General features: G+C 46.4%; 2 protein-coding genes across 10 annotated transcripts; both read right to left on the reverse strand.

Annotated features, from left to right (window-relative positions):
• Nucleotides 1-8,807: 8,807 nt before the first annotated feature.
• Nucleotides 8,808-11,258, reverse strand: REP15 (RAB15 effector protein). The gene has a single exon (XM_058023716.1). The coding sequence runs from the start codon at nt 10,558-10,560 to the stop codon at nt 9,820-9,822; it is 741 nt and encodes a 246-aa protein (XP_057879699.1). The 5' UTR covers nt 10,561-11,258; the 3' UTR covers nt 8,808-9,819.
• An 82-nt stretch (nt 11,259-11,340) lies between these two features.
• On the reverse strand, nt 11,341-113,686 carry PPFIBP1 (PPFIA binding protein 1). 9 transcript variants are annotated; one of them, XM_058023707.1, is made up of 30 exons: nt 113,636-113,686; nt 84,856-84,931; nt 59,258-59,418; nt 57,192-57,397; nt 46,312-46,398; nt 45,020-45,133; nt 44,347-44,478; nt 39,839-39,931; nt 39,262-39,354; nt 37,397-37,511; nt 36,136-36,168; nt 34,796-34,857; nt 33,948-34,032; nt 32,626-32,780; nt 31,570-31,700; nt 30,207-30,260; nt 29,537-29,597; nt 28,487-28,516; nt 26,586-26,760; nt 22,797-22,938; nt 22,388-22,516; nt 21,668-21,818; nt 20,344-20,455; nt 20,114-20,202; nt 17,546-17,668; nt 16,630-16,755; nt 15,594-15,782; nt 14,897-15,076; nt 14,210-14,275; nt 11,341-13,671 (listed from the first exon to the last, which is right to left on the reverse strand). In XM_058023707.1, the coding sequence occupies exons 3-30, from the start codon at nt 59,319-59,321 to the stop codon at nt 13,585-13,587; spliced, it is 3,084 nt and encodes a 1,027-aa protein (XP_057879690.1). In that variant the 5' UTR covers nt 59,322-59,418; nt 84,856-84,931; nt 113,636-113,686; the 3' UTR covers nt 11,341-13,584. The 9 variants fall into 9 exon arrangements, with proteins under 9 accessions (XP_057879690.1, XP_057879689.1, XP_057879691.1 ...); XM_058023706.1 differs by lacking the exons at nt 84,856-84,931; nt 113,636-113,686 and adding exons at nt 63,236-63,364; nt 63,510-63,551; XM_058023708.1 differs by lacking the exons at nt 84,856-84,931; nt 113,636-113,686 and adding an exon at nt 63,510-63,594.
• Between the last annotated feature and the right edge of the window lie 19,393 nt (nt 113,687-133,079).

Raw genomic sequence — 133,079 nt, forward strand, 5'->3', positions numbered from 1 at the left:
CACACGTGCATTTACCCAATCAGCACTGGGCTCTGTTCTGGGGACAAGGGAGGGGCAGTTCCTTTCCTTGGTCCTTTGGGAGGCAGAGGATTTGGGAACAGGAGCTTTGCCCACTGCCTTGGGGATGTCTCTGGTGTCCCAAAGCCCCACAGAGCAAATGTTTGTGGTTTAACATCCCAAGGATGTTCAAAGGAGATGCCAAGCCAGGAATGGGACCATGGAGCAGGGTTGGGATTCTGCCCAGCAGAGGGGTGACATCCAGAGGGTCCCACCAGTGTGTCCCTGCTGCCCAGGTTTGGGATGAGCAGGCTGCTGACTGTCCCTGTGTTTGCTCCAGAGGATGAGGAAGCCAACCCTCCTGAGGGGGAAGATGAAGAGATGAGGAAGGATGGAGACAGCAGCCACCAAAGGCTGGGGAAGGCACAGGTAGGAGACATTGCCTTCCAAGAAGGGGGACTTGTCTGTCCTGTGGGAATTCAGGGCATGAGCCTAATGGAACAAAGGAGTTGAGTTCATTTTCTTACTCAGGTTCTTGTGTGCCTGAAAGATATTTGTGACAAGGTCATTATCCCTAATGGAATCTCTGAAGAACATTCAACAGGGGTTGAAGCTTTCTGAAGTGGCCCAACCCTGCCTGCACGTATCGAAATGCAGCCCCTGTGTTTGTGTACAGCTGGGATGAGACCTCAGCTGCTGTTACTCACCAGCTCCCAAGTGTAGCTCAGAGTCTGCAGCCAGGCCGTGGCTAAACAGCCTGAGGTGCCAGAGAGCTGGAGTCATTCCCCAGCAGGTAACTTGACTTGGAAGCTGCATTCCAAACTTTTGTCCACATTTATTTTATCTCCACATGGAGTTGCCTAAAGAAGCAGAGGTGGGCTGTTCCTAACAAAGGGACATCCAAATTCATTAGTAGTAGAGGGCTTAAAATTCAAGTGTGAGTGGAGCTGTCTTTAGGACACTTCCTATTCTGTAGCATATGAGTGGAATTTAAATGGAGTGTCCAAATCCTGACAAGCTTGTATGAACTCCAAAGCCTCTGCAAGTGTTTTTCAGCCAGGAAGGGAGACAGGAGTTTGGAGTCTCTCCCTTAAAACTGGCTGCTGGTTTGTTTGACCAGGCATAGGAAGAATTGTGGATTCCTTGGGGCTGTCCTTATGGAGAAAGGTTTATGTGCCCTGGGTTCATCTCCAAAATGTGTATCTCCAAAACGATGGAAACTGATTTCATTGAAATGCCAGGACTGCCAAATCCTTTCCCCAGCCAGAGCTCAGAGCCAGCCTTGTGGGAAGGGGTTTAATCCCCATTTTCCCAATCCCTTGAGGCAGCAGCACTGGAGCACTTGCACCCAAACATGTCCAAGGTGCTGAGTGCTGGCAGGAGGCAAATCCAGGGATTGGACTGCGGCACTGCTCCTGTGATCCCAGACCTGGAGTTGTGCTTCAGAGCTCCCAGGAGATGCTGCCTCACTCAAACCCCATTTAAAGCTCAGCATCCCTCCTGGGTGGCTCAGATGCTTGGAGCAGGATGTTGACAAGGCCAGTGCTCCGGAAATAAAGACCAAACAGTTTTCTCTGGCTTTTTAAACCCTGGCTTTTTTTTTTCATTGGGGAGTGCGAGCCACAGGGAAAGTGGGGTAGAGGAGGGAGAGCATCGAGTCTCACCCGGCAGGTATCGGATGAGCGGCTGGAGCCGGACCGAGCCCCGGGGTCCCGGTCCCACACCGGGCACAGTCCGGACCCGGCTGGAGCGGCTCCTCCCGCCCGGGGCGATCCAGCGCCGCTCGTTCCGCGGGAGCCCCGGGGTTCGGGCTCGGGTTCGGAGGGCGCTGCTCTGCCCGGGGGTGCGCTGCCCTCGGGGCTCCGGGCCGGTGCGGCTCCGGAGCCGCCGCTGCCGCTCCGCGTCCGCCAGGCGGCGCCCCAGGGGCCGGGGCCGCGCCGAGGGAGCGGCGGCGGGAGGGTCCCGGAGCACCAGCCGCGATCCAGCAATGCCCGCTCCGGGAACCGCCGCCCTCCGCCCGGGCCCGGCAGCGGCACGGCCCCGGCTCCCCGCGGCCGCACCGGGACCGTGCCCGGAGCCTCGGCGGGACCCCAGCCCCGCGCCGGCCGAGCGGGAGCAAAGCGGCAGCGCCGGGCCCGGCCCCAGCCCCCGCCCGGAGCGGCTCCTCCCGCCCGCGGCGATCCCGGTGCTCAGCCCAGCCCAAATCCCGCTCCCCGCCCGCCGAGGAGAAGCGGCTCCGCCCGGGACCCCCAGCAGACACCGGCAGGAGCCGGACCCAGATCTCGGGGCCCGGATCCCGGTGCCGGCCCCGTCTCAGCGCTCCGAGCGCCGGTCCCGCCGCAGCCCGGGACGAGCATGCCCGCCGCGAGCGGAGCGGGCGCGGATCCGCCGCGATTCATGGGCGGGGCGGGACGGCTCAGGTGAGCGGTGCCCCAGAGCGCCTGCGCAGGGCGGGGCCGAGCGGATTTAAACCGCGGGGATGCCCCCAGAGCGCCATTTCCCCCTCGGCGCTGCCCGCGGGTGGCTGTAGCCGGCCCTGGCCCCGCCCCGCCCCCGTCCTGGCCCCGCCTCCGCCCCACGGAGCCCCGCCCCGCCCGTGCCCTGGACGGGGCCAGCCCCATGGCCCGCGGCGCCCCCCTCACACCCGGGCCGAAGAGGGGCTGGGACCGGCTCTGCGACCGGCGCTTCGGGTCCGGGTCCTGCCCGTGTCCGCTGTGGGGCCCGGGGCGGGATCGGCGCTGGGATGGGCACCGGGCTCGCCGCGGGCGGGAGGAGCCGCTCCGGGACGGGCGCTGGGGCCGAGCCCGGCGCTGCCGCTCCTGCTCCGGCTGCGGCCCCGTCGGGGCTCCGGGACACCCCAGACCCCGCCGGGCCCCGCAGGGCCGGGGGAATTTGTTTAGAATTTTTTATCCAGCCTAGGCAGATAACTCTCATGGAGAAAGCCCAGAAATAAAGGGTATGGGGTCGGGGCACGGGCAGTGTTCTGCTTTAAAGTAAAAACCCATTGGGAAAAATAAATCTGTGGAACAGCTCATTTCCAATCCTGGACCGACTTCTGTGTGATCGGCTGGGATTCCAGCTGCTCCCATGGGATTTTTGGCCTGTGGGACTCTAATGAAGTGCCAGGTACTGAGCATGACAGAAAAGAGAAAACTCTCTGGATCAGGCAGTGTCCCAAAGAGCTGGCAGTGCCCAGCATTCCTCCTGGAATTTGGGGATCCCAGCACAGCCCTTCCATAGTGTTCTGTGTCTCTGGCACTGCTCACCGTCCCTGTCAAGGGTTTGGGGGTCCCAGCACAGCCCCTCCAGCACATCCCGCTGCTTCCTCAAGTTCCCTTTAACCGGGATCATTTTTGGGGCTGGGGGCACCCAAACCCAGCAGAATTGGCTTTAACCAGTTTTGGGGGATCTCCTCTCTCCCCTCCTCGCTGAATTCTCACTGCCAAATCCCAGCCTGAGGCTCAGCTCCCCATCCCCTCAATCCCTCTGAGGAACCAGACTTGGATTTCCCAATCCAACAGGGCAGCAGTGCTGTTTCTCCTCACTGTGTATCTTGATTGCAGTAACTGCTTAAGAAATAATTCAGAGAAATTCAGAGAATGAAGAAACAAATGAGGAAGAGCTGCCAGCTCCAACCAAGGGCTGCTCAAACCCCTTCTCAATGATTTGCTTTAATTACCAATGCAAATGAACCAGTCCAAGCCACATCGATATGGCTTTACTGTTTTTAATTGAGTTCCAGAGAAGTACTGTAAAATACAAAAAACCCCATTTTGAACCACAAAACTCTTCTAGGAGTTGGCATGCACTGCACCCCCAAACCAAGGAGAACTGGGGAAAAGACAAATCCAGACTGAGATTCCCGGGAGATTGGTGCAGCTTCTGCCAGCCAGAGCAATCCTTGGTCTGAGCACACACCTGTGGGATGTCATCAATATCCTCCTGGGCCTTTTCATTAAAAGCAGATTTCCAGAGAGAATTAATGAAATACAGAAAATTAAATGGGAACGGAAAGGAGCAGCTCCCTCAGGACAGCAGGCTGCAGCATCCAAAAGAAAATGAACTGAAGGATTATGGATTGGGAGCATCCCAAATCCCTTGTGTGGAATACCACTCTGCTTAGCTCTATTAATCACCACTTCTCTCGGTGGACAAACCCTTCAGCTTTGCTTCCAGCTCCCCGAGATTCTTTGCACCGTGTCCAGGGCGGGATCCAGGGAGACTGGCGGGGAATTGCCACGGGAACGCTGCCCAGGAAGCTCCCGGGGTGCCCCGTGCCTGCAGCCCCGAGGGAGATCCCTTCCCACAGCTCCCTCCGCCCCTGCCCCGGGAGTGTCCCGAGGTGCCAGCGGGAAAGGAGCCTCCCAGGGACACAGGGACACGGGCTGGGCATTCGGGGCAGAAATGGAGTTCTCAGTCTCCAGCCTGATTCAGCAGCTGCACCTGGAGATCGCTGGTAAAGCCACCTTGTCCGGGGTGTCCCTGCCAGAGGCCATTCCTGCAAAATCAGGGAGGGAAAAGGGATGAACCTTGGAGCTCCTGGAGTTAGCCAGGAGCTTTGCCAAAAGACTGGAAGAAAAGCAGAGGGAAAAAATGCAACCTGATGAAAAGAGAAAGGAATGATTGGAACCATTTGAAATGGATAAGAGGAAATGGCCTGACGTGATCCCAGGGGAGGTTTAGGCTGGATATTGGGAAGTCTCACAGTGGAAAGGCTCTCCAGCCCTGGCACAGCTGCTCAGGACAGTGGTGGAGGCCCATTCCTGGAGGGATTTAAAGCCATGTGGATGTGGCACCTGGGGACATGGGACAGTGGTGGCCTCAGCAGCATGGGTGAACGGTTGGGCACCATGGTCTCAGAGGGCTCCTCCATCCTGAAGGATTCCATGATTCCAAGGACACCCTGAACATGGCCAGCACAGACACACCTGTGCCTGCTGCAATCATTTCCCTTCCTCTCCTTCACTCGGCTGCCAAACATTCCCTGGTGACAGGGAACACAGGAGCAGTCCTTGCTGTGGGAGAAGCCAGCAGGATTAGATCCAATTCCCTTCAGAAAGAGCTGACAGGATCCAGCCAGTCCTTCCCCAGCTGCTTGGGAAGGTCCCAGTCCCTTCCAGCAGCAAGAGAGGGAAATCACCTCGTGCTGAGGGACAATGACACGAGAGCTGTGGAGAGAGAGCAGCAGAGATGGGAGAGGAGCAGCACCAGAGCTTTCCAAAGGGAACACCTGCCAGATCAACCCCCAGGACCTGTGGAAAACATTTTCCAGCTGAGCTGTGAGTCCATCTTCTCCTGTCTTCCACTCACTGACCTTTCAGCCACGACCAGGGGCTGCTCTGGATGGAGTTCCCCTCTGTGTCCATGGATGCGGCTTTTCCCCCACCCAGGGTCCCCTCATGGTGCCCAATTCCAGCCCTTTGTTCCGTGCCCCTCATGGCCCAGGACTTGTCACGGTCCTTTTCCAAAGCTGCCTCCTCATCTCTCCCCCTCAGCAGATCCCTGGGGCTGTGCCCGCCCTTTCTGAGCCCCTGCCCTGGGCTGACACCCTTTGCATTGCACCAAACAATTGCTCCTGCTGGAATATCCCCCCACGCTGCGTGTGTGGCTGCTGGAAGCCGGGAGGTGCCTCGGGGTTGGGTTTTTGGAAGGATGTTTGGGGATTTAGCACCTACTGCAAATGCTTGGGGGACTGCACACGTCTGTACAAAAATGCTGATTTGTGCCCAGGGCTGCCTAAACACCCATCCTGCAGAATTCCAGGGCTTCTTCCTTCCTTCTCCACTACCATTTGGTTAAACTGGAGCCTCTGGGAGATGGAAGGCTCCCACGGAGAGCTGGAGGTTTGCAGGGAGAGCAGAGTTCATCTAATCCTACTTGACCTCTGGTTCTTCAGCTCCTCCATGCAGATCCATCAAAGGCCCAGGAGTTGGGGACTCGGAGCAGCGGAGCTGGGGCTGGCAGGACTCTGCTGGCTGCTCCTCTGGTTCAGCCCTGTCTGCAGCAGGCAGGGGATGGACACGGGGATGGCAGGCAGGTGCTGTGCCCCTGCAGGATTTAATCAGCAACTCCAGTCACCTCCTGTTCTTTGGAGTGTCCCAAGGTGCCCTCACAACCCAGAGCAAACACCCAAGCTGGGAGCTACCATCCCATGGCTCCCTCTCTTTGGGGGAGCCCATTTCCCACCTCTGACAGCAAATGTACTTTTCTGCCCCTCGTTTGCAGACCCTGAACGACGAAGCTCCAGCTCCGGCAAGTGCAAGGAGTCTGGAGCCCCATTAGCACAGGAGATGGCAAAGGAAACACTGGGGAACAAGGTCACAGCACAGTCCACAGGCAGGAGCAGAGGGAGAGAGAGGCAGGGAGCAAGGGGCTCCTCTCTGAGCAGGCATTTAATGCATCCTCTGGTCTTTTTTCCAAGTGATACCCACTGTGCACAAAGATAAGGTGGCCAAATCTCCATCACTGGGTCAGTGCCAATGTCCTCTGAGCTGAGGCAGCTCTGCTGATTCCAGCTCTGCTCCTCCCCATCCCACCTGGGTTATTTCCAGCCATACCTGAGCAGGGGTCACTTGTCCCCTTGGTAAGGACAGCCCACAGCCAGGCCCAGCAGCTCTGTGCTTGCAGAGGGATGCATCCAGCTCTGATTTCATGCCTGGATTGCCCAGTCCTGTGCATCCTCCTGGGAAATGCAGCAGGCCCTGGGATTCAGGCTCCCAGCCATGCCCAGCCTGGGCTCGCTTTCACCTCGGTCCCTTGGGTTTCTGTCCTCACGGCATATCCTGAGCTGCACCCCAGATGACATCCCAGTGCTCCTCACCTGGCTCCAGAAGGCAGCAGAGGCGTTCCCACAGCTCAGCCAAAGGAGGAAAGGGAGGCAGAGCAAGAAGGAAGGGCCAGCAGGGGCAGTGCAGCAGCCAGAAAAAACGGGGAGCACAGAGGGGCATGGATGAAGGTGGGGGGGATACCTCAACTCCCAGCCCAGCAGGGCTGGATCAATGCTGCGGCACAGCCACGGATCCAGGCCCAGCAGGGGCAGATCAATGCCATGGCACAGCCACGGATCCAGGCCCAGCAGGGGCAGATCAATGCCATGGCACAGCCACGGATCCAGGCCCAGCAGGGGCAGATCAATGCCATGGCACAGCCACGGATCCAGGCCCAGCAGGGGCAGATCAATGCCATGGCACAGCCACGGATCCAGGCCCAGCAGGGGCAGATCAATGCCATGGCACAGCCACGGATCCAGGCCCAGCAGGGGCAGATCAATGCCATGGCACAGCCACGGATCCAGGCCCAGCAGCTCGGCAGGTGCTGCTCTCCGGGGGCTCCTCTGGCAGAGCACAGGCCCTCTGGTACACAGAGGCAGTTTGCCTTTCCCTGCGCCCCTCATTTTCAGTAGTTCTGGTCTCAACACCCATTTTTGCTGTGCCTTCTGCACGGCAGGGAAGTGGAACCTTCCCAAAGGGATGCTCTCACCAGCGTGTCCTTCTCTGCCCCTCCTCCTGGCAGAGGGAACACTGACCCTCCGAGCAAGACCCCAAGTGAGGCCGAGTTCATCGACTGCTTCCAGAAAACCAAACGGGCTTTGAAGCTCTTGGTGAGACACGGAGGAGTTTCCATCCCATGCAGGGACAGGGCTTTTCCCAGTGTATCCCAGCAGTGAGTGTTCAGAGGGAAGTAAGAACAGAAAACACTGCCAAGGGACAAAGGTGTGGATTCCAGGTTCTTCAGAACCCAGGACCAGCCCTGTGTCATGTTACTGCACAAACTGCCTGGGATCTCAGGGGCTGCACCGTACCTGGTCCATCAGCACGTGCAGTCACACGGGCCTGGGGATGGCTCCAGCTTGGCTGAGTGGATGAACATAGTCAGAGTTACATGGTTAAACACTTCACTGTTAGCCAGAATCCAGAGCCTTGGCCAAGTCCCACCATGGCTGAGGGCCCAGGGGCCTGAGCTAAAGCCCACAAGGGAAAGGGCCAGAGTGTGGTGCAGCCTGGGCGACACAATCCATTATCCCAAAATAACATACCAAGCCTCTGTGACATCTCTGGGGTACCAGAGCCCTCTGAGGGACACAAATCAAATCAACAACTGCCCCAGTGTGTAACTCTCATGGTTCAAACTCTATACAAGTCAAGACATTTTGATTTTCCCCTTCTCTTTCTATTATTGAGAAAGCATGCAAAGGAAAAAAAACCCAGTTTTCAAGTGAGCCAGCTTTTCTAAAGAATTGGATAGGTGAAGTCACACTGGTTATAATATATGAACTTAATGTAAACTTAAAGCTTTCTGCAGGGCTTTTATACACCAGTATCAATCCTGCTGCAGTGTTGATTCTTCTGTTAAAACAGACAAAAAACCCCTATCCCCCACAGCTATGCAGGTTCTCTATGCAACACACCAGAACTGTCTCCTCTGTCCCACCAAACCCAGCCACACACAGAGAACACAGTGACAGCAGCTCTTTAAAATCAATTCTATCTCAATGAACTGTTTCAGGACTGAAAGGTCACTCTCCTCCAAACACAGCTACGTTTGTGATTCAGCAAAATGTTGTAGTTCTCTGTGTTTGTTTTTATTTCTGTTCCCCTTCCAGACTCCCTGCCTCTGCCATGGAATGCTCCAAACACTCATGGCACTGATGCCTCAGCCTCTTCAGGCTCTTTTTCAATGGCTGTTTTAGTAACAGCTCTCACTGCTTCCCCCATCCTACAACTTGAATAGTAAATAGTGAAAGATTAATGTGTTTTCAATATTATTTTTATTCAGTTAAATGACTGAATTTATATGAAAATTAGAGGCAGATGAGTTTTGCACTAACAAGATTAATCACTCAGCTATAACCAAAGTGAGTTTACCAGTTTAAATATGGATCAGGTCATGCTTCACTGGTTAAAGCAAGTAATTATAACTGTATAACCCAAAAGCCTTAGTTCAGTAAAAGCTGAGGGAAATAGAATAAATCAAGCCCATAAATACCATCAGCTGCTAAGCTACTGAAAAAAAATTCCAAGTGACATAATCTTGCCTCCTCCAGATTTGCTCTCTGCTGTGAATGGTCAGGGGCTGACTCTGTTGCTATGGAAAGGTCCCACCTACATCAGGCCTGTTTTTTGTTGCCATTGCTCGATTTTTCCCAAGTGTTCTTGAACACCTGGCCCCTTGGTTTTGCCACACCTTGCCCTGACACAGCCACTGAGTGAGAAAAGCTTTGGAATCGGCTCCAGCCCTGCCATTTGTTCACAGCTCCAAGGCCCTGTGGAACCTGGCACCAATTAGGGAGCAGGTAATTAATAAGTCTCTCTCAGAGCCCATTTCTGGCACTGGGAAGGGCTTTTCCTCTTAACTGCTCACTCCTTCAAATCAGTCATTTTAAGGCCTGGTATTGTCCTTCACACTCATTGCAACTCTTCTGACCAGCACCAGCACATTTCCATTATTACAGACTCACCCTCCTAGGACAGAAAAAAAATCTGCCACACTGCAAACAAAGGCTCTGAGTCAAATCCACCAGGACCTCCCCAGAGCTCTGGCTGATAAAGCTCTCAGCAGATCCAGCCAAGACTTAATGTCTGGCGAACAAAATGTTCTGGAAAAACGTCGTGCCTTCTATAAACACTTTTTTCTGGCAGATCCATCCTGTTGTTTTAAAATCTGGAGAGGCTGACTCAGCCTGGCTCCTGCAGGAGCTAAGGGAACACGATGGGTCCAGGGGAAGGTGGGGGCAATGGAGTGTGGGGAGGAGAGAGAGCGGGGCAGAGCTGAGCCCCGCGCGGCCCCCGGTGCTGCACGGAGCCGCTGCTCCTGCCCAGCTGCTCACACAAAGTTTATGTACACATTGCCCACATCCTTCAGCCTGCTTTTGGTGCCCAGGCAAATTTCCAGCATGTCTTTTGCGGGCAGGGAGCTGTCAGTGCTGGTGACGAATTGCCGCAGCGCATTCCTGCCCGACAGGCGGCATTTCTGCTCCTCCTTGGCAACGCTGTCCAGCAGGACTCCTCGGATGTCCTTGGGCTTCCCTGGCACGCCGAACACCACGAACAAGCCCAGGCAGTCCCGTCCCACCAGGCGGCAGAACTGGGCCAGCTTCTCAAACCTGCTCATGTTCTGGAAGCACTCGTCGGCCAGCGCGGCCTCCCGGCAGCAATCCTCGGCAGCGCCCTCGTCCTGCAAGAGCTCGGCCGGCTGCAGGGCCTGCACGGCGATCTGCAGCTTGATCTGCTTGTCAGACCCACACAGAGTCCAGATCCAGTCCACTCCGAACAGGGAGGACTGCTGCTTGGTCATTTTGCTGGTCATGATCCGCTCCTCCATGCCCTTGCCCACGCAGAAGCCGATGAAGTTGACCAGGAAGATCTCGCTCAGCGTGTTCGTGGCCGGCTGGAATTTGCTTTGAGGATCCACAAAACCCAGGTAGTCCTTCAGCCTTTGAGATGCATGGAGCACACCCTGGCTGAAGACTTCACAGATGACCAGCATTTCAGCCTTGTTCTCCTGGTTGTCCTCCTGGGAGACCTTCTGGCCCATCTTCTCTGCTGGAGGAGGTCGTTCCCACATGCAGGCTGCCTCAGGGACAAACCTTGATTTTCCAGCGAAGGCTGTGCAGGTGCTGGGCTCAGCCAGACCTATTCAGCTGCACATGGACACCTGCAGCCTCCCCGGTGAAGGTGATGGCAGGACTGAGCTCTGCGTGCCGGCAGGGCAGCTGGGCTTTCTCCTGGGTGTGTTTCTCCACAGCTGACTGAGCAGGACCAGCCCAGCAGGCCCTGTAGCTTTCACACTCACTGAATTCATCTGTGCTTGTTTTCCTTCTTGTTAATTCCAGCACCATTTCTTTGGCTGATGTTATCTCATTCCAGTCCGATCTTATCTCCTTGGATCTACTTTCTAGGACTATTGCACAGAAACCATTTTTGTGGCACAGGGTGTTGCCTGGAGATGAAACCACCTTTTTCTTTTAATCTCCCAGAGAAAGGAGATTAACACTTGGGAGCAGAGAGAGGGACAGAGCACCCTTGGAGGGCTCCCTCTGGAGAGCACACACTGAGCAATGATCATGTCACTTCTCACCACACCAAACAACCCAAGATGGTTCAAATCTGGATCCCAGAAATAACTAAAAAGTCTTGATATAGTTGATTTCTTAGCTGTTAGTTGAGCCCTGCTGCAGGCACTACTGACAAACTAATTAATGAGTCAACAAAAAAATGTTTGATTTTGCCCCTTTTCCCTCCTTTGTTTTCTGAATAGAATGGAACAAGCTTCCATGGAAAATTTAAAGGAAAAAAAAAAAAAAAAAAAGAGGATGTGAGAAAGGGAACCAGGTTCCAGAAACACTTGGCATTTTCCACAGACTTTATTGGATTTCACATGGCAATACACAGCAGTTACGTTGCCCTCTCCAAAGAGGCACCAATTAAACACCCTGACAGTAAGGACAGTGTGCACACACACACCTAAAGCCTCCTGACTCCACCACCTCTCTGTGCCCCTGCCCTGTGAGAGAAGCGGGGCAGCTCCAGGGGATGGCCTGGCTGCCAGGAAAGGGCTGTTGGGAGCAGAATGCTGCTCACACTGCATTCAATAAACCATCACTGCCCTCACTGATAACACTCCAGAGTCACAGGAAAGTGTTTGTGGCTATCTCAGCACACAGTATTGTGTCACTACTCCCTCTTCCCCCTGTGAATACCCAGTCCTGTCCAGTAGCCAGTGACTAGTGAGAGCCATCCAGAGGAACACTTTTGTTTGGAAGCCTGCACCACATTTCCCAATGCTTCCACAGGGTTTTATGTTCAACTTCCATGAAAACAACAATATTCCAGAGTATTCACAGAAAGGGAAGCCTGAATCCACATCCCAAGCATCTGCACCCTAAACCTGCCCACGTTAAATTTTGCATCTTGGTACATCAATAATCACCTACACTGCACATCCTTCAAAGGTGCAGGTTATCAGCTGACATAATTCTAATGCTGGAATATGCCTCTGATCTGAGGGGAGCTCCCTGAAAATCCTGGGAAGAACCCTTCTTCCTTTCCTAGCTTTTTAAACAGTGTTTCAGAAACTCCCCCAAAGTCAGCACAAACCCCAAATCCCCTGCACAACACCAGGAATGATCTCACTTCCAGCAAGGAGAGCGACAAAACGAGTGACAAACGCTTGGCAAAGCAACACCACCACAAGGAACAATTCCAGCTGGACTTTTGTTTGCCTTTTACAGAGCAAAGCAGCTTCATGCCATTGTGCTAAAATACATGCAACGTTCAACACCATACAAATGACCACTGGAATAAAAAGTTACTTTTCTTTGTTTGTTTGCTTGCTTTTGGCTAGGACACCTCGCAATACTGGAAGTCTGACACAAGATTCCCACTGGCTAGTTGGGAATTTTAAAACCTGATGATCCTCAAGAGCAGAGGAGCTGTGCTTTAAGAAGCTAAAATGATGAGCAACACATTTGATATCTGAATTTTGGAGGAAAAGTCCCACCTTAGGCTTAATAATATGAAATAATATATTTCCTATACATTTCTCTATATAACTTTATTTTTTTTTGCAACTACACCATCTTCACGTTAGTCACAGCACAGAAATATCCCTTCCATATGCAGGGAGTACTCTCAACTTTAAAGAAATTTTTTCAATCATGGAAGTGTTAATAACCTTGTTGACTGCACTAACTACTGCTGCTGGGGACAATAAAGAAGACATTTTAAAATGTGCAGTTTCTGGATGAGTCACTGCTAAAAGAAACATGCTTTAGAATAGTTTCATCTCAAATGGAAGATCATTAAACTGTGCACTCAGTAAAAAGCAACGAAAGCAAACAGTTCCAAAGGTCAGCCTGCCTTTCCCAGTAACCAGCTGGTCTGCAAACTGGCATAATTTTTTTACAACCTTCTCCCCTTCCCTCACACACCTTCAACTTTCCATCACTCTATCTCACAAAATTTAAATTTTTGCTTTTATATGTACTTCATATACTTATTTTTTCTTATTTTTTCCTTTTTTTTTTTTTTTTATAAAACAGTATAAAAATAGGAACAACAGTCAAGAGCTACTGGGGAGCTTACACAGGGCACAGATGACTAAAATCCTACATTGGATAGGGCTGAACTGGTGTTTGTGCCAAAGAAAAGCACTCAGAGAAGAGCAGTAACTCCTATTTTTCAGCTGGGAGCTCAGAGAGAGCTGAGGCACGCTATCTACAGACACAACACTTTCACCTAACACCTTCTGTTCTTTTCAAACAGCAGAGAGGATTATCTGAGGCCAGGAATAAGCAAAAGGAGCACTAGCATACCACATCAATTTCAACGCAACACTCTGAAACGTATCACCAGTTTGTACATTAAATAGAGTTAAAACCATTACCATTCACCAGTGTCTGGGTGGCTTTTATGGCAACTTAAGTAGGCACCTTGTTTTTTCTCCTTTTCTCTTTAAAATTCTCCACCCCTCAGTGTTACTTCTAACAAACAGAAGCAAGAGCAATGTAAAGTACACGATCTGTCACGTGGAACAGGGATGTCCTTGCACGCAGGAGAACGAGCCTTTGTCAGTGCCTGGTGGTGACTGTCACACGTTGGAGTCCTCATCTGTTATACTGGTGCTAGGAGAGCGAGTGGCAAAGTCTTTGAACATTTCATCTTCCTTCAGCATGTGCTGCAAAGGAAAGGAGGGAAGAGCCAAGGTTTCTCACAGCTGGAGTCAGTCACCTGTCCTGTGCTGGGCAGCAAACACTGCCTGCCAGCCACTGCTTTGTGCTGCTGGGGGAGGTTTGCACCCACCCTGCCCCAAAACCAGCTCACTGCTGCCTGCCAGCCACTGCTTTGTGCTGCTGGGGGAGGTTTGCACCCACCCTGCCCCAAAACCAGCTCACTGCCGCCTGCTGGCCCAGTGGCTCGGGGCTTCCACCCAGAAAATGCAGCCTGACTCCCAGCTGGAGACCCACCAGCCATGGGCATTCGGGGCTGTGTCCCCTGCCCTCCCTGCTGTGTGGGGAGCCAGCACAGGCCACCAAAGCTCCCCACCAGGATGGGCAGGTACCTTCCTCAACCACTGGGGTTTTTTGTGCCCTCTGTCCCTGCAGGAGACCCAAAGGACCTCACTGACACTGTTTAACTCGAGTGACTGCCAAGGGGCTCACACCCACCCCACAGAAACAGAGACCTTACTGCACAGACCCCATTCACAGACTCACTGTCAGGTTGTTGATGCCTTCAGAAAATGCTCCTATTTGCCTCACTGTTCCTTCTGAATCTTCCATCTATAAAAAACAGAATGAATCATGGATTAGTAACAACTTATTTGTATCATAGAGTGGAATCACAGAATGCATTGGGTTGGAAGAGACCTTAAAAATCATCTCAGTGCAATCCCCTGCCATGGGCAGGGACAGCTTCCACTATCCCAGGCTGCTCCGAGCTCTGTCCAACCTGGCCTTGGGCACTGCCAGGGATGGGGCAGCCACAGCTTCTCTGGGAAATCTGTGCCAGGGCCTCACCACCCTCACAGGGAAGAACATTCTTCTAAACCTCCTGAGATCTAAACCCACTCTCTGTCAGTGTGAAGCCATTCTCCCTTGTCCTGTTAGGACAGAGTGACATTGAAGTGCAGCAAACAATTTACTGATTACACCCGAGATGTTCAGACCATGAGGGAAGCACGGCCTGCCAGGAGGGAGAGTTACTCCAGAGCACACCCTAAAGGTGCTGCATTCACAGCTTCAGCCTCCTTGGGAGCAGAGCCTTTTGTCACTAATGCTGTGTGACACCAAGAGGTCAGGGCTTTCATGGGCCAAAGCAAAAGGAAGACTTCCCTGGGAAATGGAAGGTTTTCCCACCAAACCTGACAGCTCAAAGACTCAGAACTGTTGGAACTGGCTTACCTGCTCCAGCCTGTCCAAATCATCATCATCATACACTCGCATATCCAGGCCAGGCTTAAAGCCCTTCTTCAACGCGCTCCCAGATGCCCGCCCCAGCTCCATAGGACACACATACTCCTCCACATCATCCTGCTTCTTCTTCCTCAGGTTCCCAAAATTGCTGAAGGTAAGTTTCTTTGGCTTAAAAGTGAAGAGAAATTTGCCAAGGAGTTAGAGAATCAGCAAAGAACAGGGCTACTCGTGCCCTCTTGTGTTTCCATGACAAAGGGTCAAAACCCCAGTGCTCTCCTACACAGATCTTCTGAATTTCATGACAGTGGCATCTGAAAGGACAATGCGTCCCCTCATTCTACCACTGTTAAGACACCACCATTTAACAGATCCCAAAGGAGGTGAAAATTCCACATTAAACCATGAGTCTGTACATGGTAAGGGACAGTCTCCCTCCCAAACATCTCCCAGTACAGACAGAAGGACAACACCAGTGCTACCTCTTGTCTCTGCATGTCAGAGAGGCTGAGAAGTGGCCTGTTCATGGCACACACAAGATCTGCCAGCTCCTGCTCTCATGCTTCTTCCTTAGGAACCAACCCCTTTTCTCAGACCTTACTGATGCTGCACCCTCCCAGCATAGATAAAACCAGAGATCCAAATGCTTCCCTGGATCCTCCCACCCCTCCCAGAACGAGAGGCCTACCTTGACTTTGGCAGTTGCTGTCAGGAGGACGTAGTCTGGGGACTCCATGGCCTCACGCTTCTGCTGCTGGGCCTCCTGCCCCACCAGGAGGTTGAAATGCGTGGCCAGGTGGCGCCGCAGCAGCGTCTTGTTGGGGGGGATGTTCAGCAGCTGGGCCATGGTCTCTACATTGAAACGGGGCTCCAAAACCTGGCAATCCAATCACAGAGAAGCCAGCTGAGGCCAGTACTGTCTGATGAGATCTCAAGCACATCCAGGCCTATCCTGTCACTCCCTAAGGCTGCTTTGGGATTTTTGTTTGTATTTTAGAGGAAGTATATAACAAAGAAGGAGGAAAGAGAGTTAGCTAATTAAAGGATTCCTAGAATACCACCTCCAGGCTTTCCTTCTGGAGTTGTAAATAGAAACAAATTGCAGGTAAGAAGAAATGAACACATAAATCCACCCTTAACTGAAGGGTGGCAGCTTTTGTGAAGCTGCCACAAAATGTTTACCCAGTATCATCTTCCAATTCTGGAAAAGGTTGCCAGAGGAATCATAGAAAATAAACAGACACAAAACAGGGTTATAACTCCTAATCACCACAACAACAGCAGGGATATAACTCCTAATCACCACAACAAACCTTGGCAGATATAAGTCTCTTGTCTGGATATGTGATGCTGGAGCAATTAAAAACAATCCTGGTTTGACAGTGTAATCCCAAATTTTATAAAGGTAACACGTTTCCCCCACAAAAGAAAACCATATCCAGGTCAGGAAGGCAGAAAGTAGCTGTTCAACAGCATGGCAGCACTGTAGGACAGGAGGTGGAGAATGCCATACCAAAACAGAACTGTGAGGGGAATACAGAGTATTAAACCACACAACTTCCCCTCGAGATATTCATATCCTTTAAACCATAAGGTGAGCAACTGCTTATTAAGCAGAATAAGCAGAAAAGGTGTGTGCAGCAAAGACAATGTCAGAACATTGACCTGGTAGTTCCCAGACATACTTTTTTCCCTATAATGGAAGACGGCACCCCAGCACTCACCATGAGCCCCCCGTGCACTCCGCTGCCGCGCAGGTTGGGCGCGTACTCTGCCAGATCCACGGAGCGCAGCCACTCCATCACGCGGTGGTTGGTCCACTGGGTGACCTCAGAAGGTGTCACATTATTCTGCCAACAACAGGAGGGCCAGGCAGGTCAGGAGACGTCCCAAATCAGCTGAATCTCAGCCCCAGTCTTTACTGAAATATACTTCTCCTGCCCTTAAGGAATACAATCCTACCCTGCACTTGAGGGAAGAATCTCTTTCTGGGTTACTACCTTGCAGCAAGAGCAGCGTGGGGATGGGTCTGGGCAGGGGGCAGGGCTGTGTCAGGTCATTTGATTATTGTGCTGTGCTCTAGGGTTATCTGCCATTTCTACCAGTAGAGCTGAAAATTCAGCTGGTTCCATGAGCTGCTGTGCTGTTCTTGCAGATACACATTGTGGATCTAAATCCAAGAGTCTGGGTTGTTCTGTCATCCATTGCCCTATGCAGCACTTGCTGCTTCCAAAACACAATGATGGCAGTCTCCTGCCTGGTAATGGAGCCAAGCTCCTTTTACACAGAAAATTTTGACACAGCCACCAGTTTTCCAGAGAGTTGCACAAGACTTGTGGCAACAGTGCACTGAACTCAAGATGATTTGTTTTCCAGACAGCACATTTGGGCCAAAACAGCCAGCTGTTGGCTTGGAGGAGAAGCGGGAGACTTGGAAAGGGGGACGTGAGTCTGGGGTCATGGCAGGTAGGGGAAAGTAAGTGATGTCAGAGCTTGAGGTTAAAAGAACAACATGAGAAACAGGAAACTAAAAATGTAAGCAGAATGAGGAGACAGGAGGAGAGAGCAGAGCAGGAATAATCAAACACTAGGGATAAAGCCCTAGAGGATTCCCTTCACAGCTTCCTCGTAAAGCAGTACCTCATCAGATGGCCTCCTGCGCAGGCAGTTGGGCTCAAAGTTGTTGATTCTCAAAACCTGAATGGCTCTTTTGATGCTGAGGTGGTGAAGGACACTGATGACCTTCAAGGAGAGCAGATCATCCTGTCAAAGAGCAAGAGGGAGTTAATAAACACAGACATGCTTATTCATGGGAGCACCATCCTCCTGGAGGGGACTGCTTTAGCCCCTGGCTTAAAATGGCACATCTGATACATCTGGGGGAAGATTTTAATATGTCAGACAGGTGGTTCATAAAAAACTATTGTCCCAAAATAAAAACTTTCTGTGTTGCACTGTACTAGCTCTTGGGGGATGTTTTTCACACAGGGTACAGAGCTTAGTACAAGAAACATGGGGTAACAAGGAGGGAAAAAGAGTGAGATGACATATCCTCAGTGACAGGATAAGAGCCAAGGCAGCACCAACACACTACACTAGACTCACCTGGCATTTAATCCTGCCACAAGTTACCTCAAATGTCCAGCTACAAGTTTAACTGAAAAAATAAATTACCCTGAAAATTGGGACATTCTCTATGGTTAGAATAAAAGAGGGAAGAAGAAAGTGTCTCAATTTCCAAGTGCAATTTGGTTAACCTGAATAAATTTATGCACCCTTGTTCCAGGGTTAGTCTGGCTTAATCTTTCAGTTGTACTTATATGTTATGAGCACTGGAATCTATTTTGTCAGATATTTAAGACAAGATTCTTTGCTTACCCAAACATCCCACTGCATTCAGCTCAGTTTGTCATGAATCTGACAGTAGGTTACTATGTCATGGTTTGCTGTTTCATTTATTATAAAATAATAAATGTTCCTTATTATTTATTTTGAGTTGGAGTAACTTCAAAAGATCATAACAAGTATTAGTTTAATACTTTGCATATTTTGTTGGTTATTTACCAACAATCTGTTGTCATAATTTGATGGTTAAACTTGCTTTGAAATATCCCCAGTGATCTACAGTTAAAGGGCAGGGACAATGGTAGTAAAGTCTCCCAACACAACATCAAACTTAATGGAGGCTGCTGGCATCGCACCTCCCAGGGTGAAGGAGGAGAAAAAACAATCCTATAATAAAATTGCAAACCATGACATAAAACCTATGCAAAACACATGTCAGTGTGGCATGAAAAGGTAACTCATGGTTCATCAGAGAGCAGGGCTGTGATTGATTCCTCTCTTTGTTGTGCAGAAAGAATTTAATATTAGGGGTGTTCAATTTGCATTTGTGTCCCCAGAGATGGAAGGTCTTATCTCATCTTGCCTGAGCCCTTACACAAAGGAAACCTGACTGGCAATGAAGTGGGGAGTGGGGAGGTGATGCCTGTGCTAAGCACTTTGAAATGCAAAAGCCGTTAAGTGTAGCCTGCTTTCAAACAAGCTGGCTCTCAGAACTGCAATTTTCTTCAAAGGAAATCGCTCGGGTTTTCTTCACCTAAGCATCCAAGTAAGTAAGCAAGCCGATGGAACGCTTGCTCACTTGCAGCGTGGACCGCGGCCTGAGACCTTTTGACCCGGCTAGCGATGAGGGCGGCCAAGAGCCCCCCTGCAGCGGGGGTGTCAGTGCCGTGGCAGCGCCCCAGGGCCAGCAGCTTCAGGCACCCCTCGGCGGCGGAGGCCTCGGGCTGTGCCCGCGGGATGAGGTCTCGGGGGAGAGCTGCGAATCAGGACGAAGTGAGTGAGAGTCGGAAACTTCCTGGGGTCCAAACACCTTTAATGCCTGGGAGCGACCAGCAGGCAGTAACAAGGAAAAGTGGAAGAGCATGAGGCTATAAAGGGAGGTGGGAACAGAAGGGAGGGGTTTACAGAAAACCAATCACGAGAGGTTGGGGGATGAACTGAACATGACAGACTTGAAAGGAGAACCAATGGATACATTGTATAGGAGGGGCCCCGGCACCACAGCCAATCACTGCTCCCACTAAGGGGAACATTCTGGAAAACTGGGAGGGCTGGGAGAGTGATTGACTGGGCCCAGGGAGGAGGGAAAACTATACATATTTGGAAATTGAGGGAGGGGAAATTATATAACATAGGGAAAACCATAGCAACCACATAATAGACAGAAACTGAGGCGGGGAAAACTGGGAGGGCAGAACCATCCTAACAAAGTAGGCGAAAAACAGAACATACCAACAAACACACTACAACACTCACTGAAGAAAAAGATTCCACCTGCTTCTATTAATTAATAACAATATGAACAGCAAAAGCATGAATGGCAAGCACAGCATTTGCACACCTCTGTGTACAAAAGCCCTGCCTCAGCACAGTGGTGTCACTGTTAAACTCAGGATTGCCCATTTCTCATGCATGAGTCCAAATTCTTGCTTACTGTGTTTGCTCTTCCACCTGAGTCTAGTAGCTCTAGAGATGGAAATAACTTAGGAAATGCTTGCAGGTGAGCAGTAGTATCTGATTTCTGTAGGTTACAGTGACTGGCATGAACACAGGACACTTACTAGAGTTTAAAGGGGTCCTTTGAACACTGAGAAGCCAAGAACATGGAAAGGACGTCAGGAAAGGCAGAAACCATTTACTCACCACAGTCATGTAATGGAGCATGCGGCCATCCACCTTCCCCTCATCAAACTGGGTCTTGTACTGGGGCAGGCCAATGTCATCCAGCCACCCTAGGGCAGGACAGACACTCCTGTCAGAGTGGCAGCCACGTTACCCAGCTCCACTCACTGCTCCCATCCTCAGCACCCCCAGTCAGCCACGTTAAGGAGCCCCTTCCAAAGCCACTGCTCCAGCATGCAGTCAAATCTTACTAGTAACCCAGTGGTAATCCAGTTTTCCATGGTTGTTCTCCTCTTCAGATCCCAGTGCCTGTAGAGCAAGCTGGAGCTTCTTCCTATGCAAAGGGTGCTTTATCCCAAGCTCCTGTGAAAGGCAGAAAAGCAGTAAATCCAGAGACAATACTGTTTTATGCCTCCCTCTGCTGAGTGACAAAGGGCTTCTGAGAGTCACCCTTTCACAGCATTGCTGGTCACCTGCCAGGTGCATTTTCTTTTTCCTGAATTTCAGTGTTGTTTTAGCAGACATTCAGCACTACGGAAAGGCCCACTTAAAGTGTGGCAGATTAATTTCAAGGAGTGGTGGATTCTAAACAGCATTAAAATGTTGGCCACAATATTCTCATGCCAGCTTAAAAAAAAAAATCCCACAATATAATAAAAATGTTAGCATTCAAAAAATACTTGCTGGGATTAATTCATCCTCTCCCCTTAGGTAGGTAAAGTTAAAATAATTATTTAGTTAAGAGCATAGCAATGTTCCAGGAATTACTGAAATTCATTAATGCTTTCAAATGTGTAACATTATTCCCCAGTTTAGTTGTAAGTGCAGCCATTCCATGATCTCTTTAATCCCATTTCACTTTCAGGAGTGCCTGCTGGTTAATGTTACCTCTGACAACACTATTACAAGCCATTATGCTCATAATACACTTCTCTTATTCCAGTTGTAGTGTAACTACCCAATTGAGAAAACAGGCTTACTATTTGGTGAAGAGAGTGATTTTTTAAAAGCTAAAAATTCAAACTTTATCAAATACTATGGATTAAACATATATATAGAATCAATTTCTCCTGTGTTTCTCATTTTTAAAAATAGACAAGCAATTAGACAGAGACTGATCAATCTGTGTGTAACAAATCCTCATTCCTCTTTGTATAAAATGGACAGAAAACACAATCAGAACAAAACAGCACCTTTTAACACCCTTCTCACATAGGCATAAAATAGTTGTAGCACATATGGGTGCTAATGAAGCAGGGCTACAAACCCATATGATAATGAGGCAGTCTCACATGCATATTTTTAGAGGGTGCTACAGTCAATTATGTGTCCCTGCTTAATGAAGTTAAATCATGTATTTATAATTATTAGCTTCATTACAGAGCATTAAATTTCTACAAAACTTCAGCTAAAAAGAAATGGATTTGGCATCACTGCAGGTGACAGTATGTTGAAAACTCATCTAGTTTACATTTTTTTTACCAGGTGCACTTTACAGACCTGATTTACATGCACAGAAATGGGGATATTTTTTTTGTACCTTTATTTGAAAGGAGTGTTTCTGGTACTCCTCACCTTTTCCAGATCCTGCTGAGAAGCCTGCAGAAGTGTTTGCCCAGACAATATCCAGTGCCTGCCATTATTGATGTAGGAGCCAAGCCCTTGGTCCTGGAGCCAGTTGCAAACCTGCTCCTTGGTCCACTTTGCGAATGGCATGTCCAGCTCACTACAGGAGATGTGACCCAAAAAAGACTGATGAATCCTGTGCTTCCAATCTCTTGTTCTCATAAATAATGAGAAAGCCAAAAGCTAAGCCTAATTCACATCTTGTGGGATCTGAGACAAGCTCTGAGGGGGAACCATCAGCATGATGAAGTGCTGGGTGCTGCTGATCTGTTGCCACTGTCACAATAAACACAGCCTCCTATAATGCTACTGAAAAGAGCCACCTCTGCAGCCTAGCATGGCCACAGCTCTGGAATGGGACTGGGATGTTTCAGTTTCTCCTTTCATCCCTGGAAGTGCAGCAGGAAAGGCACAGAAGGAGTATCTGCCACTGCCCATGAGGGCTCACATGCTGCCCCACGGCCCCATCCTGCGAAGGCGAGAGCTCGGCAGCAGGACCCCAGCACCCAGCCCAGCTCAGCCCTGCAGGGACCCTCTCTCAGAGGAGGAGGCAGCCTGGATCTGCCTGGTTTGGGCCAGTCAGGAGATGTTTCATTTTGGCACTGCCCTCCTGCTCTGGCCCTGTGCTTGCCCGGATCCAGGCACTGACAGTGGCCGCGCTGGTGTCACCTGTGGGACTGGCCCAGGTCCCGAGACCAGCCCAGCCGGGGCCCCGCGGTGGCTCTCGTCCCTCCTCTCTTGAACTCTGTCTCGGACATGTCATCCGGGTTGAAGGTGGTGGACTGACTCCTTTTAAGTCTAAAGAAAGAAAGCAAGCACATTCACATCTGGCTAAGGAAAAGGCATGTCACTGCTGCCACTGCAACCAACACAGGCAAGATCTCCCCAGGGCAGGCAGCCTCTCTTCTGCCTGCCCCCAGCCCACTGTTATCTCTCCCAAATACCACACAGGCTCCTGCTCTTGGGATATTAAACCATGGAGCCACGTGCTGGCAGGGGAGAAAGGAAGGTGTGTCCCCAGCAAACCCCTGCCCAAGCCCCAGCTCTGGAGAATGGTCATCTCTCATCTTTTACTTACCTTCCAAACAACTTCTTGATTCCCCTGGCCTTTTTCCTGGAATCTGGAGAAGGTGGTGTCATCTGCAAACTATCTGCTTCCTTTGGGCGAGGGGGCAAGCCAGCCAGATCCAAGTGGTCTGCAGATCCCTTCTCTGTTTCAGCTGTTAAAAAACAAAAGTTTTGTCAAGACCCTCTTGTGCAGGACTGTACAGACATGCTCATGACCTTGGGAATGACTCCTGCTAAATTACTGACAGCCACCATGTCAAGAAAATGGGGCAAAGAGGGATGGGAAGGTCCATGAGAAATACCACATGTTCCTCCTTCACAGCCTGGCTGGGAATGCTCAAGGCAATGCTCTGCTTCAGTTAAGTGCCTTTTGCACCCAAGGTGGGAAACTCCACCTTGTGAATCAAGCAGGGAATTAAATCCCAAATTTACTCTCCCTCAGGGAGTGCTCCCATAGTGCTTTCAGAGAGAGCCAAGGCACGTGGGTGCCCAGGAACAATTCAGTGCAGTGGCAGGGAACTAAACCAGGAGTCCCCAAAGCACAGAAAGCCAGGTAACCTCCCTGCAGATATCCTTCCCATTAAACTGTCGTATTTCATTCCCTGGCCAGGAAATTCCAGCAACAAAACTCCTGCCCCAGAAGGAGGGCCCTCTTCCCCTCACTTCTTCAAACTGTGGAATATTTTGTTTATCCTCAGAGGAACACCATGGAGTTTAGGCTCTGTCTGAACTGTATCTTCTGGGTGAACAAAACATCTCTGATCAGAGACCCTCAATATTACCACCCACTCTATAAGCATTCAATCCTTGATCTGTAGATGTTTTCCATGACAACAAACCTGAGGGCTTTTGTTCCCAAAGGGGAAGTTGCCACAAAAGCTAAACTATTAAAGGAAAAGACAATTTAAACATCATTTAAAAAGAAAACTAATAGAATTGCAGTATCTACTAGACTACATAAGCAGAGATGTGCTAGCAAGTGCCAGATAGCTGAACAAAACTACCATGTGGAGTTGATGCCAGTTGCTTGCTGGGGAAGAGTGAGAGCACAAGCTTGTTCAGCTGAAGCAGCTGTGACAAGGCAGTCAGGCCTGGAATGATTTGCAGCATCTTTTAATATTAAATTCCCATCATTTGTGTTTGAAATGGACTTTCAAACTTCCAGGAGAAAAGTAAACAATGCATCAAGGCAGAGCTCATATTGCTGGGACACGTGGTCTCAGGCCACAGAGTTAATGCTGAGATGGCCACAAAAGGGCCATGACCAGCAGCAAACTGCAGGCTTTGCCAGTGTATCCTTCTGCTGGCCAAACTTGAGATGGCACAGCCAGAACACTTATGAACATGTCCCATTTTCCACCTTGTCAAACCTTGTTGTGTGACAACAAGGTCACACAAAAGATCATTTCCAGGCACTTTGGTATGGCCACTATCCCACACAGGGATGCTGCCACTGACAGAGACAGCACTAACATCCAACCAGGCTGTGGCATTCCTGGGTTTTGCTTTACTTGTAGAAGGTAAAGCAAAAAAATCCAAAATCATGGAAACCAGGGCAAGGTTGGGTGCATTAGTAGCAGAGATTTGCGGGAATTGTGCTGTTTGCTCCTCACACCTGGCTCCCTTTCATGCACTGACACAACCCTGTAGAACAGGTAACGTTTAGGAGGCCATGTGAGAAAAAGAGAGGGTCCAGAGCACTTGGTCTCTTTGCCACCCCATGTGGCTGTACCACCACCCCACTGACACAGCTCTGCTTCCTAAGGCAGGTCTCACCTGTCCTTGCCAGAACCACCCCGGGAATGCTCACATCACAAGACTGGCTCTTATTTACTGTGTGAATGGCTCCTTCCCCATCTATCCCAGTTATTTCTCATTTGTTTTACTGTACCATCAACACAACTACTTTTAGAAGATGAATTACACATGCTTTCCCTCAGAACTCCCTTACATGAATGCCTGGGAAATACAGCCCATTCCCTACTTCACCACCCTTTAAACTCTTCCAGTGGATCCAGGACAGATGGCAGCACAAAGGTAACTACTAAGCATCACCAGTTCTCACCTGGTACCTCGGTCTGTGGTAACTTTGTGCTCAAAGTTACAGCAAAAGTCTCTGCAAATTGACCCGCAACCTCTCATTAGTAGCAGCTACTGAGGAACAGCACAGCTGACTTTTAGCAGAGGGCAGATGTTACGTGAAAACTCCTTTTAGTGGTGGGCAGAGGCTCCGATGCAGAGCTCTGGTGCCTGGTTTGGGAAGTGTGTGGCCACAGGCAGCTGTTAGCAGCAGTCAGGGCACAGGGCTGGCACGGCAGACATGCAGGATTACTGTACCTAAGGTAGGTGCACTGGCACTTCGACTGCGATCTTCAGATATCCACACAAGGCACAAACCCACACGCAGCACAACGGGAGAGAACACGCAGAGGCACAAGGTCAAACACAATTCAAAACTCACAGTGACACAGTAGGGACAAAAGGAGGGGGGTATGGGACACAAGCACCACACAAATGCTGAATTCACATGGGATTAGGAGCACCAATCACTGGGAAATTCCCTTTCCCAGCAAAGGAGTGGAGAAGAGCTCTGTGGTGGGAGGGAAAAATGGCACCACAGTCACTTTGGTGCAAGGAGGTCATCTGGTCCAGGACCCACTGCTCCTGTGAAGTGGCAAATTCCTGAGCAGCAGCTTTACAGATGGGGGCACGGAAATCTGGATAACATAAATAACTTACTCAAAGTCACAGCACCCTGATTTACATGGCCCATCTTCCACTCCTCTGTGACAGCCACAAGTACTGCACTTTGTTAGACAAATCAATTTCAGGACAACACGGGATTACACAAAAGCAAAGATGAAATAAACCAAAGCGAAGAATCTGACCCTCAGAATAGACTGTACATCTATTCCAAGTAAGCTAGCAGCTTCCCAGGCTGTATGCAACAGGCAAATATGGGCAGCACATCATCAATGTGTAGGTATGTTACTTGTTTTGAACAAAAATTTAAAATTCTCTTGGAGTAAGTAACAAAGCAGAAGCTATCCTATCCCCCTTCAGGCTTCTGAAATAGAGAGCTAAATTCCTGAATCTCGTGCAAGAGAAAAACAAAAACCTCAGATGTCTGGCAGTAGATCTGATGCAGGGATTCACTGGATGCTTCAACTGGATCACTGGAAAGACTGCTAGAGCAGTAAATGAAAGCAGAATTCCAACAACTGGCAACAGCGACTTCTGCATTAAGCAGAACATTTTGTTTATTTCTTTGTCATATGCAAATGTCACCAAATGACAATACCAAAATAACCCCCCCACCAACACTACAGGTAAAAAATCAACGTGAGCTTGAATGACTTGCCAATCCTGTTCCTGTTGTCACCACCTCTTTTGCAAGGCTGCTTAAGTACAAAAAAACAAAAAAGAGAAAGACTGAGTGCTGCTGTCCTATTTCTGTATATCTGAAAACCTTGTGAAAGATAAACCAAGGATGGACTCAGGGGAAAAAAAGCCCACAAATCCCATGTGTGAGCTACTTCCAGACAGCTTTCATACAGCAGCAAACCCCTACAAGGTCCCAGGGGACATACCACAAGCAGAGTCTGGACCACATCAAATATTTCTAGACATCAGTGATTTTCTTTTCTTGCTGTTTGATATTTTCAAACATTCTACTATCAGAAGTGCCACTAAGTCACAGTGAGACTAAGGCTGGCTTTCCTGCTTCTTAAGGCAGTTACAGCTGTTGTTCAGATGTTTCAAAATGCACAGAATCTGAATGCAGAGGCAGGGTACCTACCCAGATTGGGGGCACTTGCAGTCCTCTTGTTATTTTTTATCTTGAAGAAGCCCCGGCCAAAGGAAGATCTGGCTTTGCGGGTGCCAAAACTGTCCTCGTCACCGGTGCCACCGTGAGAAGGAGACTTGGGAGGGAGGGTTGCAAAGTTATTGCCTTCCACAGGAGGTTTAACCTGCTTGAATTAGGGAAATAAAGAGTCAATATAAGGGAATTGCAGAAGGCCTTTTGAGAGCCTGCAAAGTGACTGCTGGCAGGTAATCTGGGAGGTCCTTCTCACTGTCACTCCAAGAATACAGAATGTAAAATCCATAATGAAAAACATAAGCAAGATCTTCCTTTGAATGTGTTGTCCTGGTTTGGGCTGGGATGGAGTTAACTTTTTCTTAGTTCAATGCTGTGTATGGGTTCAGTGCTGTGTTTTGGATTCAGCAGAGAGTAATGTGAATAACACTGGGGTGTTTGGGTTGTGGCTGAGCCCTGAGTCAAGCACTTTCCATTTTCCCATGCTCTGTCAGCAAGGAAGTGCACAAGAAGCTGGGATGCAGCATGTCCAGAATAGCTGACCTGAACTACCAAAGGAATGGTCCACACCACAGAATTCCATGCCCAGTATATTAATTGGGGGGGGGAGGGGGGGGAGTTAATGGGAAGGGGAGCCAATCAAATTTTGGAGATGGGCTGGATATTGGCCAGTGGGGGATGAGCAACAGTATTGTGGTGCATCATTTGTCTCCTTTGGATTTTCTCTCTCTCTTCCTCTCCCTTATTTTTTTTTTTTTACCTTGCTTCAATTATTAAACTGTTTGTATCTCAACCCCTAAGCTCTATCTTTTTTTTGTTGATTCTCCTCCCCATCCCTCTGGGGCAGGGAGGGGGACCAGCTGTGGGGTCCTTTGCTGTCAGCTGGGATTAAACCCTGACATATGTTCAGGATTACTATCACTACCTGCTAAGAATAAATTGTGTTCTTTAAGATGCTCCTCAGTTTCTGTAAGCTGACTTAAAAGTATAGAAAAGATTAAAATAGAGTCCTGCAAGGCCTTGAACTTCTCCAGCTTTCCAGGGTCTCTGTCTCCCCCACTGGCAGCTGTAGGGCAGTAAGAGGGAAGCAGAGAGACAACAGCCCACAGTACTTTGGTTCTCTGCCAAGTGTCAGAGAGCTCTTTCTGTCTGTCACTGCTCTGCAATTTCTTAATTAATGGATTAATTGACCATGTCCACTGCCAAAGCAAAGAGGAAATTTCAGATCAAGCAAGGAGTATAAATGCCAAGAGAGATCTCAGACACTCCAGCTAGCCAATTTAAAGCAGTGCCTTAACCTTGCCAGCTGTTTCATTGTCTCTTTGAAAGAAGGAAGCAAAACCATCCACAGCCCAAATACAATCCTTAGGCTTTTGCTGAATCAACACGGCATTCATCCTGCGAGTGGTGTCTGAAGTCTGTCACCTCTGCTCAGGCGTTCCTAGAGGTAAGAACTGCAAGATATGGCCTTAAGGTACCACAGGGTGACTGTTCTGCAATGACAGGCTTTTCAGAAACACACTTGCTACTCGCAGAAAACAACTGAGAATCCCAAAGGTTTTTAAAGATGCACTAATCAAAGATAATTACATAGTCAGTAAAATGCTTAATGGTTAGCTTTGCTGATTATTTAGTGGGGGAAAAATTAGCTTAGCTGGTAACTTTATGCTCAACCAGACTGGAGGACAATCCCTGTGTGAGGAGGCAAGGAGGTGCTGAGCTCTGAGCAGTGCCACTGATGGTGACAGCCACCAGCGACTCCTCCCTGTCCTGTCTGCAGGGCTTCCATTCCCCTCTGGAACTGTGTGTGGCAATTCCACACCTCCCAGCCTGCCAGCACCTCCTCCAAGGACACACATCACCACACACACACACATTACCTCTGCTGGCTTCTGGGCACAGTCTCTGTCCTGTTTGGGAAAGATTAAGGCATTAAAAAAGTCATGGTTTATAGCTAGTAGTCAATTCATTATGATTACCCCCAGTTAAGTTCTGACAGAAATACCCTTCCCTGACTGCTCCTTTTCCCCAAAATAAATCTCTTCAGAGCTGTATTTCACACAGATTAAGCCTTGCTTGCTTTGAGGTCAGTGAGCTGACATGGAAATAGAGTGGCTTTGGTTCACTTTGTGAAGGATTAGCTGTGCACATGATTAGTGACACACAGAATATTAAGGCACTCACGGGCAGAGCTGCCTGAGGGGACCCAGAGCAGGAACCAGACAGGGTAGAAGCCAAGTAGATAAAACATCCACAGCCTCTACTCCTGTCTGTCCAAACAAACAAAAACCAAAGAGCCCCAACCCATGAACTCCAGCTCTTATCAGATTCTGGTGACATTTTCAGTCCTGTCAGCCTCCCCCCCTACACTGCAAGGCACAGGAGGTATCAGGGAATTCAGGAGCTTCCTGGAGTTCAGGCTGTCACAAAAGAGTACCTGAATTGCACTGATCTGATGGAATTGCTAGAGATTAGCTGCTTTTGGTCCCTTCCACAGAAACCTAAACTGAAGTTATCCCCAGAGATCCAACAGCTCAATATTTTGTTTCTGCCTACCTAAAACATACAGTCAACCCAGACTGTATTTTACAGTGCATTAATTACATGACCTGACAAAATTATTCACCTTAAATACAGGTAGGAAGCGGTGGTGGGAGCTATTTTTTTCTTGTCTTAAATCAGAAAGGCATATCCAGGTAAAAGCCTCTTACAAAGAGGGGAAAAAAAGCACCTGTGTTTTCAAGGACAGCTTTTCTTCTTTAATAGAATATGGAAGATATCACATGTGTGTGACCACTGCCAACACAAGCCACTAGGAGCCCTGCTCTGACTCAAAATTTCTCAGAAGGCAACACAACACCCAGAGGGTCACAAGAGAGATGTCACACCTTTGTGCAAGGAGATGGGAGGAAGTAAGAGACCAAACCTACCACATCAGATGCCTCCTTCCTCAAACTGCTCAGACTGCTGGACTTCTGCAGTGTGGAAATTCTGAAACAATAACATAAAAACAAAGCTCAGTTATTAGAATTAAACTTGCTAAGATAAATCAGCTTTAAAGACAGCATTATAATATATGATGAGATATACTAAACCAAATGATATTTTGAATTAAGATGCAGTAATCAGTGCAGTAAATTCAGTAATCAGAGCCCATGCAATTTAATGAGATATTGTAAGAACTTCCACACTGGAATAACTGCTGCTTTAGGGAATATGGATATGTGGCAGAAATGAAAATTATTTTCTCATTGTAGTCAGCTGATCACCTTCCTCCCACTACCAAAAGAAAAAAATCAAATAATGTGTGCATGTACTGTGGAGAACTATAAATTTCAAAGTATATTGATAGTCTACCACTGAATTAGAGATGCTCCACAGTATAACAGAAGGTACCATGTGCCCAGATAAAGCACTGGAAAATAATGATCATGAAGACATGGGACATAAGCAGAAATCTACCACCACCAAATATCATCTCAGCTAAAATTAACTGACCCATTTACATATGTGTGTAAAATAAGGGGGTGCTTTGTGGGGGTTCAAGTTGACCATCACATTTAAATATGTCCCCTGGACAGATTTGATTATGGCACTTACACTGGACTATCACACAGATGAGTTTCAGGGGAGGAACCTGTTGATCTTCCTTCACTGTAAAGCAAAAAAGATATGAAAAAACTCTGAGACAGAAACCCTATGATCTCAGCGTGCCCTAATTCTGTTTTCACTTCAACTCTCATGGTACTAACACATGGCAGATTTTCCCCGCTATGGTTGGAAGTCTTGTAAAAGACAAAGGACAAAGGTGAGCTCAAGAGCCTGAGGAAAGACAACTCTCACTGTAAGATGATGACAATACTGAACTATTCACAGCCTCAGTAAATGCAGAGGGTCCAGCAGGGTCTGCAGCAGCACAAGGAGTGGAGGTCACCATCCCCTGCTCACCACCCACAGCAGGGGGCACTTTGCTGCAGTTCAGTGCTTGTTTTGGATTTTGCCAAGAGGAGACACAGGTGAAATCCCTGCTGGTGACGGCTTGAGCTGCATGAGGAACATGCACAGCACAAACTGAGCAAAGCTGGGCTTCTGGAGAGGATCCTTTCCTCAACTGGAACTGGAAAAATCACACATCAAATTGAGCTTGCACTGATGCTTCACATTGAGATTGATGATTGTTTCAAGTCAACAACATCTCCTTGCCTCTGGATTCTTAATGTTTGATACTTCTTAAGATAAAGCCAGGGATTTGGACCCAGAAGAAAAAAACCCAAGCACAGTCTTTGTTGAGCTGCGAGTTCTTTTCTGTACTCCCTGCAGTGCCAGTGCAGATCTGCAGGGATTGGGTTTCCTCCCAGGACAAGGAGGGTGCAGGATCAGAAATGCTGATGGAAGGTGACAGCCACTCTTCACCCAGCAGCTGCCACTGGTTCCAAGCACGGGGACCCCTGGGTGCCACAGCTCAGCCACAGCCCCAGGCTGCAGCCACACACCCCTGGGGTCTCCTCCCCTCCTCAGGTTAGAGCTGGAAGCCCTTTTGTTCTGGCAGTGCCTTACAACATCTTTAGCAGCTGTGGAAAATGTCTGAGCGCAAATCACAGATCACAAATCTGGGTTGTCAGAGCCAGCCAGACTTCCATGATGCAAACATAGACAAAAATAATGATTCTGTGGCCTTCATACATTAGATCAGCTTCCCTCTCCTTCTGTTCATTCCTTGTGAAGCAGCTGGTACAGACCATGAGTGCTGCTACAACAGCAACCAAACCAGCCCTTGCTTACTCAGGATTTAATCAATGCACTTCAGGAACATTAGCTTGGTTTGCTGCAGCTAGCCAAGGGACTCCTAGCCTTGTTTACCTGGCTAATGACTTGATAATTCAGTGACTGACAGATTATTGCTCTCCTTAAATGTCACAGAATATTGGATTTACAATTGAAAAATACACGGATCCCATAATACCTCATTTCACTTGCAGGATCTGGCCTAGGGTGGGTTTTCAGTCTCTCTGCAACAGTTTCTGAGCCCTTGGATGCTGATGAAAAGGAAGGGATTGAAATCTGTAAAATGCTGGTGTGGATCTGTAAGGAATTCTGAAAAAAAGGAAGAACATGTGTTACAATCTTCTGAGCTGAAATTAAGCAATCATAAATGAAAAAGAGTAACAGATAAACCATGAAGAAAAGGATCTGAAATAAGGTTTCAAAAGTGATTTTTTTTCCTTATTCTAATATAATTATTTACTCCTTGAAAGATGGCACTGCAGATAAAACATGAATCATTGCACGGCTAAGCTACAGCACAGACAAAAATCTCACAAGTCTCCCAAGGCTGTCTGCTAAATCTGTCTCTACCAACGATACCATGAAGGGTAGTCCACTTTTCAGATTTAATCCTGTCCTTAGACACTCAGAGAATACAAAAAAGCTGCTAAACATTTAATTTAATTTCATTTTCTTCATAGTGTGTTCTTGCTGCTTAAATAAGTCAAGACCCTGCTCTGACTCAGAGTTTAGAGAAGAGAGCTATAGTTTTTGTACTGGAAAATCTGATTGTAAAAAATCAGAGATTGAACCACAACCTACATATCATTTAATGGATGCAATTATGATTGGATCCTCTTAAATATGACAAGATATATTTAGTAAGTCCCAACATATTTACTTCAGGTTTGTGCCAAAGTAAATGTAGCTCCTAAAACAGCTACATTTGATAAGAAAAATAATTTCTATGACTAATAGAAAAAGTCATTCAGATCTGTTCTCATGATAAATACAGCTATTTCTGTCTCCTGATTCCATTTGAGGATTAAGAAAAATAACTTTAATTGAAATTCCTCAGCAGCTTTCACAAGAAAACTACTTTCCCCAAAAGCATGAGACATTAAAAAAACTGTGAAACCCAGAAAAATCTTTTTGGAAATTTGAGTTTTTTCATCTGCAAGAGGAATCCAGCACAAGCAGTGTTTTCAAGGAACGATGGTATTAAATAAAGCAAAAACACCCAAAACCAACCTACCTCTTCATGAATGTTCACATTGAACTCATCATGGATTGGAGATGCTGTTACTGGGGTTGGGGATGGGCTTTTCTCTGGGTCAGTCAGACTTGGTGTGTCCAATAAACCCACAGATACAGATCCTGAATTCAAGTCTTCACTTTCAGTTTCCTTGCCTGAAGGGAGAGAACATGGAAACTTGTTGGTTTTATCACCCTTGCTCCCACACAAGCTGCAGCCAGCGTGCTCAGTTATGGGCCAAAACTGGAAGGATTTCATTGCTGGGGTTTTTTAGGTTTTAGAAAGGGAGCCACAGCCAAGTGTCACTTCTCAATTCAACCAACACAGAAGGGTTGGAACAGAGGGAGGTCAAAAAGCCCAGCAAACACCCTCAGGGCATTTAGTGGCATCAGTTTCAATAAGCTGAATAAACTGGAGTACTTCATTCCTGAATGCTCTGGAATTTTGTTCCAAATATTTTGTTTCCCTTATTTACTAAGGAAAAGTAAGAAGGTCCAGTCTCCCTGAAACTTCAGATGTCTCTGTGGTATCTTCAAGGTGCCCTGAGGAAAAAGGCAGCCCACTGCTCAGAGTCTATCACCAGCCTGGAAGTGACCACATCAGGTCTGCAGCCTGCCACAAACTGAGTACGTCTCATTTAGGCAGTGCTGAAGCCCACACCAGTGTTGGCATCCTCTGCTCCTTCCACCCTGGATGCTCCTGAACTGCCTCAGTGCTACCAAAAGGCTTGGACTGGTTGTGAAAGACAACCAATATTTTCTAAAAGGTGAGCAGAAATCCAGTGTTTGTTGCCAAAGACCCGAGGGAAGCACAAACCAAAGTCTGTTCACAGCAAAAACCTCTCTTGCCCATTTGCCACTGCCTGAAATCTCTGTCCATGCTCCATGAAGTGACCATGGAGCAGAGCTCCAAGAGAATCAAGGTCTATTCTAACACCCTCCTGTACCTGAAGGCACAGCACTGCAAGAAAGGGCAATACTTATTTAAAAATTGCTCCCCTCCAACACTCAGCATGGTGTGAACCCAACACAACAAAAACACATATTTTGCTTCCTCACTCTTGTTGGGCTGCTGACAATTTTCACCCTCTGAAGGGGTTTGGAAACTCCCACCAGGCTTAGAATGTATGGACATTCTACATGTTGTAATACAGATATAGCTTCTGCTTCAGTCACACAGTTAGGCTCACCATCACAACACACCTGGAGTTTAAATGACAGCAGAGTTGTGTGGTTTGTTTTTTTTGTTGTTGTTTTTTTGTTTGTTTGTTTTTGTTTGGGTTTTTTGGTTTTTTTGTTGTTGTTGTTTTGGTTGTACAATACCTTTTTTACCTTGAGCCAGTATCACCATATCTTGGACTTTCTTGTACCTATTCAGAGATTGCCGAAGCTCTTCTATCTTCCGATCCTAAAACAAAAGGAAGTTGTGACTGTGCTTCCTCCCCCAGAAATAAGAAGTACAAATACTAGATCCTTTAGTTAAACTGGCTGTGAGACTAAAAGAAATGGGAAGTGTGGATGGGACAGGACTCAGAATGCTGAGAGGCTTTGAAATATCAAAAGCTGTATTTAGCAAAAGCTATCATCTGGTTAATCACCAGAACTGTCCCAGCCTTGAAAGTGGATTTCAGCTCTCTTATTAAGTCAAAGGTAGAGCATAATAAATTTGCCATGTACAAAGGATTTAGAGCTTTGGTGATCAAAAGAAAACATCCTACAAAATGCACATGCATATGAAAGCATAAAAACCATGTATGAAAATAATTCATACTTCACAGAAAAGCCCTTTTGGAAATGCAACCTGTGATCTGGCACTTGTATGGAGATCTTTATATTTGCAGAACACAGTGCAAATTAACCACACTGAACTCAACAGTGTAAGGACTCTGAACAGATCCTGTGCACAGGCACAGAGCTCATAAATGCTCATAGCCCCTGAAAGGCTCTGCAGTGCTTCTGACTGCAGAAAATCATCGACTTGTACAAATCTGATTTTTCTGACTGCAGTAAATCATTGATTCTTACAAATCTGATTTTTCTGACTGCAGAAAACCATTGATTCTTACAAATCTGGTTTTTAGTTGAATTGTGAAAAGCTCACACGTGAAGGTTTTCTTAGAGATTTAAATCAACCTGATGAATGATTACTGAAAAAATAATGACTTTGCTACCTTCTCTTCATTTGCTGCCATTAGAGATTCTACCGCCTTCTTCATTTTCTGTACCTCTATATCTAAAAACACAATACAGTTCTCCAAGTCAATTTAAATAAGACAGTGTAAGGAAGTAAGAAAAACAAAAAATCTAGAAGCAACTCAGTAATATCTGAAAGTAGACTGACATAGTTACAGACAAAACATAAGCCACTTAAATTCTTCTTTAGATGCACACACAAAGAAGGAAGCTATTTTTCTTCAAAACCTCTGCTGTGACATTCTTATCAAGGAAATGATGAAGTCCAGGAAATTTCCTTCCTCCCCCACCCCTCTCCAAGCCTTACAAGAATGGAAAACTCAAGTGTAAAACTACTGCTTGACTTTCACTATGTCCATCTTTAAAATAACCAAATACCTGCAAAACAAGAAGTTCAAAATACACAAGGTACAGCATTTGGAATGCAATAAAACACATCCTCAGTACAACAGTCAATGACCACCCCAACCAGCATGTCTCAAATCCACTCAGCAAAGGCAGGGGATGAATGGATGTGATGAAGGAAGCACCGTGCAGTGATGCTCAGCCCTAATCCAGCATGGATGGAGCAATGAGGAGGGCACAGTGGAATGACAAAGTGTTTGCTGTGATGAGCAGTCATGCTGGAATATTACATGGCAGTTCAGGCCTGGGAAAGGTTCCTAACACAGACAACAGTGCTTCATCTATAATCCTTATTTACTAAGAAGTGTAAATACATGGGAACATGTTCTGGAGGTGTTATCTCCATTTTTTCCTAAAGATTTACCTTGCATGAATGAGGTATAAGTCAAATTTCACTTCAAATCTAGGCAGGTAGCCAAACTCACAGGCAAAAAAGCCCTGTTTCAACTTCCTAAAAATTCATGGAAAGCAAACAGAGCAGGAAAAACCATTCTCCTCCTTAATGAAATACAAGAAGAAAACAGGCAGCCTGGCTGGCTTTCTAGATGAAAGACATTTAGATACATTGGGCTAAACCAGCACCTGATCCAGTTTCAGTGATTTTCCCTCAGTTATGCTGGCTGAAAATCTGCTCTGCTGGATTGCAACTGCATTTCACTGAGAGGCAATTGCTTTGTGAGCCCTCCTGAGACCCAATCTTCCTTTATCTGTAAGCTTTTCTTCAGAAAACTTTGTGTTTCAAGTGTGATGCACTCGCCCTTGTTCTCCAGTTTTACTGTAAGTGTAACTAAGGGTTATAGATGATGCAACCTAACAATGTTTGTTAAAGCAGTTTTGCAAACACATGCAGAAAGCTATTCTGAAAAGCACTTCTGGAATGCAAATGCTCATGGAAAGACACCAGGAACCTTACTTTTATCTTTGAGCTTCTTTTTACAATTTTCATCTGTGTGGGTAAAACCCATTGGATTGGAAATTAGCATGAAGGTTATGACATGAAGTAACATTCAAGACATTATTGATACTTTATGAGTCAACTCTTCCTCCCTTCATTCAGCTAATGATGCAGATAATTTGTTATCTGGAAACAGCATTTCTTAATATCAGTCCAAGGCAGATAAAACATGTTTCATCACAGCAAAAGATCTTCTGCTGAGCTACACTGAAAACCATAAAGCTGAGGACCAGAGGGTAATGAGAGTTCAAGTAGTTCCCCAGGGAAAAAAAGCCCTATATAAGTAGTCATGAATGCAATGAAGTCAGACCCTGTTCACATATAAATGTTCTTTTAAAAAAAAAAATGGAATCACAGTTCATTGTGATCACTTTTAGTGATCTTAGGCAGTGGTTTTGAAAACACCATTTCATGAAATAAAATGTGACAATCTACACACAGCATATTCCTCCTCAGGTCAGGGGAAGAGACTAAGCTCTTGTGCATTTCTTTTTCTAAAAAACATACTTTAAAGGCACAATTTTATTTTAAAATCAGCAACAACTACCAGTGAGATATATTTAGAATTGAAATTGCATCAGGTCAAACAAGTCTGTGGAAAATTTTTGTGATGTGTTAATTAAAAATTTCTGGTTTTAAATAAGATAAATCCTCAATCTAAGATTCACACATATAAATACTAATAGTTTATTCTTTACAAGCCAATAAAAAAATTATCCAGCACATAAAATTTTTGTGCTTGTTCAAGCCTAATTACAGTTTAGACTTAATGAGCACACAAATCCAGAATCAATCCTTGATTTCACCTACTTACAGCTAGGTCCACATCATACTTTGGTCTGCAGTATGGCTTTTCCCCTTCCTTACCAAGGAGTTTCCTTTTCAACACAATGGTTTTGGAGCATTTGTAGGAATTAGTTTAAAAATTTCTCACCCAGTAGAAACTGTATATTTTGAGGCTCCATGCAAGCCATGTAAGGAGCTAATTAGGGAATTTTTTGGTCTTGTTTAAATTTGTTTAAATTTGACCAAGACCTTGCTGTGACAGAAAGTTTAGCACTTGCATCATCAACACCCTCTAAATATGTTTCAAGAGGTAAACATCAAGTCAAAGTTCAGGAAAATTCAGGTTTTTATCACTTATTTCCTGTACAAGGAAACATGACCTCAGATGAAATCACTGAGGAGGACAATGCGACAGAGTCTCCCTTTTTCTTACCTCTGTCCAGTACTTCAATCCCTTCTCCTTTCAGCTTGGAAACCAATTTTTCATGCAACCTTTTCACCTCAGCTTCCTTCTGCTCCAGTTTGTCTTTCAGAGCTGACAGCTCATCCTGCAAGGACACAGAGCCACTCAGTGAGAGCTTCCACAGGCAGCTGAGATCTTTGCACAATCCCCTCCTAGGAAGCACACTGGACAGGTCTCAGCTGGTGGAAGTGACTGAGGGCCCCTGACATTTAACACTGCCTGAGGGTGCACCAAAGTGACTCTGAACATCCCAACACACTTGTGAGCCCACAACAGAGCAAATCAGGGGGTCTGTGCTCTGAAATTGTTGGTCTCGTGTATAATTGGAAAGAAACAAAAACCAAACACTTTTCTTATTTGTTTAACCTTGCAGAGATAGAAAAAATGCAGGTGAAAAGGCTGAATGCTAACATTTCCATACATTTTTTTGGTATTTATAGGGCATGTTGCATGTTCAAAGCTGAACAATTCCAAAATTGTGCTTATATCAGGCTGAGGACAGTTTCAGAAATCACCACTGATTTTATGGAAGAAAAATCAATCACAACACCAGCAAGCACATGGACACATACTGGAAAGCAGTTCAGACAAAAACATGGTACCTCTGCCACAGTTTGGGTTTGCTGATCAAGCATGAGGAAAGAAATCCTGGAGCTGAGATTCTTGGGAATGAGACAGATGGTGTTTGGGGGAGTTGGGGTGTATTAGAAAAATGCTGTCAGGTTTTAACTTAGATCTAACCATCTGCACTAGCAAGTGACTGGCACAGATCCATGCATTTAACTTTTTAAAATTTGAGTCAAATCCTACCCAGTTTAGTAACATGTTTCTTTGATGTCCGAGGATATCTTGTGCAACAGCATCATCAAGACAGGACCCTCACTGCAACTGTACCCAACACTGAAAATTTAATTTGTTCAGTTTGTAAACAAAGCAAAACAAGGCAAGACTCATCATTTTGGCACTTACAGCTTCTAAATGACATTTCAAATCCTTAATGGAATAAACCAAACTAGAATACTGTGGCTTAGGTATTTTCCTGAGCTACTCTCAGATGATCTGTTGGAAATACATAGTGATGTTTGCAACCCAAACTATGGTCCAGCTACAGAATTTCCTGAAACTGGTTCCTGTTTGCTCTAAAGCATCATTAAAAAAAAAAATAGATCAATCTTAACACTGTTGAGAAATCAAAGCTTTTTCCACAACAGTGGCTGGGGAATAACTTCAATTTTCCAGTGCTCCAAGTTGGCACTGATTATGATGGGATTTCTGCCAGTGTAGGATCCATGCTATTCCAAAACAAGATCATTTCTTGGTCACTTGAGAAGCTGCTGTTATATTCACAGGCAACTAGAGCTGCATGTGGTTGTCAATGTGCATTTCTTTTCCTGAATTAGAAGTATGATATGCAAATTTACATGTGGGAGAGGGGACAGTATAAAAGAATCACTATTTCCTAGATAGTTTTCATGAATACATTTTCTCTAAAAGGGTGATAAAAAGTTCTGTTTGAATAATGGATATATATAAACTACCGAGACGAGGCAATCTTCCCTTGGAAGGGGGTGTGATTTTAACCCAAGACTAATGCCATTATGTGTAACCTAGGCAAGGTTCAGAGCAGGAAAATCCTCTCCCCTGCAATTTAAAGCTGTTTACAAGGAATACCTACATAAAGAGCTTTCCACATCTAAGGAGGAAGGGCACACTGCATATCAACACGCAGGAATTAATGAAGAACAGGGCATGATAGCACAATGCAGGACAGACCAGTAAAGGGTGGAACATGAAGGATTCAAAACAGGCCCAGCATTCCCCAGAAACTACCACACCTTTAGCATCTGGCTTTTTTGCTCCATCCGCTGCTTTTCATACTGCATCTGACCCACTTTGATTTTCATGCTAGAAAGTTTGGCCATTAAAGACTGGTAACAGAGACAGAGGAGTGAGAGGAAACTAAAGGTAGAAAAGAGACAAGGCTAAATGGCAAAGAGAAGTTAGACACTTAAGAGAAACAGGCTGCTAGAAGTACTTAGGTGAATGTTTTGCTTCAGAAGTGGTTTGTTTTTAGTACATTTAGGAGAAAATAAATGCTGTTTTTAACCTGTGGCATACACCTTACATACTGCAACTGGTATTTCTTGACACACATGCAAAACAAAGGTCTAAACAGGTAATAAATTTATTGTTAACAGCATGGTATGTTACCCTTCATAAAAAACAATGCTCAAACTGAAAACCACAGCATGACATTTAGGAATAGCCACTGCTGCTAAGCGAGAACCATGAAACACCAGGACCTGAGAGTGCTCAGGATTTTGTAGGGTGCAGGCAAGGATTAGGGAAAAGAGTGAATTCCTAAAGCCTGATTTACACCTCTCTCTCCCTCTTCCTCTCAGCCTCACTTACTTTGGTTGTTTTCAGCTTTTTCTCATACTGGAGTCGTTCATTGTCCATTTCTCCCACCCTCAACCGCAATTCGTTTATTTCCTGGATCAAATCCTGAGTGGAGGGAAAAAGACAACCAGAAACAACAAAGAACTTCAGTAAACAAAACAGAAGAATAGCTGACTGTAACAAGAAAAGCAGGCATAAAAGGAACTCAGTACACAAAAGCACACCACCCAAGTCAAGCAACTCAGAGCTCCCAAACTATCCAGGGACTGAGTTTCTCAGTTTCTGTGTTACTGCACTGAATGTAAGAGGGCAGAGGACAAAGGGAGACACAAATTGAAGTTGTGTTCCCTGTGCTGAGGGCCAGGAAAGGCCTCCTGCTTCTCTGTTCAGCTGCCTGGAGCCCAGTACTAAGGATGGGCAATGGAAAACAGCGGCAGACATCCTTCAACATGCAGCAGGCACATCTTCCCCTCTGCGGTCCCTCCTGCCCCCGGCTCACCAGCCATCACCTGCTTTTTCAAAATATGAAGTGATTACACTGTAAAAATCCGTGTTTCCAACATTTCAAAGAACCCTCTCACTGAGGGCTGAACAGAGGAGCCATCACAGGTTTCTACAAGCAAAAGCACCTGTGTTTAAGCATCAACGGCACCACTACATCTGGGCTTTCCAAATTCAGCCTGGCTTGGAAGAAACTCGGAGCCATCACAAACTCACATCTGAGCTCTTTAGGAGACCAGCTCGACCTCCTGGCCATCCTGATGGATCCTGCCAGGTTTGGGGGTCAGACCTGAGTGCCCCCAGCCCCCTTGGTCAAACAAACCCTGAGTGTGACTGCTCCACCAAGCCTCCTCATCCTCTAGGTCAGAGAATGGTTTGGGCTGGGAGGGGCATTAAAAATCATCTCAGTCCAATCCCCTGCCATGGGCAGGGACAGCTTCCACTATCCCAGACTGCTCAGAGCCCTGTCCAACGTGGCCTTAAACACTGCCAGGGATGAGGCAGCCACAGCTTCTGTGAAGAACTTGTGCCAGGACCTCAGCACCCTCAAATAAGGAATTTTTCTGGTCCTTATGTTTGCTTTCCTTCCTACATCTGAGGCAAACCCTATCCATGAGAAGCAATGCTGTACATTGAGCTAACAGCTCTAAGCACAATTTCTCAGAGCTAATACTATAATTAACAGAGATTTATATTTATAAATTAACAAGCCAGCAGCTGACATTTAGAGGGTATTCATGGGTCCCAGATAACACCTGCCTTTCAGCCCCACATGACACTTCCTAAGCTTACAAGCCTCTGGTTATTATTTTGTGTTTAATGAACCTGATGCTAAGACAGCAGCATCTGTATTTCTTCAGAAAGATCCAAGTTCAGTTCTCAGAACTACAAGGAAAGTGAAAATAGTGAGCATTAAAATGCTTTTAGTAATTACTACTTTTAATCTGTAACTTTCTAATTCAGGTACACCTGAAATTCCTCAACAATTGATTTGTTTGGGGCTTTTCTCTCCTGCAGCATGATCCAATGTTTAAATATGCTGTGTGGAACTCACTGCTGAGGCTGTTCTCCACATATTTGTCAATTGAACTACAAGACTTAAAAATACTCAGTGTGACACAGAAAACAGAACAATCTGGCAACCAGATTGGAGGTGATGGTGGATAAATCACAAAGAATTCCCTGTGAGTGAGCCAGTTTCAGCCTCTGGCTGCTGCTTCAAAGGCCCAGTCTGGCTATGGACTCCTTCCCAAATAAACTCCCCTGCAGGGTATTTTCTTACATAAACTCAGCCCAACTCAGACCACCCGTGTTCCTCAAGGAAAATAATGCTGGTGTCTGCTGAGAAAGTGGAAATACTGGAATAATTCAAAGAACAGAACAATTATGAATCTCTATTAAGTACACAATTAGCTTTGAAAAAGCTGGGTGTTTGTGAACATCTAGACAGCAAATCCTAGAGCACAAAGACCTAGTGAGGCATCTGTTTAGACAAAGAATGGAGAATATGAGTAACCAACCAAGCTGGAATGGGAAGTTGCAATGACAGACATAAGTAACAAATGGATAATATGAAGGATTTAATCAGAATGGTAATTTTGTAGGAGACAGTAGCTGCACAAGTTGTCAGACATCAAATTTTCTCTTTTCCCTAAATAAAACCAGAAGCAATATTCACAGTTTTGCTTTCCTAGTCTGGATATGAATCTTTTTCCATTTCAATCACTCCACATAAATGCCATAATGTATTTTAGGGTCAAATATTTTAAATATTCATTTAAATACTCATCTCTTCTAAAATTATTTATAAACAGCAATATAATTAGATCAACACTGAATAAAATACTGCATACTTCTGAATAAGTACTGCCTCCAAAATATCTCTTAAGAGATTTTGTAAGGGCTGAGATACTCCAACTAATTAGACATTCATATTTTCACTGAACCAAATGGAAATTAAGACATAATATCCCTTCCAGCATTTAAGTCTAAGTGTTTTTACAGCTATAAAGTGTTGAAATAAAGAAGAAACAATATAATAATATATATCACACTAAATGACATCATTCTGGATTTCAAATGGAGGGAGAAATGTTTTACTAATAGTTCATTTTTTCTGGCATAAATATGCTTGATATAAATCCATATAGTCCCTAATTACAGTAACTACTATTTAAATAAAATTTAGGTTATTTTTATCAAAGGCATTTAGTGTATTTCAAAGAGGAAGGTCGTCATAGAAGATAAGCCTCTTGCACAGAGATTACAGACTTGCAGTTTTTGGTGTACTCCCTGCACTGGAACCATTTTTCTGGGAACCTGTAGCTCCATGTCCTCCTTCTTGGTATGCTGAGCTGTGCTATGAAGTTATGGAGAGACTGCACTTCAGGAGGGAAACAAAGAAAGAGGGAGTCCAGGACAACTCTACACTATTCAGTGAAAATAAGGGTAGAAATAGAGGAAGCAAATCACTCCATGTTTGTTAACAGTTCTGGAAAGCAGAAGAAACCACAGGGTGCTTGCAAATGAAGATACAACAGAACCCAGGTCAGAAAGCAGGTGCTCCCTGCGGTCATCTGGACCAAACCTTGCCTCCCCACAGCCATTTACTGCTGGTGCCAGCTTGTTTATCCTTCATTTGGGCTGCTTAGAGTAAGTGTCAGCCCACAGAGAGTTATTTGCTGTGTGCTGTAATTCATGATAGAGCTGAGCTCTGTGTGGGCAGAGTCCCAGGAGAGCTGTGAGAGCAGCCAGCTCTTACACACACCTCCCACGGGTGCAGGAGACCTTCAGTGATTCCCTCCACCCTTCCCCCTGCCAATTTCTCATGCACAGAGCTTGTCTGCTCTACAAAATCAGCTGCTTTGAAGGCAGTGCTGTGAACCTGTCACATAACACCTGTTACCAGCTAGAGGCAAAGGTAACAGGAAGCAACAGGAATCCATCCCAGAGCTTGGCAGTGCCCAAGGAGATGTGCTGCACTGCAGGAATGAACACTGCTGTAACTACCTAAAGAATCACTTCCAAACCTGAAAGTGATACAAGTCATTAGTTTTCAACCTGTAGCTTTTTTTGGGTCTGCAGATTACTTCAGACAGGCACAAAGAGCAATCCAAAAGCAAGACTGACTTTTGTTTTTGTGCTTGCAATACAATGAGGAATGGTGCTTCACTGGAAACCGAGCAGTGGGGAAACCACTGGCAGACGAAAAAGGCAATTTTGTGTCCTGTCGTGACAATATGGCTCTTTCCTTCTAGAAACAAATGACACCTGGAACATCCACAATCATAACAAACACCTGACATTTCAGCTCATTTATGAATCCAGAACTGGAAATTTTGTTCTGTTTAATAGATAGGCTCTGAGGTATTTCTGATATGGGCTCTATCATCCTGGCAGGCCAGCTTAGCTGATACTTGCTGGGTTTGCCCATCTGCTTTGAGCCTTTCTGGCTTGCAACATGAGCAAGGTTCAGCCACACAGACCTGCAGCACAGAGTGAAATGCCTCAGGAGAGCACTGCCAGGGATGGCAGCTCCACCTGGCTCTGTTCCCCCAGCCTCTGGTCCTGGGCTCCCATAAGGCTGGGGTCTGAAGCCAGGCTTCCCAAGAGCCCCACAGCGAGTCAGCTCACTCTCTGTTAGCAACCCCAAAAAGTTCTACTCCTGTGCAGTGTCCCTGCTTGCCTCAGACATACCTTACTCAGAAGGTGACAGTTTTATGTGGGTCAGGAGAGTGTAGTATGTTCATGACTTTATTAAAATCTAACCCAAATCCACCCCTCCTGAGACCTGAAAGCCAGAATCAAAAACTGCCTTTGGAAATCTTTCTTTGTAAAACCAGAATTTAACAAAGAGAACACTTTTTACTTTAAAAGGAACATGTTGTAACCTTAAAGATGAGTTCCCCTTCTTGCCTGACAAAAAAAAAAAAAAAAAAAAAAAAAAGATCCTAGAAAATGTTCAGGTAAGGTGAAGGCACACACAGCCTTCACAGTTTATCCTGTTGGGGTTTACTCACCTCTGTGTCTCTGAATCTGTCCTCATAGTCCAATCTATCCTTCTCTACAGATGTAAGCTTTAATTTCAGAGTGGAAATCTCTGCCATAAGATCCAGCTTCTGAGTTTCAAGGGTTGTTCTGCTTAAAAGCTCCTGATTCAAGATAAAGAGGAAGAGAATGGAATTATTTACCCAAGGGGAAGAAATCAGTAATTTATTTTGACAGCTAAAGGTCTCCATGGGGAATAGCATCACCCTCATCCTTGCACTATGTGAAGCCCTGAGACACAGCTATTATCCATCTGACAGATTCCAGGCACCTAGGATGCATCTGGGATCACAGGGGCACTATCATGGGCTGGCTGCAGGACAAGAAAAAAGCCTGTCTGTCATCACAGTCAGTCTGGGCAGCAAGGAGCTGTGAGGGGAATCCACTCATCCTGCCAGAGGCTTTAATCTAAGGCTCTTGGAAGTTTAGTGGGGAAGGACTCAAAGGAGAGCACAACTGGATTCCTGCAGCATAAAGCAGCACTGACATTACTAAGTGCAAAGACTTTAAAGCCAGTATGGCAGAAAATGATCCCTTAGTGGAGACATCAAGGGTTCCAACACCTTGAAGGGCACTGCTCTCACCAAAGCTTGTTAAGACAGAAGGAAGACAAGGCAGCAGGACAGACATGGAGCTGTGAAATACCTGCTGCAGCATCTCCTCTGTGGCATTCAGCTTCTCCCTGTGCTCCTCCAGGCAGAACTCCAGATCCCGGATCTTCTCTCCTTGGGCCTCCACCTGGTCTGTAAGCACACTTACCTGGAGAGCACGACAAAAGGGATGCATGTTTCACCTGGCACCTGGGCCATATGTGTCAGCTGAAGAACTGCAGGTGAGCAACACTGCTGGTTGGGCCAAAGATTAACTGGGGTCATGCAGGGAGGAGGAGGAGCAGAGCTCTGCAGTGGACACACCACTTGGCAAAGAAAACAGGAGAGGAGGGAAGGCTCTCCCCTCACGCTTACTAGAATTTCAGCCAAAGTTCTGGCAGATGCATTGCAATTCTGCAACTCCCCTCCTTATTGGAGGTTTTCACAAGGGGTGGCTGCTGCATTTTACTGCCAATAATTATGCCTTTGCTGTGACAATACAATAACTCAACCCATTAGCTCCTACCTTAACCACCACATAAACCTCACTACTTATAATTTATTCTCCTTCCCAAGTGATTGCACACAGTGTACCATAACAAGCACTTTCCTCTTTTCAGAACAATAAAAGCAGAGAAGGTTAAAACACACAGCCAGAGGCTGGAGAAGACCAAGACAACATTTTTAAGACAGCAGACAGATTCTCATTTTGCCTTTTCTGAATGAATTTTTTCATTTTCAACAGGCTCCTCCTGCAGTACTGCTGGGAAGGAGGGTGAGCTCAGTGCTGTCACTGCCCCTGGGTCCCCATCAGGGGATGCCACCTGTGCAGTCCAAGGGGTGCCAGGCTCTCCTGGCTCCAACAGCCAGAGGAAGCCAGCAGTCAGAGCAGCCAGGGCTGACCCCATCCAGCCCAGCAGCAGGTGAGCAGGAGCACCAAGGAACTGCTTGTCTCCTTCTGCTGGCTGGCAGCAGAAGTCCTGCAGCTTTTGTTACCTTTCCTAAGGACAAGACAACTGTCTCCTGATGCAGACACCATGTGAATGGCCCTGGGAAATGGTGATCTTAAGGATACACATGGATATAAGTAGGTGGCTGCTCTGCAGACCTGCTCTGCTAACCAAATTCAAAGAGAACAGATACACAGACAGAAGGACCTTCAGGTTTTTCCTGCAATCTAAATTCACACCTTTCTCTAATCTGGGTTAATTCTCACATACCAGCAAGTCTTCTGAACACTGTCTAAGACATCACAACTCCAAATAAATTCTCAGAGGTTTTATCACATACTTTCAGACAGTCTCATGAATGAAAGAGCAGAAAAAAATTATTTGGGTGAGAACTCACTTGCAGAACAAGAGATTCCTTATCATTTTCCAGACGAGCCAGCCTTTCTTGATAAACATCTCCATTCCCAGATATGTGTCCATTAGTCTGGAAAAGACAACAAATACTGTATAGTCAGCTATTGTGCCACAGTAGCATCCAACGATATCAAAACACTTATTGAGAGCATTTTGAGTCTGCACAGTTTAAGAACATGTTTGAAATATTCTCCCGCCCCCTAAGAGTTACAAATCAAATAAACTGTCAACAAAGGACACATGACCACCATTCAGGAGAGAATTTTTCAGGGACTTAAAGATGAGAAAGGAAGAACCTTCTAGTGACCCAGTTCTGCAAAATTCACTTACTGTGCATTCAGCATTTTGCTAACAAAACTTGGACTCATTGCTACACAACGCTAAGCCATACTTGCAAAGAGACAAATACCCCGAGACATTCAGCAAGTGAAAAAAGCCAAACATACAATCTACAAAATGTGTATTATGCTTCTTGCAAGTCATACACACAGTCAGAGACATCCTTTTACATCAGGCACATTCTACTGGGTATGGGTGAACGTCTGCACTCTAAACACATCTCTTTGTAAAGCTGCCTGAGGCTAGAGAGAAACAAGAATACATGTTAATGCTATCAGAGAGTTCAGAGGAATCAGCAACTTTCTCCATAATAACTTCAATACTCTTGAGCAGTGGGAAGGATTTTGTTCTATCCATATTCAAAGCTGTCTCAAAGCACTTCACGATCCAGGCCACAATCAGATCTCAGCTCAGAAAAGGCAGCCTTGTTCCCATCACGGAATAAAGTGCTTAGAGGAGTCTGAGAAGCTGCTCTGAAATCCAAGGTGCTCAGCAGAGACACCCAACAATGTTGAGGGGCCCTGGTTTCCTCCTGAACGTGTGATGAAAAGCCATTGTGTGATCGATCCCTGTGCTCCCGTGAGCCTGCAGCACAACCCTGCCTTGAGAGGCCACCGCCACTCAGGAGCTCCAAGCCTCCAGCTCCTGCTTTGAATCTCCCCTGATTACAGATGATACCTCAGGAAACCTCCTGGCTAAAACTCCTTTTCTAAATTACATGTCTGGCCTTGGGCGGTGGTAGAAAGTGCCTTGCTTGAGCCTGAAACAATAGAACTCCCTCCAGCATCACTTAAAGATCTGACATAAAGCAAACAGGAGAAGGTAAAAGTGTCTGACCTCACCTCAGTGCTCTCGAGAAATCAGGCTGTGTCCTGGCAAGTCTTAAATCACTGAGCAGTACTAAAAGTGTCTCACAAGCATGAAATTTCACTTGGTAACCATAAAATCTCCCCTGAAATTTTCTCTAGCAGACTAAGAAAGGATGCTCTCTAGTAATTTGTACCAGTACCTCATCACAATGATCTAACTTATGACCCTGAATCTGAATTATTTAGCAGCACAATACCCACCTGACTACCCAGACACTAAACCCCAGGGCAAAATTCCTCTAAATTTCTGAGTTTGCCATATCTTACCCCGATCTCTACCAGAATTTAGCTCATGCCATTCAAGATCAGTGAGATCTTCCATTTTGTAACACTAATTTAGGTGAAAGAATTCAAAATGAAATAAACCTTTTAGCTGTTCCACCAGTAGATTATGCTTTGGATTTTGTGACCTGAGTTGTTTGTGAAAACAGAACTGAGGGTTTTGTCTACTTTTGCTGCTCTGCAGCTCCCCTGTCCTTTAAGAGCTCCGGTACATCTCAAGCACTTACTCAGCCTGTATAAGAACAGCATCTGTATTTTGTAATACACAACACATTTATCAGTCCAGTGCACGTGTCTGATGTGGGAGAGTGGTATCCATCCCTCTCTACAGGCAGCAGAGCTGCAAAGACACTTCTCCATGCTGCTGGGGCTAACATGGAATTCCTTGCCAAAGCACAGATTTGACTCCCTGCCTCCCAACCACCACATCAACACCTGACCCTCCTGATAGCTCCAGTCAGCATAACCAGGCACAAATGAACTAAAACCAGAGACTGCAGGAAGAAAATGGGGGGAGGGAGGTCTTGGTTTCACAGCACGATTAAAACGTCTGTGAAAACCAACGAGGTGTGAAAGCAGAACGTTAGTCATTGTGCACAGCATCTTGCCAAGACACCTTTGTTGTTAAACTCCACTCACATTTCTCAGGAAAAATCCGTTTGGCTCAGCACACCAGCCTTGGCTTTAAAGCAGGAGTGTTGGGAGAGGGAGAGCTCAGGCTGCAGCTGCACCCTGCCATTAGAGAGAGGTGATGGGAACCACAAACAGGACAAGTGAAAAGGCTCTTCTCCCACAAAATACAAATTAGTGCTAATAGAATCACAGACTCCTTAGGGCTGGAAAATACCTCTAAAATCATCAAGCCCAGCCATCAACCCAGCACCACCACCATGCTCACCACTAAACCATGTTCTCAAATGCCATATCCACACATTTTTTAAACCCCTCCAGGGAGGGTGATTCCGCCACATCCCTGGACAGTCTGTTCCAATTTTTAATAACTCCTTCAGGAAAGAAACTTTTCATAATATCTGACCTAATCCCACCCTGGCACAACTCGAGGCCATTTCCTCTCATCCCATCACTTAGGGCAGTTCATCTATTCTTTGGGAGAAACCTTGCAGAGATGTCTTGGTTTTGCAAGCTGAGTGTAAAGATCTCTTTTCTGGGTATTGCCAGTATTATTTTCTAAAATCTATATAAAACCAGACCTCCTGTAGCACACCAAACCCATAAAATTCTGTGTACAACACAAGAATTGTTTGCTTTTTGCCTGAAGGGTTGTAACTTCTACATAATACCTGTGACTGATTCTTCATTTGAAGTGTGAAAAGGCAAGAAAGCCCCTAGCTTTGGTTTCAGTGGAGAAAACAATGATAGCTGGAGAATGGATGATAGAGAAAGACCATGGTAGCTATTTCCAAGAGCAGCAGCCTGGGCACTGCTTACAGTGGTGCACAGGCCCAGGACCTGCACGCACTGGACACACAACTCCTTCACTTTCACACCTTCAAGAGGCTCTTTTCATCAGTAACTCCTTGTTCTGGATTGTCTTCACAGGTAAAAAGCAGATTCCTGTCATGATACTCTTCCCAGAGAAATAAGGAAGGAAGAGGGGAGATGAAACATCTGAGAAGAACAGAGCAATAATGGTAGTGAGCAGGACTGAAGAGAAATTGAGCAGGAATATGCTCAAACACTGGATTTAGGAAAGTAGCGCACCAGGAGATGGGGTGGAGGGAGCCCCAGTGGGAAAGAATGGGCTGCAGAGAGGTCTGAAAAATGCCAGGAGACCTGGTGTGTGCAACACCTGGGTGAGCAACACTCAGTGTGTCCCTCAGGAGCATTTTTCCACCAGGGAATCTGCATCCTCCCCTACAACTGAGCCCAGCACTCACCCTGCAGAGCAACAGCTCCTCTTTGGAGGGGGAAGAAAAGAAATAAAACAGTAAGAGAAGCAAAAAAGAAAAGCAAATATTTGACTGAACAGCAACTGCAAGCATATTTAGGGCACTTGGTAGTTCTGGATCAAATTGGTATCATAAAGGATTAACATACTTTACTGCTGTGTAAGAAAGGCTTTCCATTTCCCAAAGAAGGCTCTTTTCATCAGTAACTTAAAATCTATCTTCGGTTAAGATTTTGTTTGTGTTTTCAATGTTAGTGATTAACTGCAAAACACTATATGGGAAGAGAATGCAGATTTACCAATGCTGATTTTAATCCTAAAAACAAAAGAACAGTTGTCACAATGCCACTGAGGCTTCACAGAAGTCTGAGGTCAAGCATTTACTTAAAATGCCTTTTAAGATCAGACTCAGTGCACTTATAAACTCTACTAGATCAATCCACTGCTAATCTGTTAAACACGTGTGTAAAGCTTTGTCTGTAATCATCTAAGTGTAAAAAATCCATGCTGCTCTGGAGGGAATTATTCCTGTAGCAAGTAGAAGCATCACCAAACTTTCACAGCTTGCCTGGCTTCAGTCTTTAATCCCTTTTCCCTGGAACTGAGTTAGAATTCCAAACCACAGGAACGTTTCTAGTGGCTGCTGGTTTAAAGCTAATAATAAAAAAATAAATTAAAAAAATCCATTTCCTCTCAGTTGCTGAATTCTCCTTTCAAAAATAAACCTCATTTTTAGCTTACCGCAGCTGATACCCTCATTTTCCTTCATTTTCTCTTCTGCTTTGGAGATGAAATAAGCAGCACAAATCACACTGCTCTTGCTGTATGTGCAGTTTGGCTTGCATAGAAGGAGCTGCAACTCCACAGCATCATTTCCCTGCACAGCAGATTGCACTGACTGTTTTGACCACCACAGTCAAGTCAACAGTTGGGCAAGTGAGCCCTTCCCAGCACCTCTTTCCTGACCATCTGGAGTTAAATTAGAGCTCATCAACATGCTTACGTGGTTCAGATCATTACAATACACATTACCTATGCTCAGTTAAACAAAGCTGCTGCTGTTCTGCTTGTTCCCTCAGCTCTAGAGCCCCTTGCAAGAGGATTCCTCCAGCCTCAGCTACCTCAGCATCAATTGGTGTGCCTTGGGCAGATCCTCCTGGTTTCCCAAGCCAAGTACCCACTACCTGTGGTACAGACCTGTGACAGCTTTACTCTCTGTCGGCATCAATCCCATCCCAAATTCATACTGGTCACACTGTCTGAGCTGGTGTGTAACCAGTTCATGTGGGAGCCCAGCTCTGCCCTCCCAAACCAGCCTCTCCTGCATTTCCCGCTTCCCTGCTCTGACTATTTGCAGCCTTTTCCACATACCTCAGCAGCAGAGTACTGCAAACCTTGTCCTAAACTTTGCAGGTTACTTCCTCCCCAGAGAGTAAGAAGGGGAAAAATAAAAACAACCACACACCCACTCAAAGCCCCCCACATGATATTTTTAAAAAATAAAAGTAGAATTCTGAAAGAAAAGCAGCTGCTCACAGCCCTTCACTCTGAGGCATTTACCTGAAACATTTTGTAAGCATAAATAACACGCTGCTGAGCAGGGAAGCTGCAACCTTTCCACAATATTCCGTCTCCTCAGGAGCAGCCCAGCTGGTGCCTGGAGCAGGAGAAGTATGAGAGGCTCATTCCCAGCGCTGCCCAGCTATGGCTTGTCACTGGGAGAATCACAGGAGCCAGCAGCACACGCAGAGATCTCCTTACCTTATTTAGCCAGACGCAGTGCCCGTGAATGTCCCAGCTATACTCCATGCTGGTCATGACTGCTTCCATGCATTCACGGACGCCAGAAGCCGAGGCCGAGGGCTCGGGGCTCCTCGGAGCCGGGGTTAAGTCACAGCGGGTCCCCTTGCCCAGCCGAGGATGGAGGCGAGCGGAGGGGAGACGTGGGAAGCAGCAGCAGCAGCAGCGCTCCTCAGGCGGAGCGGAGCGAGCAGCTCTGGGGAATTAACACATCAAAGCCCGGCACGAAACTCCTCCAGCCCGGCACACACGGGAGGGGGATGCAGGCAGGGAGGTGCGGAGCAGCACAAACCCGAGCCAAGGACAGCCCCGCGCAGGTGGCACCGGCCACCTCCAGCCTGGCTCTTGTCACCAGCGCAGCTCCCTCCTCCGGACCCTCCCGGCAAGCATCCGACCCAAGAGCACAGGGGAAAAGAGCAATTCCCACCCCTTCACCTGAGCACAAAGTAAACAGGAGGGGCTTTCCTAGTAACTGTAAAAGCTGCAGGAACACATGCCATTCATTCACGTGTAGACGCCAAGAAAAAATGGAAGAAGTTGACTCAGCCGTGCCAGGTCTCACAAGTGGCTTGCCCCAAGTTTATGTCATACTTCAGAGTGATGTAAAAAGCAGCAATAACAACCAAGCTCTGTCCTCGGGTTCAGGTTTCAACTGACCCACTACCAGCAGCAGCATGACAAATTCTTAGTATTTTTGACCACAGAGTCCAGCTCTGAGAGTCCTGTGACTATCTCAGAAACCAGTTTTATAATGAAACGTCTGCAACAACTATTGATAGAGAAAAATCTCAAAACTATGCATGCTGAATAACTTAGGAGATATCAGGAGATCAAAGGACAAGCAGAAGCTGTGCTTTTTAAGCCAAACTGATTCATTTTGAATGGGAAATGGTGATTTTTGATGGGTTGTTCTAACTGCCAAAGAACTCATCCTCGATGCATGAAGATGTGACAGCAAGGCATATCATTAATGAGCCCATATTACCTCCCAGTGTTAAAAACACACCAATCTGGATGATCACCTTTAGCAAGAAGCAGGGTCCTGTGTTTCCAGAACCTTGGAGGTGAATCTCTCAGGGACAAAATGCATTGCCAGCAGGGAGTGGGGGTCCTGTGTTTCCAGAACCTTGGAGGTGAATCTCTCAGGGACAAAATGCATTGCCAACAGGGAGTGGATGATGACAGGCTGACATGCTATCACAAGACTCCTTTCATACTGCAGCTCGAGGAGAGATCCCAAACTGTTTGGTGGTAACACCCTGGTGCCACACATTAGCATAGGACCCTTTGATACACAAACTCAACACAAACAGAAGCTGAATCAAATGACTGCACTGCACACCCACACCAGGATAATCAAACAACAAACTTGGGTTTGAAGACAGGATTTATTTTTTCCCCATGAATAAGAGATGATTTCTGGCTAACCAAACTGCTTCTTCCACTTGGGAATCACTCTTGTCCAAATAGGTCAGCATATCTCTGCAAGATTACAAAGCTACATCTATCCAGCAAGGAAAATTCCTCTCTGAAAGCTAAAATCCCCTCATATTAACTCTCATTACTCCGAGCTACTCTCTGGAAGAACCAACTTAAAGGAAAAATGTCAAAATCTGAAGCTGGTCTGTGAGGCAGCAGCAAGACATTGGATTGCATGAGCCATGATGGATACCTCAGCTCAACCATCATCCTCAGATGAGCTGAAAGTGTTCTGTGGCTGGACTTTATGATGATCTTAAAGGTCATTTCCAACCTTAATGATTCTATATGATTCAAGAAACCTTTGGAGCCATAAAGTTTTGCTTGACCATAAAGTCAATTTCAGAAATTCACCTATGGACTGAAAATAATTATTAAAATATGCTGTATAATATTTAAATTCACAAAGTCACTTCCAAAGCTGCACTTGCTGTGGGTTTTAAAGAAAAAATATTATGTTAACCTGGCTCTTTCACTTCAGGGGCACATCCTTTAAAGAAGAGAAGGCACACACCAGGACCCACATACAAAAGTTCAGATCAGAAGCATGGGGAAAATGGCTCTGTGCTGTGGGAAGGCACTGTCCACCCACTCCTACCCTTCACTCTTCTTTCTAACAAGACACAGTTGGTTTCCTCTTTCTGGAAAAGTAGTTGCATAAGATGTATTTTTAAAAAAATGCAAAAAATCCCCCAACCACTTTCCAGAAAAGTAATAACCAGAAGGAAAACTGTCTCTTTGTTTGTTTCAACAGAAAAAAACCTGGAGCAATGATCGTGGTTGGGAGCAAGGTTTGCAAGAATTAGTCTTCAAGAGATGGATCTATCAGCTTCCAGCTGGACACAACAAGGCTGCCTTGGTCTTGGAAAATGTGGAGTTATGTTTAAAATGGTTTTGCTACTGGTGCTGATGTTAGAGATTACTCACACACTGCCTGTACTGAAGCCAGAAGCTCCATTTTCACAAGAGTACAGCACAGGCCTTATTAAGGTGCACATTGAAATACACCAAATATTTCTGCTGACCACGAGTATCCTGAAAAAACTCCAGAACTTTGGAATTGTTATGATCTGGCCATGGATTTCAGGCCTGGTTCCTAGTGAAAGCAAGGAGTCCAAACATGTTTGAGCTCAGAAAGGTCTCAGTCCCTTTCCAGACTTGGAACAAACGGCCTGGTTTGTACTTTCACCCATGACATTCACCATTTGCACATGGAGACTGAGCAGGGTTTCAGCAGCAGAGATCAGTGTGAGCTGCAATGACATGTTACAGTGAAACTGACTTCTTTGTGCAGCAGAGAGCCGCATGTACAACTTTTCCCAGCTCCCCTTGGGGGCCACATGATGGATTCTGTTGGAAGAGCTGTGCCAGATGTCCGGGCCCTGTACGTGTGCTCTGGTGTCACGTGGCCATCTGGCACGCACCCGTTAAAAAACAAAAAGCAGCACGAGGTGTTTCAACCCACCGGCCCTTTTTTGAGTCTTTGCACACACACACACTGAGAGGATCAAGGACACATGGCAACCCATTCAGGCATGGCAGGACTGAATGCTCTGCCCTATTTTACAGAAACTTTGGGGAACTGCTGTCATGCCCTTTTGCTAATGTGAGCATCAGTGGTTTGGCTGCAGGAGCCAGGGGAGGATTTTTCTCCTGTGACACACTGTCTGGCAGCAGCAAACACTATTTTTGTTTTCCTCTGAGACACAAGAGGCTTGCTTACAGCCCCACACGTTCCACCATCCACCATGGAACACCAGTTCCAGCATCCAAGGGGATGCAACTTCATGCATGGAGGATTAAACTAGTTTCAAACAAAGAAGGTGTCTGCCCTTCCTTTCTAAGGAGGAGCACAGCTGCAAAAAGCCCTCCTGCAAATCATCCAGGCACTTCATGTGACACCTCCCTGCTCAGACAGGGACTGGTGACACCTGCAAATTCTGTGGCTGTAGCATGCTGTAAGTGCAATGTTAAGTTTTTCCTACAAGGGGCTTTAAGGATGACAGAGAATACAGGCTAATAATTTGAGGCAGAATAAGGAATAATTGAGGCATAGATGGAATAGCAATTTTCTGCAATCTTTGGTACTCAGAACTCCTGCACATCTTTTCCAGTGGTTGGGAGGCACTAAACTGAATGGTACAACAGAGCCCTTTGTCTCCCACTGGGCCCATGGGTGCAATAAAAACCCACTGCTGTCTCACTGCCATGAGGTGATCCTCATCGTGCAGGTCTGAAGGGCCCCATTCCAGACCCCACCAGCCAGGCACCCCTAAATCACACATCTGCCATCACAAGGGACAATGATTGGTCTCCACTTCATTAATCTCAGTAGGCACTGCAGCCTCAGCCATGCTGCCGGGCCCCTTTACTCCAGAATAACCTGCAGGGAATCAGCACCACTAAACATGGCCTGGAGATGACTGTGAACACCATGGGAGAGTGCAGTTTCCAAGACTGTTTATTTGGCATATTTTTTGTTTATCAAGGCCACAGTTGCATGAAACCTGTGATGCCCACTGAGAGCAGGGAGCAGTTACAGCGATGTTCAGGGCTGTACGTCACACAGGCAGGGAATGCTGATGTTAGCAGGAACTCTGCCTGTTCTAAAGATCTGACTTCAATGTCACTCCTGTCTCCTCCTCCTGATCTCAGCGTTGGCTGCCACACTTTGACAGTGGAGGCGAGATCCAAATCCCACTGGAGGCAGTGGGAGAGCTCCCACGTGCTTCATTAAGTTTCAAGCATTTCCAAATGAGTAGTTCAAAGCAAAGATTTAAAAAAAGGAAAAAGAAGGCTCTTCCTTCAGATCTTTCTGCAAGGGCTACAGAAGCAAGTCCAAGGTGCCCATCTGTCCCTGCATTGCTGTGCTCAGGCCCCATGACAGCAGATGGTACAAAGGGTTGCCCAGTGCCAGCTGCAGCAAACACGGCCCTGCACCCGGCAGTCCTCTGGGCTGTGACTGAGCACTGAGATCAGTCCATTTGTCAAGATAAAAATGCTTTCTGCAAGATCAGCCATGACTTCAGGGAGATTGAGTCCTCCCCAGGGGGTGCAGTGCCCATCCTGGCAAGGGAGCAGGTGATGGTGGCTGTCTGTCCCCACAGCGTGGCACACGGAACACAAGGAACACAGAGCCACCACAGTCCTGCAGCAGCCCCAGCCTCCACCAGGGCTGGCACCCCAATTTCAGCAGCACGGTGTCACCTTGGCCAACACCCAGTGTGTGACACAGCAGGACCTGGCCACGGCTGTGGGATGGATTTGACAGGATATGTGGCAGTGCCCACCCACTGCTGTCACTGTGACAGTTGCAGTGAAGCTGGCTGAAAAACCAAAGTGTGGCCTCTGGGAGCAGCTCCTGACTTCTACTGCTGGAGCTTCCCCAAAACCTGCACACACCTGAACCTCTGCAACACAAACCCAGCCACACACCACGAGCATAAGGATTCTTCCTTGGCCCTGCTTGGAAGTCACCAGTCACAGGGCATCTGGAGGCAAACAGAGCAACTTCTACAAAAATGATAATGGTTTAACTCACCTTTTGGTAAGCACAACATTTGATTTCCCAGGGCAGTCCTTGGGTAAACTACATTAGAATAATTGTTCATTTTTTTTGGAAAACTAAGTCTTGGGGAAAGATCTCCCTTCCCAGTTATATTTCTGTGTATTTTTAAAGTAAGGTGACAAAAACTGGCTGATTCACAAACACAGAAAATTGAAGTTTGGTTTGGTATCCAGATTGAAGGGATGCAGAGCTTACACCATTCCCTTATGTTATAAAGCAGGTGAGGAAGCTCAGTAATAACACTGATCCCCATGAAAAAAAAACACTGCCAAAAATGCTTTTAACTGAAAAGTATTCACAGCAGCTTCTTTTCCCCCACCTAAGCACCTGATTCTTAAAAAAAAGTCTTTCCCCAGTCCTCTGAGATGAAGCTGCAGTTGCCAAGTATCGTTTGTTCCCTAGATTGAGGTAGAGTGGTACATCAAAGACAGCGAACGCCAACCCACTGCACAAGGCATTTGAGTAACAGCTTTTCCAAGACTCCACAGGAGTATCTCCAAAACAAAATCTCTTCCCTCATGCCCACTCTAAGCTTTATAAACAGCTGTGTGAAACAGAGGCAGTCTACCCAGCACCCAAAAAGAGCCTGGCAGAGGTAGAACAAGGTGAGGCTGTACCATTTGACTTTGGAGCCATTCGATGAGAGCCTCGGCCGTGGAGTCCGGGACCTGGCAGCGCAGCCCCTCCCTCTCGTCCGCCTCCATCATCTCCAGCAAGCCCCGCAAGTCCTCCACGAGGTGCAGCGCCCGCAGGCCCCCCATGAACGGGGAGGTGGGGGACTGGCAGTCAAAGATGCCATTGGAGTATTCCAGAGCCTTGGAACCTGCAGGGAGCAAAACCGCACGGGGTCAGGCACGGCGCGAGGGTTGGGCGCACCCCGAGGCCGGGGAAGGGTGGGGGTTGTTCCTGGCAGGGGTTATCCCAACCAAACTCAGCACTGGTGCTTGGGGAGGGAAGCTCCAGCAGGAACAAGGTGGGCTGGTCCTCAGGGAATGGGAATGCCACAACCTGCCCGTGGGGCTGAGGCATGGGCTGGGCTCCTGCTCCCCAGGATGAATTCCCAAGGCAGAAGGTGCTGCCAGGGATGGAACATCCTCTGCCAATGCCTTGAGTCACTCTGCAGGCACTGAATGATCCAAGTCACATTCCACTGATGGTGTCCAGAGGAAACCATGCCCTGCATTTTCCATGCAGGAATACATTATGCTGCTCCAAGGCACTGGAAATTTTTTAAAATAATAAAAAAGATGAAGATAAATTAAAAGACCAAATCACTTCTGCACGGGTGATAAATTTTAAAACCAGCAATTTGACACAGTAGCACTGACATTTGCATGTTAATAAAGAGAAAAAACTCTCATTTGCATAAACTCACAGAATGCATATTTGACCTACATTAGAAATTGCTATATATTAAGTTAGAAAGGAAACTATGAATTTAGGATTAAGGTTGATGTAAATCAACCTAGCTAATTCCAACTGTAATTCCAGTACACTGATTTGTGACCTTAATCCTGTAATACCTCGGCACAATGAGACGTGTTCATGACAGACCTTCATTTGTGCTGTCAACTTTCAGAAACTACAAGGATATGCCATATATGCACTTCCATGAACTTTCATTCACCCCATCTGACAAGCCACAAAAATCCAAGTATTCTGCTAAATTCCCACTGAAAACAATAAAGAGAAAAATAACCTCAACAGCACATGAGCTGATATCCCTTTGTTATAATCATTCCTTTATAGATCTATTCACAGACAGGGGTAAATGAAGTCTGTGGTGACTTAAATCTTCCAACATCACATTTTGTTTTTATATTAAACCTCATCCTGCCATAACCAACTTGGGCTCCTGGAAACACAAATACATGATTGGATCCAAATACCAGTGTCTACTTATGGAAATTACTGAAGTCACAGCTTACATGTATTTTTAGAGATCATCATGATCAAACTGAATCCCCTTTGCATTTGTTCCTGCTATGTGTCCTTAATATCTTTAGGCAGAGAAGAGTCATTGTTCAAACAAAGCACACACTGCATGATTATTTTTTCCCTACGGAAAATTGCTTAAGTGGAACTACTAAAAATTTTATAACTGTGTTGCTACACTTGCAAGGGCATTTTTGAATGTTGACTTCTTGATCTTTCCCTCCTATGTGTTGGGTATTTATATTATTTTCTAACTCACTAGACTCAGCTTAAAAGCAGAGGTTGTATTCTTTGTAATGCCTCTCCCTGGGCAACTTACAATTTACAGGTACTTATAAAAATTTCTAATGTTCAAGGCAGTTCCAAAGTTTGGACCAAAAACATTTCAATTTTGAGAAGAAAAAAAAAGAAAAAGAAAATTCAAATAATGATTAAACTTTTCTGAGTTGAGGGAAGTTCAGAGTAGCCACTATTGTCTTTGACTCTCCTGGTGCTCTATGCAGGAGCTGCACTGCATCACTCAGCCATTTCCAGCAGCCCTTTAGAGAGGGTAGGAAAAAACCCAACCCATGGAGCCTGTGAGAGCCTGTGCAATTCCTCCACTCTGGTTATTTGTTAACTCTAAGCTAGAATGGAAGGCACCAAAAGCAATTCCCAACTTACTCCCTTCTCTGTCTGCAACTCTGTCCTCCAGTGGGAGAAAGAAGGACCCAAAAAAGCAAAATAAACACCTGCCACAGGTGTTTACCTGCTATAATGCCATCCATCTGCTCCAGGGCTGCAGCGAGCATGTCACTTGCATCACTCATCATCTTCTCTCTTCTCAGGAACAATCACCAGCTACACCATAAGGAGCAGTAAAACGTCGATGCTGTGAGCTGTTCCAAAGCCTCAAGTCTGTAATTTAATCTGCAAAAGAGAATTTAATTTCACTGCGTGTTCTCTGAATTCAGGCATCACTGTTGTCAGATCAGAAAGAAGATTGGGATCGTTTGCTGGCCACAATGAAACCCCGAGGTATTCACCACGAGGCATGGACTGAGTTAGAGGGATCAAAGCACCAACCTGGTGACCCAGTTTCTAGTGACCCACGGCCTGCTCTGCCCACAGGTCCATGCCACTCACAGGGCATCCCACAGAGCACCTCAGAAATCCCACATGGCACTTCCAGGAAGCTCACAGAGAAGACACCAGCCTTCTATCACTAAAAGGAAGCTGCAACTCAGCAACAAACCATATGTGTGTCTGTATTTTCTCCCCAAGAAATAGAAAAAGAGAAGTCTGACCACTTGTGTGAGTTTTCTGCATGTCTGACAATCCAGAAGTTCCTGGCATGGAACTGTGTGCCTACAGGCAGGATCTCTCAGGTGCCCACAGATCACTCACTGGATGTAGCATGCATGCATGGACTATCCCTGCTCTGAGTTTAGAGATTCACACTGTAACAATGCAACCTGATCTCACTCTCAAACTTCTACAAGCCAGAAGTGGTCCCCAAGGGAGTATTTTTCCAGCAGGCTAGAAAAACAAGCCTGCCCAACATGCTGCCCGTAGGTGAGCTAGCAAACCAGAAATCCTAATGGGCTACAAGTTAATTTAAGCAGGTGCTTAGGAACTTGGCTGAAGTGGAGCTGCAGGGGTCAGGGGCATTCCCAAACTCTCCAGCCCACCACAACAGACACAGAAACCACCAACGCAGCCCAGATTGCCTTGGCTTTAATCTGATACACATGAGACTGCTTCTGCTATAAATACAGCTAGGGAACAAAGCTAAACAAACACCAGGAAGGAAAACTCGCTTTAACCTTTGCATGCCCTGCCATTTGGTTTTTGTATTAGGCCACGCCACTGCTGACATTTGCCCCAACATGAGCAATTAAGAAAGTCGTTCACGGTATCTCTGGCATAAGTCCTGGAAAAGAGTCAACTAAAAAACAAATCTAAACAAAAATCCTCATTATAAACTGATTTTTTCCTCCTAGGAGTCGCCTCATTGGTCTGACCCAGCTGGGAGATGGCTCTTATTGGAGGTTCCCAGCCAGCTTTGCTGAAACGTTATCCTTAAAATGCCAACAACCATTTCATCTTCCACAACAACATTTTTGTTACATGAAGTAGGTCCAAACCCTAAGGTAACCTTTGAGCAACAGCACAAAGACTGCTGCGCTTTTGGCAAATGCCTGGTTTTATTACGTGGTTGTCAGAGTCAGAAAAACCAAGAGAACTATAAACAGTCAAATACCTGTAAGTGAAGATGTTGCAAATCTTAAAAACTGCAGTAGCATTGTAACTGAAGACTTTCAGCCTTCAAGGAGGAAGCCCCCAGTTTTAAACACAACGCAAACATTCAGCTTCAATCAGTATAAAACCTGCCAGAATATGCAGATCCTACAAGACAACTGGTTCGGTGCCTCCACATCTGATAAAAATGAGCAGAAAATGCAGCTTTTGCACACACATTCACTGGGCCAACACTGAAGACAGTCTCTTTTTTTATCTGCTTAAGATTTCCTGGCTCTGATACCAGGTCCTGCTCAAATATGGGAGTCTATGAAGGCAGAGTGTGAACAATCTGCTGTGGATTTCCCTCCAAGGGCAAAGAACACAGAGAAAGCCCGGGGCTTGTACAGCCCCAGGCAAAATTGTGATTCCTCACAGCTCTAAGTGGGAAAAGACCAACAGCACAAAGCAACCACAGACCCACAGAAGCCAATCAATGTTTGGCAATCAGAAGTGCACATGAGCTTTTCAAAGTGCATAAACACCTCATGGGGCGGGTGAAGAATACAGAGCCAGGCTCCTCTCAGAGGTGCCCAGTGATGTGGCAAGAGGCAATGAGCACATGTCAAAACACAGAGAAGTTCACCCTAGAATTAAAAAGGGGAGAGGGAAAAAAATAGCCTAAATAAAAAAAAAAACATTTTTAAAAGCATTTTTACTATGAGGATAGCAAGTAATAGAAAGGGTTGCCCTCTTGGGGTCTCACAGCCCAACTGGACCCTACATGGCACAGCCTTGTCCTGGGCATCCCTGCTTTGGGCAGGGGCTGGGCTGGAGATCTCCAGTGGTGCCTTCCCACCTCAGCATCAGTGAGGTCAGTGCAGCTCATGATCAAGCATTAAACACAGTCCTGGAGGCTGGTAGGAAAAGCCTACGTAGGCTAAAAACACACAAAGGAACAGAGTCTAACCATATTTGTTCACAGCACACCCCTTGATTCTCACCTTCTGGCTAGGAAATGCATGAACTGGGGACAAGTTCTGCTAATTTGTACAACTACAATTGCTAATTTTTTACTTGCACAATATAGCCATAGCTCATAGGCACAGAAAAATCACTAACCTTGCACTTCATCCAGGTACAACCACCCCTGATGTTTGCCAAAAGCACTCCTTGCTTTCCTAAACAAGGGGTTTGTCCATGGTTGTCAGAAATCCCTAAGGCAGCCCTACTAATGGGAGCAGACAGTGGTACCAACAGCATCCAAGAGACTTCCAGGTTACCTGCCTCTGCCTCCAAGGAAAGACACATTGGTTTGCACAGAGCTTCCTCCACTGCTGCTCCTGAAGGAGGTGCACTGCTGAGAGCAGCAGGGAGAAATTCTAAGATAAAACTTACTGAAGCAAGACCCTGCAAACACACAGACCTCCAAAAACTCTTCCACCACTCGCAGAGCATCTGTTAGCAGCCTGACCAAGCCCACAGCTGAGAAACTTGGAGAGGTGAAATCAAAAAGAACAAAAAGCCCCCAAGCTGAACAGCTGGGGATGACGAAACAAAATCCCATTTCCCTGGTTATTTGGTCCTAAAAGTGGCCATTGAAAACTAGCCTGGAACAGCACATCCTGCTCTGGCCATCTTCCCAGCACATTGCAGCACATCCAGCAGTCAGGAAGTAAAATTACTGTGATAGAAAAATAATATTGGAAGTATCCTTCCCTAGCAAAGGCATAGAATTATTTTTGGTCTTTGCACAGCTATCACCAGCATGCAGGGAGGGGGTAGGCAGAGGGCAAAGAGGACCTCATACACCAGAGGAGCAAAGGACCAAACTGCATGGAACCAGAAAAGACAACAAACCCCAGGAGGAAGGGGTGGAAAGGGGAGATGCAGAGGGAGCCAAAGATACACAAATCAGCAATCAACAGCCCTCTGTGGGCTACAGGAAAGGGGACAACAATAAAACACCACATTAATCCCTGTGCCCCCTGAAGGGCACCCTCTGATTTCACAAACTTTGAGAAAAGCCTCAGCTGGCCACTGATGCAGCAGAGCTTTTCCAATATGTATGCTCCACTCTTTCTTCCTTATGGCTTTGGTCTAATACAAATAAAACTTAACAGAAAACTCAAGGCTTTGGGGTTTTTTTCTTGGCAGGGATTAAGGACTACACAGGTAACATGAAAAAAAAATCTATCCCGGAGGAGTGCACTGGAGCTCCTTAGGAAAATAATGCATAGGTAATGATGACAAGCAGTTTAACTTCCCTTCATCCACAAAAGTAGGAAGGGGAAAAAGCATAATTTTAACACAGATTGATCTATGGCATGGCAGATAAATGAGGTATCAAGGTGCACAGAGGAGACAGAGAGGCAGACGCATGAAATCCACCCCTGGTATAACGTCACTGACAACACACCTGAGAGGAAAGTACTGACAGTGCCCTGCCTGACAGACAATTTAAAATAAGTTTTCTCTTGCTTTCCCAGAAAATGACAACACTTACCTTCCTGTGTGCACAACCAGTGCCAGGTGGGGTGTGGGGGGCTGTTTGTACAGAGGCACATCCCCCTTTTAGAGCTCCCAGCTGAATACCCTGCTCATGCCGACAAGAACAAGAATCGCTTCGTCAAGCCTGTATTTACAAGCCACCATTAAAAAAAAACAAAAATAAAACACAAATGCAGCTCTCTCCACTATCATTTATGATTAATCTTATTTCTAGCTGGCATTTCTACCTCATCCCTGGCTGTAACAGAGAAGACATAATGTGGTCTTACTTGTTTAATGTCCCTTCCTCTGGTTCAAACGCACCAGCCGGTTGCTAGGGCTGTGCTGTTCACTTTTCAGTAGGTGGAGATTTTTTATTTTTATTTTTGAATGACATACAAACCCTCTGGCTACAGTGCTGGTGAAGACGTATTCCAAACGGCTTACAGAGAAAACAAAACGCTGCCCTGCAAATAAACACAAGGAAAGCTGGAGAAAAAAACCCAACAAGAGGCTTTGTGAATGGAACTGCAGTTCTGCTGGATGCAAACTGGAAAGCTGCCTGGATATGGATTTCAAAATCTGATATTTAATTAAGATGGCAGACTTCAAAAAGAAGGAAAAAAAAAGTGCTTAAGCATTTTACATATGTAGGAAATGGTAGTTTTCCCACCCAGAGGCTGCCTCTTTCCTAGATCAAACGGCACACACAGAGGCATCGAGGGCCAGCATCTTGGAGCCCATTTTTTTGTTATTTTGGGGGTGCTCTCATTCTGCATCTCCACCTGCAAAACACACCACACTTTAAAGCCCAGAGGTTCTCGGAGTCAAAGGGAATCAGCTGCCTGCTGGCAGGTCGGGAGGCCCAGAGGACACACGGTGCCCTGGATGTCACCCAGAGGACACACAGTGCCCTGGATGTCACTGCTCTGAGGAAGGGAGGGCTGGCCTTTTGTCCCACTCGCCTTCCTCTTTGTGCACATGGGCTGCACATGCTCAGCGTTGGGAAATAAAGCATCAGCTACAGATTATTTTTATGACATGATGCAGTAAGATGGATGACTTAAGTTCACACGCTCTCCCATTCACACATAGCACTCCTTAAGTCAGGAAATTCTGAAACACAGAAATTAAAACCTTTGATTAGGGCTTGTTTCTGAGGGCTGTTGAGAGTAAAAGAGGACCCCCAAGAGCTGGCTGTCACCCCACAGCAGCCTACCACGAAAAGAAATAAAAAAGCTAAGAAGCTGCAATCATTTTTTCTGGGGAGAGCAGAGGGAAAGAACCCCTTCCACAGCAAAAGTAAGACCCTAAATGCTGTCAAAATCCACATCCTGCCTTCTCAGTGCTACATGGACCAGATGACTGCATGAGAGGTCTAAAGCAACCTCTGAATTCATCTCTCTTGCATCACGACACTAAAACAACACATCCTTAGCAATTAACTTTTACAAAATAAAGCTCTATTTCATGAAGACAAATGCCATTTAGACACATCTATTTCTGCTTTTTCTGGCAGGCCAGAAGAGAAACACAAACACATGGAGACTTATTTACAAAATACATTTCAATCATAATTGCAAACAGTTTCAAATGAATTCAATCCAAATCCCTGGCACAGTTTCTCATGGGATGTTTTGAAGATGCTAAACTACAGAGCCACCAGTCAGTAGCAGTTTACTAATGAATATATTTGGGTAATTTACACTACGTGTCATTAACATTTCTTCTAATGTAAATGATGACTCCATTTCATTCCTTCCAAGCCTGGTAGAAGAAACTAAAAAAGAAAATGGATGCTAGCTGAAAACATTGCTCTGGTGTTTTGAAAGAAAAGAAAAAATTGAACTTTAAAAGTCAAGTTAGGAAATGCTGGAAATACCTCAATGGGAATAATATAGAGAAATATCTTTGTTTGAGGCAGGGATAGGAATCTAGTAAGGTCCCAGATATGCTTTTAGCCAAGTAATTCAGACATTGTCCCCCTTACCCAAGGTCATCATGTGGAGTCAGGTGTATCCATAACATTATTATGGATAAAAACAACCCAAATGTTGGAAAGGCTTACTTTAAACTGATTATGTCTATTTATTTTTATAACTAAAATTATTTTTGAATTTGCCGAGCTGTAGTCAATGACATCAAAGCAATACTGCTCTCCTATTACGCAGGACTACAAACAAAGCAACAAATGTCCCTTTGTTCCCTAAGTCTAGATCCTTTCTTTGTTCCCTGAATTTCATTATTTCTTTATTATACAACAAAGGCTATTTATTTCCTTTAACTGATAAAAATGAATGGAAGCACACTGGTGACAAAAGCCCATCCCATAAGTACGCAAGAAACATGTTGAGATAAAAGGTTTCAAGCTGTAGAAATTACTTTAAAGTACTTTAACAGCACAAAACACAGAAGTCTTTCCAAAATATAAATACCTGGGAAAAACTTACCTCAAATCACACAATTTTACTACAAACCAGCTGAGTCGCATTCTGCACTTTGCCTTAACACTTGTTAAACACTCTGGTCATAAATCAGAAGCTCAGCCTCGACAAGATAAGGCATCCTTGAGATCCTTTGACAGAGATGCATACACAGCAAACAGCTTATGTAAACACCCAAAGTCTCTGAGTCAAGGTTTATGGCTTAGATTCATATCCACTTACAAAACAAACCCTTTATTTGGGTCTCCAGCACTGAAATCATTCCCGTTGCTTATCTCTGCTACCCTACTCCAGCAGCTCTTTTGTTGCTGTTGTTGCAATTGAAAGGAAATTTAGAAGCCTGGGTTTTACACTGGCAGGTGATGTTGTTTTGTGGGCTCTGAGTGCTATGACAGGGAGGCAGCTCCTTACCTGCACAGCAGCTGGGTGATGCTAATACCTGTCTGCACACTCCCTTCAGACTCACTTTCACTCCTTTCACACAAGCAATCCAAGGTCAAACGATACCTTGTTAAAAAATAAACCAAAACAAAACAAAAACCACCCCCCACAGACCACTTCAAGCTGTTCCTGTTTTACTGGTTAACTGTTTAATAGTCTTCAACTTCTCACCTCAGAAAGCCTGAGAACCAGTACATTATTTTCTCTCTTGTTTTGCTTGGGCCCACTGATTAGAAAAACAAATGAGATTTTCATCCCTGACTCCAAGACTGCTAATTCAAGCAAGGAAATGCCTCACATTCCCCAGCAATATGTTACTGACACACTGTGGCCACACAGGCTACTAAACAAAAGGGCACTGTTGGGTGACAGGCCAAAAGGTAGTTCTCAAAAATACCTTAAAACCCACCTAGTCCTGAGCACTGACCCACATTTAGATCCCCTTTCATTGCTTGTGCCACTTTCTTTCAATGAGCTGCATCCAAAGGTCAAATTCACAAGCCTCCAGATTTGAAAGGATTTGGCTCTAGATTTTGGACCTTCATGTCCAAGAGTTTCCAGATGCACACTTTCAGAATTGACACTCCACAAAGCTGAGGTAGAGGGCACCACTCATAAAAAGTCTATAAATAAATAAAATACATTTAGCCTGAACAGTGTTTTAATAAGTGTCTGCAGAAAACAACAAAAAATCCAATGCCTTTTAATTTTGCAGCATCAACTGTTACAAATGGAAAATCTGTGTATGTATTGCATTTTTCCCCTTCTATCTGCCTCTGAATTTGCTGTGTTAAGATTTACCTTTCAGGAGTGATATGCAAAACAAGAGTGAGATATCTGAAGCACATGTTTGTGTGTGAAGATACTTTTGTTTTTCAAAGATTCACGATCTCCGAGAACTTGAGGCTGCCAGTACCACCACTGCACCACTGTCACCACACAATTTACCATCTCAACTCTCCTGGCATTTTAAGAATGATGCAGGGTAAAATTCAACTTGGTTAAGGAATAATTTTTTAAAATAGCATTGTAAATTGTAATTGAATCAATTTTTAAAATAGAATTGTAATATAATGGGAACTGAATTTTAATGAGGAAAAAATAGGGGAAAAGTGAAAAAAAATAAATTGTAGACTAACTTTCCCTTGGATTTTCTCTTTTTCTCCTCAAAAACTTGGGGATCTCTTCATCTTCTCCTAAACTGGAGCCCTTTGCCAATAACTCAAACTGGAGCTTTGCCAACAGCCTTTGTTTAGGTAGCACAATTGGAATCTGAGAGAGTCCACATCCAGACAAGCTGCTTTAGGCAGCACATGGACTTCAATCACTATTAAAAATGGACATTCTACCTTTGACACTCCTGAAATACTCAAAGTGGGTTCAAGACACAGATTTCAAATTTCACATTAGTTCGCAGAGTGCCATCCCACCACCAGCCAGAGCTGCCACAGACCTGCAGAGCAAGGCACTCGTGGCTGCACAAAGATGGGATACCTCCTGCCCAGGCAGTGTGGCTCTGTGGGGATGCACATCCTCATCCCCTCAGGACCATCCTCTCCTTGCTCTGGGACACAGCCTGTGCTGACTGCCCAGCCCCAGAGTCACTTGTTGATGATGTTAGGGTGAAGAAGAGGCACACACAGACAGGGCATTTTCCCAGCGCTGCCCTTTCCACACTTTCTCTCAGCTTCTTCTCTTCCCCACATCGCTTCTCCAATCCCTAGGGAAAGCACAGCTCCAGGGATTTCAGTAATGCTGGAGTAAGCAAAGTTTCTTATTCCTTTTTATTTTCAGCCAGGGAGCAGAGCACTGTTGATTTTGTCTTGCTTTTTCAACACCAAAGTCCCAGTGCCAAGAGATGAAGGACAAAAGCTGTGTGCTCTCAGCTCCAAGAGAGGGCCTTTCTCTTCTGAATGCTGCACTGGGGAGTAGCAAGCAAACAAATCCCCAAACTACCACTACAGGGCAGCTTTAAGGAACCTTATGCTGCCCACACCATTGCTTGGCTGGGGAGCCCTGTGCCCTGCCTACCCTTGTGCCAGCTTTGCTCCTCAGCACAGAAGCAATTTAGCAGCCAGGACAGAGGAAACAGCTCTTCTGCTGCTCATTCCTTTCTGCTGAAAGCCTACAGATGGCTCTTAGGGGTAGAGATGTTGTCCTCTCCATCCTCCTCTTGCACAACTGACACCTCCTCACCATCTTCTGCAGAAAGATGGTTTCAGTCTTGGTGCTCTGCAGCTTCCAGCATCACCCAAGGCAAAAAATCTCAGTGAAGCAGGGGCTGAGCTGTGCTTGGGGCTCAGAGTTCACAGGACAAAGACATCAGTGCTAGGGCAATAGAAACAATGCTGAGGTGGGCTGGAGGGCTATGTGGGTGAGGATAATACATTCATGGTTGATACTGAAGGACAGGGGGCCTTCACCAGCAAGGGAGGCAGCAGATCAGCAGCAAGCTGTGGCCTCTGCAGGAACAGAGCTTTAAACACTACTGGGCCCAGCCCTACACTCTCCTCTTTCTCCGGCAGCAGAAGAGGAGAGAAACTGTGGGGGAAAAGGCTGGAAGAGAAGAAAGGGAATTCTTTCTGCTCCTTCCCCTGTAAGAGAGAAAGGTCTGGAGATGGAAGGGAGCAGCCACTGTCCATCCCATGGCCAGGCCTCTGGGCACATGTAGGAGGAGGGAATATCCCACCCCTCACCCCATCAGCAAGATGAGCACAAAGTGCTGGCTTTGCACCTGAGGAAGATGCAGTCCATGGGATGAAGACAAATCTTAGCACTCAGAAAAATAAGACATGCTTGCATCAAGAGATGTGTGATACCCAGCTGGGGCAGAACTGCAGCTGCTGCAAACCTACATGGACTTCTCTGGGATAACAAGGTACTGAGACTGGAGTTATTTACTACAAGCATTCTAAGTGTCAAACATTTTTTTTTTTTATTATATAGAACCATGAAAAATGCATGTTTCTTTAGATACAGCAATAAATTGTGGCTTATTACTGACCTTACCAATAGTGGGCTGCCTTTAGCAGACAGGGCTGTAACACATTAAAATGGAGAAGAAGATAACTTGTAAGAGCAGTTTACAAGAAAATTTACAGCCCAATTGCAGCAGTTCAGTGTGAATACACCTATAAATCACCTGGTTTGGGTATCCAGAGCAGTCAAATTGAAGCAAGGGGCTACAAAACTTTCTTTGTAGGCACAGGATCAGCAGTGGATAGGTTAGCACACAGCACAAGTGGGGCCACGATCCAAGTCAACAAGTCTGAAGCAAACTTAGGTGTGGCTAAATCCCACGACAACAATAATGTAGAAATACCATCACATGCAAGAGCTGAACTGCCCCTCTCCATTATTAAATACCTGCCACATGTTTAAGCCAGTCAGGTTTACAGACTCTTCTGGAAAGCCAGTTTGAGGGGTAAACCCTCAAACTCTCTCAAAACTCGAGGTCTTCCAGAGGAGTCATTCCAGCAGGATATTAGTTTTCATGAAGAAAGAACAGCATTATTGAGGCACGTGGTTGCTGAAGGAAGTTTTGTGATCTATGAATATCCTGAAAGTTTGAACACAGAAAGGCCCTTATTTGACATGAAATATAGTAAGGCATAGAAGGGAAGGAAGGCATGGGGAAGCAAGATCACCTGACTTATTTAAAGTTTGTAATAGAAAAAAAAATCCTGACTGTTTAACTGTTTCCATTCCCTTGACCTACAGATTTAATTAAAATAAACTTTCAAAAACATTAAAAAATTAGTAATATTTTAATATGTTTTTATTAAAACACTGAATAAATTCAAAAATGTTTTTATGACATAGAAAGACCAAAAGCAACTTCACTGTTGTTTCAAAGTTGTATTGTGAGAAAGTGACTCTTGTGTAACTTCATATTTTTCTAACTTTCAACAGTTTTACTGTAAGAAACGATAGCAAGGATGGAACAATACATCTAGCTTTAAAGGCTCCCAAGCCCATTATTTATACACATCTAATTAACTCCTCCTGCACACATACACAGACACCCCCCCCTTGAGCACTGGGAACTGCTAATATAATTCTTGCAATTAAAAGCTTCAATGCCAGAATCCTTGTCTGCCAAAAGGAAAAACAACAACCACACTCCTCCAACACAGCTGGGCATGTTTGTACAGGAGTGGATGCCCAACCCTAAAACAAAGCTCAGCTCCAAGATCTGAACTCTCCCAAAGTTCAAGGTATTTATTAGAAGCCTGTAATCCAGCACCACAGACCACCTTGGACTCCAGCAGAGCAACCAATGCAAATCAGAAGTTTGGGGAGTTTACACACTGTGGTTTTGTTCAGCCATACCAGAGACCTCTGCTGATCATGGGATAACAGTGCTGAACAAGTCTCACTCAGTAACAGTTTTGCTTTGGTTTCCCCCTCAGAGATCATGTTAACTTTTGTTGTGTCAGGGACCCTGGCAGTGCAGACAGATGGGTGAAGGAGAACCTGCCTGTCACCATGTGAAAGCAAAACTAGCACAGAATAGTTCAAGGCCAACATTCATAAAGGCTTGGGTGCATTAATGACCCTCAGTATTTCCATACAAATCTTCCTCTGAATACATAATCTCAAGATAAAGCTTCAAAAACCTTGAGGGATCAGATACACTTATAACATTACATTTCTTTGAAGTACTTTTCCCTTTGTATTTTGACCACACTTCAAAGTTTTCCTACTTACATACAAATTAAATTAAGACATCTGATGCTAAAAGAAGCAGACACTGGAAGTGTTTCACACTTTCCCAACCTTTGGGGGTGCTGGGACAAGACTCAGTCTCATAGAAAGAAAGGTCTATATTAACCATAGGCTGATTTTTACTACACCAGCTGGCCAAGGAGGAGTTCTTCACGTATCAAAGGTCTAACAGAACCAGGGTACACCTCCAGCCCCAACCTGTGGCTGAAGATCCTAGTTCCAAGGAACAGCACAAGTCTAACCTGTAGGACTCAAACTGATTCGCTGCCATCAAGTGGGAATTTGTGATTAATAGGAGTGCCAAGTGCAGGAAGGCAACAGGATGGAGGAAGCTGGAACAAAACCAAGGTACACCAGCACTGGCAAAGCCCAATGGTTTTCTTAAGAGGCAAAGGGAAAATCTCAACCCAACTCCCAAACACTATGAAAGTTGCCATGGAAACTGATAGGGAGTGGCTGGCAAGATGCACCAAGATTTGTGCTTCCATCGAAGACCTTTTTGGAACCATTGGAATAACAGAACTGTCCTCAACTACCATGCCAAAAAACTCCACAGCAAACAAACCAACCAGAGGAATGCAAAACCCCACCCCAAAGAACAGAAGTACACAAATCATTACATTTTCTCATCATGCATAGCAGTTTCCTCAGCAACCACGCCAACATCTGGGGCCAAATCCTTTGTGGTATTCAAGGAGACACTGGAATTACCTGGGCATAATCTTGCATGTTCTTAAGCACTAAATGAGTTTTAAAATGTTAGTTCTTGCTTCATATATAACAGATCTATACAAATAACTATTTAAAACTTTTGCCTCCTGAGCATCCTGTTTTGGGGCTGAGTATTTTTCCATGTGTTTACTGAGCCATCACTGGAGGGACAGTTTCAGGGAGGTTATATTTAGCTCTGAAGGACTAAAGACCTTTTTTCCCTGGCTAAAGTTAGGAAGGGATCCTCCCTTAGAGGAGGATCTTACACTAACTCTGCTGACCACAAAAAAGCACTGAGACAAGTCTAGTTTGGGCTTGCAGACGACACTAGTGATGCCAAGGCCTCAGCCATTATTGTCCTGCTGCTTGAAACGGGAAAAGTAAACCCAAAACTGGCACAATTGTTTGCTTTACATACACAACAGAACCACAGTTTCATGCCTGTTTAGGAAAAGAAACATCACTTATTTCAGGGTGGAATTGTCACACATCTTCACACAGGGCTTGTGTCAGTACAGCTCCTCTCAGGGACAGCTCAACATTTATATTCCACTCCATGGAAACACCCTGCAGCAGGGGCACTTTGGCAGCTCTGCATGGCTGCCACTTCAGTCACTGGACAGAAATGGGGACAGCTCCACATCACAAGCAAATTGAACTGCTCACAGAAAAATCCATTACTGCACCCACCCCTCCAGCAGTGCTACAAACCCCTTCAGTTACCATCCTCCTTACAGTACAAAACTGTCACTTATCTCCATGGATTCATCCACTTCAAGATTCTCCTGGTAAGATACAGCAAAACCACACACCATGGTGCTTTACCTCAGAGAAGTTCAGGTCTTGTTGACAAACTCTGTTGTTCTTGCAAATTAATTCCTATCATAGAATCAGAGAACGGTTTGGGTTGGAAAGGATGTTAAAGATCATCTTGTTCCAACCCCCTGCCATGGGCAGGGACACCTTCCATTATCCCAGGTTGCTCAGAGCCCCATCCAACGTGGCCCTGGACACTGCCAGGGATGGGGCAGCCACAGCTGCTCTTGGCAATCTGTGCCAGGGCCTCAGCACCCTCTCAGGGAAGAGTTTTTTCACAATATCCAATCTAAACCTGCTCTCTGTCAGTGTGAAGCCATTCCCCCTTGTCCTGTCACTCCAGGCCCTTGTCCAGAGTCTCTCTCCATCTTTCCTGTGGGCTCCCTTCAGGCACTGCAAGGCCACAGTGAGGTCACCCCAAAGCCTTCTCCTCTCCAGGCTGAACAATCCCAATTCCCTCAGCCTTTCCTCCCAGCAGAGCTGCTCCATCCCTCTGCTCCCCTTGGTGTCCCTGCTCTGGCCTGGCTCCAGCAGCTCCCTGTCCTTGCTGTGCTGGGCCCAGGGCTGGATGCAGCCCTGCAGGAGGGCTCAGCAGAGAGGGGCACAGGGGCAGAATCCCCCCTCCCCTGGCTGCAGCCCAGGATGCATCCCTTAACACCAGTGTGCTCCTCCTGGTACACTACAGCTTTGGAAGTACTGAAATACCTTGGAAATCCTGCACTTCTGAAATGTTACTTAGTGTGTTTGAGACAATGATCTCTTCTCTCTGGTGACCAGGGACAGGACCTGAGGGAGCAGTACAGACCTGTGTCACGAAGTTTGGACTGGGGCTTTTACAAGTACACACAGAAAAAGAAGGGAAAAAATGTCAGAACAGGTGTCTCTGCATGGTAACAAGCAGAGATCTCTGGCAGAGGAAGCATCTAAGTCATGCTTAGATTTGGGATTTTGGGATTTGCTTTTTGCCCTTTATTAAAATTTTTGGCAGTTTTAAGTTTCTGTTTCCTGCAAAAGTCTCAATGATCATAAATGCATTTAGGTCTCTCCTAGTATTTTAATGGAATATCAGTTCCTGCTCCTCTACTTGACTTGCAGGCAAAATCTGCCATTTTAAGGAGATAATCATAAGCAGCTTTCTGAGAAATGTTAAGAATTCTAAATTGCCATTTCTGTGCTCTGGTTTGGGGTGGATATTTTTTTCCTCTCCCCTAATATTCTATTTAAATTGTCCTTAAAAAGAAAATGGAGTGTTGCCCAAGATGTAGCAGCATGATGTGCAGTATTTTACAGATTGCAAGATCTTAATCCATATTTTTCAGCTAATTAAAAACCTTCTAAGAAGTAGGGATTTAATTCCTTGTTGCAGTATTGTGTCTAAAAAAATCAAGATTTAGGAAAGCAGCACGAACAAGACAATTACTTCCATGGCATCCTGTTTTTTTCTAAACTAAGCCTCAGTATCAATGAAACAAGAGCTGATGTCCAGTCACTCGTAACCATTGATGAGGAGGGGAAGGAAGAGATTTAGCAGAAATGTGCACTTGGCAGGGAAGAAAGAGGTGTGAGTAAGGTACCTGGGGTGTCTTCAAACATTGAGTACACAGGTAATGAAGCCAGCCTGACCTACCATGCCCCTGAGGGCTTGAGGAGGAGACATTCACCACCAGCCTGACAGTGAGTGACCAGTGACTTGTGGCCAGAGGGCAGCGCTCCGGCTTCCTGGGCTGCCCAGGGAGCTTGCAGGGACAAGGAGGAAAACCAACAGATCATGGGACAGAGGACTTCTTCAGGCCTGAAACCAGCACTGAGAAGCCAGACCATGGCCAGACAGCTGCAATCCTCCTTCCAGCCAGAGGAAACAATTCCACAGGGCTGCTGGCAAGTTCCCATGCCACAGGCACTCCTCAGGCTGTACTCAGCAGCAGTTCTGGCAGCTGAGACCACCTGCTCCGTACTCACACAACACCTTAACCTGTGGTAACCCTGCCCAAGAGGCTCCCCGGTACTGCAGCACTGTGGGCCAAGGCAGGAAGCTTCCATCTTAGTCAACAATTTTTAACTTCTACACAGCAGTGTGCCAATAATATGCTGTAAAACAGCCATTATTTTCCCAATTCCAGCTGCCAAACTCAAGAGAGCTAACCTGACTGAAGACAGACATGAAGGTGAAGTAAACTGGGGATTAAATCAAAACAAACAGCTTGGCTAAACCAGTCACCCTGAAGGGCTTAGGTTAAAAGTTGCTCACCTGAGCTGGGGCTCCTGTTACTCTGGTCTTTATGGCTATTTTAAGGGGTGAGCCTATCCAGGTAGAGCACACATTGTACTTAGTGCAAAAATTCTTATCAGTGGGAACTTCTCACTTGTGGGGACTTTGCACCAGTGAGGAAAAAAGACAGCACTCCATGTAGCAACAGCATCCAGGAATCTGAAGCATGGCTCCACACTGCTGCTAAAGCCAACCTCAGTGCAAGTGGATATTCAACTTGTGCCTGAGCAATTTTTATCTCATAAACAATCAATGCTATACCCCTCTGCAGATTTCAAAACACTCATTTCAAGTGCTTTACAACTGGCCATGGTACGGGGCAAAGAAGAGTCAACTGATTTCTCACTGACACTAGAATTGTAGTAGCGTCTTTTGAAGTCAGAAAATACCAAGTAACAACAGAAAAAGAGGAACACACCCAGCATGCATGTCAGAACGCACAGGGCACCACAAGGACATCAGTGGTATCTCTGCATCAGCAGCTTGTTCCCTGGAAACTTCTTGTCCAAGAACTGTGACCCAGCCTGGTGCTCCTTTGCTGGCAAGATCTGACAAAATCCCAAGATGCCAGTGTGGCTGCGGGCCAGCAACCTGGTGCTCCAAAGAGCCACATGCAAATGTCTACTGAGGGTAACATGACCACACACATTCCCTCTCCTGCTAGAACGCCAGCAAGGCTCCAAACTCCTCCTGGGTAACACAGGAGATAACACAGACGGATCCCAGGGCTCCCTGGCGTGGATCACAGCATTCACTAGGGCTGTCACAACACTCTGAGAATTATACACAGCACACACCCTCAACAGCACAAACCTCAGAGCTGTCTCCATGTTCTGTGGCAGCAGAGATTAACACATGTTGACAAGTGATCAGATAGGGAAGCATTAGAGGAGACAGACGCAGCCCATTACTGCTGTTTGTTGTGTTCCTACACGGTTTCTCGCTGTCAGAACTGACTGCATTCATAGTTTCTCCTGATGTAGCAATGTTGTTGGGCTTCCCTTTCCCATCCTCTCAACAGGCAGCTATTTCAGTTGCTCAAAGCAGTGCTGCCCCTACCTTTAGCACAGGGGGATAATCACTGGCTGACAATGTCCTGCTAACAGGAAAACACACCTTAACACTACACCCAGGCACCAGGAAAGCCCTTGGCATCAGGCATCTGATCCAGGTGAGAGATTGCAGGAACCATCTGGAGGACACAATACCACATTCGTGCTGGAGTGTGCACATCACTCCTCCCAATTCCCTGCCCAGAGCACTGCAGCACAGCTGGCAGAGATTCTGTGAATGGCAGCACAGCTGCAAAAAGGCCTCTAAGGGAAATTATGAGATAGGCCACAAAGGAGTGGGAACATTCAAGTGTAGCTACTCTAGATACTCACAGGATGCAAAGGCATTAACTTAATACACAACACTCCTTGATAAAAAAAAATATGAGAAGGTTTCATATAGATCTCATATCAGCCTTACAGTATCTGAAGGGGGCCCAACAAGGAAGCTGGAGAAGAAATCTTCATTAGGAACTGGAGTGATAGATAAAGGGGAATGGCTTCACACTGAGAGAGGAGGTTTAGCTTAGACATTAACAAAAAATTCTTCTCTGTGAAGGTAGTGAGGCCCTGGCACAGGTTGCCCAGAGAAGCTGTGATTGCCCCATGATCCCTTGAAGAGCCCACAACCAGGTTGGACAGAGCTCTGAGCAACCCGGGATAGTGAAAGATGTCCCTGCCCATGGCAGGGGGTTGGAACTGGATGGGGATGTCCTTTCAAACCCAAACCATTCCATGATTCTATAAATTCCATTAGTGCCCAAGATCTCAAAGGGAAGCAATAAAACACTAGCACATTGTTGCACTGTGAAGGACAGGGTGGGAAAGGGCAACAGCCAGGACAAGGGCAAGGGAGGAACCTTGGAAGTCTCTGCTGAGGTCTTGGAGCAAAATGCAACCAAATACACAAAGAGGCTCCTGCAAGCACTTGCAAGCTGCCAATTTGCTCTGTTGCCAGATTGTTCTGGGGCTGAAACACTGACAGTCAACAAAGCTCTTCCTCAGACAGGGATGCAGCATTGCCACCTATCAGAGCTTCATCTCCTGTTGGGAGCTGGGAACAGACAAAAGGACACTGAGCTGCCGTAAGCTCAGTTTTGGTATTTCTGGCAACACTGCAGCACCCAATGGGATGCACCACACTATTTTCTGTCCCCACAGGGACAGCTGTTCGCTGCCCAGATGGCAGAGCCAGGATGGCTGCTTTACTACTGCCATCCCCCAGTGTCCCTCAGGCACAGTGACACCGATGGCACGTCAAGCCTCGGCCACTCGGCATCCGGCCAAGCAGGCAAACCAGCCAAAACACCCCTGGCACTGAGCCCTGGGAGTGGAGCCAGGAACGGTTGCCCAGTCCTGCAGCAGAGTTGAACTTTCCAAATATTTTGAACGGCTCCTTATCAGCAAAGCAGCTTTGCACCAGCTCAGCATTTCACAGTGTTTATAATCTGGTCCCCTTAAATTGGATTGACAGCCGAGCAGAACCACGGCCTGAAATAGCGACAGTCTCTCTGTCGGCACAGGAGCTTTTCAGCAAGACCCACCCAGCCTGAGATCAGCAAGTTGCACAAGCCCACATTGATGTCAAGCATGTTTCTAATGCCACTGAAGTCAATGCTGCTGAGAACATGCTTAACACTGGATTCCTGTTTGACCAAGTGACCAAAAGAAGATCTCAAAATACAGATCCTGGCAGCTTTGTGCCATCTGTGGGTGCTATCAGTAATAAATAGCAGCCCTCTCCTCACCACGACGGACTTCAGACCATCTGCCAGACACGGCCTCTGCCACAAACACAACATGAGCAAATCTTCACAAAGATCATTGTTGTGACAATCTGCCTTCCTTCTCCACTTAGAGGCACCACCAGAGCACAGCTCTGGGGGTGAGTGTCGGGGCGTGGGAGTGTGTGTGTGTGTGTGTGTGTGTGTCTGGGACCACAGGAAACACTGAAGTTCCAAAACTCACACCAAGTCTGCAACAAAGGCATGTTCACTTCCTATATGCATCTTGCTCCACATCACTCTGGTTCAGTGTGACACCACCATCACATAGAAAGGTAACTTCTTCACCAAGATATTTCAAGGCAAAATTTACTTAGGGTTACAAAGAGCCACTGTTACTGCATACAGAACACAAACCAAAAATCACTCAGTGAATCAGGGCAAACAAGTGCTGCTCTGTTGCACTGAGGGAGTTCACAGGGTGGGAGAACAGGCTGTGTCTGGGAAAGGCAATGAGTCACAGAAAGACTCCACTGAACTAAGTTCACCCATCTGCCCAGCACTCAGACAGCACCTGAGCTAAAAGTTAACAGCCTATGCCACTCATGGTGTAGAGAAAACAAGCACTGGCCACTGGGTCATGACCCCATGGGGACATCCTGCAGTATTACCACCCTTAGCGTATCAGGGACTGACTTTATTAGCCACTGATGCTTATATGGCTATTGGTTCCACTGCACCTCCTTCAGGTGTAGGACTGTCAGCTTGGAAGGTGCTCCAGACATCAGAGATCTTGGATGATGCCCACCTGCCACAGCAAGGATGATTCCACTCCCAAATTCTCATCTTGTCCCAGCCAGTGCTGCTCACTGTAGGTCTTAGAGGAACAACTTTATCCCCTTTATCCAACAGGGTGTTGGAGGGCATCAGCCTAAATCCCTACTGCTTAATGCACCTCCAGTTGGTGGGCACTGACCTCCTCAGGGTGTGGAAAGAAGGGTGCTTCCCAACTACCCCATTACACACCTCAGAAGAGGTGTACCACAGGAGGATCAGGCCTTTGGAATATGGCAATTGTTGTGCCATCCTAGGGAAACAGACAGAATTCTCTGCCATTACCATTACACTAAACACTAGATGATTCAACTGAACTTGCTTTCCCCTCATGAGGTAAGGCTATTTCCTACTTTCTTCCAGTAACTCAGATTTGTCTATGTCCTATTTTTGGTTTCTAAATTAAGAATATTGCTCATTACCAGATTATATGGCATTTATTCTGAGGAGCAAGAGATACTGATGCAGCTAAAATTCAATATAAACACCCCGTGGATGTAAGCCATGACATTTATATACCGGATTAATAAGCACTAAGAGGAATTTCTGATGTAGGGCACATGACCCTCCCTCCATTTCAAAAGCAATTATTTTAATACCATGATTTCAAAGTGTGATGTGTCCTTGGAAACACTGGCAGCCAGACAGCTTTAACAAAAAAGCTTCCAAATCCTGGAAGAACAATTTCAGGTGCATCTCCAGTTTTGAGATAAGAACATCTGGAGTGAGTGTGTGGGTTGGCCAGCAGATAAGCAGGCTGAGACAAACACCAATTTAATGCAGAGTGGGTCTGAGCCTCCCTTAGAAAGAGGGGAAAGACTGGACATAATTCCTGCTCCAGCCCATCTCCAGCTGCATCCAGTACCTCTCCCACTGCTGTCACTGCCAGGTTTCTGGAGCCTCTCACTGCTTGAAGTGGCCCTTGCCTTTCACACCTTGTCACCTACCCCTTGATATTTTCCAGATAGCTCAGCCTGAAGCCACTTCCTTGCTCGTTTTAGAGGGCCAGCTTACAGCTGGAATCCCCCCAGAGAACACAGCCAGGCTCCCTGGTTATCACTTGGGCCACACCACCTCAGCCTTTCAAACACAGGAGAAATGGGGAGCTTGCCAATTTGCAGTGAGGAGAGCTGGAAAATGACAACAGCTGGTTTTCCACTGAAGACCTTAGTGCTTTCTGACAGTGCTTTGATGGCCAAGGGGAAAAAAAAAAACCAGCCCCATCCAACCCTCCGTGGGCAACCACCTTCCAGGCAGTTGGTCCCTTCCTCTTAATTTCAAATACCTAAGGAACACCCAGAGATCCTGAAAGGTCTCAACAAAATTCCTTGGGTATCAGTATGATCTGGGCAATTTGCCGCGGGCACATTCTTGGAGGTACTCACCACTTTTGGATGCAATACCTCAAAAAAATTATAGAACACAAAATTAAAACAAACACAACAGAACAACCCCAGGTGCACATGCAGCTCCCCACATGCTGAGCTGCTGACATTTTTCCTAAGCAGCTGAAATCAAAATCTAGTGAGAGAAGCTACCAGATGACAAAGGAGAGACACCAAGACCTCACCACAAGTACTCATACCCTGCAAGCAAGGCATGAAAGCCTTCACCAGTTGCTCTGCACTCTCTGCTGCAAATTCCAGGTCCCAATTCAGCCCTGAGAGCTTCCCAAGCCCAATAAAGGAAAAACATCCAGATTCATGAAAAGCCACATTCAGATCCTTAAAAAGTCAGCAGACAAGTAATCAGCAATTTGGGTGTCATGACAAGCAGAGGATGAACCCAGAGCCCCGGGAGCAGAGAGTGGTTCAGGACAGCTCTGCCCAGCACTGGGAAGGAGCATGCACAAATGAGGTGTTCCCTATATAAGAAAGTCAAAGAAAAATGAAAATAAAAATACTGGTTGTGATACCTTGGTGCTGCTGTCCATCACTGAGGGTCTCATCTAAGGCATCAGGATATCTGTCCCACTCATCAGAAACAGAAAACTAAATATAATCTTGGAACTAAATCTTGAGCCCCTAAAAAAGTCTCTGCAAAGTTCTGCATCCCCAAAAAGAGCACATGGCTGGAGACAGCTGCTTTCTCCACCGCCTTCCCTAGCATGGCATGCCCAGAATAAAGCTGTGTTAAGCCAAGCAAGGCTTTTTGCCTGGAAGTTTATCAAACAAGGCATCTGGAGCCAGTCAGAAGGTGGCCAGGGAACCTCAGAGCCTGCAGAGAAGCAGCCACGAGATTTTCCTAAGAAGATGAAGGAATTCTTCATGTGATTTCCATGCTCCTCTGCACCTAGCAGATTATCCATTCTCCCCAAGAGGACTAAACTGCCCTAACACTCTCCAGGGCTCCAAAGCAACTTTGTAAAAAGACAGAATTCCTGAAAAAAAGTTTTAACTAACTTCTACCAAGTAGGCAACAAAATTGTTACTGTGACTTCCTCTGTAACAGAGTGCCTAATTACACAGTTTACTGCCTACAGCACTCACCTTTTCTACATGTCATGAAATGCATTTGGGAATTAGGCAGCTCTAAATCCAGGCCTATAGCCTAGTGCAGTTGTATGAAATTATTTCTGCAAATGACATCATTCCAGACACCACTCTGAGCCAACAACTTCCACTACAGTCCCTGGGAGGGAAAAAAAAAATATCTTAGCATGGCATGTGGTGGATGAAACAAGAAAGATCAACTTCTATGTACTGACACAGTTCCCATTTTGAGGCTCACTTTACCCATCTTAGTCTGAGATGGAAAACAAGATGGGGAAAAAATATTCCCAAATAATACAGAAAAGGTCTCCTCTGCCTCTGGTTTGAGAGGAAAGAAGAGGGAAGGAGCACGGAGATCCCCCAGACAGCAGCGAGTGACACCCCACAAACCTAATCCCATCAACATGTTGCTTCACCTTTATAAAACTTTAGACAATTCCTCACACACCTCCAACCACATCAGTCAGTGAGAAAACTTATTTAGGGATACAAAAACAAACCATCAAAAAACACCACCAGAAAGTGCACTTAAGTAAGTAGTGAAGAAGGCTAGGAAAGATCATTACATTTCCCTTTGTGTCAACCTGAATCAAACTTTCCTTTGCTCTAGTAGAAGTCAGGAAGGTGGGAACTCAAATTGACCTTGTTTCTCTTTCCATGGCCTAAGCTCACTTGACTTCTTGTTCACTTTGCCCATCTGCAGAACACAGGAAATGATAATGAGAAGCTACTACACAATGTTATAGGAATTATTCAATCCGTAGCCACAGAGTTCTTTGAAGATGCAAAGTGCCAAGCATTATTACTAGATGAAGAAATGATGTATTTTCTCCCCCAAGCTATACAGAGGAAGAAAAAAGCCATGCAAACAGCCAACTGTATTCCTAATGAGATGCAATACTGAAAAAGTGGGGCATCTTAAAACAGATTGGACCATCTTTTTCCAGCTCACAAAGATTATTCCCAATACATAAACCTCAGAGGATTATAAATGCAAGCAAAGAAACTTAGCTTTTGACAAGATTTCTGCAGAACAAAATAAGCTTGTCTAAATAAACAGGGAAAATGTACATTTTCGGTCTTAGAGAGAGCAAAAAGAGTTTTTCAAAGAATAAGGGAAGAACTGAAATCAGGTTTGCAAGCTTTGTGAGGGATGAATTTATGTTTTCTGAATAGAAAGCAATTTCCAGGACTGGGAAAGTCAATAAAATAAGAAGAACCGGATGGGAGGGAGGCAGGAAAACGCCGTGTGCAGCAGAGGGGTCACATGCTGGACAAACAGGGCAGGCTGCTCCGTGTTTACAGACAGACACATCCCCCCTCTCTGCAGAGATCCATGTGTATGACAGAGCCACCAGCAGAACTGTGGGCGAGCAGAAGTGTTCAAATCACTTTAAGTTCAAACCACATCACATAAAGCGTGAGGAGCAAAAGCACAATAAAGTACTTCTTTTCTGCAAGCAGCAGTATTTCCTCTCAAAATAAGGGGAGGAAAAAGACACCAGAAAAATCCCATCCCAGCCTGCCTGGGGACCCTCCCCTACCCCAACCATGGGCAGTGCTGCACCTCCCATAAACATGCAGAGCAGCCACAGGCTCTGGGGAAATGCTTGAAATTATTACTATTTTGAGTACAATTGAGTTTAGCACAACTATTAAAAGCCCAAGAAAAGCTGTGTGTGGGCTGGGCCCTGCAGGACAAGCCATCAAATGCCAATAAATGGAACACATAGAAGTAGCCTTGTGCTTCTTTCCCTCCTGTATTCAATGTGACATTGAGGGTAGAAAACCCAACAAATACTGATTATTGCCCCTTGCACACAAGCACTGTAAGAGGTGGACTGGATATAATTTCAGTGCTGCATGTGGTGCTCTGTCTCAGCTTTAGACACACCAAAAATCTGCTGTCACTGAGCACAGACCTAACTCAGAGCTGGTGGAGGAGGGCGAAGACACACCTGCAAACCTGCAGGGCTCTGCTAGGAAAGAGCAGGAGCTGCAGGGAGTGTGACTGGCTGGCTACACAGACTTAGCCAGGTTTCTGTGTCTTCATGGCACCACACTGAAGCAGCTGCTTCTGCTAAGGCTGATTTCAAAAGCCTTATTTAGCTTTTCTGCATTATTTATACATGTGGCCTTACTGCAGGGCAAGGCTGAACTGGCAGCAGTACATTTAACATGGAGCTAGCCAAGGAGGGAAGATGGAAATCCATGCTTTTATGGATAAATAGAGGCCGTGGGCAGAGGCACTGAAACTCCACTCTGAACACTTTGGTGTATTCTTTGTGGTGAGCCTGGAGGTCAGACATGTGCTGAACTTGTGGTAACCCAGCAAAGAAGCCCATGTTCCTCTCCATCTGGGAGAAGCAGCCAGCAGCCCCAAACACAGTCCCCTGCCCTGTCAGTGCTGAGTCAGGCATGGGAATTTCCTGCCACCTCATTAGGAGAGGCTCTTGTTTATCTGCTTAATGGGGAAAGCAAGCAGCAGTTGGAGAAATCAGGCTTTTAGGACTGATTGCTGAGGGCAACAGGTCTGACTCCTCCAAATGCCAGAAACTGCCAGTCCTGGAGCCACAGGAACGGAGAAGGGAGGACTGAGCACCTGCTACTTCAGTCCTGGATGGACATGGACACACACACTCCCTCCCAGGGAGAGCAGCACCAGTGACAGGGAAAACCAGGCAGATTTATGTCCCAGGCAGGGGGAATCAGCACAGCATCTGGGGAGCAAGGAGGGAGAGACTTCCAGCAAAGGCAAGACATTTGCACAGAGATGCCAGCAGATTGAAAGTCTCCAAACACACAAGCAGAAGGTGGCTGCTAGCCAGCATCAGACTTTTAACCATGTTTTTACAGCCATGATTGATGCAAATCCAGCTGGAGTGTAATCCCACCGAGCCTGATAAGTGGTGATAAAACTGAAAGAATGTGACCAGGATGGGAGACAATAGGTGACAACCACTTCCAGTGCCAGCAGACCTCTGATTAAAAACCAGGGAATAAAAGCTTTTGGCAGTGGAGTTCAGGGCTTCTGACAAACAAGGAGCAACAACACCCACTTCTTTCCAAGTCCTTGGGCAGCTGTGAATCCCAGAGAGAGCTCATGCCCAGTGATTTAGTGTGGGAAGGGTTGGAGAGCCACGAAGGAGCACTCCAAGGGCTATGGAGAGGCTAAGGGAGTAAAATAAGGGAAATGGCATTTTAAATGAGACACCAGTCCTCACACCCTGTAGGACTGGGAGCCCAGCTGTGGAGTTATGGGATGAGCACATCCCAGCCAAGGGGTGCAGGGATCAAGTGCTCGCTCAGCAATCTGACCCAGCTCTCCAGCTGGAATTTAAGAAGCTAAATCATACCATAATATCCAAAACAAAGTAGATGAGAGAAAACCATTCCCAAAACAAGATTGCCAGCTCTGACATGCACTAGGCTACTTGGATCAAATCAGTCTAGACTGAATGCAAAATGCTGCTCCTTGAAGCCAACAGAACTGGGACATTTCCAAAGGATCTCACAACACATACTCTGTTTTGCTGAATGCATTTTCTCGTAAACTTGCCCCAGTAATCTGAAGGCCCTTGGCAGTTTCTCTGCACATTGCCACAGACCTGCTGAGTCAGACTCACTGCACATGCACAGCTGCATCACTCAGTCACAGCATGTCCAGGGGGACCTTGTGCTGGAGCTGAACCCTCCAAACTGGGGTGCACTGGCACTGCTTGAACCCTCCACATGCCACAGAACAGCTCATTTTAGTTTTGCTTCTTGGATAATCCGAACATACTTCGTTACTCTGACACAGTCCACACGATAACCCTAAATCTACTGTCATTAAACACAGTTTCCACATTTCTCTGATAATAAACAACATCTTAGTTGTTTAAGTAAGTTTGTTAAGTTTGTTAAGTAAGGACCATCCTTTAAAAGATGTAAAACCAATGGATATCTGCAGAAGCAGACTGACATTCTTCTACAACTCTTACAGGAAATAATATACAGCATCATTTTAATGATATTTGAAATGAAAGCCCAAAGGAGCTGTTGTGTAAGATATTAAAAAAGCAAAATAAAGCAGCAGATAGTAGATAATAGACATCAGCAATGCAGTGGGTTTAGATTACTCACTCAGAGGAACAGACTTAGTGTTGATCTCCACTGTCACTCTTGAGCAAGTACCACTGATCCATATAAACATCCAACCCTGAGAAAAAGAGAAACAGAGATTTTGATTAATCACTCAAAGCCTGAGATGACTTAACAGCGATATCTTGTAAAAGTTTATTATCAAGTGACACAGGGTACAGGAAGCACTGCGGTTGATGCACATAACAGCATTTAAAAAAAGCTAATACCAGGAGATTAAAGGATGACAACTGATGTACAAAAAGGAAATGAGCTTGTTAATTCCAAATAATTCCCAGCAGCATTATTTTTCAGTATCTCTACATTACACAGCTGGCCTGTGCCTGCCCTTGACCTCTCCAGTTGATCACACACATATAGCACAAAACAAAGGTGAATAATACCTGGCAAGGCGTCCTTCTCACTACTGCAACCCAAACAAGCCCCAGAGAAGCACCCAACGTTGCTGAACATTTGAAAATCAGGGTGTGAAGTAAAGCCAGTGGAAGTCAGAGCAGCCCATAGCACTGAACCAACCCCACAACTCATTCCCAACAACTATTCCTGAGTCTCTTTACTGTGACTATTTTGCTAAATCAAAGATGTTCTCTGTTCCTGTGGTTTGACAGGAAGTTTTAATCTCGGATACTCCCATCTACAGACTGTGCACAGAAGAGGAGCTATTTGGTATGGGAAATCTGACAGAACTGTTACAGGAGAAGGCTCTAGGTAGGCTTTGAATCTGAAATGCAAAAGGGAAGTTTGGGGAATAAATAATAACTAATAACTAAAAACTTCCAAACCTATGCAGTTACATGAGCTCCCATTAGAAGAGGCATAAGAATAAGTGACTCAAATACAAATGCTCAGTGAAATATGGTCAGTAGAAGGATAGAAACAACCAGTGTACCCCCACCTGAGACACTTCACTGGCACACTGAGACACTGCTCTCCAAACAAAAATCATGACAAGAGCAAGAGCAGGAGTTTAATACAAGCAAGTAACATGACTGGAAAGCAAAGAATCAGCTCAAAAATGTAGGAATAAAGTAAAGGCACACTGACTAACTAGTTGTCAACTTGTGGCAACAAACTGCAAATATCCAGAGGTTTTAAACTGGAAGAGAGAGAATTCAGCCCTTGTATGACTGGGAGGAAAAATCCCCAAATATTTTCAGGTACAGTAAAAAGCTATAATAGATGATCTCAAGGCACACAAATTACTGGGTGCTTGTTACTTCTCAGAACAGTTTTTTAGAGTACGTTGAACAAAACCACCAGGGGAAAAAAGTGACAAAGAACTGAGCAGGACAGAGGAGCCTGTGCAAGCAGACTGTCACAGGACTGGGGCTCCAGGCTATTGCAACAGACTAATTATGTACTGAGCCCTGTGCAACACAGGGAAAAAACATCTGCCAGATGGAAAAAGACACAAAATGTGGTAGGCGGGGCAAAAAAAATATTTGAGGTTTCTATAAAGGGCATTGCAGAATGTCATGTATGAAACTGCAAAGCCAGGGAAAAGAAGTTAGTTAACGGTGTTATTTTAAGCCTGCCTAAAGTAATATGAAGGGCCGAAATGGAAAACCTATAATTAGATGGAGCTTCTCCCCTTCATTACAAATATCTGACTGGAGCTGAGGCTCCCAGATTGACAGGACCTTTGGGATTGCTGTTGCCAGGGCTGCCAGGACACGCAGGCAGCAGTTGGGCAGGGGCAAGGAGACATGGAGCACAGCTGCCATGCGATTCTGCAGCTGCACCTTCGGTGCGTGGGACCGGCCACCTCTGCCTGTCACAGCCGGCCTGGCCCTCCTGCTGCAGCCACAGTGCTGCCCCAACCCCCTCAGAGGCCCGTGCAGCACAGGGAAGCCCCAGCAGCTGTTCAGAACCAAGCTCCCAGCCAGGTCCATCTCCCACCACGCTGCAGGAGACTCGCACTCCCCACGAGGGCTGTTCTCCACACTGACTTGCCACTCCCAGCACGGGTGGCAGCACCACAGCTATTCCCCAGCCTCTGCACCACCACTATTTTGGTAAATCAAAGATGTTCTTTGTTACCGTGCTTTGACAGCAAGTTTAGTCATTTCCTTCTCGACACAGTCAGAGCTACACACTCAGCCCACACCTCGGGCTGTACGGCCACTGGCTGCCTGATGAGGAAGGGAACGTGTCCCTGCATTCCTCAAAAGGGAACAAACTGCCTCAGACCCTGGCAACACAAGGATTCAGTTTGTTCCCAAGGCTGCTAGGGAAGTGGGCTTCATTTCCCACTCCCCTGTGTCCTTCCTTCCTCAAACTCAATTTAAGTTTGACTAATGAACTTCCGGGGCTGGTTCTGGCTGGGATAGAGTTAATTTTCTTCATGGCGGGTAGCATGGGCTAAATTTTGGATTTGTGCTGCAAACAGCGGGGACAACATAGAGATGGTTTAGTTCTTGCTGAGCAGGGCTTGAGCAGAGCCAAGGCCTTTTCTGCCTCTCAGCCCATCCCAGGGAGGGGATGGGGGTGCACAGGGAGTTGGGAGGGGACACAGCCAGGACAGCTGACCCCAGCTGACCAAAGGGACACTCCAGACCTTATGGCATCATGCCCAGTATATAAAGCAGGGGGAGGGTGCTCGGAGTGCTGGCATTTGCCTTTTCAAGTCACTGCTACCTGTGATGGGGCCCTGCTCTTCTGGGGATGGCTGAACACCTCCTTGCCCATGGGAAGTGGAGAATGAATTCCCTGCTCTGCTTGTGTGCACAGCTTTTGCTCTCTTTATCCCAACCCATAAGCTTTGTCACTTCTACCCTTCCAATTCTCCCCCTGATCTCACCAGGAAAGGAATGAATAAGTGACCTTTTGGGGTTTAGTTGCTGGTTGGGGTCAAACTCCAACACTACCCTAGCAGACACCCTCTAACCCTAAGCTAAAGAAATCTCTCTTGCACACCCTCACCTCTGAAGACTGTTTACAGAAGTATTTCCTATAGGACTGGCTGTGATGTTCATCCCAGCACTTCTCCAGCCTGAACAGGGCACAGGACACAGAGATCCAGGGGGCTTCACCCCGTGCCCTGCATTGGGATGCCAGGAAGGCTGACAGCCCCCAGGGAAAGTCTGGAGTTCAGAACAGAGAGTGAAACCTGGGACTTGTTGGGACTTCTGGGAAAGGGTGGGGCTTTTCTGGTTTAACTGGAAGGGTCAATTATCATCCAAGAACAGGAGCTGAGGGAATAGCTGCTCCCATGTCACACACAGCCTGACCTGAGGGCACACTGGTGGCCGGGGGCTCTCCAGCCTTGACAGCAAGAGCTAAGTCTGCCACCGAGTTCAATCCAAGTTCACTTCCAGTATGAAGAAAACAACCTCTCAGAAAACCACTCTCATAACCAAGAGCCAGTTGTTAGGAATGATCATTTAACAAGAGCAGGACTAGGCAAATCAGGTGAGAGTTAACTGGGTTTTTGCTTTCATAGAGAGAACATCACAAAGTATAAACACCCTGGGGAACCTCACCAGTATCCCCAGGAAAGAAAGGTGCACGATATGGTTTTCTTTTTCTTTTCCAGACTCTAATTTCTTAACCAGGAAGAAAATGCAAATCCTAATCCAACAATTTTACATGTTCAGCAGTAATATTTTGCCTTGCCAATCAAATGTTTTCTGCAACAGCCACCCATTTCTTTTTCGAATCCAAGACGCACAACTGCATGCAATTAATTACACACTGTGTGAATTTAAACAGAACACAGCCCTGTGCTCAAAGACCTGAAAAAAATCACATGTTGCACTCTGTTTAGGGGCACAGTTTAACAAGAAAGGTTAAGGCAGCACTATTTCTTTGCTTTGTGACTCCTGAGAGCTTTGTTTCAGGAATATTTCCACAAGAATGCAAGAGCACTGCAAGCAAATAGTCTGATTCATGTCTGCTCTTTACAAGATAAAAATAAAGATCTGTTTTGCCTAATCATTTCTGATCAACTAAAGCAAGGCTTTGAGATACAAGATCTGAAAGAGCTCCTGCTCTTTACTAAAAGCTAAAAAATTACTCTAACATGGGACCCGGGTAGTCACAGCACAATTCAAATTACTGCTCCTTCCCACACACTTGCCTCATGTCTGTCTGTTTGTGTTTCAATTAAAAAGCTACTGTGACATTCTTCCTACGTTAAAAAGAAATTTCCACAAACAGGATTCAAAATTACTAAGGAAAAATTATTAACATATACAATTTGAAGGAAGTCACTGATGCAAGCTGATTTGTGTCCAGCTATCTTGCGTTGGAAAGGTGGGAAGAGGATTTAAAGCCAAAGGAGCAAAGCAAGCAAGAAACACTGACAGTCTGAATGATCTGGAGAGTTAATGGTTTTCCGTGGAAAAAGCCATTGACAATAGCACGATTTTTTGTAAAAGGCCTTTGGGCAAAGGCTGGTTTGAATCTGAATGGAAGCAATCAGGACTGCAGCTTGAATGATTTCCTCACATCTGTATACACCATCCGTCCATGCCAAATATCACCCACCAACACAGCCTCCTTCACCTTTAAGTCACCCTGTCCCAGGATGCATTTTCCAGTCCCTGCAGACCATGTAGCAGATACCTTATTTATGCTGGGATAGGCTAGCTGCACAAGAACAGAAAACACAGATGTTTGAGCCCTTATCTTTATTTTTAGTTTCTGGAAGGCCGCAGACATTTTGACACAGACAAAAATCACACAGCATCCACGGTAACAAGGCAGTCTGGTTTGGGGTCTTACTGCACCCACAGCTGAAACCCAAACCTTGTGCATTTACAAGTGCCAGCCCTGAGCTTAAAAAACAAGTTTTGAGCCAAACCCAGGGGGTCTGGCACAAATGAACAAAACTAACCACAGCATTAACTCCAGTGAGCCAACCAGCTGATAGCTCACATAACATTTCCTACCACAAAACAGCACATTTGAACAATGTACATGCACAGAAGTCACTGAATCCACACAGCAGCACTGGAGGATACAGACAACACAGCCAACTACCACAGCAAAGAAACACTTTCTGGAAGCATAATAAAATAGTCTGAATAATCTCATGAGTCAGAGATGAATAACACAAGATAGACCATTCAATGAAGTACTTGTAAGACCAGCAGCAAGAACAAACTGCAGAAGGTTTAAATAAAAGCTTTCAAATCATTGACTGATCAGATATTAAGTGAAACTAGACGTGATTTACACAAAGAAAAAATATGACTAATCTATGACTAATTTTATATTAATCACTGGTGTCCATCTCTGAACTGGAGTGCCACTGCATGCAGTTCCTGTCAGCTGTGAAAATACAGATGTTAGTTGATGGAAGATGCAGAACTGTCTGAAAAACATGGAAGACTACTTCATTCATTTAACTGAAGACCTCATGCCCCAAACCCCATGTTATTGAAGCAGGGTGATGATAAGTCTGTGGAATCCGATATGAGAGAATGACAGATCTGAGAGCACCAAGTGCTGGTGCTGTCAGTGTCCTCCCCTCAGTGTTGTGTCATGTTTGCTGACACTGAGGGGACTAAAGCCATGGATCCTGTTAATCAGACAGCAGCCCAAAGCAGCAGAGGCTGCAAGAGCTCTGTTAGAGGAGACTGATTTTTCTTTAGGACAAGATATCACAGTCAAGCACTGCTATCACTAAATGAACACAGAAAGATCATCAAAGTGTTATCTCTCTCAGGCACCAGTTTGGTTTTATTCCACTACATATGCAAAAGAGCCAGGAAAAGCCTCCATGTCCCTGATCCCTTCAACCCTGGCACACTCCATGAAATGCAAAAGGCACTGCTCTATCAGTGGTGTTCATCTCCTAAACTTCACTGGTGTTACCTTTGCTTTCTGTCTTTCTTCCCAACTCTGCTCAAAATAAGCACAAGATATTCCTTGACAAAAGGCATCAGGCTCTCACATAAAGTTCCCCATACCACTTTCCAGGAATATGCCTGCCCTTCAATTACCCTTAATTGTTCTGGGCATCCTTCACATTCACAGCAATACTTTGACATTTCTCAAAGGAATTTACACAGCTCCAACCACCACAAGCTTACAGAACCCTGCTATTGAAGGACACACAGCCCAACTCTGTGTTTCCAGAGCTGGGAAGTGAGGAGGAAGCGTTGCAAGAAGCAAAACCCAAAAGCACTTACCAAGAAAAAGAACAGAACAACATCCTTTTGCTGCTGTCAAGAGGAGACAGCCAAAGGATTAGAGTTAAAAACCCTAGAAATTAGTTTCAACTTAACTAGATGTTTTGCCAGCTTCAAATAAATTTTATACCTGTATTTCGCTTTCTCTCCATGCAGACATTTGGGTTGTTTCGGCCCTTTTTAAGTTGGTTACATGCTAATACACACGCACACAACAGGATTCAGCTGTTGTGCTTTCATATGCACTGCAAATGATCCTGAAAATAACATTTCTACTAATCACATTGTTCCACACAGTTTTAAAGCACATGACTGCTGAATAAAACCTTCAGCACATATTTCTGGCCTGGAATCTTAAGGAAATTAGGCTTATGTGGTAGTGTTGTTTGTCAGTCCTCACCCTATTAAATTTTCAACTTGCTTGTCAGTTTTGACCACATTTGGCAGAAAGCAAAGAGATCCAAACAGATGTCACATTCCTACACCTTTAGGGGAAATTACTGTGCAGGTAGAGAAGATACATCCAAATCAGCCTCTCACAGGATCAGATTCTGCTGCAGGAACTCAGCAATTCCCTCCTTTGGCTGGCCCAGCAGCTGCTCCATCAGCAACCTCAGGGCAAGTCCCAGGGCCACCAGTGGCAAATATAGTTAGTCCTACTTACTAATTTTATTCATGAATCTGCTTTAGAACTAACCTATTACAGCACTTTAGTTAAGGAACAAACAAGGATGTTACCACCAATGTTAAAAACCGTTTCACTAACAATTAGAGAGCATTATTCTCAGAGGAAACACTTCATTAGCTTTCAGTCTGCCCTTTTTTAAAGTGGTCGGTGTCTTGCAACAACAGAAAAAGCAGCTTTTTGCTCAGAGAAAATAGCAAGGTGGCAGTTCGTGAGACAGAAAAGAAAGATGCAGGCAGAGTACAAGTCTCAGGGGCTAAACAAGATGCAAAGTCATTTTCCATTTCTGGACCACCACTCCAAGTGCATACCAATTACTCAGCAAGTTAAAAAGGCACCAGCAGCAGTTTCCCCCAAGCTTTCCAGGGTCATAATATGCAAAACCACATCCCCCACTTGTCAGAGGGAACTTCAGCTAGCCTCCAGACAGGAAGACAGCCACAACAGCTCCACTGCTCCTGCAAACACCCCAGGTCAACAGCAACACACGTCCCGATGGCATCATGGAGAAAATGCTGGTCCTGCCAGGAGCACAGATGTGTCCTGTGATGAGAGGATCTCTCTCCAGTTGGGATAGTCTGGCTCCACTTATTAATAGCAGTGCTGGCATCCACAGCCCAGGGCTCTGAGCCGAGCACTGCAGTGTGTCAGGAGCAAGGTGGTGAGGTTTTATGGAAAAGAGCTTCCAAACACTGGGCCTGGGAACAAGACAGAGTCTGGGCACAAAAGTAAAGTTACCCCACAAAAACAATAAGCCTTAAATCACAATGAATTTCAACTAACTAAATTCATTGTACCACATCCTGAAACAGTCAGATGGGGATACCAAGGCCAGGCTAGATGGGGCTCTGAGCAACCTGGGATAGTGAGAGGTGTCCCTGCCCACAGTAGGGGCTGGAACTGGATGATCTTTGAGGGCTCCTCAAATCCAAACCAGTCTATGATTGTATATCTGACCCCAGAAAGCAGCATCCTCACCTATGAGCTTTCCACTCAGCTTAGTCCAATAAACTCTCCTATTCATCCACCCAGTTTTCACTCTCGTGGAAGAACAAGCCCTAGCCACAATAGCAGCCAAGCAGAAACCAGCTCAGTGAGAGCCACTTTCATATTTCACATGGAATGTGGATAAGTAAGTATTCCATACTTAACTGGTTGGTTTGTTTTGTGGAACAGCAGTTGTTTGTTTCTTTAAGGAAAGAGGTGAACTTTGTTTAGACTCCAAAATGAAAGGTCAGATGTGAAAGAACTACTTAGAAGATGCTGAGGGTAAACAAGTGCACCATTAAGTATTTGTTGCGTTATATCTTCATTTAGAAATCACCTACAGGGAAGAGCTAATATTAGAAGCAGGATACATCCCACACAAGGATGCTTCTATTAAACATCCTACAAACAGATGTTGCTAGAACCTAACAATTCACCCAAACAGATTTTTAACTGCTGCATAAAATTTGGGAGACAGCAAAAAAGACTTCAGTATCACTTAAACTGATTATTTTCCAATAGAGAAACTGGGGAAGGGACCATTGTCAGGAGAGGCAGTGGAGCACAGGGAGATCATTCCCTGTGCAGAAGGGCTGGGTAAAACCCAAGTCTCTCACTGGAAGGCTGCAGGGTCTGTCCCTTTGAGCCAAACCCAGGAACACGTGCTGCTGTCCCATGGAGGGGATGGTGGAAGCAATGGAGACAGGAGAAGGTCTTTCCAAAAGGTCTTTTCAGGGCAAGTCACCACCATATCTTTCACCTCCTGCAATCCAAACCCACCCTCATTACTGTCCACAGTCATTTAGTCTCACTAGAGACCCCTCCACACACAGCATGAGAGACTGATTCAATGATTGGGCTTCTGTCTCAGTTCCTTTTATCCTGAAATTTCCTCTAAGAATCCTATAAACTTATGAGGGGAGAAAACAGCCTTCCATATCTGACTAAACAGTAAAACCCAGGTCCTGCTTTATCTACAGGGCAAGTCATCACTCGCAAAAACACTGCAACAACTTTGATTTCCATGAAACCCCTTAGCTGCTGAGCTGCAACACAACCTGCACTTCCCACACATTCCTTGTTTACCATCCTTAGGTACCTAGCATCTCTCTAACCCAGCAAAGACAAGGTCTAGGAAACACTGAACTGGCACCCTCTTCTGAATGCGGGGCTCTGCAGGTCAAGATGAGCATTAAGAGAGGACTACATCAACACAGTGCTCTACAGATGAACCAGGTCTAGGTGAACCAGGAGAACACGAGAAATGAAGTGCAGGGAAGAGAAGGACAAATTGGGAAGATCTCTATGAGCTGTGTGTGCAGCACTGCATAACTTGCCCCATGGAGATGCCTGCTGCCTCTCTTCTGCAGAGAAGGCCTCTCAAGCACAGGGCTCCCAACATGCAACACCACATTGCTTTTTAATTCACGAGTTCCCTCCCTGCCCTTCATGCAAGCTGGGGACCTGAAGGCTGAGATCACCTCCTGCAAGATGGAATTATGGAAAGAGCTTCCCACAGGTCCTCATTAAACCCCAGTAATCCTCAGAGACATGGCAGCAATGCAGCTGGTGATAATGCATTTCCCCTTTCTGCTTTCATCACTGATTATTACTCATTAGGGCACTTATAATCTTTATATAGAGTTCTTTTATGTAGCCTAATTTGCTAAGAAGTAATCACTCTCCTCCTCCTCTGGTAATACAAAAGAGGGCTGTAAAGTGATTTCATTTGCTGTTTATTCCATGGCTCTCCTCCCCAGAAGTTTCTTTCAGATGTTCAGTCTGAAGCCAGATACATTTGATCATTAGAAAATGTCTGAGACAAGCTCTACGTTTTACCCGCTTTTGTGTGGAAAAGATGAGTAATTTAGGAAGCTTTACATCTCTGAGTTTACTTGGAGTTGCTTGCCAAAGGAATCCATTAAAGAAATCCTTCTTAAAAAAAAAAAAAACCAAAACAGCACTGTAGCACTGAAGAATTGAACTCTCCAGGCAGAGCAGGGTAAATGGAGTTTGCCTGCTGCTCAGAATGAGCACAGGACAGGAGAGCAGGACAGACACCAGCACCACATGCCACAGGAGAGCAATGCACTTGTGTGTCAGCCCAGAGCTGTGGCTCCAGAATCACTGCCTGGTGATCACACTCCAGCATGCTCTGGCCTCTGGCTTCATGTTCAGGGCTCTGCTGCCAACCCATTCCAGGGCTCCAGCACATCTCTTCACCTCATTGTTTCCCTCAGGGAAAGCAACAAAAGACATCCTAAACCCAGAGCAGCTGTAGACTCCAGTCCTGTGCATGCAATCCAGACTTTAAAGACCCATCTCACTATAGCTCTTCCAGCAGTTCTTGGACAATAAATATGCTGGGTCCTGAAAATAGTTCTGAAATAGTGCACTATCTTGCACTGACTACCACTCCCTACAAGTCAGTTGAAAACAGGGAATACAGATTTGTATCCAGCCTTCCCTGTAATCCAAGAGTGTACACCACAGATTATTTTGCTTCTGGATGAGTCCAAGTCCTCGCCGAGCCCTCAAAATTTCCATAAACACTCACCAAGGAAGAGAAAATGAATGAATGGATTGCAGCACCTCATGACACACAAACCTCAAAGCTTTAGCTGTTTAAAACCATCCATGCCAAGCAAAGGTATAGGCTGTAGTTACAAACCCCAAACAGCAAATATAGTACTATTTAAGACAAAAGGGAGAAAATGTTTTTTAAGAGTAGAACAATTCAGGCAGTTGGTATTTGCAAAAGCCTCCCTCTACACACCTCTATGCTTCTGTTTCCAAACAGTCTTTCCAAACTGCAATGAATTTTGTGTAATTACTAGCTAGGTACTGAGAAACTTAATTGTACTGTATTAATAATAGAGATTTTGACTTCGTATCCAAAGGCTCTACTACTTTTAATTAAACTTGTACATTGTAACCTTGTTAAGCTTATGCAAATCCAACACTGTGAAGTTGGCTGTAATAAATCCAGAGGTAATACTAGAGCCTCCATACGATGCTGATACAGAATTCAAAATAAGTTTTGTTAGTACAGACAAAAGCAAACAAACACACCAGAGCATGGGAGATGGTCTTGAAAATTGAACTCTGCCCAATCCATCCTCAGTGTGTTTTCAAAGGGTCAATGAGCCACTACAAGTCTCCTCAGCTCCTTGTTTAAGACAAACAAGAGAGTTTTCCATCAGATTTGCAGCAGGTTGAGGATGGCAGCAGATTTCCCACATGGGAGCCATGCAAACCACAGGAGCCAAGTAAGGTAAGACCCAACAGCACTGTAAAGTCAAGGAGGGAAGACAGCATTGAACAAAGATAGGCAGGGGAGTCTGCTAACCCAGGCCACTCTCTGTCTGAGCACAAAGGAACCAGGTTTGATTCAAAGGGCACTTTGTAAAAAGTCATAGCACTGACTTAATGGAGCACCACCTAAATATCAATTTCCTTCAGCCAAGGCTGGATTAGTCCCAGAAAACCAGGCTCTGATGTTTACACTTGCATGTCATTAAAGCAGAGGGAGAAGGTGCCAGGGAAGGGCTAAACCAATTTTTAATGTTTTCCAAGTCCTTTCATGTCAGTCACAGATCCTTTACAGTCAGTGTTGTGGAGATGCAGCCAGTCCCAAACCCCAAGGGAGAATGATCCAGAAATGCATGTGCCCATTGATTCAGCAGCTGGAGCTCTCTGCTGCCCTGAACAGCTGCAATTATCCCCAAGATGATGTCAGGGGGCAGGGTGGGGTGGGAAAAGGAAGGAAGGTGGCTGTATGGCCACCTGAGAGCCCTCCCCGGGGATGCTGCCCTTAACCTGGGCTGCAAGGAGAGGGTGTCCCCCTGGCCCACTGCCCTCCTGCTCCAGACTGCCTGGCCAGGGGGAAGAAGGGCTGTGCTGCAGGCAAGCACATCTGGCAGGCAGCTCCAGTGGGTGAGATTGCTCTGGGACAGATGGGACAGCAGGGAACTCTGCTGCAACCCCTCACCAGTGGTCCCCTCCACCTTTGCTCAATCTAAATTTGATGGAACTGATCATTTGGGTGAGGGCAGATATCAAAGCAGACTTTAAGCACTGGCTAAGAACCAATAAAGGGCCCTGTGATTGTTGCCACTGATCCTTCTCAGTAGCCATTTCATTACATCACTATTTTCCAAACTAATAAAGGTCAAACTGTATTTTTTATTTTAGATCTGTATTTTCTCTTAAATTAAAGGTATTTTTAAACCAAGAAGTAGCAAAAAGGAGATTTATTCGCCTTACAGATACCACGCCAAACTTAGTTCAGAATTAAAAAAACAAGGAAATCATTATTTCCCCAGCCTCCTTAAAAACGAGAGAGAACAGTGAACAAGAAGCCAAGACTATTAGCAGGCAGAAGGAAAAAAAACAACAAACCAAATTGAAGAACGAGAGCAATAAGAGCCTTTGTTCCCAGGAAATCCTTTTAAAGAACTGAGGAGACTCCAAGCGATGCAGCTGTACTTCCTGTGACCTGCAGCGCTCGGTTTGGGAACACTGGCAGGGTCACAGCCTGGGGACAGCTCGGTACAGCCGCGCTGCACACACAGAGAGCCAGCACAGGAACATCCTGGGCTGCAGGGGCAGGGAACCACGCAGCTCCCCAGCCGTCCTGCAAAGGGGACCCGCCCAGGTCACTCGTGGTAGCAGGATGCCCTCAGGACTCACAGCTGGGGCTGTCCAGCCCTTAGAAAAGGCAGCTCCAGGGAGACCTTCAAGCACCTTCTGGGGCTACAAGAGAGAGACTTTTGACAAGGACATGTACTGACAGGGCATGGGGGAATGGCTTTAAACTGAAAGAATATGGAGTTACATTAGAAATTAGGAAGAAATTGTTCCCTGTGAGGGTGCTGAGGCCCTGGCACAGGGTGCCCAGAGAAGCTGTGGGTGCCCTTGGATCCCTGGCAGTGTCCAAGGCCAGGCTGGATGGGGCTCTGAGCAAGCTGGGATAGTGGAAGGTGTCCATTTGGCAGGAGGGCTGGAACTGGGTGTCAAGATCCCTTCTAACCTAGGCCATTCTATGATTCCTCTAGAGCAGAGCAGGCAGCAGCAGGAGACAGCAAAGCTCTTGAACAACACCCAGTAAATAAAACAGCAACCTCGCTCCCAGGGTCGGGTATTTGTAAGAGAAATATCACTACATGATAATTCAGTTCATGATGAACTATGCTGCATTAGCATTCTTGCAAGGAAAAGCATTTGGAGATGATACAAGCAGCTATCCACACAATACATTCATAAAGCACACACAGCCCCAGGAACATCACTTGATGTATTATGGACAGGCAGAGCCACTTCTGAGGCGAGCCACACTTGGAATAGCCGTGCAGCAGGAGGGGACAGTCCAGGCAAAGGGAACGACAGAACAGGAATGCTAAACTCTTGCAGGACTTAGATAAATACACTGATTACCAGAGTTTGTCTACACTAAAGAACTAACTCCAGCACTGTCCCTGACTTGCCCTCCCATCTGCATCTTGAATTCAAGCACAGTGCTTAACTTCAATTGGCAGGAGACACAGGCAAAGGTTTGATTAAGCACATTCAAGCAGTGCCTAAGCACCACTGCAAGCAACCAACACTCAGGGACCCCAAAACTCTCCAAGTATTCCCCCAATATTTTCAACACAATTCCATCATACCCTGCGGACAAACTCAGAAAGCAACACAACATTTGTATACATATTTTTATATGTTTGTTTTAAAAGTTTAGTGCTGTATATAATTACAACAGAGCTTTCAGACCCCTTGGCATCCTTAAAAGCACACCTACTGCTATCCAGAGCAGCATTCTTCCTTCGAAGGATGCCCAAGATGGTTCATGTTTGACTCATTTGAGAGGGACCAGCTCCACTGGAACACACAGCTGAGAACACCACGGGAAGAGTGGCCGGACAATCATTCAGTATTTTGGGCACACAAGCCCTTCACTGCCAGCAGGAGTCAAGTTCAATATATATGGGTGAGATCACTAGAGCTTAACTCAGTTCTGAAGGATATCAGCATGATAAAAATGGGAGGTGAGGCTGCCAGTCCCTGAGGAACAGCAGGGGGAGGCAACAGTTGTGCTTGCCCATAGCAAGGAGGCATTTCACCCCAACTGAGACCCCTTGAGCTGGAGTCCAGCCAGAAAGCCCAAATAATGGCCCTTCTGCTCACAAAACCACCCCTGAATTCTGATTGTTCACAAGCTGTCTGGAACACAGTTTTAAACTCATTTAAAATACAATGAGGGGGAAATTTCCTGCTTCTCATCACTCAGAGAAGATATTAAAGCAATGTTTTCTTCATTCCTGCTTTGCCTGGGTTTCATTACTCATTTTCCAACTTTTTTTCGAAACTGACAAATTTTAAAGTACAGGGGTTTTATGTGTAATTTTTTACTTTGTCCCTGCACAGGATGTCATTTTGAGTATGCAATAATTAAGCACTGCATATGCACAGATATGAAGATTTTGCTTTTACCTTGATTAAGTATTTGCTTTGTTTCTTTAAATCACGCAGCTTGTGTCTTTTACAGGAAATTAAATTAACACAAAGTATCTTTTAATAATCATAAGAGCTTTCCAGCAATTCAATTTGCAAAATGACAGACCAGCATTCTGCATCACAGTAAGCAGTTTATCAAGCTGTTTTGACAGCAGATCTTGTTCAAAGCCTTGTCCAGAAATGTAACACTACCTCCTACTACTGCAGGCGTGCAGTGACAGAAAACAGTTATGAAGACACAGCCAAGCACAGGCTCTCTCTTCACAACATGAAAATCTGGAAGTCTGTCTCTCTACCAGCTATGACCCAGCTAAGCTGCAGCCAGGAGCAGCTCTGTGAAGACAAGTTAACACGGACCTGCATTATTCTGTTTTCCTGAAAACCAAGCCAGCCCTGCAGTGCCGGAGGCCCCAGCCCTGCGTAGGAGGGAGCCTGGCGGTTCCACTCCCAAAACCTGCACGAGGTCTTGGCAGGGACTCCTCAGCACAGGTCAGCTCACAGGATGCACACACGGGAGGAGGAGATGCAGGGAAAGACAGCATCAAGGTATGGAAAGGACTTGAAACCGCAAAGTAGCTCAGGGGGAAAGGCTGCTATGAGTGTGTGAGGAAATGCCCCTACCAAACCCATAAAACATGGCCAGGGCCAGCAGCCCAAACCATAGGAAAGGTCTTGCTGTGACACACTGACCTCTTCACATGCCACTTGACTGACAGTGCCTCCCCAAAAAGTGTTGCTTCTGCTCAGACATGACTTCTTTCTGCCCTCATACAGCACAAAGGCTTCAAGAAACCAGAAAAAAACCCTGATAGCTGGAAAGCAGTGAAAATAAGGAAGGCAACTTATCCCAGCCTCAAATGCAATGAGTGGTGGAGTTAAGAGCTCAGTCTGGCCCCATCCACACAGCAGCAGCTCCAGCACGAGCACAACTGGCTTTTCAGCAAACACTGAAACATGGAGCATACTCCAAACAAATATTCCTCAGGGCAGAAGAAAAACAAAGATGCATCAAGTGAGACTTATGGGATAACTACTTTCACTCCTGGGTTCATGGGCTTTAGCCTATTTTTAGTAAGCTGCTTTTGCAGATGCCAAAATAACATCCTTTCCCCCCTGTACATACACAGCTGGACATGAATCCCCATAGCCTGGCCAGCAGCATCTGCATTCAGCTCCACAGATGTGAATTGCAAGAGGAAGCCTCGAGGGGAAGCCTCCTCTTTGGATCTCCAAACACAAGTAGTCAATATGGTCCAAGTGCCAAGCAGGTGCCAAGTGCCAGGAGGCACTGCAAACCCCCCAGAGAAGCACAGTTCAAGGCCAGAGCAAACTCATCTGCAAAATCACACTGCTCCATCTCTTGCCTCCACTGCTCCCAGCACACCTTCCTGAGCAGGCACATCTTTGTACACTTTTTGTTCTTTGAGAGGCCTAAAATCCTCATTGGGAGAAATCTGTCCACTCCAAAGACAAGCCAGCAAAGCCCCATGACTCTGGCAGCTGTCTCTGGCTCCATCCAGGGAAAACCATTCCAGCCTACAATGGCTCCTTAATGCCACTACAGCTGGGATGTCCAAAACACCCTCACCCCAGTGCTTAGAAAAGGGGGCTAGGGCCAGAGACAGTCCCAACAACACATTTTCACACTGTCCTGGGGAATGCCAAGCTTCCCATTGAGAGTCTGGCCATGAATCAACCTCCAGCATTTCCTGAGCGCCACCAGAGGCTCTGCCACAAGAACAGGGCTGTCATCCACTCACTGGAAAGCTGCCCTGACCAGACTGCTCTCCCCTGCCTTCCACATCCCTGCCGCATGCTCCATGGCTGCGGAGCACCAGGAGGAAGCTGGCATACAGACTGGCACACAAAATCCCACCATGCAGGCAAAGCAGCTCCAGCTTGGCCCACGCTAGCAGGACACACAGCCTGACTTCTCCCTCCTCCACAGGGAGGAGTTTGCAGGTCCACAGATTCACCTTGAGCAGCCTCAAAGACTTGTAGTTGCTTTAGTTCATCTCCAGCACTCCTTTGCCTCCCTATACCCGTAGTCCCCTCCCAAAAATCTGCCTCATTTCCCACAACCGCCTACACAGCGAGCTTGGCGCACTGGCTTGTCTCAAAATCTCATCAGGCCTCAAACAGAGACAGCCAACTTTCAGAGGAGGATTCATGCTTCATTTTTCATAGTCTCAAAGCTATGCCACATGTTGAGTCTGTGCTGTAACCTCCTTTTTATCAGGGAACAACTAACAGTTTAATTTGGATTAATCTCACGTATGGCTTCGATCAGACCCGGCAGAACCTCTGGCTACCCTCACACTTCTGTATAAACACCAACAAAATCCAGGCATGAGGGCCTGATACCAGAGGAAAACATCTGTCTCAAAACTCTGCAGCACAGGCAAGACAGGCAGGGCTGAAGGAAGGACACCACAAATTACAGCACCCTGAATTTCCCTGTGTGCCTGTGGGAGGGCAGGGACATGCACTGACAAGATGGACCCCTGGCAGGTGGCACTGCCAGCTTCAAAAGCCAGCAGGGTCCCCTGCTCTGCAGCAGCTCACGTGGGGCTCTCACCACCCAAAAAGCCCAGTCCAGGCCCCCTACATTCCCTGGGGGCCCTGTTTCCTTGCCCCTCACTTCCATGCCCAAGGACCTGAGCTGCAGAAACCCCACCATCCCTTTGGTACCAGGTGTCCTCCTCCCTTCCCCAGCCATACTCCCAACAGGCTGCCAAGACAAGAGACAACAGGACAGGCATCTCTATTTAGACCATCAATGGGTCTCCATCTCCAACCATCTCTCTCTTCCAAAAACACGTGGCAAGTCAAACAATGCAAAGTGGAACTCTGACTAGAAGCAGAAATGGTACTTTCATTGGCTCTAGGAGGTTTTTAATGGAAAGCACTCCTATTTCTCACTCTGCTTACAGCAAGTAACCTCACCCACAACTGGCTGTATATCCTAGGGCAAAGAGACCACAATGTAAGGCTCAGAGGGAAGGTGGTAGGACCCCATTCCTTCCTTTTAACACAGAAAAACAGAGACAGACCCCCTGTTTTGCTCCTAAATGCACACTCTGCAGGAGCTACATGAACATAGCTGGATCTGAGGAATGGAAAAGTTGTTCCTCACCATGTGCAACAGCAAAGCCAAAATTAATTACCACAGCCACAGGAAAATTATATAGAACATTTTTAGTAAGAAGAGAAATTAACTGCAATATCACAGCCAAATTCCAATTTAGCATCAGCAGTCCATCTGGATACGCTGTCCTAAACAAATGGGTGGCTGATCCCAAACTACCACACGTGCTGTAGCTTCCCTACCCTTTTTAGTTACAGAATGAGCTGAGTAGGGAGGGACTCACAAGGATCATCAAAGTCCAATTCCTGGCCTGCACAGGACAGCCCCAAGAATGCCCCTCCGTGCCTGAGGTTGTTGCCCAAACCCTCCTGGAGCTCTGGCAGCCTTGGGGCCGTGACCATTCCTGGGGAGCCTGTTCAGTGCCCCAGCACCCTCGGGGGAAGAACCTTTCCCTGATATCCACCCTGACCCTGCCCTGACACAGCTCCAGCCATTCCTGTGTCCTGTCCCTGGTCACACAGAGCAGAGAGCAGGGCCTGCCCCTCCCCTTCCTCTTGTGAGGAAGCTGCAGAACTGCTGTGAGCTCTGACCTCAGTCTGCTCTTCTCCAGCTGAACAGACCAAGTGCCCTAGCTGCTTCTCATGGGGCTTCTCCTCCAGACCCTTCACCATCTCCAAAACTCTCCTTTGGATATTGTCTGAGAGCTTCAAATCCTTCTTATATTGTGGCTCTTAAAACTGCAGAGTCCTTCCCCTCCAAAAGAGGCACAGAGATACACCCACCAGCACATCGAGGGAAGCCCCTACAGAAACATCCCCTTGTTGCAGCTCCTTCTGCATGTCCAGGTGCCCCACAGTCAGCTCAGCCCTGCCTGAACAGGGCAGGCCCAACTCTGCTGCCCGTTTTTCTGCTGCCACGGCCCAGAGTGAGGCACACACACTCGCCAAGCAAGCACCTCCATTCTGACAGCTGCATTTCCACACTGCACCAGGTCCCACCAGGAGCAAGATTACCACCTAGGACAGCAAAGGAAAGAGTGTCAAACAGCTTCCCTGCACAGAAACACAACAGGGAGAGACATCTGTTGCAAGAAAGCCAAACACACAGCAAGTGCAGTTTTTGTTCATCATATCTCTGTGGTATTTTCACTGGTGAATGAATAAACCATCATTTACAGCAAAAGCAAGATTTCCAGTTGGAGGTTATTTACTTTCACCTCCATCACAGCAGCCCTGGCAAGCCAGAGGATGTGCAAGCCAAGCAGCAAGTGCTCGCATGCTGGGAACTGTTCAAACAGGAATAATTCAATCTTTTTGTAGTCTCACCCTGGCTAATTTGCCACAAGCTGTCTCTTTTCAGATGCTACATGAAACACGAGGAAAAAACCAAGCTGGATTAAGCTGGTCCATTTACAATCAGTTCATCTACAGGGAGTTCAGGTCAGTTCATTTTCTATGCTAAACAAATTCATTTTTTCAGCTTCACAGGGTTTAAGGAACAAAAATTTATTGCAGTAACTAAACATTGCTCACCGGACAAGCTTGCAGCGATTACTTAACTAACACAAACGATTTTCAGTGTGCGTGCAAGGAATGCATGGGATAATTCCAGGGCACTCTCTTCCACCAGCATTTTACAAGTACTTTTTAGGTAGCTATGGAGACGTTACAGCCTTTTTCATTTTGCTGTCATAACTAGACAGCTATTGATTTCTTTTCAAAATTCCTTGGAAGAGTGGGGAAGGGAGGAGGAGTTTCAAGCACCGTGAGGTCTGAGAGCAACAAGCTGAAGAAAATTTCAGAACAGATTTCAGATGGAGACATCAGCCCAGAGGCTCCTTGCAAAAGATAGCCTTGAACCTGGTCCTGCTTTGGTACTTCTGTAAAAAAGGAGGTAAACATACACACATGTCACAGGGATTGTCTTCCAACAAGCTCCAAAAGGAAAAACATTTCCAGCTACCACTGCCATCCTCCTGCAGAAAAGGAGGCCCACCCCAAGGCCAGGCTGTGGTTTCTCTCCAGCACAAATCTCTCTGGAGGCATGGAGGGCCTCCATCCTCATAGTCATGCTGGGCTACAAGATGTTTCCCTCTACCTCTGAGCAGGTTACATGGAAGTCTCATCCCTGCCACCCCTTGCAGGTAATCAGTGCCTCCTCTCCACCCCCAGCAGGCATTACAGCATTGTGATGGACAGGATGGACAGCTCTGCATTTCACTCTCCTTCCAACAACAGCCCAAGAGCTTGCTGTGAGCTCAGCACTGCTGCTCCTCAGCAGCTGATTGTGCCCAAAATGATGCCAAGAGAAATGCCTTTCACCTTACTGACCCTTTAAGAGAAATCGTTCCTGCATATGCAGATTTAAGACTGCACACCATGACAAGAGGAGACACAGAGAAGTCTGAAATGTGAGATACTGACCTGGAAAACCCTGTGTCACACAGATAAGGACATGCAAATAATCATGGATTTAGGTCTCACTCAGAAACTCCCTCAGTAATGAGAACAACAGGCTCTGAACAGATACTTCCCCTTGGATAAAGCAGAAAGGAAAGCCTGTTCAACCAAAACATTTTTCTTAAATTCACCTTAGACCCAGCCACAACACTGGAACCAGAACCTGTAGAATTATCTCTACCACAAGCTGCAGGAAGTTTACCAGCACCACCCTGAAAATAAATCTCAATCTTCTCATCTCCATGCTGTGTTTACAGCCTCATGACTGCTCACCAAAAGGACACTCAAGCTCTACTGCAATGGAAAAAAACCAAGATGCTGCTGCTGCAGAACAAACCCATGACTGCTCTGTCCATCTAATGGCCATCCGGAAATGCAGCCACGTCTTCAATGCTGCTTTTTTAACTCTTGTGAAGGCCTGGAATGGGAGAAGAATTAACCATCCCCTAAGCTCCCTAAGAAGCTGGCTGAGGACAGGCAATGCCACGGGGAAGCCCCAGGACTCACCCCTGCTGCTCCCAGATGTTTCCACCACCCCAACACTGCCAGCAGCATCTCAGCATTGGAGCAGAGCCACAAATGTGGTCACACCAGCTGCCAGCAGCAAGCCATGAGACTGCAGTGTCCCCACGCCATGGGGCACAGTCCCAGCCTCAGCCACTGCTGCTGGATGGCTGCATGTCCCCACCAGGGCACTGGAGAGGGAGGGGGACACATCTGCACCCCAAACCCAGCCACAGCCTCCCACTCGCCCAGAGCAGGGCACACACCTCCCTAGCATCCTCCACCAACACAGGCTCCAGTCCTCCCAAGGAGAGGGGCAGGGAGTGGTGCAACTCCCCCACAGCATCCAAATTCCTGCTGCACATCCTAAAGACAGTCCAGAAAATCCAGTTCTGTCCAGCACCATCAGAGAATGCAGTGGCCCTGCCCAGCACCGGAGGTCCAACACCAGCTCCACCATGAGTGTGGAAGCCTCTGAGAAGATGCTTTTGGTTATGACCTGTTAGTTACATGTTTCACATCCAAGAGAAGATGGACACCAAGGTAAGCCACTATATGCTCCTTCTGGAGAAGAAAACAAACAGTAAACCAAATAAAAATTGTGTGATATTAAAAAAAAATCCAGCCTTTCTTTATAAAAATACAAAAACTAACTTTTTGGAACCAATTTAAGCTCAGGCAAGAAATATAAATATGCATTTCTGAACTTTCCCCTGTGATGTTTCCTTTACAAACATAACAAATTAAAAGTGCTCTCACAAATTAAACCAGCTTTGGTTAAGTGGAGGGGAAAAAAATGCTGATGGCCCTAAGATCCAACTGACAAGCCTTTTCAAGTCTGCTCTGATGCAAAACCAACTCCCCAGGGATTTAAATTAAGAGTAAAGAAATATTTTCCTGGTTTGGAAGCAGGACAGAGGATATTACAACAAAGCCAGCACCTGAATCAACCACGAGCCACCCAGCTGCCACAAGCTTTTCCTGGAGACCAGCTGCTCAACACAAGCCCCTCTTCTTCAGCAAGACCCTTGCTCCACTGTACCAACAGCTGTGGGCAGCAGTGGGGAACACTCAGTGTGCCCTGGCTGCTCCAACCTCCTCCCTCCCTCTCTGCAGGCCACTAATGCCATGACACTGCCTAAGATGCACATCCAGGTCCAGGAGAACAGACATTTGAACGTGGACCTTCAGGGAAGTCACTAAGGATGGCTGCCTCAGCCTCCAGCTGCAATGTGGGGGTTCCCCCTCACAGCACAGAGGTCCCCAGGGTGCAGATCACACGAGGGATTTGTCAGCTGTGGGATGGAGCACCTTGCTTTTCCTGGGGAGGATAAAATGTCTGTCTGGTTCTTCCAAAGGAAGCTCTGTGTACCATCCCTCCCCCATCCCCGAACAAAAGTCTACCAGAGATGCTTCCAGTGCACGAGGGAGAGCAAAAAGGATGAGCATCAAGGCCATCAAACCACCACCTCCCACACGTTTTCCAGCTTGGAATGCAGGTTCCAGCACCAGGAATGTTCCTTGTTCCCACACAGCCACAGCCTCACCCACACCCCAACCCCTGCCTGCCCCAGCATCCTGCACACAGCAGCTCTCAGAGACAGTACACTCCCCCCTGAGGCTGGGGATGGACAAAGATGAATCCACCCTACCTTCAGCACAGGTCTAAAACCTAAACCAGGAGAGCAGAGGACACGGATGCTTCAAGACACGAGAAATGTTCCAAAATCATGCAAAACACAACCACACAGCTGACATCTAGGGATACCTGCTCACCCTCACACTGAGAATATCCCAAGGCATTTACTTCCTTCCCCGTCTCCACAGCACTTCTACCATAGGAGCAGGCCACCTGAAACAAGCCTGAGAACAGACTCTGACAGTCTCCATATGGCCAGAGGGATTTTTACCAACCCATGGCAGCTGTGTAAGGACATGGCAAAGCTGCACAGAACCCAAGATCACAAGGGCTACAACCACGTGAGATCATAACTATTTTTGGAAACACACCCACAGCTCAGGGTGTTTTCACAAAAAAGGTACTCTTCTCACCTGCTCTTCAAGACAGACATTAATTAGCAGCACTACACTCTGCAGAACCTTAATTTGATCCTACAGACATCTTCACACGCCAACCTCAAGACACGCAAAAACATGGAGACCAGCCTCCAAACAGGATGGAGGTGCTTCTCTCCATCCTTTATACTCTACATGACCTGGGCTAGTCCAAATAGCTAATTTCCTTCAACAGCACTCACACCTTTCCCATGTTTCACAAAGGCTGTATTTCTGTCAAAACTTCTTACCTGGCTGTAGCCAGTGAGTACACACACTCTTTAGGGAAAATGTGAAGTCAAGATTCAGCAACACAGCCTCTCTGGATTACTCTCAGCTCTTTGGACAGACTCAGCCCATGAAACACAAAGCTGGGAGAGAAGCCTCATGGCCACGCCTGCTGACAGAGCAGATGGACAGCTGTGTGCACAGCTGCCTCAGTACCCAGGAAAGGAACTGCCCTCCCTCATCCCCTAAACACAGCCCGGTGCTGATTGGGTAAATGCACGTGTGTTCTTGTTTCTGTCCTCCATAACACAGCACAACAAGGGAAAGATCTGAGAATGAGGAGGTTGGGGGATTGGTTGTTCCGCAGTTTGTACACTTTCGCAGTTACTTTACAGTTATTCTACAGTTATTTTACAGTTATTTTTCTGTTACCAACCATAAACTGTGTGTGTTGTATCTCCTTCACAACCACTGCAGTGCCCATGAACTATCTGGGGTTAGTTCTACACTGACAAATAAAATGTACCCTGTTTTTCCCTATGCTTTTGCTTCAGAACTGATCAGTCTGAGACAAGGCAGGGAAGACCAGACCATTACACTTTCCTCTTATTTTGATGTGTCTGTAACAAAGCAAGAAAGCAAAGTTCTTCTCCCAAATCCATCACATTTGTAGCCATGAGAACTGTTGGATTTCAAAGATGCTGGTTCACACTAGTGGTTATCAGATTTTTCCCATCTGTGACACAATTTGACAGCTGCCTGGCAGCACAGAGTTCTCCACTTGGGAGTTCAGATGCTGCAGCAGACGGCTCCAGTCTCAGCCTTCAGTTCTCCACTAATATTTAGGGGAAAGCCCATAAAGAGAGATGCCAGTGCAAACTCACTTTTGCATCAGCACACCTGACCACAGAGCCTTTTGTGCACAGGTACCATTTGGCAAGGGGATTTTATTCCTGCAAGAGTTACAACACTGTGCCTGCTGGAACAGGGATTGCCACCAAAATGTAAACCAAGGGCTGCTTAAAGTCACTGGGTTTGTTATTTTTATCTCCTCTCAAACATCACAAGCCAAAGACTGAAGTGGCCTCTGGTGCTGTTCCTCGACAAAACTCGCATTGTTTAATGAAGGAGAGGCACAGAAGGGAACAGGAGCATCCTCACCTCACCACAAACAATTCCCCCCAGCCAGCAGCTCTGGGGAGGAGCTCTCTGCAGAGGTATCAGCTCTGTCAGCACAAAGGGACCAAGCACTCCACAGCAGGAACTCACAGCACTCACAGCCAGCAGATACATTGGTTTGGCAAGGCTGGATTACACAGCCTAACATTTCCCAAGTTCTCCACCTGCTTCCCTTGTTGCATCGCTCCAGGCTGGGGCAGTGGCTGCAAAGTGCCCAGCAGAAAGGACCTGGAGGTGCTGGTCAACAGCAGCTGAACCTCCTCCAGCACCTGCCCAGGTGTGCGAGAAGGCCGATGGCTGCTGGGCCGGGCCAGCAATGGTGTGGCCAGCAGGAGCAGGGCAGTGACTGTGCCCCTGCCACATGTGGGCACTGGGGAGGCCTCACCCCAAGGGCTGTGTCCAGTGCTGGGCCTGGCACTGCAGGATGGACACTGAGGGGCCGGAGCGTGTCCAGAGGGGGGAACGGAGCTGGGCAAGGGGCTGGAGCACAAGTCTGATGAAGGGAAGCCAAGGGAGCTGGGAAGAGGGCTCAGCCTGGAGAAAAGGAAGCCTGGGGAGATCTTCTGGCTCTCTACACCTCCCTGACAGGAGGAGGCAGCCAGAGGAAGTCAGGCTCTGTTCCCAGGGAACAAGGGACAGGACAAGAGGAACGGCCTCAAGCTGTGCTAGGAAGGGTCAGGTTGGACATCAGCAGGAATTTCTTCATGGAAAGGGTGGTCAGGCATGAAGGGGCTGCCCAGGAAGGTTTGGAGTCCCCATCCATGGAGGTGTCCAAGCAAGGGCTGGATGTGGCACTCACTACTCTGGGCTGGGTGACAAGGTGGGGATTGGTCAAAGGTTGGGCTCATTGACCTTGGAGGTCTTTTCCAACCTAACAAATGCTGGGATTCTGTGATTAATGATAAAGATGACCCAGGCAGGGCAGCAAACAGAAAGGCTTTGGCTACAATGGGCTGCAAATCTTGTATCTAAATATAGTTCCACTGAGGAAAGAAATCAGCTTTTTACACAATTGGTTTATCTTAGCCTTTTAACAGAAACAGAAGGCCAGCCAATGGAAAAGGGAGAAAGCTTTAACCCAGCACACGTTCCTCATGTACGGCAGGAGTCACAGAGGAACAAAGTGCTCTGGAAGCTAAAGGGCACCAGGAAATTCTATGTGCCCATAGCAAGAGCAATACACAGCCTGAGCAAGCCACTGTGAATCCAGTGTGATGACTGAACTATTAATTGAAAATTCCATCCTTTAAGCACAAATAAAGTACTGTTTTGGCAGCAAGCACTACTAGAAAAGTAACAAACAGCCACTGTCTTCAGCATGAGCTGAGTCAATACACAGGTCAATTTGTGAGAGAGAGGAGGGGGAATGAAAAGGAGAGAATATAAAAATGCATCACTCCCTACATCTCAAGGTATGTTCCCAGCTAAGCATCCTCCCTAGGGAGAGAAAGATCCAAAGCAAAGATCCCACCAGAGACCTACTGAGAGATGTCAGGACTTACCATGATCTCTGCTAAAGTCACTTCAAAATGGAAACACACAACAAGTGCAGATATCAAACACATGGCAAGAGCAACACTGACCTCTAAGAGGACCAAGTTTTCATTCTAGATTAGATGCTAACTTTTCCAAACACAGAGAAAGAGATGTAATCTCTGGGGAATAGCACAGAGCTTCTTCTGTGTGATGCAAAGGTTAATGCTTGCAAGCCAGACATCTCCAAAGGGCTACCTGTGATTTCTAAAGCTGTCATTAAATAATCACCCTGTCTTCACTCAGCCAGGATGGGAATTTATAGTAAATGTTAAATAAACATGTGGGCATAAACACCAGCAGTAAGCATGAGGCAAGGAAACAGTAGTTCACCTCTCCTGGGCTGGATTCAAAAGCAAAGTCACTAAGGGGATGACTAATGAGATCTCACAATTACTGACGGGGGAAGGGGTTCACTATTCAGCCTAAGTACAGGAAGGTATTAAGTAGTTTTACTTATGAAGGTATTAAGTGGTTTTATGTATCCTTAATGCACAGCTGCATGCACACCTTCCACTCAAGAGGACTGAACACAACAAAACTTGCCTGAACCTTCCTTCTGTAACTTTAGAGATGTGGTTTGGCCTGGCAGAAATGGGTCAGTTCATAGTCGCACTCTTGAAAGCAGCCACAAAACTTCAGTTTTGCTTTGAAACCTTGACAATCACCAAGGTGAGTACAAGAAGAAGCTCAGATACACCAACCTAACCTGCACATCACCATTTAGCAGCTGAGGCAAAAGTTACCAGCACCTCCTTGAGGAAGGGCATGCAAATTCAGCAGTGGGACAGGGGCTTTACTGACCACCCCTAACACCACAGGATGTTTTATCATCCACCTAAATCCTGCCTAATATTTGGCTCCTACTTTCTCTGTTGAAAACTACTGCAAAACAGCAGACTGCCCAGTCAGAGGCATTTGGGGGTTTTGCACTCCTTTTGAACCACCTCAGGAGTCAGGGATGTGTTTTTGGAACATGTGTCCCAGATTTGGGATCTGGGCCCCTCTCCATGTTCCCTCCACCTCCCCAGAAAAAAAGCACACAAAGCACAACAAAGAAAATCAGTCAGTTCCTCCAAGGAGTTCCCAACAACTCCCCCGTGCTCAGCCAGCCAAAGGCCCGGTTTGATGCAATGGCAGCAATAAGAAAGTGACTAAACCTTCGCTGGTTTCAAAGCTCTTCAGGGGAAGGATTTCCACTTCCCTGAAAGTGTTCCTTCAGGTGGGGAGAGAAACATCAGAGAAGCCCCACTCAGATGGATTAAGGAGACCAAGCCTCCTGAAGGACACTGCACCGAGCACCTCCTCACTCACAGGCCTGCCTGTCCTCAGGCCACACTGAGCTGGCCCGTGAGCAGGGACCAGACTTTGTCCTGCTCATGCAGGGACCAACGTGACCAGCCAGGCCAGCAGCACCACCTGGGAACCTCAGTCTCCTGGGAATGGCTGTTATTTCAGGAATGTTAACAATTACCCTCCTGTGGCCACGGGTCACAGGCAAAGCCTCCCTGGGCACCTGCACAGACATTTCCAGCGGCTCCTCTCTCCTTCCTGCAGCGTGTGTCACACTGCCCTGACAGCACAACCCAGAAAGGAAACCGGACTTGCATCTAAGGAGGCAAAAAAGGTGAAATTCACCACGGTTCCTGCCCCCTGGGACAGCCCTGGCTTCAAGGTGCTCCACCCTGAGTGTCAGGGACAAGCAGAGCCCGGATCTGCTGCAGACACAAGTGCACAGTACAAAGCAACTTCAACATCCCTCAGCACAATTCTTACACCCAGAGGCAGCAAATGGATAGAATCCCAGGGCTCAGGGCAGGAGATGGATTGCTGAAAAGGGAATCTGCTCCTCAGGGCCCCCCTCATAGCCAGGCAAACAGGTAGGGCTCCCGATGCCTTCAGGAGGAGAGAAACACCAATCTCACCCTCCTGCCATGGGAACATCAATCCTCATGTGTGAGCAGCACAGCACAGCTCTGACAGTCACGGTCACTGCCAGCAGCTGATCTCTGATACAGCTTTTCACGAAGATGTGCTAAATCCAAAACTCCACTGGGATGGGTACTAAGCTAAAGTAGGGAGTGCTCTGGCTCTTTATTTCTCAGTGAGCTGAAATCAGGAGGCCGGAATCTTTGTTGCACTTGGAACAGAGAGTTGAAGCAGATTTCTGCTTCCCTACTTTCCAGAACACCTCCCAAACCAACCTGCCATGCTGCCTCACTGAGAGCACCAGTTCTGCTTAAACCTCTGCCTACATCCTTCACAAATGTAAATCCTCAACATACAGCTGCTCCCTTTAACAGAGGCAATAAATGCCGAGCTGACACTTTGGGACATCTTCATCCCCAGAGCTCCACGGTGTAAGCATGGAGAATATTCCCACTCCGTGACCCATTTCTGCTGTTTACTTTTTGGAATGTAGCGACTCCTGTATTGCTCAACGTGCTGCCGGTGCAATCGCACAGAGCCGACACACGGCGCTGCTGGCAGCGGCTGCGCCCGGGCCGCAGTGAGGAGAGGAGAGCCTGCAGAGCCTCTGAAGGCTCGGCACAGCCAAGCCCAGCCTGGAACTCCTCCTTGTGCTCCTCACTCACACAGGGAGCACACACATGTTACAGCACAGCCAAGCGTCCAGCAGCAAAGCTTCCCTCCCCCCAGGAACAACCACGGAGGTGTAAAGCAGCTTTTTACAGCTCCAGCTGCACCAGCACGGCGCGAGCGAGCACAGCGATTTCAGCCGGGCGAAGTCACGGCTCGAACAGAAACAGATCTCGAAAAAATAATTACAGGATGTAAGAACCCCAGGCCTTAAATCAAACCACATTTGTTAGCTCTAGATAAAACTCATAACTGCACTTTCACAGCGCCAGTGCCTGAAGCGTCCTACTAGAGCCTGAAAAGATTAAACCGGAGAACGCCAACCTCTCCCCAAAACTTCCCCAAAAGTTCCGTCAGGTCCGGCACAGAAACAAGGCACAGAAGGTCGGGAGCCCTGAAAGCACTGGGAGGCGGCGGGGGGACAGGGACACGCAGGGGGGACCACGGGCACAGAGAGGGAGCAGGGGGCTGGGACACAGCACGGGGACAGGGACACGAAGCGGGGACAGAAACCGGCGGGATGTGGCGGGGCACGGGGACAGGGACATGAGGCGGGGACAGAGGCTGGCGGGATGTGGCGGCGCTGCCCCCTCGCTGTTCCCCGCCCCGGGCACACGCGGCGCTCCCGTCCCCGGGCCCGGGGCGGCTCCGGCCCCGCTGCCGGGGCCCCGGGCCTTGGCGGCGGCAGAGGAGGAGCCGCCGGGGCAGGGCACGGCGGGGCTCATCCCGCCGGGACACCAAGTTGCCGCCATCGGCTCCGAGCGGTCTCGGAGCGGGTCCCGCGAACTTCCCTTACCTGCGGCCGAACCGCGCAGAGCCCTCCGGGGCGGCCGCGCCTCCGCCGGCTCCGGGCAGCCCCCGCCGCCGTCCCGCCCGCGCCGCTCCGCTCGGTGCCCGCCCCGCTCCGCCCCGCTCCGCCCGCGGCCCCGGGACCGGCCCCGAGCCGCCGCTCTGCCCCGCCCGGCCGAGGCACCGCCCGCCGCCGCTGCCGGGGCCGGCCATGAGGGAGCCGGCGTGGGGTGGTGGGAGCGGCCGAGTTCCCAGTGCCCCTCACGGGTAATCGCTGAGGCTGGAAGGGATCTCAGAGATCACGGAACGCAGCCCGTGACCGAACAGCGCGGCGCGAACCTCACCCTGGCGCCAAGCGACACGTCCAGGCTTAGAACAGCCCCAGGAACCGCGACTCCGCCACCTCCCTGGGAGCAGCCCAGGGTGCTCTGCCCCGGACCCGGCCTTCCCTGCCCACCTCGGGATCCCGACGGATGTCCCCGAGTGTCTGCCGTGCTGGAGCGGCCCGAGATGCCCCGAATCGCTCCTCGGCAAGGGAAGGGGTCCGGCCGCGGCCCCCGAGCAGCGATCCCGGTGCTGCAGCTGGCGGGAGGCAGCACCCAGTGACACCCTGGTTCAATCTGCAGTGCACCCATGCCAGCGCTTTGCCTCAGTGCTGAGCATAAACGTGGGGCAGGTTTTAATGCACTGATCCTCACTACATTTGCACGAGCGTTACACTCTCATTTCTACCGTGTAAGGGACTCAGTGCGCTCCAGCAGCACCCACGCCAAAAACCAGCCTCGGCTTTACCAGCTCCATGGCAGAAAGGCCTGAGATGCTGCTCTTTCAGGAGTGCAGCCTTACAAGTATCAGACCAAGGGGTTCAGCCAACTAACTCTCAGTTTTGTTTGGAGTTGACTCAAAGCTCTTTCTCCCATCCCTTCTCCAAGAGCTGGGTTAGAGAAAACTTTTCATGTTTTGTTCATGGAATAGACAATTTGCTTATGCTCTGTTTCTGACCATAACATGCAAAGTGGAAGTTTACATTCAAAATGGGAAAAGTATTGGTGACATGTTGAAAGCAAACATTTTGAATTCCTAGCAAAAGTGGGAAGGTATCATTTGCTTTTTAAGCACAGTTTGCAAAGAGGACAAGTTGATCCAAACCACTTTTTTTTCTGGCAAGTTACCAGCCTGTCATGTTGTCCATACAGCTCCAGTGTGTTTCAGGTTAAACAGCAGGACTAAGTTTCAGACTACGAGAAAAGAAAGGCAATTTTAAAATTGCCTACCTGGGTTTCTTTGGTATCTTCTATTTTTAGTACCTCTGTTTCAAAACTTTGATGCCTACCTATGGTTCTGATGCTCTACAGCTGGTCTTTTTGCCAATTTTCCTCAAATTTTCATCAGTTCTCCAGCAAATGTTACCAGTTTGCTGTCAGCTGATGGGTGAGTGCTGATCACACTCTAGGTCACACCAGGCTGAATCACAGGGATCCCACTCCAGCTCTCCATCCTTCCTGAAATGGCTGGGCTTGGACTTGCTCAAGAACAAACACTCAGAACAAATATCCACTATTCTTCAGCCTTTGTTTTTCAACTGAATTTCCTGTTGATTGTGGTTTTTGTGCTTTTAATTTTTAATTCAGAAAGTGAAGATCTTTATTAAAAAACCTAATGCAGAATGGCTTCATTTGTCAGGATGGCATGAGAGAGATCTCTCTGAAAACAAATCTCAGCAGACAGAACATTTCAAACAACTGTTTGGATTCTTTCATCAAAGAAAATACCTTTGCAAGTTAAGACAAATCTCTGATAAGGCTTTCTGGTGTGCTGATCTCTCATCTCCCAGAACAGCATAGCCCTTTTTGCTCCAGGCTGGTTTGCAAGGAATGGTTGATTTTCTCCATCTTTGTGAAAATGCAGCAACCTCTGAGAAGGCAAACAACGTGCTGGTCCCTCCTGTGAAGGCTCGGGGAGGTTACAAGGAGTAAGAGCATTTTCCAGCATCATTCATTCCATGAGGAGGTGAAGGAAAAGAGCTTTTCCCTCACTTTGCACTGGGAGCACGCACCGTCTCCGTGGTTACAAATCAATAAATGGCATTAAGCCCAGTATTTCAAGAGCTGTCAGAGGCATTTTGAAGGAGCAGTGTGCACTTTGTGACAGGATTTTCTTTGGGCAGTACGTCCCATCTCCCACACACTCACAGCGTGGTACAGCCAGCAGTAGTGTCCTAGTGCAGTTCATTTTCAGGATCAGTGGCGTGAGCAGATGAGCTCCAAGATCCCTGTCACAAAGCAGGTGATTTTAAGAAAAAACTCTTCCCTTTTCAGGGCCAGGTGAGGCCCTGGCACAGGGTGCCCAGAGAAGCTGTGGGTGCCCCATCCCTGGCAGTGTCCAAGGCCAGGCTGGATGGGGCTCTGAGAAAGCGGGGATAGTGGAAGGTGTCCCTGCCCATGGCAGGGGGTTGGAGCTGGATGATCCTCGAGGTCCCTTCCAACCCAACCCATGCTACAATTCTGTGATTCTATCAGTGCTAGCTCCCAAGGAAGGCACTGAAACACAATAACATGCCATGTATATCACAGCCAGTTCTTAAGAACTTCGTGTAAATAAATTCATCACTTTGTTGGGCCCCAAAGGTTTTCCCTTAGATCAAACCAGTTCCCCAAAATGCAATAGCTGAAAGAGCTGAGGGATCTCCTTCCCAAAGAACAATGGTTTCCCACCCAGGCTGTGCACGGCTTTCACTTCAGGACAGCTCACAAAGTGAACTCAGTGACTCCCTCTCTTTATTTCCAGCCTAGTATTAACCCCGCAGCTGAGCCAGGGTGTTTTCAGGTCAGGGCTCCACCACTGACTCTCCTGGCACAGTTGTGTCAGTCAGGGCTGTGATAAGATCCTCTGAAGGCAGAGCAGTGCCTGAAAAGCACCTTGTGCAGATGGAGGTATAAGCAGAGAAAATGGTGCTTTTGTCCTGGGAGCTTCTTTCACATGAGGGAGCTGGAATTCACTCTCTCAGCAGCAGCAGCACAGTTTTATTGTTACAAGCCATTACCTTGAAAATATTTGCTCTTCTGACCAGCTATTGTAGCTGGGCTGTCAAAGCTGTCCTGGTTTTCACCTGCCTGAAGTATCCTGATTGTTAAATACCCTACAGAGCAAACTGTTTTGGCCTTGAGCTTCAGTGTGACACCATGTTCAGTCCTGGGACAAAGCACTGCTACAAACAATTTCTAACTGTCAAATCCATGACTGAACCTTTCTCCTTGTGTTTAAATTCCTCTCCAATTCCTTCCTAAAAAGGACAGGAGAGATTCAGTGCCCAAAGGATTCATAATCCAGAGCAGCTGAGTACAAAATGCTCCCAAACTGTACCCCTGAAACAGTCAAACTTCTGACCTTGGCTGTCCCATCCCTGGCTCTTCCCACAGTGCTTGAAAACACGAGGAAAAACCCTGCACACTGAGCCTGCTGCTGAACTGATGGAAGAGATGCTGTCCTGCCTTGGCTCTGCTGCACTTTCTGGTCTAAAGTTTCTCTGTCCTGAAGTTTCTGGTTCCAACCCCCCAAAAAGCAGAAGGTTGTTTAGGAAGTGACCAATCTGCCCCAGGGCTTGGGACTGTTTTGGGTACCCAGTTTCAGATGATCAGTTTTGTGTATTTGATCTGGAATCTTGTGTAATTAATCCCTGAAAATCAAGAAAAAGCAAACTCCAGTTCCTTTTCCAGTGGACAAGGAAACTTTCCATAAAATTTCACATACCCATGTAATTAACTGCAGAAACCTCTCCAGCATGAACCTCAGAGATGTGTCAGTGTGAATCTGGAAATCACAAAGAGCAGTGTTACAAATCAGAAGATGCTGCATATTTTATGTAAAATGTGAGCAAGAGAAAACCTCCTGACATGAGCAGGAATCACATCAGGCTCAGCTGGAGGAATCCATACCATGGCCATAGCACAACTGCTTGAAAAGATTGGGTGTTCCAGACCATTGTCTTCCCATTACTCTGAATCATTGCTGTCATCAAAAGCAGGACAGGAAAGGTTATGCTTTGAGAAAGTTTTACATTCCTAAATTTCTGTAGGCCTACCAAACTTTTTTTTTCCTCTCTCTGGAGGTCTCCCACTCACTAATTTAGGTATAAGTGCACTTTAACTGGGCTGAAATCCTCATTGGTTCACATACGTGTACTTGTTACAGCATTCTCTCCATTTCAGTATCAGCAGATAATTGTTGCTTACACTCAGGAGAGGATTTCTGGTATAGTCAGTGCTCGATCGAGCTGAAGAGAAACCCTTTGGGTACTCAAAGTGTTTAACTTCAAACACAGGACAAAATGTTCAGCAAAGGAGTCAGGAATTGGCATAGAGGTGCCAGCAATAACTTTTCCTGGTAGCCCCCACACTGGAATGTCCCAGATAAGCACCTCTCCACTGCAATGCACACACGTGGCTGGCACAGCAAGGCACATACCCGAGTCTGTGAAGCACAGCAAAGTGTTATCAGAGCAAAGCAGGCGTGCTGGATGCAGCAGGACATAACAGAAACTCCCTTTGTAGCATCTGCCTAATCTGGAGGAGACCGTCCTTCTAGCCACAGCCAAACTCATCCCTTGCACAACGCACACTGTTAATCACAGCTGACCTCACTGCTATCCTTCATCCATGCCTGGCTGCTGATGACATCCCACACCTAAGCTTTGCTCTCCAGCCACCAGCATAACTCTCACTTTTCACTTCCCACTAACTCCAAGCACATATTGCTTTCGTTCCTTTCAAAATGAGTTTCCACATCCCCATTGCCTGGTGAATCATGTGAATGTCTTCCTGAAGTTTCTCAGATACCCAAGCACATCTCCTGGCTTGTTCTTGGCATCAACTTCGAGCAGGTAATGAAGAACCGCCCGAAGTGCTGCTCAAGGCTGTCATTCCACAGTCCTGACAGAGCCAGGCTGACAGGCACTCCCCAGATCGCTCCAGCACCGGGACAGCACGGAGCACCTTTCTGAGGAGAATCTCAAACACCACGGCGGGGCTGTGATGCTGCAGAGGGTTGGTCCCCCCGAGCATTCCCTGCAGCAGCAGCCGTGCTGAGCGCGGATGTCGCTGCCCGGCACGCCGCCACAGCCACAGCCGCACAATGAGGCTGTGTCAGAGCCGGCTTGGCCAGCCTGGCCCTGGGCTCAGGCTTTCGGTGGCCTTGGGGAGGGGAAAACAACGAGCTTCAGACATTCCTGAAATATTCGGGCTGAGAGGCGGCGGAGGAAGGCGACAGCATCCTGCCCAGACGGGAGCAGGAACTGCGTTTGCTTCCCATCTGCAAGAGATGCGTTCACATCGTTTGTTCCTGGACTGACCTCTCTGGAAATGCCTCTTGCTGGTGACTCACTGAGGTGGGAAGCCAAACCAGGCTCCCTGGCTGAGTCAATCAGGTGGCAGCACCCAAGCAAGTTAATCACTTGAGATTACTGGAATCTTCTGCTCTGGAGAGACAAGAAGTGATAAGGGAAGTCTTAGGGGCTGACTGGAGTAGTCACTGAGCTGTCTCACTCTATCAGTCAGGAGGGTGCTTGGCATGCTCCCAGCAAAGTGACAGACAAACAGAAAATAGAGATTATTTTGTCCTGGAAGAAGAGACAGCTCCAAGGGAAAATACAGCTCCAAGGGAGCACAAAGAAATGGTGATCACTGATTTAGGTACTACTGGTTTTGATCTCCCTGTCTCTCTCTCTCTCCCCCTCTCAACAGATGTGGAGAATAAAGCTTTCATTCATGGAAGATACCTATTTTTTAGGTTAGAAAAGACATCAAAATGATCTTTATTCTTCACTTCACTTGTGAGCCCTGTCTTTTTGTGTTAAGGCTAAGTAGAAGAAGGAACAAAGGGATTTTGTTTAAGTGGGGAATAAGTAATGTCTGATTGAGTATGGCTGATAGAAATAGTTTATAACTAGAATTTCACTAAGCCTATAAAATGAAAATATTTACATTATATACCTAAAACAAACTATTTGAGGACCATCCATGAGACAAACAATGGGGCAAAAACTAAAATCACCCTTCAGCATTCCTGCCAGAAGGTGTTCAGGATGGACTGAATTTCAGTTGTCTGCCTGTGAATTGGAGGAATAGTTGCCTCTTCCTATTGCAAAAATGCCTGAATATCTCACTGAAGTCATTACAAAATTGAAATCTGGATGTCACCAAATCACAGAATGGTTTGGGTTGGAAGAGACCTTAAAGCCCATCCAGTTCCCAGCCCCCTGCCATGGGCAGGGACACCTTCCACTATCCCAGCTTGCTCAGAGCCCCATCCAGCCTGGCCTGAAACACTTCCAGGGATGGAGCATCCATGACTTCTCCAGGAAACCTGTGCCAGGGCCTCGCCACCCTCACAGTGAAGAATTTCTTCTGCTTTTTCAGATTGCACTTATTCAACAATGTCCCTGTTAAAGCTGGTCAAACATTCTAACTTCCACCCCTGACATAGAGTTGCTTTTAACATTTTGAAACACAGCAATGTATTCAGAATGAAGAGATGGATACTTAGGATTTTCATGAAAGCAAATATTCCAAGAACAGCAGCTAAGCAAAATAATATGAAAATCACAATGTGAACATCAAGCTATTTTATGGGAATGCGCATGTGTTCATCCATGGATTAGCCTGAAAAAGGTGGTGGACACTAAGAGAGGAGGTGAAGGCTAGGACAGGAGTTCTGCCAGGCTGCAGGGTCCCTGTGTCTCATTCAGCTGTACCTTCTGCATCCATTTAATGTGTCCTGCTGCCACTGCAGCTCCTGCACAGGGACAAGAACAGCATGGATGCAACACACGTTGTGAGCGATGAAAGGTCAAACACGCACAGCAGGAAAAGGAAGGCACAGAAAGCAGGTGAGCACAACGTAAGGGCAGATAAGCAAACATGCATCTCAGATGAGATTAATGGAAACATGCATCTCAGAACAGATTAATGCAAACATGCATCCCAGATGAGATTAATGCCACCCCAGGCCTGACCTTGCTGAGGATGGGAGCCACACCTCCTCTGGCAGCTGAGTTTCACTGCAATACCTGCGGCAGTCAGCTCTGCTCAGCTAAATGCCTCCTGCTGAACTTCACAAGCCCTATCAGCTCATTAATGCCCAATTTGCTAATGCACAGGCATGAGGGATCCTGCATGAGCAGTCCTGTCATGTTTTGACTTCGTGCCAAAAGCTCCTGAGAACTCCTTTAAAGAGACAGTGGTAAGAGTGCACCAAGCAGGTTTCACCAAGGCCTCCAAGAGCAGAAGGTCTGCTTCAGTTTCAGAGAACAGCTGTGTCCCTCTTCTAAAAAAGCAGCTTTGGTTCCTAAAAGGATAGTTTTCTCTCACAAAAGTTCTTTAAAGAAGTTTCAAATGTAAGTGATCAAAGTCAGTGCTGTGGGTATTTTTTCTAATCCTGGGTTCTGGAAAGAACTATTTCAGCACTATCAAATAATTTAGTCTCCACTTCCCCTTACTCAGATTAATTCTTGTGTACTTTCATACAGCACTGCTATATTTGTACACAAACCCCTGAAAATTTAAAAAAAAAAAAAAAAAAAACAACAAAAAAACCCCCAGGAATTTACAATATGAGGCCTTTAATTTATACACAAATCACGTGCAGGGGACATTAAAAGATGTTTCAGTTTTCAGGCATCTGAGGAATGATATTTTGCCTTTTAAGATAGAACAAGTCAGAAGTAATCGTTATCTTCTGGCAAGTGTTTTTCAAACACAAAAGTCCCCTTTAGTGTTTGGGAAACAGGGGTTTAGACTGGATGATTTTTAAAAATCCTGCCTTCTTTTAAAGCATATATCTATATTTTTACATATACAGAAGTAAATACTTAAGCTGCATTCACTAATAATTCAACAGCATACTTAACATATAAGCCTATTTAAAATAAAGTGATTTTTTATATTGAGTATTAAAATATAAGTTTAATATATATATTTAAAAATTAAATGAAATTCAAGGTGAAAATAATGAACATTTGCTACTAAAGTTTTAAAGAACATAAAATCAGCCCAGCTGATGGAATTACCATCTGAACATCTGGAAGAAGAATTGCTGAAGTGAACCAGCTTTTGATAAAAGGGATTTTTCTACATGTGCGGAAAGGATATTGGAGCTGAACAAGCTAAATAATCTGAAAGAGGAATAGCAATAAATTCAAAGCTGAGAAACTAACTGGAGACTACCCACAAAAAGCTTGTGTTTCTGGCTGAATGGTGAATAAAAGCAGGGAATGGAAGTGCCACCTCTCCTCAGGATTAGGTTTCGAGGGGTACTGACCAGCAGCAAGCACTTTGATTCACCACCTGGAAATGATCTGTCTAAACCAGCTATGTTTTATGAAAAAGATACAGTGATGAGCTTTGCACGGGTTCTTCTGTGGGCAGCAGGCCTGTAATGGTCTGCCAGGTTAGTCAGATTAATTAATAAATGAACATTGATACAGGGGCATGTCCCTGCAGGGGACAAACTGAACTCCCCCTCTCCTGCAAACACAGCAGATCATGGGGATGTTCCAGTAACATGGGACAAACTATGTTGCATTTCTTATGATAAAGTATGATGGAAAAAGGACTTAAAAAGCACAGGTCTTTCCTGTCCCCCATTGTCACTCAGCCCACAGAATCCCCATAGGCTGCAGCAATCAGTGTGGGCCTCCACAGTGAGCTACCAAAGCTGCATGAAGTGTGTGGGGGCATTTTTAAATTCAACATGTCATATTTAGCACATAGGAAGACATTAAGGCAAGCTGCCCTCCTGCTTCCCATGAAAATGATGCAGCTGATTGCTCCTGCATTAACAAGCTGGGAGACACACATCAAAGGAGAGCTGGGAGACTGGCACGGGCCCCAGGTGACTTCAACCAACACAGGTTTTAGGCAGTTTCAAAACATTTGTCTCATCCAACCCAAAAGCAGCCATGGCATTGCCAAAAAGGGGTGGCAGAAGTGAGATCTTGCTCTGCTCAGAGCTCACATCCCCTTCTGTGCCCCAGATCTCAAGACTGATCAGTCTGGAATTTGCTTTCCTTGGGAAGGCAGCTGGCACAAGTGCTGTGCAGGGCTGCCAGCAGCTTTTGGAGTGTCAGAGGGGAAGCAATCTCTGTAAATAATGATCTGAACTTCCAGCATCAATACAGTGCTATTGTGAAATGGCTGAATGAGACTCCATGGGCCATTGCTGTGGGGAGGATGAGGATGAGAGGAAGGAGCTTGGAAGGAAGCCAGCAGGGGGGAAAAGCACAACACCCTTCCAGGCTGGGAGGGGCTGTGCTCACGTGCACCTCAGACGGACACACACCCTTTCCAGGGACTCCAGGACTGTGGGAAAAGCTGGTTTTTATGTCCTCATGTCCCACACAAGGCCTGGGCCAGGGGCAGCAGCTCCTCCAGCAGGGCAGGATAAGGAGGGCGTTGAGCACAAAAAGATAATGAATCTTTGAACAAAACCCAGAAACAAATCACAGCAAGAACAGATGCCAAGAGACAAAACGGCAACCTCCAGTCATATTATGCTTGTCTTTCTCCTCCATCCCTTGTTGTAACCTGCTGTAGGTATTTGTCTTAGATTTGAAACCGACACAAGCAGCTTCTGAAAGCAAGATCCTACAGCTGCAGGACAGCAGAGTACCTGTGTCTTGGTGAGGTAAATACTGTGCTGGTGCAGGAGGAACAAGAACATCTCTGTGACAGCTGAAATTTCCATCTGCACTCTGTTTGGTGAGGGCTGGTATCATTTATTTTTTGGTGCCCTGCAGCAGATCTGCCTCTCTGCTTGAATGCTCCCACTTCACAAAAAAAAGCCCCTCCAGCTTTCTAGACCAGCTCTGTAGCTGGCAGGAGGGGGAAATGTCAAGCTAGCACAGAATGATATTTAAAGAGAAGCATTACCCAGCAGAGCAGGCAGATCTGCAGGGGATGTTTCTGCACTGGAGCTAGGACAAACTCTGGAATAACATTTCCCTGCGTGTGCACCAGTGCCCTCGCTGGGGATTCACCTGTCTCTGTGGCCATCTCTGCCTGTCAATTAAATGAGAGGTTTCCCTGGGTGACAGTGCCACTGCTGTGATTTCTCTGGCTCTGTGATCTGGGTAGCAGGTGCAGCACCAGGGAGGATCTCCCTCTGAGACATTTAGGTTCCTTGCACATTGCCAGCTTCCGCTACACACACCGTAGATGCTACACACATCTTCTGTTCCCACTTATTTCTGGTAATCAGGACCACCATCTGGTCTAACCTGAGCTCTGCCTGGTGGATATGTTCTGGAGGACTCTTTCAAGGGCAGCACTGCTCAGCCCAGTGACTGGCTGTAAACAAGGCACTGGAAGTCCTTGTTTACAGCCAGTCCAGTTCCAGTTCCAGTTCAGGAATCTCCTTTAGTAAAGGCTGGGATTTTTAAAAGAATCCCTTAATCTAAGATATATCTCACAGTAGCTGTCTGGACAGTAATAGCTGATGAGGAAGAATGGAGAAGAGACACCTGAGATGGGATATTACCAATATGTCCCAATATTTTAAGGGTGTGTGTCAAGAAGAGGGGAACAGGCTCTTTTCAGTGGTGCCCAGTGGTAAGACAAAGGGCAATGGGTACAAACTGGAACACAAAGTTCCATTTGAACATGAGGAAAATTTTTTTACTCTGCAGGTGACAGAGCACTGGAAAAGGCTGCCCAGAGAGTGGAGGAATCTCTTTTTCTAGAGACATTCAAAACTCATCTGGATGTGATCCTGTGCAACCTGCTCCAAGTGAACCTGCTCAAGCAGGGGGCTTGGACTGGATGGTCTCCAGAGGTCTCTTCCAGCTCCATCTGTTCTGTGATCAAGGCCAGGAGCAAAACAGAGGTTAGCTCCATCCCCCTGACAGAAATGTGCAGAATCAGTTATTTCTATATACGACCTTCTCCAAGAGATTTCAAGCCTCTCTCAGCCTGAGAGAGGCTTGAATTGATTGTTACATCAATTTGCACTTTGCACACCACAGGGAATGTGCTAAAATCACTTGAGGGAACAATTACAAGTACAAGCTCAGCAATGACCCAGGTACACTTGCAAGAAGGGTGCTATGACCACACAATTCTTTGTAGTGGGACACTGAAGGCTCTGTGTTCTGTACTAACATGGGGGGACAGCAAATCTACAGCTGCCATTGGCACTGTGCTGCACTGCAGAATTACATCTTCTGCGCATCATTACTCGGGGATGAATATTCAGCTATAGAGAAGACAGCTGGGTGAGCTATTGTGAGACAGGAAATCCTATAGATAGCACAAAGCTCATCTCCACATGCCATTTTCTCCAAAAACCTTCAAAAGCCAAGTCACAGTAAGAACTCAGACTCTCTGTCAATCTGATGAGTTTTAAATATAAACAGCGATTGATGTACCAGCAGTGCAGGGCCAATGTGTGCACAACTTCTTATTTTCTTCAGACAATCACAGATCAGTTCCATATGCTGGTTTTCTATCAGCAGCTGTGTCCCAGCAAGTGATTAAATTTTAATTAATCAAGCTGAAAAAAGGTGTGCTGCCTGCAAGTTCAGCTTCTCAGACTCAAGTTTGGTTCATTGTGCTTATTTTGCTTTTCAGGAAGAGCCACCAACAAAATCATCACTGTGAGGCTGCAGCAGCATTCCTTGTCAGGCAAGGAGAGCCAGCAGCAGGAAACAACTGACTTCTCCAGGCCTTGAAGTCCAGCCACTCCACTGTTCTGTGATGCTCCTCGTTATTGTTTTATCCTAATGGTACACCAATTCATTAACAAAGTGGCAAGAACTTTCCATCCCATACCTGAGCCACAGCACAAGCTGTGATGCTGATTTCCTTATGGCATTAACTCCCTGTACATTGCTCAGAAAGGCAGCCTCAGCTTGACAGTAATTACATCTGGCAATTATTAACTCTCCATCTGTGCAGCCTTCCCAGGTAGGAGAAGCCTTCCCTCAGCTTTGAGCACTTTATGATTGTTCTTACTGTAACAGTGAATCGATTCTTCTCAAGGAAAGGCCTTTGAAGTGTGGAGTGCTTTAGGCTGTGTTTTCACAGGTGGGAAACAGACAATGTATGAAGTCCAAAGGTCACCCAGGATGCAAAGCTGAAGGACTAAACACAGAGATCCCAACACCAGGCTCGTTGTTTAAAATGCACAATGGCTGAACTCAGTATCCCTGTATATGTGATGCAAGGCAGAATAAAAATAGCAGTGGAAAGAGCTCCCTTCTTTTTTCCTTTTCCTTCATGGGTTTACAACAGCATCCACACCAACACCATCCTTGGGTGCAAAGTGTGCCCATGGAGCCTGCTCCAGCTCCATGTGAGGCTGAGGAACAGCTCTCAGCAGCCATTCTGAGACAAATGATGATGTAGACACTGATGTTAAAGCACTGAAGTTCATCCATCTCCCCAGCCACTGCCAAGAAGCAAAGCTATTGCAGTCAGAACAGTTCACTCATGCCCCATACCCAAAATCATGGGACTTTATGAGAAACAGAGCTTTGCATGGCTGGTGGTTTCAGCCTTATCCTGCCAATGAAAATAGCAAATAGGTTCTTGATGTTAGCTTCAAGGTCCTGCTTTTCAAACAAAAATCTGAGTTTTCCTACCTTGTTTTGTCTCAGCTCAGCATTTTTCTTTCCTGCCTGCTCTCAGAAGCACCAGTGGAAAGGATTACCCTTTACCTGGAGAGTCTCAGAACCAAGAATTATAAATTACTCCTCTTCATAGCACCCATTGACTAACAACCTGCTACATAAGTGAGGATCCAAACCAGCATTATTATTTATTATTATTTCATATATTATCTGTTATATATGAATATATTTAGATGTATAATATATATATTTAATACATTATCTATTATTTCATATATTATTTCAGCATTAGTAACAGATTAAGAAGCAAAGACCTCCCTTTCCCAAACTCTAGGTGAACCCCACATCAGTGGGATTTGGTGAGCTTCGAATAGCAGTGACACCCATGCTATCTTAGCAGGGTTTCAGATTTGATGGCCTAATTCCTGTTCTCAGCATTACACCCATTTAAGTGATGTAATTCTGCCACAGCACTGTCAAATCACCCCAAACGAAAAGCCAGATAATGAGATTTTGCAGATTAAGTCCAGGGTTCCCATTATAAAGACTAAGCAGAAACCCATGGGAATCCTCCTTGTTCCAGAAGGCAGATGAGGTGAGACACTGAGTTACCACTGCTACACCACCCAGTGAGGCTGGGGACAGGACAACACTCAACACTGAAGTGTCAGTCTTGTTGAGTTTGTGTCTATTTTAATTTGGACTCATCGTTACACCAACACTTGCTGCATGTGGAATAACACAGGTATGTGCAAGTGGTTGGAGAGCAGATATATTTGTCAAGTGTGAGAGGGTCAGACCCTCACTTCTCCTCGAATTGTGGCCACAGGCACCACCTCACTCCATTAAACACTAAAAAACAAGCCAAGGGAGAGTACTAAACTAATCCTTTCCCACAGAAAGGCTTGAGGAATGTGTGGAGCAATCCCAGCTGGGTGACTCAAATCCCAACCCACCGTTAGTCAGAATTTTCCTCACAATTCACATGTACATAGACATGTCACCAATTTGGAAAATCCACCAACTTCAGCAGCCAGTGATCAGTTTCCCTTCTGTGGAGAGCCTCATTCCTCTTTGTGAACAGGAGTGTGCTGCCTTCCTCAGTCTCCTTCTAGCCCCAGGAATCTTTCCTTTATTCCTACACACAGTGACACTTTCAACAGGCAAGACTAGAAGACTTGTTTTTCAGTTTGTGGGCTTTGGGAAAGTAAATTCATCACTAAAAATGCCCAGCAAGGATAAGAATGGCTGTAACAATGAGAACCAACAGGCAAAGTTAAAAATCTGGAAGTGGTATCCCAAGTTGACAGAAGGGGAGGCACATCTGCTCAGTAAAGTTTGCAGCTATTTTTGTGTGGCTTTGCTTAAGCTAAATGATGGCTGAATCCACATGTTTATCCTGGCTTTGCTCTGCAGCCAAGTTTCCTATTTCCATAGGAAAAGCTCTGCTCAGCTCACCAGTAATATTTGTCCTGGAATTTCAGCAAAAGGCCCTTGAACTCCCAAGTGCTGTCTCTGATGCAGAAAGAACTCAGCAATTCATTAGTGTTTACCCATTCTTAAGAAAATGTTACAAATATTTTCCTAATGTCAATGATCCAGTGTGTTTCTTGGAGAAATATTTCAACTAAAATTGTTGTGTTAAAAATCAAAGTAGGTTTGAAGTTGAGGTGCAGATCACTGCTATTTAAGTTTTAATAGATCACTTAAATATAAGTTTTCTATAATTTTACAAATATCTCAGTATAGTTAAGATGTTGTAAACATTTGCTATTTTTTTTTTGCCTGTGGCTCCACCTGTTTTTCTTATTTTGTCTCTTTTTAAACTTTCAGTGCAGAATTACTGTGCTGCCACGAGTCTCCACTTAACCACCAACTAATGCAGCAATTTAATTGTGGAGTTTAATTTTACCATGTACACTCCAAGAATAAATATTTATTTAAACGTGGGGATAACTCTAACAGAGCTAGTCCAGAATAAAAGCTACTTATGTTCAAATATCTGCCAGATTATGCTCCTAGGCAATGTTTACACCATCCTGAGAGTGCTGTGTGAAGAATCCCAAGCTGGATCTGGAGGTGGGTGGGGGGAGAGAAGCCAGTTGAGTTGGTCTGGTGGGCTTTGCTCCTGTAACTGGATTATTCCTGGGATTCACTGCTGTGCTGATGGTCCTGTACTGTGCCAGACACAAAGAGCCTGCCTTGAACCAGCCCTGGGCTTTCTCAAGACAGCACTGCAAGGCATTATCACATCATTAGTGGCATCAGGAAAGCAGAGATCTTCTCTGCAAGAAAATGCTCTATCATTTAAAAAATAAACAACATCCTTCCATTCACAGTAGGTAATTTTTAAGAGCTTGTTTATAAAAAATATTGGTTATACCATTTCCAGCTCTATGAAATAAACCATGTGAAATGTGAACCAATTTCATTGCTTTGACACAAACTTCTTGTCCAAATGCTGTTTTTGGGTCTGACTTGTTCTCTGAGCCATTACCTGTGGTACTGACCTTGAGTGCAGTATGTGAGCATTGCTCAATTTTTTTTTTCTTCTTCTTCATTATTAACAGCTGTACATGACTTTAACCTCTCAGCTCCTAAGAAGCTTTACCTTTAGAAAGTCTGGATTATTAAGAGATGCATTACTGTGCCTAAAAGTGACAAAGTTCTGTTACAATAATCTCATCTGCAGCCTGTGTGAATTAAATATATATTATAAACATATATTGATTTATATGTCTAAATGCCCAAAAATATGTGCAATGATAACTGCAGAGGAAGAACAAGAGAAAAAATACAGCCTGACTGCAGAGAGGATTTACACCCAGCCCATTTTTCTACCTTGAACTTCAGTTTCAACAGCTACCTTGCAATTATTCTTAGTATTGATCTTGGCCACGCTGAAGGCAAAGACTCTCCCTGAGTGCAGTGGGGTCAAGTTTGCACTCAGGTTTTGTTAGTATAAATCAATTACAATGTGAAAGTTCACCTGGGACATACTGAAACACTTGCAAATTCTGGTCTACATTCTCAGTGAAACTCAACCTTCAGAAGAAACAAAAGCTCATCCTCCATTTGAATTTGAAGGGTTGGAAGATGCTTCCCAGGTTTTTTAATGACAAGGAAATGTGTAATCATTCATTGTTGTACACAAGATTAAACTGGGCATTTCACAGAATTACAGATGACAGTGCCATAAAATTCTTTGCCCATCAGTGACCAAATGAAATTACCTATGAAAGCCTGATCGCTTGATGGGAAAAGACAATCTGGTCATGCCACACCCACATCTGTAAATTATTCTTAAAATTACAGAATCATTTAGGTTAGAAAAGACCTTCAAGATTGTTCAATCCAGCTGCAAACCTAACTCTGCCAAGGCCACCACGTGTGTAAGTGCCACATCCAGAGACCCCTGATGGATGCTTTAGGGACAGGTTAGTTCTGTCCTATGAAAAGCATCCTGCCATGAGACTGAAATGTCTGAACTCTGAACTTTTAAAGACTCACTCCCTGTGAGAATCACAGAATGGCTGGAGTTGGACAGGACCTTAAAGCTCATCCAGCTCCAACCCCCTGCCATGGGCAGGGACAGCTTCCACTATCCCAGACTGCTCCGAGCCCCATCCAGCCTGGCCTTGGACACTGACAGGGATGGGACAGTCACAGCAGTTCTGTAATAGACTAAGTAGAAAAATAATCCTTTTGGAAATACCTTCCCCTCCAGCTACTGTCAGGAATCCTTTTCCCCATTTAAAAAGTTACCAACCCTTATCATCAAATCTGGAACACCAGAGAGTGCCCATGATGAGAAAGTTTACCAGAATGACTAAATACTTGGTTTAAATGCAGCAAAGATGGACAGAGAGAGAGAGAGAAGAGCAAACAATCCATCCTCTTTTGCTTTATCCCAAAGGAGCTGAGGGAGCAGCATTCCACACACTCATACAAGTATCTTGCTTGCAGTATGGAATAAATTGTATTTTAGATTATTTATGTAAGTAGTTGTCCTGACTTTCTGCCACCCGCCCCCCTTCCCCACTTTGTTTTTAGTGAAAAACTTAATGTTTCTTGCAGCTGCATCTGGAGTTGCATTCCATTTGATCTTTCTGTTATCTGCAGGCTCCCACATCATGGGAGTGTTTCCCATGGCTATTTACCAAAGCAACTGTAAGAATCCTGTAATAATGACCTTTGATCTCTGACATACACAACACGTGTCTTTATACTGGAAACTTTACATTCCTTGCAGAACTTGGATACAAAATACAGAAAAATTGCCACAGGAGATTAATACATTGTTTTGGATTTTTTTAAAGACAATCTAGGAGCAGGCAGTAAATTACTGTAATAAACCACAAGCAAGGCAGCCCTGACAACTGTTGTGATTTAAAAAGTTCTAAAGCTGGGGGTTCATGAAGGAGCACTGTCATAAAGACCTAAGTGATCATGAGTAATAGAGAGACAGAAGATAAGAAACAACTCTGTGCTGGCTCCTCCAGCTCCACAGGCACCAATCCACAAATCAAACTGAAATCTGCAAATTGAACCAGAGCAGCCCAAAAGAGGAGAATTGTTGCAGCTCCTCCTGCAACAATCTTCCTAGGAGTCAGCCTGTGTCCATTGCTGCCCCCAGCAGAAGGGGCATCCTGAACACCAGAGGGGCTGGAACACAAATTCCATGGAGAATGAAGTGTGGGCAGCCCAGAGCTGTTCAGAACAAACCTTTAGAAGCTGATTGTACCCTGTTGAAACAGCACTGAGCTCACCTGCCTTTTTGTTTGATAAGGGCTTTATCATCTCTTCAATGATACTGAAAGCAGTATCTGATACTGGAACTGCATTTGCAGATTAAAAAAGAAAAAAGTGTTCTTAAAATTTTTGAAGACCTGGCAAATCAAATGTATATAAAGCTCAGTGGAAGAGGAGGAGCAGACACTGATCTTTCCCCTCTGGTGACCAGTGGCAAGACCCAAGGGAATGGAGCTGTGCATATATCTGTAGGGGACAGGATGAATATTTTTGGGGGAAAATGAGGAACTCTGTAGTGGAAAGGCAGGGAAAATTTTGGAGGCAAAACCTGACTCCAAGAGTAGAGAATTAACACTTCCAGGGAAAGATGAGGTGATGAGTAGTGGGCACGTAGGGAAAGATGTGGGGGCAGATATTGAGAAAAGCTCCATTAAATAAATAGTTTGAAGTAAAAATGAGAGAATCAGGGGTGGGAAAGTAGGAGATTTTTTTCTTTTTAGATTGTGGATAATCAGGGAAAATATTTGGGATAAAGAAATGAAATGCACGAGGAAAGCTTCATGTTCCCAAGGGAATGCTTTAGGGATGTGCAGTTTCTAAACTGCACAAGTAGAGTCAGGCTCCCACAGAAACCTTCCAAAGCTGGAAGGGACAGGGAAGAAAATTCCAAGAGTGGTGTGGGAAGTGCTTTCTCCCAGGTCTGGACACTGCTGAGGTTGGAATGACTTAGAAATATTCCTTGTCCTTCTCCTGTTCCCAGGCCAGGACTCAGCTGGTGTTCCCTGAGTGGCTGCAGCTCCCTGGATGTGGAGGGAGGAGGTCCCTGCTGGAGAGTGGGAGAAATGGCCCTGCTGGTTGCTGGGTCCTTGGTGGGCAGAGAACTCTGATCTTGGCAAGATGGTCGGTGAGTATTGAACCAGTCCTGCCTCCTTTTAAAAGAGTTGTTTTAATTAGTCATCAGCAGGGACCACTTTTAGCCAGCTTTAGTAGAGGTCTTCTCAGATTTCCAAGCCTCGTGAGGCAGGAGATTGACTTGGCTTGGGAACTAAACACTTCTGAGTAATTTTCTGGTAACATCTCCGTTTGACAGCTGATCCTTCTGCTGAAAGGATCCCTCTTTCTTCCCTTCAGACAATTCCAAGGCTCGCTGTTCCCATCTGGGAACAGTCCCCAGTCTGCATCTTCTCATGGAGTTTCCCTGCTGGGATCCTGCTCAGGAATCCATGTGGTACAAATTCAGCAATTAATTCTTCTCACACCTGCCTAGTTCTAATTCCAAAGGATTTGATATCTGCTGTACCCAGCTGGAGTCTGGTTCCAGCTCTGCTCTTCCTGCTTCTGCTGCTTTCCACTGCCCAGGAATTCCACCAACAGAGTGACAGTGTTTTCCACCTCCTCCAGGATTCCCTCTGTTGGGTTTGGGAAGAATATAAAAACCTGAGCCACCAGGGCTTTACTATCAGGAGTTACATCCCTGGATTTGTTGATTTCCTTAATATTATCTCTTCCCAGCAAGGCACTAGGCATCTAAGGAATACAGAAAGGGATGTGCTAACCACTGGTCACCCCTCTGGAATGTCAGAGCTTGGAAAGAAGGGCAGTTGGGGCTCTTCCTAGTGGCAGCCGTGAGGTGTTTTTTACCTAAGAGCCCCTTGCCACATCTTCCCCTGAATCCACCAAAAATCCACCTGTTCATTCCCCAGCTGCTTCCTCACTCTTTTTCTTTATCCATCCAACAGAATTTTAACAGGTGAATATTCCCCTCTGGAATAGCACCTTTCATTCTAAACCTAATAGCAAACAGGTAACTTCCTCTGACCTTCATTATTAGGATTTCACCAGGAGCTGGCGGATGGAAAATGATCCTCTCCTGGCCCCTGCTGGATTCCTGGAGCAGGCATTCTTTCCCTCCTTCCCCTGCCCCCTTTCAGGCTTGTTCCACAGCTTTTGTTTCCAACCCTTGGACCCTCTCCTCTCTCCAGGATCTCCCAGCAGTTCCACACCCTCTTTTCTCCCACCCTGATCATTTCTCCAGGAATGGATCTGTGCATTTCAATTCCCTTTTCCTTCCTCCAACAAT

This window comes from Melospiza georgiana, chromosome 4 (assembly GCF_028018845.1).
Source record: "Melospiza georgiana isolate bMelGeo1 chromosome 4, bMelGeo1.pri, whole genome shotgun sequence".
Classification (NCBI taxonomy): domain Eukaryota; kingdom Metazoa; phylum Chordata; class Aves; order Passeriformes; family Passerellidae; genus Melospiza; species Melospiza georgiana.

What these genes read in the sequence shown, in the direction of transcription:
- REP15 (XM_058023716.1), bottom strand. Translation starts at nt 10,560, where the DNA reads ATGTGGGAACGACCTCCTCCAGCAGAGAAGATGGGCCAGAAGGTCTCC.
- PPFIBP1 (XM_058023707.1), bottom strand. Translation starts at nt 59,321, where the DNA reads ATGATGAGTGATGCAAGTGACATGCTCGCTGCAGCCCTGGAGCAGATG. An exon ending in AAAGAAGCTCAAAGATAAAA is followed by an intron (nt 34,858 to 36,135) that starts GTAAGGTTCCTG and finishes TTGTGTTTTTAG; the next exon opens with ATATAGAGGTACAGAAAATG. An exon ending in GTGCCCAGAAGCCAGCAGAG is followed by an intron (nt 26,761 to 28,486) that starts GTAATGTGTGTG and finishes CCCTAATTCAAG; the next exon opens with CAGGTTAAACCTCCTGTGGA.